The sequence below is a fragment of the Zootoca vivipara genome, chromosome 6 (genome assembly GCF_965207765.1).
Source record: "Zootoca vivipara chromosome 6, rZooViv2.hap1.1, whole genome shotgun sequence".
NCBI classification, from domain to species: domain Eukaryota; kingdom Metazoa; phylum Chordata; class Lepidosauria; order Squamata; family Lacertidae; genus Zootoca; species Zootoca vivipara.
The window spans coordinates 25,465,698-25,587,443 of NC_142589.1; the positions used below are offsets into that span (position 1 = coordinate 25,465,698).

Sequence of the window (121,746 nt, forward strand, 5' to 3'; positions counted from 1 at the left end):
TCAACCGTCTCAGATTGACTCTGGGTGCTGACCCACAACTGGGACTTCTTTGTGGTGGCTCCCCTTTTGAGGAGCGCCTACCCCAGAGAGGTGTGTGTGTGGCTCCCTCTTTACTTGCCTTCAGGAGGAATTTAAAAACGTTACACCCAGGCATTGAGTGACTGAAATATGCTGCTCCCCCATCATCTAGAAATTATCAGCTGTAAGAAGATGTGACTGTTTTACGTGCTTTAGATGCTCTCAATGATTTCAGGTGTCTTTAACTGTTTTTGAAAGTTTCACGTAACCTGTTGCTTTACCTTTAGTTATATTGTTTGGTGTTTTTAGATCTGGGCTGCTCTGGGAGGAAGGGCAGGATAGAAAATTAATATTGACCATGGTGATGATGATGAGATTATTATTAACAACAACAACAGAAGAGATATGCCTTGACAAGCTAGATTCAGACAATTGGGATCCCTGCAGCAACCAATTACAGTACAAGCTCACCATATGCCTCCTGCAACTGTACGAAATGCTGGTCATCTGTGGCCTCTGACCTTGCCGCTAAGCCCAGCATTACCACCTCTCAACAGATGCTTGGAAATCTGGAGTAGAGGGGAGCAAAGAGGTGGCCAGGCCGTACTTAATCATGCGTTCAGAGGCTGGAGATCAACGCCTCCCTGTGCTATTACAGACACCATGCAGTGCCTCCTCTTAAGTGGCTCTGGTATGACTCTTGATCATCTCCCAAAGCATCCATGGCAGGCAGGGTGCAGGATATGGGGCTATGGACAGAAATAGAGAAAGGGATGCACACAATCCATGATTTCTGCTGCTTCTCAGATAAGTGTGTGCTGCTGAATTGCTCTTGCTTGCAAACACCCAGACAGAATTACAGATTTAGAGCAGCCGCTTCATCTTTGAATGAAAGCCAAGCTGCTTTATCCCATAGTTTAGCTCCTTCTCTGTCGCTGTAGGAGTGCTCATCAAGAGCAGCTTGTGTTTAATATCTTGGAAACACATGTGGGTCAGCGAGACATATGTACCGAGCGTCGCCAGCACATATATGGGAGCTGTCGACCATCAAGGATTCAAGTTAATCATCATAGTGTTCAGCATTTATACAGTGTTTTCCCCCCTCCTCCTTTTTCTGTTCAAAGCACTTTGCCTTGGTACTTTTTAGTCATCCTTGCTGCAACAGTTCTGGAAGGATGAGCAGAACATACTGTTGTGGATTTGTGGGTTCTAGACACACCTAAATTCTTGGACCCAGTAACAAGACGCTTTTGGGGTGTTGATGCTGTGAACCCCTCCATCGTAGGCTCAGGTTTTATATATGTGTAAATAAACCATATAAATCTGCTGTCCCTCATATCCAATAGGAAACACAGACCCTGGTTAAGTGCCTGGAACACCTGGAATCTTGCGCCACTCAAGAGATTCAGGTGGCGTGCAATAATACAATCTCACTTGTATTTTACATAAGAAGAACCTACTGGATCAGGTCAATGGCCCATCTAGTCCAGCACCCTGTTCTCATAGTTGCTGAGCAGATGCCCCTGCAGAAGAAAGCCCCCAGCAGGATTTGAGCACAAGAGCACTCTCATCCTGTGGTTTCCAGCAACTGATTTTCAGAAGCATTGCTGCCTCGGACCATGAAGGCATAGCCATCGTGGCCAGTAGCTGCCGTTATCCTCATTCTCCTTCGTGTATTTGTCTACTCTTTTAAAGCCATCTAGGTTGGTGACCATCACTGCCTCCTGTGGGAGCGAGTTCCATAGCTTAACTGTTTCTGCCATATCCTGAAGACATGTTTTTGTAATATTTGTTTTTCTTTGAGTTGTCTATCCACACACACAAACACACACGTTTGTAATTAGGGTAAGCATACAGATATATTTGCAAATATTGTGCAGATTTGTGTGATGAGTTTATGTCTCAAGTCTTTTAAGTATCTAGCAGTGCACTTGCCAGGGGACACAACCCCCTCCCAAATGCCAAACCTGCAGCCAGCCCTAGCTGGGGGTCCACCTGCTACTGCCAATCACCTGCTACTACCAATCATTTTTACCTGTAGATATCGGAGATGTGATTGCAGTGCCTTTTGCAGTCAAAGTACATCCTCCACCACTGAGATATGGCCCCTCCTTGGGATGCAGTCATAGTCCCTGTCCCCCCCCCCTTAGCATCCCTCCCAACTGGCTTCAAGCCTTGGAAAATGTGTACTTTAAAAGAAAATGAAGACCAGTAATTTGGCTCAAGTGCTATGTCACCCCTCTGAAAATACCTACGTTCCTAACTTCCAAATAAGGGATGTTAAGCCCCATTAAAATATTAGCAAGTGTTTTCAATGCTCTGGAGCTGTTTGATTCCAGACTTAAAATACTTCCAGAACTGAGCTCTGTTTTGACTTTGAGTAAGAATGGGTTTCTTCTGGGTAGAATTCACAAGGGACCTACAACTAATTAGAAACACCAGATTTTCCCCTTGGTATCCACTCTGGAAAGCGGAGCATTTTAGAGCTAGTTATCTGACAAAATGCTCACCAGTTTCCATAAGAACTGCCTTTATTGGGCTGTGTTTCCAAGTGGTGCCCATTGCAGTATTGGATGGCCGCTACAACATGGTCCCATACTCAGGCAGGTTGTGATCAACCTCAGGTGGAAGAAATCACTTATTATCCGTTAGCATGCCCCTTATATAGAGATTCAAGAGACTGCTTTCTGAAACCTTTGTTCATGCATGCAAGCAAGAAAGCAGGCACACCCTGGCAGAAATGGCCTGGTTTCTTTTGAGTGACAAGAATAGATTTGCACAGGGCTTTCTTTCCAGCTGGAGCTCACTGGAACTCAGTTCCAGCACCTCTCAGGTGGGCACCATTGCCACATGTCCCGGTACCTCTTTTTCTAGAAAAATAGCACTGGATTGTAACTGATGCCCTCTATGCATCAGCTGCAAAAAGAAAGAAAGAAAAGAAAAATCTGGAAAAAGGAGTTAGATAAAATTGCTATAAATTGTTGTGCTGATTTGGAGGTTTAATCTGTGATCAAGCTGAATTTGAGTTTGTTGGTGTCTCTAGTAACTTACATCATGGATGTTGGCAAACTGGATTTTTTAAAGGCAAAATAATATTAGAATTGGAGCTGTCGGAGATGCATAAAGGAAACTGTTTTAATGCTCAGGAACTCTGCAATGTGTTTTTTTTAGGTTATGGATTTTTATGCTCTGTATTATTTTCTTAATACTGTTGCCTGATACTTGTTTGTCATGGCCTTTGGCTAGAACAGTAAACTTAAGAATGTGAACCTGACATAAAATACAGGCTGCATAGTGCAGCGCTGATACTTTTGGGTTATGGGTGGGGGCCCCTATTATTCACTAAACTTAGATCTTTGCAGTGACAGGCACTGTGTCACTTGGGGTGACGTACATGCTAATTCACATCGGAAATATAAAAGTGCCTTCCCAAATTAGCACACCCTCTAATGGCTTCTTCTGCCACCCAGTCTGGATAGTCATTTCAACAAGCCTCAACTTCAAGAGGAAGACTTGAAACAGGTCCAAGTGTAATTTGCAAGGGTGCTGGAAATCCAGGAGCATGGCAGTCTGACATAAAAGGTGTTTTTGTCAATCACGCAGGTAAAAATGAAGCACTGAAATACGTACAATCTAGATGTTGTCAAACTTATTAGTTCGAGGGGAGTGTTCATTCTCCCATTCAAGTTCCATTGGGCAATAGCAATGGACTCCAGGGCTTTTCTATCAGCTCAGCTCAGCCCTCCCTCCCTCCCTCCCTCCTCCCTCCTCCTTGAGCTGTTCCCATTCCGGCTGATATTACAAGAACATGGCAATCTTCATTTTTCTTCCTCCCTCACAACCCCCTTTCCCCCTTTTGTGTCCTGTCTTTTAGATTAGGGCAAGGGACTATAAAAAATATTTGTTAAGAAGCTGCAAGAATATTAGTTTGGAGAAAAGGCGAGAAGCGGCGACATAATATAAGTTTATAAAAATTATGCGTGGCATGGAGAAAGTGGATAGGGAAGAGGGTTTTTTCCTCCTTATAGCACTGGAATTCGTGGACATCCAATAAAGCTGAATGTCAGAAGATTCAAAACAGGCAAAAGAAAGCACTTCTTCACACAGCGCAGAGTTAAACTGTGGAACTCCCTCCCACAGGAGGCAGTGATGGCCACCAACTTGGATGGCTTTAAAAGAGGAGAGTGCTGTCAATGGCTACTAGTTTGTTGCCCTAGGGAGTTGTATTGCATTTTGGTTAGAATTATAGTGTCATATCCAATGTCAGCCCTGCTCAAGAGCAGTCCTGTTAATGAACATGACTACCCTAATTTCATTGGGTTTGCTCTTAGTTGGATGCAATGCTTAGTAATACCTTTCCAGATTCGCTTGCACCTATGCATACAAAGCAGCCTCAGTCACTTCTATGCAAATCCGCCTCTTCTGCCCTCTTGTTTTGGTGGGGTTGCTCCTCTTTGGGGCAATGTGCTGTGGGACTCAAGAGGCCCAGCTTTGTGTCTGCCAGACCAATATTAGGACATATATTATTTCATCCCGAATTCCGTCAGTACTAAATCCACCCCCCTGCTCCATTCCCATTTCTACTTTTAAAAAATACATTTTTTTAAAAAAAAAATGCTGGTGTTGTTTTGATTCTTCACCCCCTCAGTTTAGTGGAAATGTCACAACGTGACCCTAATACATCAGTCTGCTGGAGTGCAAATGCTCCCGACTTCAAATACCTAAGCTGGGATTCTAATGGACTTCTCTTGTCATCTCTTTGAAAGCAGGTCTTCTGGAGAAACGGAGGCATTTAATGCAAATCCAGGAGTGCTGCTGCACTCTGAAGGAGGAATTTTGTGTTGTTGTGTCCCCCCCCCTTGCACCCGTGGTTCCTCTTAACCCAGTTTACATGTAGTTTGGTTCTCTCTTTCCCCCACCTCTCCCTCTGTAACTCTCTCCTGCTTTTCGACAACAGTTTTAAAGGATGCAGAGAGCGCTCAGCAAGCTTGCATTAGTAAACCAGGCAGAGCCCATCAACATTGGATTTAGCAGGCATGTTCTTCCTCCCCCTTGACTGCAGAGGTGAGCTAAGCTTTGCCACTAACCTCCTTTCAGCCCAGAATGTTGTATCTTATTGTATTGCATTTATTACATCAGATTCCATAGCGACTTACGCCAGTGTAAATATGCAGTATGAAAATCTGATAAAACAATTTGAAATCAGAAGAATGAGGAAAGAAGTGTGTCTTCAGGATATGATGGAAGCATTGTGAACCCATGGAACTCACCGCCACAGGAGGCAGGGATGACCACTACTTGGATGGCTTTAAAAGAGGGTTAGGCAAATTCATGGAGGAGAAGGCTGTTGATGGCTGCTAAGCCAGAATGGCTATGCTCTGCCTCCACAGTTGGAGATGGCAGTGCTTCTGAAGACCAGTTGCTGTAAACTACAGGAAGGGGGGGTGCTCTTATGCTCAAATCCTGCTTACAGGTTTCCCACAGGCATCTGTTCAGCCACTGTGAGAACAGGATGCTGGACTAGATGGGCCCCTTTTGGCCTGATCCAGCTGGCTCTTCTTACGTTCTGAAACTGCAGAGCGGGCAAGATGCAGCTCTGTGTGAATATAGACCACTGGTCATGCTGGCTGGAGCTGTTGGCAACTGGGGTCCTGCAACACCTGGAGGGCCACAGCTCCCCCACCTGTGCTTTAGGCCAATGTGGTAGAACTTGGGAAAGGTAAGCTGCAGACTCTCATACGGCGCCACTCCACCCTCAGCCCTTGCTAAAGCAAGTCAGTCGCTTGGAGCTCTCCATGGTGCTGCAGCCACGGTGAGTCCCTGGCAAAAATCCCCCCTAGAATTTCCCAACTAAAGCCATGGAGTGTAAGGTGTGTTTTTTTAAAGAACCAAACACAACAAGCAGCTAATATTTGAATGTCATAAAAGTAATTTTTGTTGTTGTTGCTCCACCATTCAAATGGATCCACAATTAAAGAAGCAGCAAGGATTAAAAATGGAAAGGATGACCACTGGATCAAGCTCCATCTTTGCTAAGCGACATGGCCTCTGAGCCGCAGCGCACATGCATTGCCAAACCACCATTTGCAACTTCTACTCATCCTTGATGCTGCTGCAAAATCACGGAGAGATGCCCTTTACTGCATGTTCTAACTGGAGGCAAGTGCTGCTCTTGATCAAAGGAGAAGCAAGTCTTGCCTTGTATCATATTGTGCCAGCTTGCCATGAGCCATCTGACAGAATTCAAGGATGCACAATGGCCAGGACAGGTGAGGGACATCCCTTCTTTACCCTTGACAAGGAAGCCCTCATTGCACACCTGCAATTTTGTTTAGGTGCATGTAGAAATTACCCCCTTTGTGTTTCGTCCTAATTATATAAGCAAAAATGAAATGTGATCTGGAAAAAAACACAAATGCTGTGTCAGGGAAAGAATGTGATTAATGGTTAATTAACAGCTGTCTTAATATTATCAATTGCTAAGTCACTCATGAAGAACAAAGATTCAATGATTTGGGGACCTAAATTAATCTTTCATGACAGGGCCTTGCGGCTTTGTCATAGCAAGCATCTGGCAATCTCAGTGGGAGGGAGAATGGAGAGTGAAAAAGGGCTAGGATGGTTTAGGGCTAGAGTAATACTTACAGCCAGATAGATTCACAAATCAGCTACGCCAGAATATTTGCACTAGCAACAATTTAGGGCAGAGGCAAATGCAGCATTTTTACGTGCACTGAACTTAGCTTAAATGCACCTTTGCTGCCCTGAAAATACACATACATTCATCTGTCCCTGAGGGAGCTCTGGGTGGGAGGAGGAAGAAAGGTTAAGCAATGTATTGTCAAAAACCCAGTCATGGTAAGCACCTATAAGCCAGTGCCTGTGACGTCGCCAATATGCTGCTGCGCCCCCCCCCAAATCCTGCAACCGTGTTCCAAGAACTGTGGAGGCCAGCTGAGAGGAGTTGGCCAAAGAGTCCAGCTTCAACTCACAGTCAGGGCACCACTCCCTCCATCTCATGCTCAGGCACTGCAACAGAAGACAAACAGAACAGACCTACCTTACAGGGCCCGTGTAAAGTAGGGGGGGAGTTAGTGTGCATTGGCACAACGGGGGAAATGTAGTTGTGAGGTCCTGGAAAAATAGTGGGTGGAGCAACAAATGCCAAAGGCCAGTTTCTACACACATCTTCATCCTCCATCCAGACCAGCAACAAGCATTTATGTGTCTTTAAGGGCATAGCTCAGTCAGGCAAAACACCTATGCTGTAGAGCAGAACCAGACTGGATGTGGCCTGGGCAGAGTTCCAAGGGCCAGAGAGGGAGGTCTGTGGGGCCAGAGCAGAGGTGGATTTAGGGGAGTGCAAGCGGTTCAACTGCACTGGGTGCAGAGCCTTGAGGGTGCCGCAAGTATGATGTAGAACGGAAAGCAAGAGGCAGGGGTGAGGAACTTTGGTGCTGCACAGGGCACTGCTGAAATTTGAGACCCCTAGGTCTGCCACTGGCCAGAGGTTCCCCGCCCCTGAAATAGACACAGAACATGAATGCATAAAGCAGATAGACGGGAAACATTTCCGGATGCTGCAAGCAAGAGTGAAAAGGAGCAAAACTTCTCCAAAAATAACTTGCTATCAAAAGTTCAGCATCTCAACTTAAAGGTGACTTTGAAAAGGAGGGAGGGGCTGAGAGCCCTCAGAGGTGTTTTTTTGACTGGTGTGTCCCCCTCTTCTCAAAGACCTGCTTTGATGTTATGTAACCATTTCTTTCTTCCCAGGCAGTTGGGGAATCAGATGAAGCTGCTTCTGTGATAAGAAACCAAGAACATTATTAAAGGAACACTTCAGTAATATTTTATATAAAATTCTGTTTGTGATTTATTAATAGCTCCATGCGAGAGAGTCACGCTTATTATTTAGACAACCGATACACGAGCCAGGTTTGGAAATCAAAATCCAAACAAAGGCAGGGACTTAAATCTAAGGAAAGATTTTTTTTAAAAAGAGTATGATGGGAGTTTAATGTGTACAGCAAATAAGCAAAGACGTCAAGTCAAGACAACACAACACAGGCCAACCACGGGCTCGTCTTCAGGATTAAACTGCTTCAATTAAAATAGACAAAACAGGTTTATGAAAAGCTCTTTGGAACTTCTCTGATGTCCTGAAATTAAAACAAAAGGCAGAACTTACAACTCAGAACGCTTCCGACTGTCTTTCTGTTACAAAGCCTAGCAGAGGAAAAGAGCTAGTTAGGATTTCAAACACAAGGGGGGAAATGAACGTGGCTTATTCACTTCAGCTTTTGACAAAATGGTCTCTAAAGCAGCTTGCACCAGGGCTGGTGTCAAGGGTCAGAAAGGTCGGGCAGTTGCTGAGGGTGCAAGACCCAAACAGGGGCGCCACTGGCAAGCGCTCCCTAAGCCTGCTTGCTTGTTCACCTGCCTCTCACTCTGCCTCAGACAATGGCAGTGGTGGTGAGTCGAAGGCTACAATGCTTGTTTGCGCACTGGCAATCTGCTTGGCGAGCAAATGATTTTAGCAATGAAGAGGAAGAAGAGCAGGAGATGAGATGAGGAGGTTGACTTGCTTTGGAAGGGGGCCTCACGAAGAAACAGGTGTGTAGTTTGTCTCTTGAGGCTCAGGTAACCTTAATGGATAGGAGTGACACTGACCAGCTACGGCTTAGCTGCCAGCTATGACCATTCTTGGACAGGGACAGCCTTTGCCCCTCTGCAGAGCTGAGAGAGGGAAAGGAGGGTGTGTTTTTTGGGGGTATGTGTGTGTGTGTGGCTCATTGGTTTGCACTGTAAAGACAGCAGCAGCCTCCAGGTGGCAGTGAGAAGGGGCTAAATTGGACATGCTTGAGGATTATTCCTATTAGAAACTAGGAATGGGATTTATTTGCTTTCTGAAGCAGGAAAGGAGGGGCAGCATGGAGAGGGAATCAGAATATGCTGAAAAGGAAAGGAAAAACCACAGGCTTTAAAAAAAACAGAAAAGAATTTGCGTAGACTGTACCTCTCCTGGCCTTTGCCCACCTCTGGTGAAAGTGCTTGTGGAAAAGGCTATGCTGAAAAAACGCAGATTTACAGAGACGTGCAAATTTATCATTATGCAACAGGGATAAATTAATTGTATGGCATTTGCATACTCTTACGAGGGAGTAAATCCCATTCAACTCAATTGGATTTGCTTCTGAAAAGACATGAATCCAGAGACTGGTGACTGACAGGGCTGATAATCCAGGGTGACTGACAGGGCTGATACCCAGAAGTACATGAAAGCTAGGAGTTATGTTTTATTGTTGTTATAGGTATTGCAGTGCAAGGTATTTCAACCTCACCCTTCAGTAACAAACCCAGTAGGGTGGTTTATAAGACACATTCCCAAAATGCAAAACTATGGGGAAGGGTGGTAACTCAGTGACAGAGCATCTGCTTGGCATGAAGACGATCCCTGATTCAATCCATTAAAAAAAATCCAATTGCCTTCCAGATTTTGCATTGTTTTCTTTTTGTTTAATGTATCTGTTTATTTATATACTGTAAGTCACCTAGAGACACCAATAAATATAATAAAATAATAATCCCCAGTGGCATCCTCAGATAAGGCTTGGAACCCCTTGCCTAGAACACTTGGAGAAGCCACTGACAGTGTAGACAATGTCGAGCTAGATGGACCAGTGGCCTCACTTGCCATAAGGTAGCTTCTTATGGCGCTAACATCACACTGATTTCCCACGCAAAGAGAGGGGAGCCAGCAGGGCAGGTATCCAAGGCTCAAACGCAGCAGGTCTGATGTCCTTTTCGAAGCAGGTGTGCTCCTGCCTGATACGAGCAAACTGCGCCACTTTTGCTGAACGTTGAGCAGCTTGCAGCGCTTCTCCCGGGGAAGAAAAGAATTGCGTTGGGGGCAAAGTCCCTGGGATTGCGCAGCCAGCTCAGGACGGCGCGCCCCTCACCCGTGCCTTCCTGGTCCCAGCCGTCGGAGCCAGCGAAGCGACGTTCAGGCTTTTCCTCCACCGGCGGAGCCTAGAGGGCACCCTCCACCTCCCTCCCGCCCAAGCGGCCGGGGATACCCCGAAGCGAGCGAGCGGGCGGCGCTGTGCGGAGAGCAGCGCGGGAGCTTGGGCGCCTGCCGCCCTCTCTCTCGAGCGCAGATTGGCCAGCCCGGGAGGCTCTTCCCTCTCGCCAGCCAACCGGCTCTCCGTCCGTGCGCGCTGGCCCCGCCTTCCCCCCCGTGCTTGCCCGCCGCCAAGGAGCATGCCGCGGCAGTCGCAGTAGAGCCGGCGCTGGAGGCGGCCGTCCGTTCGTCGGGGGGCTAGGCGGCAGACAGGCGGGTCCTTCTCCCTCGCCATGGCCTCGCTGCCGCGGCTGCCGTTGCTGCTCCTACTGCTGGGCTGGGCTCTGGCCGGCAGCATCGCGGAGGCAGCGGGGTCGTCTTCGAGGCGCCGCCGCCCGTCCTTCCACGGCCACGTGCCGGAGAACTGGCCGGCGGGGACGCGGGTGGGCGGCCTGAGTATCCCCCTGACGCGGCTGGCGCGGCCGGAGCCATGGTGCGCCAAGGTGCGCGGGCGGCGCTGGCAGCTGGAGCTGCTGGGCGAGGCGCACGGGCACTTCCAGGCGGCGCTGCAGGCGCGCTCGGGACAGGTGTGGCTGCGCACCCGGCGGCCCCTGGACCGCGAGGCCCGCCCGCACTACTCCCTGCGCCTGGCCCTGCGCTGCCACCGCCGCGCCGCCCCTGCCGAGCTGGCCGCGCTCAGCATCGCCGTGCTGGACGCCAACGACAACGCGCCCCGCTTCGCCAACCTCGGGCCGGCGTCGTTGGTGCGGCGGCTCCGCGTAGCCGAGACTCTGGCGTTGCGGGCGCCGGTGTGGCAGGCGCGGGCCCAGGACGCTGACGCGGGCGCCAACGCCGAGGTGCGCTACTTCGCCCGCCCGCCCAGCGCCCACTTCTTCGTGGTGCCGCGCAGCGGGCGCGTCGTCCTGGTCCGCTCCCTGCTCCACCTGCGCGCCCCGCTCCGGCTCCGCCTCTTCGCCCGCGACCGTGGCCGGCCCGCCCTCCTCAGCGCCCCGCTCGACCTCGAGGTCCTGCCCGAGCCCGTCCAGCTGCCGCCCCCAGACGACACCCCGCTCCGGCGACGACGCGCCCTGCCCCTGCCGGATCCCCCGCTGGCGTTGGCGCTGCCCGAGGATGCCCGGCCCGGCACCCTCCTGGCCAGCCTCCGTCCCGCCGCCCGCTTCGCCGCGCCCCGCTTCCAGCTCGTGTCTCCCCCCGCCGGGGAGGCCCCCGTCCGTCTGGACGCCGACACCGGAGAACTCACCTTGGCCCGCGGCCTGGACCGCGAGGCCGCCGCCCGCTGGGAGGTCGTCTGCCGCGTCCAGGACAGGACAGGTAGGCGCTGGCGACGGCGGGGCGGACAAGGGCCTAATTCCGAAGGGAAGGGGGAGCGGAGCAAAAAGAGCGAGAACCCCACCCCCCAGCAGTCACGCCAGGGGATGCAGCTTCCCGCCTTCATGTGCTTGCTGCGTTGGAGCCCAGCTCTTCAGCCCACTTTGGCTTCCATATCAAAGGAGGGCAGTTCATGGCCCGTGCAAAATCTCACCGACCACCGAGCTGAGGGCAGGGCAGAGGTAGAGTGGCAGGGTGTGTGGGGCTGAGAGGGAAGCAGCCCTTCCCTTCCTCTGCTGTTGTGGCCTAATAATGTGGTGGTCACAGTTTATCCTTTAAGGTGGCCTGCATGGTTCTCCCCAATTAGTCCTCCCAACAGGTGGGATCAGGTTGAGAGACAGCGGCTGGCCTGAGGTGATGGCGTTTGAACCCTGAGCCTTCCAGGTCCTAGACTGGGGTGGGGAACCTGTGACCCTTCAGGTGGTATATAACCAGAACTCCCACCAGTGGGGCCAATGGTGGGATGGCCAGGAAGGATGGGGGCAACATCTGGAGGGCCCCCACAGGTTCCCCATCCCTGACCTTAACCACTACTGCACACTGTCTCACCTATGCCACACTGGCTCAGTGATGTGGGCCAGGAAGCTCTGTCCATTTGCATTTAGGATTATGCATATGACACACTTAGACTGTCTTCACACCTCCCCTTGTCTGTGCATTTGCTGCTTTCCCAGAGTTGGGTTTTTAATCCACGTTCATACAACATTATCCAAAATGGAGATCTATCCTGTATTTTGTCCTATGGCGTGATGCTGCCGTTTCTCAAACCAGCTTCACCCCTTAAGATGTTCCTAATTCCTAATATGTCTCTAGCCATCATGGGAACACCTTTGCACAGGTTAATGGCAATTCTCTGCCTGTCAGCAAAAAGCCAGTCTGCTTTAAGGCAGTAACCTGAACTCCTTGAGTCCAGTTAGAATAGGTGGGGCTTCTTTGAACCTGTTTTGAAAGGCCAACAAGGCCTGTCACATCTTTCACAAAAGAAAATCTAGCATCATGCCTCTCTGGAACTACCAAAGCAACCAGCAGTTATTAAACTTCCCAGGATTGTTCCAAGACAGTTTGCTGCCTAAGGTAGAGGTGGCCCTGGCAACAGAACCTCCACAGCATCTAATAACAGCAGGCTGGTTGAGGAGGAATTGCTTAAGGGAACACCTGTGGCCAGCAGGCTAGTTTAGGGGAATACTGCCCACCCCTTCCCAGCATCTGATGTCCTGCCTAACAGTAGGGCCGGCCCACAAATTTCCTGCTTTTGGAAAATGTTTGTCTCACCAAATAGCATGAATTCGTTTGAGCCGCCAGCAAGGAAGCAGAGACTCGTAGTTCTGAACTACTAAGATGGAGCTGGGGAGCCTATGACCCTCCAGGTATTGCTGAAATACAACTCCCCTCGTTCCTTACTACTGACTGGGGCTGGTGGGAGTTGGACTCCAACAACATCTGGAGGGCCACAAGATTCCCACCCCCCTGCACTAAGGAAAGCAGTTCTGTACTATGAGTTTGGGTAATTTTAACTGCTTTAGCTCTGCCTCCTCTCCAGCCCCCTCCCCCCGAAAATAATCCTGCGACTTTAGTTCTAGAGAATTGCATCTTACTGCAGAACGACAGTGTCCCAAGTTTCACTGCAAATGTACTTATTATTCTCACATCCCACGTTTCTTCCAAGGGACAAGTAGCAGATTCAATGCTCTCTCCCCACCCCGCCACCCCAATTATATCCTTACAACAATCCTGTAACGTAGGTTAGGTTGGGAGATAGTGACTGGCTTAAGGGCATGCAGTGAGCTTTGTGGCTGTGGTGACATTGGAACCCCAGTCTTCAAAGCGCTAACCCTCCAAGCCACACTGGTTGCCAAATGGGGTGTGACTATTAAATCTGGAGTGCCCCGAAAAACTTGCCCCTTTTGCATCCAAGAGTGCATTCAGTGGGGATTTTTTTTTGGGACTGGCTTACATGTGACATACTGCTCTGGTTATGAATATCATGCGGGTGGGTGGGAGGAAATCCCACCACACAACCTTTCCATGTTCATATATTGCCTGGAATTTGTTCTCAAACTGTGATATAATGCCTCTTGCTTGCTCTCTGGCTTCTGCGTTGCTGAAATGTTGCCTGTATGCAAGGTCCATGTCCTCAGCTCTGCCTACTTTTGTCTCTGGCCACGCCCACTAGAATACAGTGGTACCTCAAGTTACAAACGCTCCAAGTTACAAACGCTTCAGGTTACAAACTCTGCTAACCTGGAAGAGTTACCTTGAGTTGAGAACTTTGCCCGAGGATGAGAACGGAAATCGTGTGCTGGCGGCGCAGTGGCAGCAAGAGGCCCCATTAGCAGAAGCACGCCTCTAGTTAAGAACAGTTTCAGGTTAAGAACAGACCTCCAGAACAAATTAAGTTCGTAACTAGAGGTACCACTGTACAGCCCTTTGCAGGTGAATATGGCTCTCCAACCCTGATGTAATGGCCCCGAGGAAACGAGGTGGCTTCTTTAAAGCTGTTTCTTCTGCATTATTTGTGTTTGTGTGTCAGAGCATGGATGTGCCCATTCAGCACATCCTGCTTTTTCTTATGACATAGCCATTGGGTGGAATTGCACCCTAAGCATGGACATGTAGTGCAGTTCTGGAGGAAAACAGTTGTCATGAACCTGAAGCAAGGGGTAGCCTTATTCCTTACAGACTCTGCTTCCTGCACAGAATTGCTAGTTTCCTGTGATGATCTGGTGAGTTGTTTAAATGCAATGGTTCTCTAATAATGTCATGGTCGCCTGGCAGTGAGAGCACTGTTGGAGGTGCAGTGTGTGTAGATTGGGGAAGGCACTTGGAATGAACGAGCTTCTGGAAGGCAGCCCTAGAGGCAGTTTGGCAATCGGCCCAATGGAATGGGCTCTGCTGTCCAGCCTTCCCATCAGATGTAGCCATGTGGAAGTGGCAGCTGATGGAATTTAGAATTGCTGTGTTCATGTGCATAGAAATGTAATACTTCCAGATATTTTTTTTTGACATTTTAAGGGGTAAAAGTCTTGTTTCCTGCTATTCTCCCAGAGGACAAAAAACGAAAATGTTGTGGGAAGTTGGAATATATATGCACTACTTCCTTAACAGGGACACGGGTGGCGCTGTAGTCTAAACCGCTGAGCCTAGGGCTTGCCGATCAGAAGGTCAGTGGTTCGAATCCCTGCGACAGAGTGAGCTCCCGTTGCTCGGTCCCTGCTCCTACCCACCTAGCAGTTCGAACGCATGTCAAAGTGCAAGTAGATAAATAGGTACTGCTACAGTGGGAAGGTAAACAGCGTTTCTGTGTGCTGCTCTGGTTCGCCAGAAGCGGCTTAGTTATGCTGGCCACATGACCTGGAAGCTGTACGCCGGCTCCCTCAGCCAATAAAGCGAGATGAATGCCGCAACCCCAGAGTCATCTGCGACTGGACCTAATGGTCAGGGGTCCCCTTTACCCTTTACTTCCTTAACAAACCTAATCCTCCTTTCCTGCTTTGCCAACATAAAATGCATCATTTGTAACTTAGATAACACAAACAGTTGTACAATTTGGCTTGTCTATGAAATGTACAGAGAAATCCTGTGCATGTTTACTCAGAAGTAGGCTCAATGCTTCATACTTCATGTTTTGAGTGAGGAAAACCACACACACACACACACACACACACACACACACACACACACACACACACATTTTACTTATGCCAAAGGAGAAATGATCTCTTAAGATTCCCCCCACTAAGTTCTTAACGTTTTAAGTGTTTCTGATGGACAAATAATAAAAGTAAAACCACAGAAAAAGCAGTCCACCCCCGCCTGATTTTTTTCTTTTTGACCCAGGCTTCTCTTTCTACAATGTGCCAAAATTTATAGAGCCATGCAATCATATTTTTATTGCACATTTATTCTATTTTTTAAAACTTTATTCCATACTAGCTGGCCCTGCCACGCGTTGCTGTGGCTGAGTCTGTTAAATGGAGACTCAGAGTCCCCCTTCAGACTCCCCTCACCTTCAGAGCCCCCCTGTTTTACGCATGTTCTGTTTACGCAGGCGCATCCCTGTGACTCCCCCCACCCTGTGCCGATCCATGACGTATCCCGCCCCCTCCTCCCCCCACCCCCAGCTCATCCCTGTGACTGGTCCCACCATGTCCTGACCTATCCCATCTCCTCCTCCCCCCATCCCCCACCCAGGCGAGTCAGTACCTCCATTCAGCCTAGTCTGTAAATGCTTTGGCCTAGTATGTACCGTATTTCTCCGAAAATAAGACACCGTCTTATATTTATTTTTTCTAAAAAAACACACACACACTATGGCTTATTTTCAGGGGATGTCTTATTTTTTTTCCTCCTCCTATTCCTGCCGCGGCCGGCAGTTCTGCTGCGCCTATCACTATGTCTTATTTTCGGGGTAGTAAATGGGGGCCAAGGTGCTGTTGAGAGGAAAGGTTTTATAGGTGCAGTACCAGTGTAGCCACCGCTAGAGGGCACTGGTTTGCAACCTGGTTCTTTTCCGAGCATGCACTTTTGGCTGAGTGGTGTGTTCTGGAACAGGTTTTTGGGGGGTCTTACGTGGCCCAGGTGTGACATTTGTATTTGCAAACTTTCTTAGATCCTTTGGACATTCGCATGGGACGTTGTATCCGAATTTGAACGCAATCGGTCAAGCGGTTTCAGAGAAAAGTGGAGACCCACCCACATGCCCTTTTTACATTTACAGTGGTACCTCGCAAGACGAATGCCTCGCGCAACGAAAAATTCGCAAGATGAAAGCGTTTTGCAATCTTTTTGTTGACTTGCAAGACAATTTTTTCTATGGCCGTGCTTTGCAAGACGTTTTTTTTTTTTTGCTTTGCTTTGTTTAAATTGGAAAACCGCAAGATGAAAATGACTTGCGGAATGAATTAATTTCGTCTTGCGAGGCATCACTCTGTGTGTGTGTGTGTGTGTGTGTGTGTGTGTGTGTGTGTGTATCTATATCTATATCTATATCTATATCTATATCTATATCTATATCTATATCTATCTGGAGTTGCTTTGGTGTTGGATGCCATGCTTTGACAAGGCCTCCAGTTTTCGTTTTCCCAGCTCTTCTTATTCTGCTGCACCTGATTGGCTCAAAGGAAGAGTTGTAGCTCAGTGGTAGACCATCTGCTTTGCATGCAGAAGGTTCCAGGTTCAGTCCCCTTATGGAATCTGCACGTAGGACTGGGAGAGATGCACCTTGTCTGATATCCTGGAGAGGTGCGCAGACTACCTTGAGCCAGATGGACTAGAAGCCTGACTGAGTATAAGGACCCTTCATATGTTCCTAGCATCTCCAGGTAAAGCTGGGAGAGACATCCTGCCTAGAACCCTGGAGAGCTGCTGCCAGCCAGTCCAGGCAATATTAAGTTAGATGGACCAGTGGTCTGACTAAGGCAGCTTCCTGTTTTCCTAGCAACTGTCCCACTAGTGAGTTGGCCCTTTCCCAAAAATGCGACATGTATCTTTTGTTGGGGGACTGTTACTTACATATATCTCTCCTCTCCCCATCTTGTTGCTGTAAAGAATAAAATATAGACACTTCAAAGGGAAACGAGTCCTCTTTGGTTGTGTAGCCATCTTTTTGAGATGGATGTCTTCAAAGTGTTGGGGACTGTTCTTGGCATGAGACAATCTATTCAGCGGGGATTGTGCCTTCCTGGAATGTGCTCTAATTTTTATTTAATAGAACTTGGAGCGGTGTATCTCGATGCCTTGTCTCCAGTTCTCTGTGCCCAAAATAATTCTGCATGAGGACTTTAATGTTGTCAGGAAGAGATCTCTCTCTCTCTCTCTCTCTCTCTCTCTTCCAGTGGTGGCTTCTATCGCTGCCATCTTTATTTCCCTACAGTCTGACTCAAAGTGCGGTTTAAGCTTCTTGAAGTGCCTCTAATCCACAGTCTTGCTTCTCTCCAGAGCAAATCAGTTTTCTTTAATGTTTTCTGCCAGTTCCGTGTCATCTGCAGGAGCCGCAGCAGAGAATGAATGGCAGATTACCCGGGGGGGGGGAGAGGGAGGGGGGAAATACGCTTGTTCCTGGAAGTAACTGCTTTCAGACTGACTGGTTTACTCTGCGGCCATGAGTCCCTTGTTTTGTTGCTAGCAAAATAAATTGCTACATCAAAAAGAAGTGGGTTTTTTTTGGGGGGGGGAGGGGGAGAGAAGGCTGGGCAAATTAGGTATATGTTACAAGCGTGATGTAAAAGTCTCTCTCTCCCTCCCTCCCTCTTGCATGCACACACACACATACATGGACACAACTTTTGCAAAAACCACTTTCTTTTTATTGTGAGTGTAATTGCCTGGAGAACTGCATTTTGATTAAAATTTAGAAGGACTGCCAGGAGCCAGATGGAATTGCTTCAGGGGGTTGGATGTACAACCCACAGACAGAGCAATCCTAAGTATAAGGAGCCAGCGGGATTTAGGCTGGTTTAAGATAACGGGGGGGGGGGGATTAAATTACCTCTGTTGCAAACTTTGCTCAGGAGTGGGGCTACATATAGCCAGCTGAGCCCTCAGACCCTCCTTTGGGGCAGCTGGCTGTCTATCAGGAAACCGAGAGTGGAGGAATAGCAAAGCCCTTGGCCTGATCCAGCAGGCCACTTCTTAGGGAGGTCTCTTTACAGCAGCAGAACCTCCATGCCCAGGGACAGTCTACCTCTGAATGCCAGGCAATGTGGGGAAAGAAACTGCAGAGTGCCGTTGCGCTCAGGCTTCCCACTGGCAGTTTGGATGCAACTCAGCTTGCTGAAAGGGGTTTGCATGGGCCAAGACAGATAAAACAGGGGACTTCCAGCTTCCCAGACTATCCCCTGTAACCTTTATCTCTATGGTCTTTGATGTTTAGAATGGTAAATCTTTGTTGTTGTTTAGTCGTGTCCAACTCTTCATGACCCCATGGACCAGAGCACGCCAGGCACTCCTGTCTTCCACTGCCCTCCCTCAGTTTGGTCAAACTCATGTTCGTAGCTTCGAGAACACTGTCCAACCATCTCATCCTCTGTTGTCCCCTTCTCCTTGTGCCCTCAAATCTTTCCCAGCATCAGGGTCTTTTCCAGGGAGTCTTCTCTTCTCATGAGGTGGCCAAAGTATTGGAGCCTCGGCTTCAGGATCTGTCCTTCCAGTGAGCACTCAGGGCTGATTTCCTTCAGAATACAGTGGTACCTCGGTTTAAGTACACAATTGGTTCCGAAAGTCTGTACTTAACCTGAAGTGTACTTAACCTGAAGCGAACTTTCTCATTGAAAGTAATGGAAAGTGGATTAATCCGTTCCAGACGGGTCCACGGAGTACTTAAACTGAAGCATACTTAACCCGAAGTATGAGTGTAATTGGTTCTGGAAGTCTGTACTTAACCTGAAGCGTACTTAACCTGAAGCAAACTTTCCCATTGAAAGTAATGGAAAGTGGATTAATCCATTCCAGACGGGTCCACGGAGTACTTAAACTGAAAGTACTCAAACCGAAGCGTACTTAAACCGAGGTATGACTGTAGATAGGTTTGCTCTTCAAGAGACTCCTCCAGCACCATAATTCAAAAGCATCAATTCTTCAGCGATCAACCTTCTTTATGGTCCAGCTCTCACTTCCATACATCACTACTGGGAAAACCATAGCTTTAATTATATGGACCTTTGTCGGCAAGGTGATGTCTCTGCTTTTTAAGATGCTGTCTAGGTTTGTCATTGCTTTTCTCCCAAGAAGCAGGCGTCTTTTAATTTCGTGACTGCTGTCACCATCTGCTGTGATCATGGAGCCCAAGAAAGTAAAATCTCTCACTGCCTCCATTTCTTCCCCTTCTATTTGCCAGGAGGTGATGGGACCAGTGGCCATGATCTTAGTTTTTTTGATGTTGAGCTTCAGACCATATTTTATGCTCTCCTCTTTCACCCTCATTAAATTCCTCCTCACTTTCTGCCATCAAGGTTGTTGATATTTCTTCCAGCAATCTTAATTCCGGCTTGGGATTCATCCAGTCCAACCTTTCGCATGATGGTACTGTTAATCTTAGGTTACATCAATTTAGCAACTAAATTTTGCTACTTATAGCTAGGGCTATAAGGCTCTTTCTTATCAAGAATGTGCTTCCTTTAATATACCAAGGCTCAGTTTGAATACCTTTCAATTAAAGGTGTGCTTCCGAGCAAGGATTCATTTTACTATTTATTTATTTCATAAAATGTATACACCACTTGATTGTTTAAAAAAAACCCCAAAACCCCAAAGAGGTTTAGAAAAAGATAAAAGCACTAAAATCGAGAAAAATTCACAGCCATAAAAAGTAAAAATACTACCTCGACTTTCTAAAGCATCTGGATAGGCTTATCTAAACAAGAATGCTTTTAGCAGGCGCTGAAAAGAGTACAGCGAAGGCAATTGCTTGATCTCAATAGGCAGGGAGTTCCAAAGTGCCACACTAAAGGATTCAGTTCTTGCAAATGCAGAACAGGTATTATGTGGTACCTGTGGTTCCAATTCCACCAACAGAAGCGGTTTTATTAAAGTTAAGTTTTGCTGCTGCATATGACCCCTGCATGCTAACAGCTGGAAAGTTGTGCTCAGGTCCTGCTTGCTTGTGGTCTTCAGGGGCATCTGGTCGGCCACTGTGAGAACAGGGCACAGGACTGGATGATGACTGCAGGGTCCAGGAGGGTTCAAATGGGGAGAGGTGATCCTTGAGGAGCTGTAAAAGTGCATGTATCTGTGCTACTTACTGGCAGTATTTGATTGGCATGACTCATCAGTTTGCCCATGGAAGGGCTGTGGAAGGAGCTTTAGCTGTGGAATGAGCATTGATGCCTTTGCCCTGACATTTTCATTTTGAGAAGGAGCCTGATTTCCATCCACCTCTGGATGGGATGCTGGGAAGATCCTTTCTCCTCTAATCCTCTGTCATCTCAGGCTCCTCTGACCTCCCTCCATCCCTCCGCATTAGCCTCGTAATCCCCTCCCGTTCCCCCGCTCCATCCCCTTCCCCTTTTCTTTCCAAGGGATTTGCTTGGGGTGATGTTTGGCATGTTCTTCAGAATAGGTAACGCCAATCTTGCAATATTTTATTTAAGCACATATTTGTATCTCTTAAGCACCGTGTATGTTGTGGAGGAAATCCAGCTCTGGTATTTGAATATTTTATCACATCAAGTCTTTAACTTTAATGAATGCAAAGGATTATGAGCTTAATCTGGGGCCAGAGCCCCACGCTAGCCGTGTTGGTTGTTGACGGGAGGCTTGTGTTCAGGGCAAGGTGGGGCACCCCCCCAGAAATCCAAAGCTGTAGCTCACTAAAGCTCCCACCACCGCCTTCGTAGTTTTCTTCTCATTCAGAAACTCCCTGCAGTATTTTCTGTCCCATCTCCCATGGTAGGAAATCACAGCACAGCCAAAAACAAACCTCAGTTATTTTGTGTGTTACTTCTTCACACAGTACATAGTTAAGCTGTGGAACTCGCTCCCACAGGGCGGCCAATAACCCAGAAGGCTTAGACAAAGTGGCTTGGGCAAATTAATGGAGGAGATGGCTGTCAATGGCCATGATGGCTGTGCTCTGAACAGCTGGAGGCAGCAATGCTTCTGAATACCAGTTGCTGGAAGCCACAGGAGGGGAAAGAAGGCTCTTGTGCTCAGATCCTGCTTGCTGGTTTCCCACAGGCTGGCCACTGTGAGAACAGTGGAGGCTGGACAAGGTGGATCCCTTTGACCTCATCCAGCAGGCTGTCTTACATTCTTATGTTTTAAAGTCCTGACTTTAATGTTCATAGCTTGACCCAGAAACAGAGGCAGTGTTGAAGGAGAGAAGGAAGAGGATGAAGCATCACTGGATCCACAGATCAGGTGATTTAAGAAGCAGAGTCCAGCAGGGTGTGCTGGTGTTGTCCACTACCATGCTCTGGGTGTATTGCCACCACTTCCACAAATGTAGGTCTAAGTGGAGAAACAGGTTCTAGGGTCTCCAGTTTCCAGTCTCTTCAGTGCACCTGTGTAGCCCACAGGGAACATTGTAGGTGTAGAAAGCAACACTATGCATTAAAACCTATTCGATAAACATTTGCCCAGTTGTTGCAACACTGTTCTTTCTGATGCTGGGGCTGATGGGAGATGCAGTGCAGAGCATCTCAAGGTCACCAATTTGGGGGAAGCTTTTCCTCTGTGGCCCATTCAACTGGATATGTCAGGAATTAAACCTGGGACTTCTGCACGCAAGGCACACTCTTGACCTTTGAGCTACAGTCCTGCATTTTTGCAGCTAAGCCATTACACCCATCTCCCTTCCCAAGTGGCAGTACTCAAGCCTTCCGCCGAGTCTTAGCTGTGATCCTGCTTCTAGTTTTCTCTTCTGTCAGCTGCTCCAACTTCCCCATTTCTTTTTATGTTGCGTCTTAGGTTGTAAGCTCCAAGGCAGGGACCGTCTCCTGTTTTAAGGACCCCTAAGCCTCCCTGGTATTCTTTCCAGCTGCAGAGCAGGGTAGAAAACACTTCGGAGAAAAATAAATAAATCTGTAAACACATTTCTTCTTTTTGTGGTTTATCATTCTGGTGTGTTGCTCACTTTCAGTGCAAGTGAATATATGTATGTGGAAAGCTGAGAAAACAAAGCTGTCTCTTTGCTGCCTTAAAGAGTTTTACACATACAGGAGATTTAGATAGGACATCTCTTACTGCAGGCAGTCAGATTATAAACATCTTTGAGAAGCTGTTTACATTTGAGCACCTAAGCTTTATAGACCTGCTGGCTGTTTTTTCTTCCTCTTACAAACATTTAATTTCTGCAGAAGTCGTCAGCTTTTCCTCCAGATCTAACTAAATTTCAGCACAAATCTGTTTAATCTGGTGACAGATGTAAATTGCAGAGCATATGGGTATAGTCTGCCTGGCTCCTAAAGCTGGTTTGCAACATTTCAAATGGGAGGGCAAGCAAGTTGTGAGACCAGTAATACAATGTTAGCTTCACTTGAAATGACTTCTAAATAGTTAAAATGCAGCTTATCCTGCCCTCTCCTCTTCCATTAGCCTTCTTTGATCTCAAATCTGCCCTGTAATGTTTGCTCAATGATTTGTGACTTCTTCAGGGTCTTTCTAAAGTGCTAAGGATTTGTGCATCATGTAGTCAGTGTTACCAAACAAAATTGTCTCCATTTTCTTTGAAAGGGATACAGAAATTAGATTTATTTTTTTAAAAAATAATAATTTTGGCATGTGGGGAAGAGGATGCTTAGCACCACCGCCAAATATTTTTTTAATGATTTCGCTTTTGGCAATTCTTGTACTAATTCCCTGTCTTATATTTTGGGAACTGTTGAAATTGTGAGGGGGAAACCTATTTGAGGGTAACACTTTTGTTGTGCTAATGGATTTGGCTAGCGCTGCAGCTTTTCATCACAGGGTGTCAGATGGTACAAATTTGAGTGCTTTCCAAATAGGGGTATCTCATGCAACATTCAAATTTGCATCCTCCCCGTGAAGATTAGTTTGAAGTTTGCCAAACAGTTTGGGCTTTGGCACTCCTTGGAATAAGCTTTGGAACAACTTTGGAAGCAGTAACCATGTTAGCCGACTTGCAGCAAAAACAAGTCTTAAACAGATTTATAGTGCACAAGCTTTCAGGTGCATGAAGTCGACTCTACAAATGTTTGTGCCACAATGAATTCTTTAATTTTTAAGGTTCCCCAAAGTACCTTAAGGTCACACCCACACTATTTATTTAAAGCACATAACCCCCCCCCCCGAATCCCAGGAACTATAGCTTACCCCTCACAGAGCACCCTTAAACTGTGGTTCCCACACTTCTTTGGGGGAAGTCACATGTTTTAAATGTATTGTGTGGATGTGGTGTTATCCCACATCCTGTTTTGCTGGCCTGCTCTCCTTCTGTCTTTTCCCACTGCCACCTCTGGCCACCCTTGCCATTGTGATTCTCTACTGCTGCTGGTTGCTGTATCCTCTTCCCTCCTTTTATATCAATTGTGCTTCCCTGCATCCTCCCTGTAGACACATCCAGGTACCCCCAGAAATCTTAATGATAGAGGTGGAGGGGGGTCTCACATGGCCATCTAGTCCAGTGTTTCCCATCCTTGTTTCCTTCCTGTGCCCCCCGTCCTACCTGTAGAAAGGTAGCTATTTAAAAGTTTTGTTTGTAAATAGAACATGTTTTTTAATTTTTTTATAATTTATACAAAATACAGTTACATAAAATGATAGGAAGATAATGAAATACTGTTGGAGCAAGCAGGAAAACATAGAATCATAGAGCTGGAAGGGACCCCAAGGGTCATCTTTCTAGTGCAACCCACTGCAATGTAGGAAACTCAGCTAAAGCATCTATGCCAGGTGGCCATCCAACCCCTGCTTGGAAATCTCCAAGGAAGGAGAGTCCAGAACCTCCCGAAGGAGATCCATCTTCCATGTATTATATAAAGTAAACAACACTTATTTGACCCCAGTTATTTGACACAGAGGGTGAAACCTACAGATAACAGTCCAAAAGTATACCCTCCAACATTTATCTGATGAAAAAGCCACTTCTGTGCCTTTGCCGGAGGTGGAGTTGTGGGCAGCCCGACGAGCCCATTGTGTGGGGGCTGCAGTGTCAGCCCCTACGCAATGGTAGTTCCCGCCTGCGTCATCCGCCCCCTTGTCCAATAGGGATGAGGGGGCGGGGCCGCAGCGTTTAAACCCCTTGCGCGGCCAGGGCCCGTTCTCTTTCTCCCAGTTCGCCGGAGCGAACAGAAGCACCCGCCCACCCGCCCCTTAAAAAGAGAATAGGGGGCGCTGCTGCGGACCTGGTCGGTTGCCTGGTTAGTCAGTGGACCGGGTAGGACTTTTCCCATACTGGGCTAGCCATGATGGGTTTTTCGCCTACCTCGTAGCATGTCGTCACAACTTAGGTTAGGCGGTTAGGCGTTGGAAATTTGCATAACAATAAGATGGAGGAGGGGCAGATTGCGTCATCACCTGCCCAGATTTGGAGAAGTAATTCCGTTAAAGGATTCCGGGGGCGAGGCTTGGTCCAGAGCCTGGAGTCGCCAGGGCCGTAAGGCACGCCCCGTACGGTGGCCACAGAAGGAGTTCCGGTTGATCGGCATCGCCGGGTTCCTTACTGGTGGTTAACTTCTCACGGACTTCAACACACGGGTTGGAGTCGGATTTAGTCTGATAGGTTCCAACGCCTAAGCCAATTCCGCTCAACATGCATATTAATAAAGTTGTGGCCTGAACCACCCAATTAACCTTTAAATTCTGTGTCACGTGTCATTATTACACTGATCGGAGGGCATTGCTACACAATAGGGATGTCCTATTCCATAATAATAATTTTACTATTTATACCCTTTTGACTGGGTTGCCCCAGCTTCCAACACATATAAAAACACTAAACATTAAAAAAAACTTCCCTATACTAGGCTGCCTTCAGATGGCTCAGGTGTCGGATAACTCCATACCCTTTAACATATCTCTAATGAAAATAGGGACATCTGCCCACCTAGCAGTTCGAAAGCACATCAAAGTGCAAGTAGATAAATAGGGACCGCTCTGGCGGGAAGGTAAACGGCGTTTCCATGTGCTCCTCTGGTTCGCCAGAAGCAGCTTTGTCATGCTGGCCACATGACCCGGAAGCTGTCTGCGGACAAACGCCGGCTCCCTTGGCCTATAGAGCGAGATGAGTGCCGCAACCCCAGAGTCGGACACGACTGGACCTGATGGTCAGGGGCACCTTTACCTTTGCCTAAGGAAAAGCGGGACATTCCGGGATCAATTCAGAAATTGTAAATCCAGGACTGTCCGTGGAAAATAGAAGGTCTACAAAAGGCACACAGGGAGTTCTGTATATATGGGAGAATTTTAAAAAGCAAGTGGTCCTCACTGATCTGGTGCAAAACGATCTTGTCACCCGGAGGAGCCTAGATAAAACACTATAGCCCCACACACCATTACCTGGGAGTAAGGCCCACTGAATTCAGTGTGGCTCTCTTCTGACTAGACATTTAGTTATTTACTAGATGCAAGTCAGCAGCACCAGATGACCCTGCTCGGCTAGGCGCTGGGGTGGATTGCACCCTGCGTTTTCTCACAAACATCCGAAGGCCCTGATCTGCTAGGTGCTGGGGTGGATTGCCTTGTGGAATCAGGCCCAGGCTGCCACCTGGCCCAGCACTGGCAGTAGCTACAAGCAGTGGTCCAAACAGGAGCCTCAGTGATTGTACAAACCAGGACTAATCCAAGAAAATGCATGTGGCAAAAAGAAGCACTAGGCCGCCCCCTGGTGGGCCTCCCCCTTACCTGCTTGGGTTTGGCCAAGCAGATAGCCAGCCAATCATGATTTATTTTCTTCTCACTTCTCTCTGTGGTCTCTTAGCGTTGTGCTGTGGTCCCCCATTTACATAATTTTCATCTATACCCCCCCCCTGGAATATCCTGGGGCCCTGATCTAGTCCACCCTGCTGCCGATGCAGGAAATGCACGACTGAAGCAGCCCTGAAAGATGGGTGCTGTTCAGCCTCTGCTTAAGAACCTCTAACACAGAGTGGTCCAGCTTTTCCCACCAAGCCCTCATGCCTCCTCCCCAAAGCCTAGTTGCCACTTCCCCAGCTTTGAGAAGAAGATGGGAGGGCTCTAGGATCCTGCCAGAGGTTTGTGCCTCCTTCCCAAAGCCCAGCACATTCCTTACCTGGCTTTGGGAAGGCAACACAAGGGCAGTGTGGTGTGTGTGTGTGTGTGAAATGTTGCTAAGGGCCACAAAAAAAAAAGCCTTGAGAAATTCATGCAGCCCTCTGGCCATGTGTTGGACCACCCTGCTGTAACCGAATACAGGGGAACCTTGGTTTATGAACACCTCAGTTTACGAATTTTCGGTTTACGAACGCCGCGGATCCATCTGGAACGGATTAATTCACTTTCCTTTACTTTCAATGGGAAAGTTCGCTTCAGTTTATGAACACTTCAGTTTATGAACAGACTTCCGGAACCAATTACACCCATGCTTCGGGTTATGTATGCTTCAGGTTGAGTACTCCGCGGACCCATCTGGAACAGATTAATCCACTTTCCATTTCTTTCAATGGGAAAGTTCGCTTCAGTTTATGAACGCTTCAGTTTATGAACAGACTTCCGGAACCAATTGTGTTCATAAACCGAGGTACCACTGTACAAAAAAATGGGCAAATCCTTTTCATTTTCTGCTCGTGCAAGCCAGCCTTGAGCAGGTTGGGAGAAGTCGCTACTGCTCCTAACTATAACCCATCAGTTTGTTCACCACCATTGCAGCTAACAGAAGCAAAGAAAGCCACGGTGGTTTAGCTCGCCCTCATTAAGCTATCAAAGCTCATTAAATTACCAGGGAGTCGCCTGCCAAGGTACTACCTTTTATCTGTCATGCAACCCCCACCGTGAGCATTGCAGAAGATTCTAGGATGTGTTCTTGGCTGCATCCTCCATTCATGTTGGATACTGGCCATGTTGGCTGGACCTCACCATCACGTCCTTGCCTGGACTGAAGGGTTGTTGTAGAAACCACCCTGCATTTGCTGTGTGCGTTTGGGAATCGTTGCTCTACTGCATCTGCAGAGGTGGGGTTGTTGCTGCTGCATTTGGCGGTGGAGATGGAAGCAAAGAGGAGACCCCTGAGGAAAGCCCTGTTTGATCAGACCAAAGGGTTTATTGAGTCTTTTTTCTCATAATGGCAGACCTATGTATAGTCCATAGGCCTGCTTACCTGTTTTACAGTAGTAAACCGAGAACAGGAGCTGAAGCTTCATGGCAGGGCACATGCTTTCCACCCAGAAGGTCTTGGGTTCAGTCATCTGCAGCTAAAAGGTTAGGGTAGGAGGTGATGGAGACCTGTTGCCGGGAGTAACGATTTTGGATTAAATGGGCAAATAATGAGCAGTGAGTTTTTCAGTGAGTTGTTTCCCTCCCTTCTAAGCTGAGCCTCTGCAAGGAGATGAGCACAGTATCTGATTCACTGAACGTTGCCTGAAGCCTGAAAACTTTCGGCGCTGCGAGCTGCCTTTAAATTCTGAGACGTTTGGGATTTGGGGTTTTTCCTGTCTAGCAATATTTTCCCGTTTGCTTTTAGCTTCTAGTTTATTTTTAAGCACTTCGGGTTTCAAAAGCAAGATGGGAGAGTAAAGAGCAGGGACGTGACAAAGTGGAATTATTTTACCTACGACGAGTAAAAGGTAAGCTGCCCGGGAAAAGAGCAGGGCCTGCCTTTATTTCTTCGGAAGGCTTTATGTTTTATGAATGAGCAGAGCACGGGACTTGAGAGCGAAAATCAGTCACTGTCAGCCTGGATTTCTGCAGCTGACAAGTGTACATTGTTTTCCTTTTAAGGTTTTGGAGCAGGAACTGGTAGCTGTTGGAATCCACATGCAGCTTTGCGTGCCGAGGTACCAAGACTTCCCACCAAATAATTCACACTTCACACAGAAATTAAGTTTTGGTTTTTGGCATTAATTTTGGTCACAACTTTATTTAAATACAACTGAATGTGAGTGGTTGCTTAGGCATTGGTTCCCATGCCATCTGTCCCCCGCCTGGGACAGATCTGACTCCCCTAGCATACTGGGGAAGTCAGGATAGGTAAGCACCCTCTAGGAGAGGCTGGGGCAGGGCACCACACCCTATGACCTCTCCCCCAGATGCTCCCCGAGGCTCATGCACGGTCCTAGCCCCTAGTGGGGGTACGGACAAACCTGGAGCCCCAGGATTCCTTTAACGGAATACCTCTAAAGGCAGCAGCAATTTTGAGGGGCAGGCCCAGCCAAATCCTTACCCCTCCACCATCCAATTTGAACCAATGCCTAACCGCCAACCTTACACGTTGTGACAGTTTGCTATGTAGTAGGCAAAAACCACCTGGCACCAGCCAATCAGCCAGATGGCAAAATTCCTACTAGGCCCTCGCATCAATACGGACGACCCTATGACAGGCACAGCAACGTCAAGCGCAGCAAAAAACCCCTAAATATAGGGCGGGCGGGAGATCCGTTGCAAGCACCCAAAAGTGAAAGCGCAAGCTGCTTGCACCCATATATAGGCTGTGGCTGTCAAGCAAAATTAGCAACATAACATTCTCCCCAGCAACAAACCCTCAGTGGCCAACCAAACTGACCCGCCCCTACTGACCAGGGAATGTCTTGTTAACTCTCCCGCAACCCATGCTCTCCTTAAGGGGAGAACCTGCTTTCTCATTCATTGCAGTAGTCCTGGTGGATTGCTCTCTTTTCACATTCAAGCAAAAGTTCCCCTTATATACTGTATTTGTCCTTTCTCCCACCCCTACCCCACTTCCGTGAGTCGCATGCATCACTCTTATTTGTTTGTTTTATCATTTGCCTGGACATGAAAGCAGTTTTCCTCATGCTATTTGACTCTGACTCTCAGCTGGTCTATTAAGAAGCATTGACCTTGCTTGTTCAACTGTACAGTTGTTGTTGTTGTTTTTAATCTCCCCACTTTTGAAAGGAGTGGGACATAAGTTTATTACCTGCCCTTCACCTGCTGATACCAGGGTGGGTTACAGAAATTTAACATCCAGTATTAAACAGATGAACCAAGTCACAGGAATAGGATGGGTCCCCAAAACACACACCTCACATGTCAAAGGCCAGGGCAAAGAGTGTTCCCCAGAAGCTGGAGATTGCCAGGCCCCATCCTGTGGGGAGGGAGCTCCACAACTTTGGGGCTGCCACTGGGAAGGCCCTCTCCCCAGTTACACACACCTGAACCTCTTGAGGGTGGTGGAACTACCAAGATGGCCTCCTAAGGGATCAGGCCAATGGCCCATCAAATCCAGCATCCTGTTCTCACAGTGGCCAAACAGTTGCCTGTGCAAAACCAGCAAGCAGGATATGAGCACAAGAGGCCTCTCCCCTCCTCCCTGTGGTTTCCAGCAACTGGTATTCAGAAGCACAGCTAGCTCCAACTGTAGAGGCCGAGCGTTAGCCATCAGTGACCCTCAGTTCCATGAATTTGTCAAACACCCACAAAGATCTGTAGGGAAGGAGGCAGTCTCTCAGATATTTACATCTTTCCCTCTGCCCCCACCCCATTGTAATTATAACTCTAGTCTCAGCCCACCACTCCTCAGCTCTGCCGAGTTGCTGGTAGCTACCAGCCATCATGGTGGAAAGAAACATCATTTGCCTAGTGAGGAAACATCCATAGACTCATAGAACCATAGAGTTGGAAGGGCCACCAAGAGTCATCTAGTCCAACCCCCTGCAGTGGAGGAATATGCAGGTGGCCGAATGAGGATGAAACCAGCGACCTTGGCGTTGTGAGCCACACACTACAACAACTTCCAAATGTGTTAAAGCATATGAAATAGTTAGACCTGAGAGCCATTTACTAATCACATTTTAAAATCTAAACTGCAGCTATGCATGCATATTAAATATACTCGACAGGGATGTCTGAGGGAAACCTTTTACGTAAAACTTCTTTATTCCATATAGTTGATGCAAGAACGAACGTTGACAGATGACAATAACATACTACCAAAAAAAGTAAAGTTCTTCTATTTAATTGGTTGATGTGCTGTAAATGTTACATTTGGCTAGAAATGCTGACTGGGAGACTTTTAAGATTTAGGTTGCCTTTATAATCCTTAAAATAAAAACAACAACAATTGAAATGACCTAAAAATGCCAGGATCGACCTGACTTCTCAGCCATTATTGTTTAATCAAAGTAATACAATACCTCTTCCCTCACTTAAATAAAAGAAGGCGGAATATAGTTTATAATTGTGAAGACATGTCCACTCAAGGAAAATACTCTGTATTGTCAGGTTTCCCCCCCATTAAAATCAGTGAGATTGTCACTTTGCCCTAATTTATATTGATGCACAGAAGCTTTTATTTATGGTGACTTGAGTGTTCCTGATTTATAAAAGAAAATCTTTTATAAAGCACTTGTAGCATATTTTTTTTATTAAAAAAGAGAGTAGAAAGCTTAACTGGTAGAAGACTAATGAAATCAGAAGTCTGGAAATACATTGGCTTTTGTAGACTGACATTATTTGCTGTGTATATTTTGGAAAGTTGTTTGTCTGTTCAGATGCCTCTTAGGATATTGTGACCAAATTTTGCATGATAGTTCTTGAGATCAAGGAGCAGGCTTTTGTCTGTGTTTGTATACAAGTGGGCACCATTTGAATCAAGATGGCAGATGGAACCTTTAAAGCCGCACTGATTTTAACCACTGATTTCAGAGCCACACTGATTTTTTTGTTGTTTCTTTGCATTCCAGAGCAATGCTGCGTTTGAGGCTGCTAGTCGTTTCTCATTATGAATACATGTTCACTCGAGTAAAATATTCTGTGTTGTCAGTTTTCCCCTATTAAATCAATGAGGCTGCCATCCCCCCTAATTTATATTGATACACAGAAGCTTATGTTTATAATGACTTTGAGTATTCCTGATATATAAAAAGAAATCTTTTTTATGAAACATTCATAGCAATTTTTTTTTTGGAGGAGGCTAGACTGGTACAAGGCTAATGAAATCAGAAGTCTGAAAATACGTTGGCTTTTGAAGACAGACAACATCTTTAATAATTTGTCATAGTGCATTGACATGCCTAGAGGCAAATTCTAAACTCTGGGACTGTGGAAACGGCAATTAACCTAGTAAAGAGAGTCATCGTCCCCACCCTGGATGAGTTTAATCAGTTATATGATTGGAATACTTGTTGCTGATTTGCAGTCATGATTCCCTCACCCCCCCCAAAAAACTTCCCAAAACGTTACCTTTGTCTTAGATACAAAACAGCCAAAGCTATCAGAAATGGACGAATTCTGGTCCCTTATTTTCTTCCTTTTCTTCCTAGCAGGCCCCAAGACACTTTGCTGTGTGGAGAAAGAATTACCCTCTTGGGACTTCCCCAGACTTCACAGCCACTTCCCCTCATCTTAGGCCACACCCCCTCATCTTAGGCCACACCGCCTCATAGCCCTTGCTCCGTCCTTTCCTTGAGTGTTTTTGCTCAGCTGACATTTGTTCTTGAACTCTGATGAGATACGTCTTGTTGCCTGGCTCAGTATTTATATTTATAAATGTATTGGTGTTTTATTACTGTTGTGTTTATTGTTTCCTGTTTGGTTTATTCCGTTTGCTACCCTGAGAATGTTTTTATATTGAAAGATGAGATATGAATAGATAAACAAACAAACAAACAAACAAGGGTTTGCATGCCCAGGGCACTCTGGTTTGATACAAGCTGCATGACGTGGGGTATAAAGGTTGCATGAATTAGCCTAGGGCACTTAGTCCTGATGACCATGTGCTACCTGCAAGACTGGAGGCTTCTGAATGCCAGCCACAGGGTTGCAACAGTGGGAAAGTGCTGTCGCCCTCATGCCCTGCTTGTGTGCTTCCCAAAGGGATCCTGCTGTAGGAAGCAGGGGTGCTGGATTAGATAGGCCTTGGTCTGATGCAGCAGCTGGACTCTTTCTGATTTGCCCTTAACTCACTGTAAGCCTGTGGCTTCTCTTCATCCATGCCTTGCCTGTTACTTAAAGGTCCTCTTATTAGCCTACTACTAATAAGAAACATTATTTATTCTTGTTCCTGTTTGCTCTTGGCATTGTTAGCTCCGGTAGTAAAACTGTAGTAACTACTGCTCTGTAGATTTATAGCTTCATTATGGTGTGGAGTAAACACGGTACTATTTCCTGTGGCTCTCCTGCCTCTTGGTCACACAGGGGGCCCAAGTGTTGATGCAACTTGTCACAGAGGCCAAGAGTCAGTGATTTAAGACTGAGAGAGGGTTAGTTAGTACTGTATCTGGTTTCGGCTACTTGATCTGACAGCAAGAAAAAGCCCAGGGGCCTAGGAAAGGATCTCAAGGGAAGTGGAGAGGGTTGGTCCATTTACAGGGAATCTATCCAGGGTGGTAGATAAGGTCAGGCAGGAGTTTCAGGACCTTGGATAGTTCTAAGCAGCCAATGTACTCAAATGCTCTGATGCTGAGGGCAGTGATTCTCCCCACCTTTTTTTTTGGCCCATGAACCACTTGAAATTCAGTGAGGGTCTTGGTAGACCACTCAGTTTTTCTGCCTGTTGTAGAAATTGTAATGCACTGTGCTAGATGTGTATGATTTTTGATTGCATTTTTAGAGATATGTGACGGAGCACCTGAAGTTCACAGAACTCTAGTGATCTGCAGATTGCAGTTTGGGAACCCTTGGCTTTGGACTCAACTGAGCCCTTATACCAGGGACGGAAAACCTGTGGCTCTCCAGCTGCTGTTGAACCCCAGCTCCCATCATATCTGACCTTATGGAGTTGATGGAATTCAAGAACCCCAGATTCCTCATCCATTCCTTATGTTTTCCTCCTGTGTGTTTCTCCCCCACCCCATTCCACCCTGTTCCTGAGAAGTGAAGGCTTTGCAGAAGCAGACCTGGAGCTTATCACTTGTTCATCTCTCTGTTGGCTCCCATCAGCGGGTTGGTCCCTTAGAAGAATGTGGTCCATGGTTTGCTATCTTTGGGACTCCCAGTTCAAGGATCTCTGGTTGAAGATCTCTCAGCTGATGGGCTGAGGTTGGGAGCTGAGCCTGGGTTCAGCACGCCCATTGGTTGTGCCATTGGTCCTCCTGCTCTATCTGACTGCCCCTTGGTTCAGAGACTGAACCACTGCTCAGAGTTGAGTTCATGAGCCTGTCCAAGGAAAGATGTGATCTAAACATGTTAAAAAGGTAAAGGGATCCCTGACCATTAGGTCCAGGCATGACCGACTCTGGGGTTGCGGCGCTCATCACGCGTTATTGACCGAGGGAGCCGGCGTACAGCTTCCAGGTCATGTGGCCAGCATGACAAAGCCGCTTCTGGCAAACCAGAGCAGCACACGGAAATGCCATTTACCTTCCCACTGTAGCGGTATCTATTTATCTACTTGCACTTTGAGACGCTTTCGAACTGCTAGGTTGGCAGGAGCTGGGACCGAGCAATGGGAGCTCACCCCGTCGCAGGGGTTCGAACCACCGACCTTCTGATCGGCAAGCCCTAGGCTCTGTGATTCAAATAAAAACTTGCTTTGCCAAAGTGATTGGAACTAATCTGAAATGCTGTGTAAACGTACCTGAGAGTAGGTTTCATTAACCTTGTTTGGACTTACTGCTGGGTACACTTGCATGATGGATTTGGAGAATCCAAATAGTCTAGCTAGTATGGAAATACTCTTTTTGTGCATTGTAACTTGATAAATACTCCTATGGTAGCCTACTGTCATGAGATAAAGTAGATATAAACTACTTCATAACTTGCTTCATGCCAGTTTCTAGAAACCACAGGACGAGCGACTGCTCTTGTGCTTGGGTTTTGCTCATGGACTTCCCATTGGGGCATCTTGTTAGCCACTGTGAGGATAGGATGCTGGACTAGATGGGCCATTCACCTGATCCAGCAGGGCTATTTTTTTGTTCTTGGAAAATGAGTTGCCTTGACTGATGAAGGATGGGGGACCAGGGAGTCTCTGAAGCCATAAAGCTTAATAAGGAGCAAGAAAATGCATTTACTGAAAATCATACACTGGAGAAGATGTCAAAGAGATATCAAAAAATGGTGGAGATAGAAATGTTATGCATACTGAAGATCTCAGATTCAACCTGTGGCATCTCCAGTTACAAGAACCAGGCAGCAGGGTAATGGGGAAGGCCTCTGCAACAGATCCTAGAGAGCTGCTGCCAGTCAGAGTAGACAAAACTGGGCTCTGTACTGGGATCTGACCTGGTATAAGGCAGATTTCTATGATGAACTTGTACGTCTGAGGCTGAAACTATACAAGGAAAATGTGACTGCTTCTGAAAGCAGCAGCTCTCTCTTCTTGCCCTTAAAACAGCTGATGCAGCAATTGCCAGGGTGGGAAAAGTTGATTTAGTGCCACAGAGTAGTGCATGATGTGATATAATTATGCTTAAATGGTTGCCGTGTGTTGGTGATATTCAAGCATAAGAAGAGCCTACTGGATCAGGCCAATGGTTCAGGGGCATACCCAGGATCAAAACTGGGGGGGGGGCAAGAGAGGGGAAGAGAGAGAGAAGGAAGGAAGGAAGGAAGGAAGGGGTGGGTGGGTGGGTGAGAGAGAGAAGGAAGGAAGGAAAGAAAGAAGGAAGGAAGGAAAGAAGGGGTGAGAGAGAGAGAGAGAAGGGAGGGAGGGGAGAGAGAGAAAAAAAAGGAAGGAAGAAAGAGGGGGGAAGGAAGGATGAAGGAAGGATAGAGCTCCTGTCTGCCCCCTCCCAGCTCAGGCTGCTCCTCCCCCCTCTCACATTGCTGTCGCTGGCTGCAGCCGCGGAGGGGACAGAAACAGCCTGATTTCCATAACCTGCAGCGACTTTTCCCCTTCAGTTTTCGGAGGGGAAAAGTGTGGGTTATGGTCCGTAAAATACGGTTGTTGTTGTTTTGCTTCTGGGGGGGGCAGCTGCCCCCTGCCCCTCGCTGGGTACGCCCATGCAATGGTTCATCTAGTCCAGCATCCTGTTCCCACAGTGGTCGACCAAATGCCTCAGTGGGAAACCTGCAAACAGGACCCGAGCACAACAGCACTCTCTCTTCCTGTGGTTTTCAGCAACTGATACTCAGAAGCATTGCTGCCTCTAGATGTTGGGGGCTGAGCAGTGCCATCACGGCTAGTAGCCATTGATGGCCTTACTCTCCTCCATGGATTTATCTAATCCTCTTTCAAAGCCACCCCACATTGGCGGCCATCATGGCTCCCTTGTGGGAGAGAGTTCCGTGGTTTATTTTGTCATGCAAAATATTACTGGAAGTTACCAGTGAGGTAGGGATCCAGGACTGTAGTTCGCTTGCAGCAGGAGCCACATTCACTATCCTGTCTAGTTCCCACCTGACACTGTATTTTCTGTGTGGGTGAGAGTCTGTTGCAGAACCCAGGCTGTGCAGCAGTATGAGAATCCCAACACTGCAGCAAAATTAGTTTGGACAAGAAAGATCAGCTGTCATCAATAATTATAGACCTTCAAGCCAGAGTAATAACTCATAACATGCATGCTTTGTGCCAGTCGTTCAGATTCATAGCAAGCATTCTGTTTGTTGCAAAGAAACCGGGTGCGGGTGGGAGATGACAAATCTCTGTCCTTGCAACAGAAATTAAAGGTCAAATTCCTCTTGTTTTTTCTTTTTTTAAAAAAATATTTCCATTTTTCTCTCTCTCAAGCTTTCTGCCAGCAGAACTTAGCAGTCGTCATGGTCCTGAAGATCCTTGAGAGCAGGAATGGGGGGGGGGGAAATGATGCCCCGTAGGCTAAAAACACCCTTTTTGATTTGACACTTTGTCGTCATAGTCCCGAAGTCTGTGTGTTGTAGTTCAAGGTTCAAGCTTAATCTTGTTTGTTTGATAAAGTTCCTCTCTCCCCCAGTGTGAAAGGGGGCTTATTTTCCTCCAGTGATGACATCTTTAAAAGCCACTTGAAAACAATGTACCAGAATAAATTCCAAACAAATGGTGACTTCTGACCTTCCTCAGCTGGGTAGCTAAGAGGGAGCTTCATCATATTCTCCTCTCTCTCTCTCTCTCTCTCTCTCTCTCTCTCTCTCTCTCTCTCTCTCTCTCTCTCTCACACACACACACACACACACACACACACACAAATACAATTTAGAGTTTAGCACTTGGAACCCACTAATTGAAGCACTTGGAACCCACTAATAAATAAACTATATCAATATGTGGGTAGATGAACGAAAATAGGCTGTGGTGTGTGATTAGCATCATGTAGCAACTGCCATCGGTAAGCATGCCTTCAGAGCTTGCTAAAAAGGTAAAGGTAAAGGGGCCCCTGACCATCAGGTCCAGTCGTGAATGACTCTGGAGTTGTGGCACTCATCTCGCTCTATAGGCCAAGGGAGCCGGCGTTTGTCCGCAGACAGCTTCCGGGTCATGTGGCCAGCATGACAAAGCTGCTTCTAGCGAACCAGAGCAGCACACGGAAACACTGTTTACCTTCCCGCCGGAGCGGTCCCTATTTATCTACTTGCACTTTGATGTGCTTTCGAACTGCTAGGTGGGCAGGACAGGGCTTGCTAGGGCTGGGCAATTTCTGGTTTTCAACATCATGATATACCACCAGCTAAATATCGCGATATACTGATATATCACAATGTCTGAAATAAGGATGAAGCGTTGCATGCAGAGGCATTGGCTGGCCTCATGGTATTTCCCGCATTGGGATCTTTTGCATAGCACACACTCACACCCCTCATGATTTGTGATATATTGCCAGGTCAAAAATTATGAAACTCGTATTGCGATATGGACTTCAAACTGGTCCTATTGCCCAGCCCTAGGGCTTGCACACACAAAGACTTTTGAGCAGGGTGGATGGATCTGTTTCCAGTCAATCGCTAGCCCCAGCAGTCCTCACCATTGCTGAACCTTTTTTGCTCTTTGCTCTTCTCTGGCTGGTCTGCAATGGGAACAGAAGGTGCTTGTGGAACCAGCAGTGCGACCTCCATGGCTAGTATTATTGCTACTACTGCTTTTATTAAAGTAGTTTTTTTGCTGTTAGAGCACCAGCACTGCATAGTGTCAAAGAGGAGAGGCCTTTCCCTCGGTTTGCTTGCAATGTATGAATCAACACAGCGGAGGGAACCAAAGGAGATGGTGGCCAGAGAAAACAGAGGTCAAATGCCAATTCAATTCATATGCACGTACTTCATATGTTTAGCTAGATTAGGGCAGTCTCCCCCAACCTGGTGCCAGATGTTCTGGACCACAACTCCCATCAGCTTCAACCAGTGAGCAGGGTTGATGAGAGTTGTAGTCAAACCACATCCAAAGGGCAACAGATGTTGGGGAAAATTGGAGGATGTTATGGAGGCTAAGTTTGCACATCTTGGAAAAGGTGAGAAATGGAGCAAGTGAAGGAGTGAGATGGCATCACACAGGTGAGAAATGAGGAAGAGTGGAGCTGTTTGAAGGAAGTGGAGACCTTTGGGAGGTGGAGCTGAATAAGGCAAGGCCATGAGCAGTGGTAGAGCACCTGCTTTGCATGCAGAAGGATGCAGATGCAATCCCAGGCACCTCCAGTTTATTTAATCTGTTTATTAATGAACTTTGTATTCTGCCCCATAACATAAAGTTCCCTAGGAGGAACTTTCTGACAGTAAGAGCTGTTGGATGGGGGAATGGACTACTTTCCTTCATTGGAGGTTTTTAAGCAATGGTTGGATGAGCATCTGCCAGGGATTATTAAGTTGAGACTCCTGCATTGCAAGGGGCTGGACTAGATGACCCTTGGGGGTACCTTCCCAACTTTGTGATTCTTTGTTTCCACGAGTAACTTACAGCAATAAATTATAAACAGGATTTAAATGCAAAACAAGACAGAAACACATGAAATCAAAATGGAAAAAAAAAGATAAAAGGATAGGATCAGGTAGTATGTGATAGAAAAGACATGAAGCGGCTTCTGATGTCCCTCTTTGCATTGGGATACAAGGGGTGTGTGTGTGTGTGTGTGTGTGTGTGTGTGCGCGCGCGCAACAAGACTGTGGATGGTTTTGAAGGTGAGAATGAGGAGTGTGTGCTGAGCCCAAGAGGAGACAGGAAGTGAGAGTAGGGTTTTCAAGAGGGGAATTGTGTGTTCAGAGCAATGTCAATATACAGTGGTACCTTGGGTTACAAACGCTTCGGGTTATGTGTTTTCAGGTTGCGGACTGCGGACTGCGAGAAACCTGGAAGTACCAGAAAGGGTTACTTCCAGGTTCCGCCGCTTGCGCATGCGCAGAAGTGCTAAATTGCGCTTCATGCATGCACGGAAGTGCCATATCGCGTCATGCGTGTGCACAGATGCGGCGGCACAGGTTATGAACACTGCGGGTTGCGGACATGCCCCTGTCATGGATTATGTCCGCAACCCGAGGTTCCACTGTATAATGTTGGGGTACATTTCCACACACCTCCTGTTTAACACTTATTGCAGGGGATCCTTTTACCAACAAGACTTCTAGTTGCTGCTCTCTTCCTTGCTACTCTTGTGCATGTATTTCCACACACACACGCCCAATATCAACATGGTTTGTGCATATCAGGGCTGGCTTAAGAACCCCAGTGTGGAATGGATGCTGGCCACTCCTCCCCTCCCCTCCCCCAAGTAAAATGATGTGGACTTTGGCGGAAGGCCAGAGCTCACAACAGTAGTGATGTGATACAAGGAGCGCCAGAGGAAGTTACCAGTTGTGTTTCTGGAATGTTATCAAGCTCTTCCCAAATCTTGGAGAAAGTGAGCAGAAGGCATTCTCCCGTTAGATGCTTTGGGACTGCAAGCAGGCTACATTTTCTGTCTTTCAGCTTCAGACCCCTGTGTGCGGAGAGGAAGATCGTTCTTTCAATCATTGGTTCCAATTAACCAAATAATCAAATAATTAATTTGGACGTGGTCAGCTTTCCACCTTTATACCTGATGCAGTGGCCAGTTTTGCACACAAACTCAGATGTCTCTAAGGATTTCCCTGCAGTTTTTCTTCTTTTTTTTAAGAGCTTTAATTATTTGAGAGCACAAATTGAATTAACCAGCATGAACGGAGAACACCCTTCAGAACAGCTGCTGGTGCTGCTTAATGTAAGGCAGCCTCTCTCCCCTGCAAGGGTGGCTTGGAAATCCCTCCACATGCCCTCGCCTGCATGCATTATACATTATTGTCCGTGTCAGTCCCTTCATCGCTTCCTCAGTCCTCTGGCAAGCCCATGTCGGCTTATGCTTTGCCAGGCGCTGTGAGATTTGTTTCCACAACTTGTCTGGTCGTGTTTGTAGGCCACGGCACAGAAATGTGCAGCCCTGTCTAAATCTCTGCACTGCAACTCTTTTAGCTGCGGCGGGTGGTTCAGGAGAAAGTCAGAGACGCCACCGTTATAGTTTGTGGGAAGTGGGGCTGTATTTGCAAGTGGCCGTAGTCTTTTCTAGGTGCAGGGGCCAGCCAACTGAGGAGTCTCTAGCTAGCGTGTTCTACATGTTTGCATAGGGATGTGGGTGGTGCTGTGGTCTAAACCACTGAGCCTCTTGGGCTTGCTGATCAGAAGGTAGGCGGTTCGAATCCCCGCAATGGGGTGAGCTCCCATTGCTCTGTCCCAGCTCCTGCCAACCCAGCAGTTCTAAAGCATGCCAGTGCAAGTAGATAAATAGGTACTGCTGCGGCTGGAAGGTAAATGGCATTTCTGTGCACTCTGTTTTCTGTTGTGCCAGAAGTGGTTTAGTCATGCTGGCCACATGACCCGGAAAGCTGTCTGTGGACAAAAGCCATCTCCCTCGGCCTGAAAGCAAGATGAGAGCCGCAACCCCAAGTCGCCTTTGACTGGACTTAACCGTCCAGGGGTCCTTTGCCTTTTTATCTACATGTTTGCGTACATAGTTTCAATGTCCCAATTTTCCCATTCCAACTGATGCAATCGAAGATAAATTTTCATGCAATAAAATGGGCAGATGTAACACCATATCTCTCATTAAAGAGCTGCACATCTGCAAGTGTGTGAAGGGTGTTCATATCCTGCACCCATCTGGCTTGATCTTCTTTAAAAGGCTTCTCACTTCAGCATTGCCACATAGGGGAGGGTGGGAGGAATTCCATATACACCATACATTTAAAACACTCCAGCCAAAGAATCTTGGGCACTGTAGTTTTCTCCAGCCATGCTACCACCAACAGCCCTGTGGGAAAGGCAGTGATGACTTTTTTCTTTGGCACTTTAATATTTTATTTATATATTCATAGCTGCCAAGTTATCCCCTTTTTAAAGGGATTTCCCCTTATGCTGAATAGGCTTCCTCGCGAGAAAAGGGAAAACTTGGCAGCTATGTATATTTGTTATAATGCTTTTTTTGTGGTCTTAAATGTAGTGCATAGCTGCCAAGTTATCCCTTTTTTAAAGGGATTTTCCCTTATGCTGAATTGGCTTCCTCGCGAGAAAAGGGAAAACTTGGCAGCTATGGTAGTGTACTGTTTTTTTGCAAGCTGTCTTGGAAGAAATCCGTATCCTGAAAGGCTGGATATATAAACAATTGCAATAAATAAGCAGGTTTAAGAGTGTAGTGTGATTGTGCCTCGGTTTACGAGGGACAGGATGGCCTGCTGGCCAATTTAAAAGCACAGATTTACAGGCCAGCAAACTGTGTGTTAGGAAAAGGAGAACAGCCTTGTCCCTTCACTTTGAAAACTGCCAGCGATTTGGGAGCAGGCTCCGTGAAAAGCTTGCAAGACCTTGAGGAGCTTTGCAGAGACTTCCCCACCCTCCAAATTGCTCGCAAATCCTCAATAATTTGTTCCCCTCTGTGCACAGTTTGCAATCTGCTTATTGAAACTAATGGAGGCATGTTAAGCAAACATACAAGGGAGGCAGTGAGGACAAGGGGGCTAGCTGAGGCCATTTCTGGACCGGGATAGCCTGGCCTCAATTGTCCATGCTCCTAGTTAATTTTTTTTTTTGCTTGGACTACTGTAATGTGCTCTATACGGGGGTGCCCTTGAAGACAGTCCAGCGGCAGCAGCTAGTGCAGAGTGCAGTTACTAGGTTGCTAAGAGGGGCAGCATGAAGGGACCTTGTGCCATTGGTCCTGAAAGCCCTGTACTGGCTGCCAGTGAACTGCCAGGCCCAAGGTATAGGTGCTAGCATACAAAGTCCTAAATGGCTTGGGACCCAAATAACTGAAATAGTGCCTTCCTCAGTACCAACCACAGTGAACCCTCACGAACAGGTGAGACCTTGTTGGTGGTGGGGCCACCCCCAGGGGCCGCCCAGTTACCGCTGACCCAGGACAGGGTCTTTTCAGTGGTGGCTCCCCTGTTTTGTAGAATCCCTGCCCTAGTGTGATGTGCCTGTCCCCAACATTATTAACTTTCAGGAAAAAAATGAAAACATTTTTCTTTACCCAGGCATTTGGGGGCTGAAGAAGACTGTTCCTGGCAGCCCCAAGATCACTGGATGGGAGACTGTTTTTTTAGCTGTCATTGTTTTTAGAATGTTCTAACTCTTTCAGAACGTTCTTGTTTTTAAACTGTATCTGTCTGCTGCTCTGGTCTCCATCGGGAGGAAGGGTGGGGTATAAATTAAATGCATGAATAATAATAATAATTATTATAAATGCATAAATAGCTCCAACCCCTGTTGCTGTCTTCTGTGAATTAGGGGGTGACTTTTCGAAGTGGTAGGGTCCCCTCCTGGGCTCATGAAGACTACCTATAATGTCATAACCCCCCCAAGTTTTAAAAACATGCAAGTGGGGGCTCCCTGGCTCAGAAGATCACCCTCCAACTTGTGCAGGCCTGTTGCAAGGCTGACTGGAAAGGTGTGGGGGGTGGGTGGGTGGGTGGGTGAGTGATGGAGGCTGGAGCTTACACAACCGTACTCACCCCCACAAGTGTTTGCTTAAGGAGTACAGTTTTACCTCGACTTACGAACGACTTGACAACCGAATTTTTTGACTTGCGAATGGGGGAAATGGCCGCACGCTTATGAATTTCTCGACATCCGAACGGAAACCGCGGAGGTTTTTTTGACTTACGAATTTTTAGATGGGGTTGCTTCGACTTACGGATTTTTAGATGGGGTTGCTTCGACTTACGAATTTTTCCGTTTCCAATGCATTCCTATGGGGAATTGCGTTTCCAATGGTGCTTTTCGACTTACAATTTTTTCGACCTACAAAGGTGCCTTCGGAACAGATTAAATTCCTAAGTCAAGGCACCACTGTATGTAATTCCTGAAGGGGTCTACAGTGTCCATTGATTTCAGGAGAAAAACGTGGAGCAAGAGGATTTTCTTAGGTAGGCTGATGTTTTGCTGCTGCCCACCGGCCCTTTTCCGGCATGTGGCCACCTCCTCAGCACGCTCTCTGCTGAAATAAATGGAGAGGCTATTTATTAATTTATAAATGTTTTCATGCCGCCCTTCAATCGTATTCCCAGGATGGTTTACAAAAAGACAAAAATGTAAAAACAACAACAAAAAAGGGGGGAAGTCACACAATTGTAAAAGCAGAATAAAACAGCAGTCTTCAAAATGCATCTAAAATTATATTTTTAAGGCTTTTGCCTGATGAAAAAAGGACATGAAACTGAACCTTTCTGGGTAGTGCATTCCACATCTGGGCTGTCACTGAGAAGGCTCCCAGGATTTCCTTTCTTCTTATTTGCACATGTATTCACGGAGAAGAGTTGTTTTTGGTTTTTTTTGAGCTTGATCTGCAGAAAGTTTTGCCAGAATGATGATTGCACTCTATATTTATTGCCAATTACTCAGTGCCAGTACACTCTTGCTTATAGGGAGGGAATTAGCAATGATCAATTAACGCCAAGGTAAATGCAGATAAAATAGCATTTATTTACACAGACTTGGAGTACAACCTGGGCTAACCTCAGGTGGTAGTGGGGCCTTCAACTGAAGATCTCAATGTATGGGTAAGAGATAGGGTTCTTCCAGCACACTAGTCCAACGACATATGAAAGCCTTTAAACGCCCAAAACAGCAATGTGAATTGGGCCTGGTGATGCCATCCCATCAATTTTGTTAAACCATCTTAAGAACGTAAGAAGAGGTCTGCTGGATCAGACCAATTGCTCATCCAGTTCAGCATCCTGTTCTCACAGCGGCCAACCAGATGCCTTTGGGGAAACCTATTATGAAATAATGTTGGGGAACGCTGGCTATTAAGAGTGCTAACATAAATCATATAACCCAGTTTCCCAGTGGCCCTTCAAAGTACGCTTCACACAGAGTTTATAGAAAAACAAAATACGCAAACAGAACTTGACGTCTAAAAGACACCACCAAGAGTTTAAAGACCAACCTAGCATGAAACCTCTGGCTAGCAATATACCATTTAAAGCAGGCACCCCCAAACTTCGGCCCTCCAGATGTTTTGGACTACAATTCCCATCATCCCTGACCACTGGTGCTGTTAGCTAGGGATCATGGGAGTTGTAGGCCAAAACATCTGGAGGGCCGCAGTTTGGGGGTGCCTGATTTAAAGTATACAGAAGAAAAACAAAAGGTTGGCTTTCTCTAACAGAAAAACAAACTGACTCAGAAGAGACTTTAAACTAAAGATAAACGCTCTCTCTCCCAGCAACTTACATACCCCCATTCCAACCCTTCCAACCTCTCCAAACCTCCCACCATACTCCCACACAACTACCGCACAAAATGCTTTCCAAGAGAGCCTTATATACATGGAGTAGAGCCCACGCCTGTGAGCAATTAAACAGAAATTACCGGCACCTGTTTTTCTTAAACAGACAGTATTGACATTAGACCGGCTCAAAAGCAACTTTGATTATTCAATAAACCCAACAAAACCTGTCAGCAGGACCCGCACACAAGCTGTAGTACAAAACACCAGGAAGAAACCACATGGGCTGCCTCTGCTCACAAGCTGCAGGAGCAAAATTTACACTTGCATAGGAGTGGAGTAGTGCAAAAGTGGATGGAGCTTTCTTGCATGGCTGGACCAACTTTGTACTAGTCCCCCCCCCCCCCACGGAAAATGATTAAAATGGATTTTGCGGTCTGAACAAAGTTTAACCTTCACACTTGTAAAAAAAACAAACCAGTTTCATTGTGGTGCAATGGACATAACCTCACTCAGCTCTGTAGCTGCTGGTGTGGGGTGGTGGGTGGTTGAGGATTCCACTCTTATTTTTAGAAAGGACAGAAAGTACTTAAAGGTTATAAAAGGTTAATGCTTTGGAGTCTATGCTCAGAAACTTGGCATAGTTAATCACTGTGCCAGGGAATTTTCCTAACTGAAATCCACTTACTGGTTGTTTATAGACCTCAGATTATGATAGTACATGCTAAACTTGCTACCTTGTCGTGAGACATCCCGACAGACCTCTTACCGTGTGGCACATTGTACAGATCCCTGATGGGTAAACAGAAGGACAAACAGAGATATTCAGTGGGTGAAATTAGTTTTAGACTTTTGATTCCATTGTCCTGTCTCTTCATTTATTACACCTGTTACATTTCTTCCATAGTGCTCAAGGTGGCGTACATGTTTTTCCCTCTCTCCATTTTGTCGTCACAACAACCCTGTGAAGTAGGTTAGGCTGAGAGACAGTGGCTGGCCCAAGGTCACCCAGTGAGCTTCTTGGCTGAGTGGGGGTCTCTCCCTCTAACCACTACACCACACTGTCTCTCAGTGCACATAACCCTTTTAGACGGTTATGTGTTACTGCACTTCAAAATGCCCTGTTATGATTATTATTTTTGACCCTCTCCAAAGTCCTACTCTAATGGTATCACTGGAAATCTACTGTAAAGGGTAAAACTCCTATATACGAAAAATACACTTCCCAGCCACATAGGTTCTTTTTCTCCCCCCAACACGGCACCAGGAAGGTAGTTGAGAAGGAAAGCAAGTGTATTATACTGCTTGTTCTAGAGGTGCTTCAGGGATATTAAGAGTACCACAAGAAGATTATACTGTTTACGAGATAAAAGGGTATCTGACAAAGGTTTATATTTAGAGCACTCCGTATGAGTGAGCGGGGTGTTCTTTTCAGTGCGCCGAGAGTGTGCTTCTTTCTGTATAGGATGCTTGCAATTGCACACCATTTGTCCGGAACGCAGCAGCAGAGATCGCGCCCCCAGATTTCGAACGTTTCCTGCAACGGCAGACTTCAAGCGTGCTGAGAAATAATTCAAGATGGCAACAGATGCGGAGGCCGTTTTAGCAGGTCTCTGTTCAACTCGAGGGCCAATTGAGACATTACGGCCCCCTTGTGGAGGGCGCAAATGGGCTTCCCCACACACCGCAGTGCTCCACACACCAGCCGTAATCATCCAGAATTCCTTTACAATGTACACCAGCCCAGTTGGGGCCATCTCCACAGCAGCAGCAGAAACTGCCATGGATTCTTCGCACAAGCGAGGAGACACCACAGAGATCAGAGTGAGCGGGAAAAGGGCCAGCAGCTTCTGCTGCTCTTAAAGGCTCTTGGTGGATGCAAAGTGCAAGGAGTCCTGATTTTTATATATACAGTATATATAGGTTTTGTGGTTCTGTGTCTAATCTTATCTTTTTTCTAAAATTCATTTATTGGTGTGTGTGTGTGTGTGTGTGTGTGTGTTTCTTTTTATAAAGCTCCCAAAGAAGAAAATTAAATAATAATGGGATTAAGGAGATTTCTCAGGATGGTGGAGGGTGTGTGTGTGCTGTGTCCCGTTGTTGTGGTACTGGTGGCACTCACTCTTCTTCCGACAGGAAATGCTAGAGGGGGGAGGAAAGACACAAAAAATGTGGGGCCGAGAAGGGTCAGTGGTGGGTCAGTGAGAAAAGTCCCTATTTCGATCTGAGGAATATTAGAGGGTATGAGTTTCTTGTGCACAGATGGCAGGAAACTCTCCAAAGTCGACCGAACAGTTGTTAGGTCACACAAGCTAACCAAACAAGTGAAAAATATAGTATATGCTTTGATAGATGACCTACATGTGAAGAGATGTGAAAACTGCAAAAGAGAGAGCTTTAGCCTTGGATTCAGACAGAAACCAAGCATTGGTCCGATTCTCTCTCCAGCTTCCTGCTTTTCTTTTGACTCGCATCACTGCAAATTTCAGCTCTGGATTTGTCCTTCTGCCTAAGGGGTCCCACCCATTTTCCAGTCTCAAGCCTATTCCTTTGTTCCACTTACTGGCCCATGACCCAGGTGATCACCCCCTCAGGAAGCTAGCCTGGCTTATATTTAAACACTTGCTGGATCCAGGGGTTAGAAGGGTCTTGGCATGCAGCCTACTCCCCCCCCCAAAAAAAACCAACCCCTCGCAGCACTACTATTGTTGCCTTGAAAAGTCCATTCATGCTAACACACTTTTCCCTCTTAACCAACAGGAAAGAATTGGTACCTGGTGCATTTAGACCTCACAGTAACAGATGTAAACGACAATGTCCCTGAATGGGCCATGGAACCTTTCCCTTACCTAGCAACTGTTTCCCCTAAAGCTGCAGCAGGCACGAAAGTGTACAAGCTCTTGGCTAAGGATCAAGATGAAGATGAAAATGGAGCCGTTGAATATTTTCTGGTAGAAGGTAAATGCAGCTTCTAAAAGCACAGGTGGAATCTTTCTGTGTGGATTTGTGTATTTCCCCCCTCCTGTCTCACTTTGTACTTGGTAGGGCCTTTTTTGATCAAAACCCGGTCAAATTAACTATTATTTAAAAACAGTGGAGACTGGTGTGCATTAGGACTGCAAGTGTAAAAAGCAGGGAGGCCAACAGCAGGTGGCGCCAGAAACAAAGACAGACAGATGCAACAGGAAGCCCAGTTTTCTCCACTTTCCTGCTAGGGTCGCCAGACTCAATAGTGGACAGGGCTTTTGTGTCCTGCTCTCTTTTGAGTCTGGAAACCTTAAAGAGAAACCAGCAGACCCTTTGCTTGGAAATTAAACAAAGGGTTTGCTGGTTTCTCTTTAAGGTTTCTGGACTCAAAGGAGAGCAGGGCAATTAAAGGCACAGAGGTCCTGTCCTCTATTGAGTCTGGCAACCCTATTTCCTGCTGAGTTCTACAAAGGCAGCACTAAGAGGAGAAAGAGGAAGCTCACCGTCACTGCCACCCCCAGGACCAGGCTTCCTCAACCTTGGCCCTCCAGATGTTTTGAGACTACAATTCCCATCATCCCTGACCACTAGTCCTGCTAGCTAGGGATCATGGGAGTTGTAGGCAAAAAACATCTAGAGGGCCAAGGTTGAGGAAGCCTGCCCAAGACTAATTGTTAGTATGGATGCAGGCAGCGGCAGACTAAGGGGTGAATGAGAGGGAGGAGTTGTAGCTCAGTGGTAGAGCACATGCTTTGCATCCAGAAGGTCCCAGGTGCAACCTGTTTCACCTGTAGTTAAATGCATCTCAAGCTTCTCTGGGAAGGACCCCAGCAGATTGGCTCAGCAGGAACATTTGGACCCACTAGCCTTGCTGCCACCTCACCCCTTCTGGAAAGAAGCCACTACTCATCTGTTGGGATGTCAGCCTTTGCCTCACCATGCCATCTGCTGCTGACTCCCATCTACCTCCTTGAACTAACCAGGAGCCACTTACAAGCTGTTAAGAAACTTGATTTCTTCCCCCCTTCCACGCTGAGTTTCTGGTCATGTCAGAACCTTCAAGTGAACATTTGCAGCTAAGTGGTGGAGATTGCTCCTGTGGTTATATATTTATTTGTCCCTATCCAGCCCCTTCCTCCGAAAGGAGCTTCCCCATAGATCGAAAACATTGGGAGGGGGGCTTAATGTTAAACCAGTTACCCACTTCAAAACATGGACCTGTTGACCACGGTCCTGAATGTGGTTGGTGTTTTTTTTTGCTCCTTCGCAGGTGGAGAGAACAGATTTGAAGTGGAAAAAGATACTGGCTGGATCAAAACAACCGGTTTGTCTCTGGTGAAGGAGAGGGAATATTTGCTGACTGTGCTGGCAGCTGACAAACCAGGGCGCCAGGGTTCGCCTGCCTCAGTGTCTGTAGTCGCCGGACGCCGAGTGCCACAGTTTGCCAACACGTCGTACTCCGTTTACGTCCCTGAAAATCTGCCACTGGGAGAACGGTGAGTGCCAAAATTGTGATGATGGATGTATTCTGCACCTTTAATGGCATTTTGAGAGCAGGCCTCTTCAGTTAGCTTTATCAGCGAGAAAGAAAGTTTAAGTTCAGCTGATGTGTGCTGCTTGTTAATAAATTATGAGTCCTAAATTACTCTGGAATTGGGGAACTCCTTACAGAAGACAACACAAGCAGGAGGTTGATTGGTTTAATCAAAAGGTTGTATAGTGCAAACAGAAAACCTCGGCACTGAAAATAAGCTAATAAAGTTCCATAATTTTGTTGTAGCTGGAACTGAGCTATGTCTAAGGGGCAGATGGAGACATGAATACTGGAAGTAGAGACACATACAGTAGTTGGCACATCCAGGCAGCTGCTGTGCCCCAGAGCTGTGATAAGTTGCAGAAGGTTAGACTAGATGATCCTTGGTACCCCTCCCAATAGTACATTTATATTATTCTAAGTGCCGCTTGTACCAGTGCCTACCCTGAGCCTCTCATGCTTGTTGGCTGAGCAGCCATTTTAATTTCCCACAATGCCCCCAAATGATGCTTTTTCCAGGGGACTGTGGGGAATAAAATAATTGAAGCGTAGCCATTGTTGTCTAGTAAATCTCCTGACCTCAAGAGGGCCCCCACCAGAAGGCACTCGAAACTACAGATAGCACCCGATAGCATCCCTGACCACTGGTCCTGTTAGCTAGGGATCATGGGAGTTGTAGGCCAAAACATCTGGAGGGCCGCAGGTTGGGGGTGCCTGGTTCAGACACACAACTTGTATCCCGCAGGAGCTGTAGGTTCAGTATTGTGGGCCAATTTCTATGGAAGCCCCTCCAGCGTAAGAGCAGAAGGGCCCCTCGCCTCCCTTTTGAACTTCCGGCAGTCTACAAAAGACCTTTTGATTTCAGGATTCCGATTTTATGGTTAGTTTAAGCAGATTTCATCTTCATTGCATCGTTTCAGCCCTACTGTACAGTGCTTAGAGGCTATAGTATTAAAGCGGTATATAAATTGTTGAAAGAAAAGGAAACATTAAAACATATTGGACTTCTCTGGCTTTCAAATGACGCCTTGTCGGTGCAAATGGGTTGGGTGGTTTTAGGAGGCCTCCCTGTTGAACTGAGCCGACGGATTGTACTTGCCTGCTCACGTGAGGTGATATACTATATAGCAACTCATCCTCTTTTCGGGATAAGAACTATTATAATCCTGCCAGATGTAGGGCTTGACCCATTAAAGTCTAGGAGACTCCCATGTACTTTGCTGAACTTCGGAGCTCATCTGACAATCTGTCATAATTTAGTGCATGTGTTATCGGATTAAACTTAAATGGTTTACTATCTGATTTACTGCCCCTGCATTCTAAGAACCATGTTTTCTTGCTGAAGCTGCCTCGAAAGCAAAACCAAAAATTGGCCACCATGGGATCGGCTCTTCAGTCGTGCTTCTTCATTAGGCACACAGTGAGCATGTGGTGTTTGCGGGATGAATGTGATCCTTGACTAAATCTGCTGGAAGATCATCTGGACGTCTGCAGCTTCTGAAATGTGTATACATTTATTAAACCAGCATTAAACTAAATTTTGATGGGATGCTTCCGGGTGATTCTGGCTGTACTGAAAAGCCCCAAATACAGTGGTACCTCGCAAGACGAATGCCCTGCAAGATGAATTTTTCGCAAGACGAATGCGTCTTGCGATCTGATGGTGACTTGCAAGACGAATTCGTTTTCTGAAAAATTCGTCTTGCGAATTGCGGTTTCCCATTGGAATTTAATTAATGCGTTCCTATGGGCAAAAAAAGAAATTTCAATGCATTCCTTTGGGAAATGCGATTCGCAAGATGAATTTTTCACAAAACGAATTGACTCGCGGAACGAATTAAATTCGTCTTGCGAGGCACCACTGTATTTAATTGGGGTAGGGAACCTTTCCCCCCTGTTGAAAGTCTGTTGACCTCCTATGAAAAGGGTCAATTGTGGTCTGGAGCGGATGGTGTATGGCGGCGGAACCACTGGTGGGAAGAGTTTGCAGCATTCCAGGGTTGCTCTGTGCCAACCCATCTCTCTTTTTCTATGTATGCCCACCTGTGCCCTCTTTTCTGCCTGGAAGTGCCCCCCCCTGCACCGTTTGACACAAGCGCCAATGGATTGATTGCAGGGGGATTACACTCTCCATGTCTCCACCCGTTCCTCCCTTGTTTCCCCGCCCATCCCTTTGACACAAGTCTGGATGGACTGGGAAGTAAAATCCAAAGGGGATCACTCCCTTTGTTCCTGGGGGAAGACCCAGAAGACCCAAGAGAGGTGGATAGATCAGCTGCTTTCCTGCACAACAACTTCCAAGGAGCTGACATTGAGCCCAAGACCAAACTTATATACTTCCGCTGTTGCTACATGCTTGTTAGGAGTGGTTAGTTAGCAGCAGGCTTCTTATTTACCTGTTGAAATGGCACCGCAGTTCAAGAAGGATACTGACAAGCTGGAACGTGTCCAGAAGAGGGCAACCAAAATGGTCAAAGGCCTGGAAACGATGCCTTATGAGGAACAGCTTAGGGAGCTGGGTATGTTTAGCCTGGAGAAGAGAAGGTTAAGGGGTGATATGATAGCCATGTTCAAATATATTAAAGGATGTCATATAGAGGAGGGAGAAAGGTTGTTTCCTGCTGCTCCAGAGAAGCGGACACGGAGCAATGGATTCAAACTACAAGAAAGAAGATTCCACCTAAACATTAGGAAGAACTTCCTGACAGTAAGAGCTGTTCAACAGTGGAATTTGCTACCAAGGAGTGTGGTGGAGTCTCCTTCTTTGGAGGTCTTTAAGCAGAGGCTTGACAGGCATATGTCAAGAATGCTTTGATGGTGTTTCATGCTTGACAGGGGGTTGGACTGGATGGCCCTTGTGGTCTCTTCCAACTCTATGATTCTATGATTCTATAATGTGTAGAAATCTGAAAGTATTTCCCCGCACCCCACCACCCTAGAGAGATGGCACGCAGGGCAATGTATTTGGCACTGAATGCCAAACTGAAGACTTAATTCTTCAACAATAACTGAACTATGCTGCAAGTCAATGATGTGTCTCTCTCTTTTTTGTATGTTATCAAGAAAAACAAGAAGAAAACCCATTTTTTTTTGCCATGATTGTTCAGCCTGTCATGCGTAAGAAAATAACCGAGGCTGCAATGAAGCAGGCTGCGAAAATGCATTCCTAATGCAGTTTCCCAGCAAGTAATCCTGATGGCTTTTGAAAGCTTTCAATCATCGTCCTCCCAGTCATTTTGTTTCCTGATCTTCTGCACACATTGAGCTCAAGAGCATTGGGGGGGGGACACAATACATCCCCAGCCGCATAGAAGACAATGCAAAGCAATTACATTACGACAAGCCGTAATACAACAGAATTCACAGTTCTGTTGCCAGCTCAAGGACAGCACAAAACACCCTCTGATAGCAGCAGCAGCCGAGTGTGCTCTTTTCAGATGCTTCAGAGGGAGGTGTGATGCTCAGTGGCTGTACCTCCATTCATGGATGAGAGGGCTTTCTCGATGGCTACTAGCCATGATGGCTATGCTCTGCCTACACAGCTGGAGGCAGCAATGCTTCTGAATACCAGTTGCTGGAAACTGCAGGAGGGGAGACGGCTCTTGTGCTCAGGTCCTACTCGTGGGTTTCCCACAGGTGTCTGGTTGTGAAAGATAATAATCTGGCTGGGCTTCCCCGGCCACTCTGGGCGGCTTCCAACAGAAAAAATAAAATACAGTAACCTATTAAACATTAAAAGCCTCCCTAAACAGGGCTGCCTTCAGATGTCTTCTAAAAATCTGGTAGCTGTTTCTCTCTTTGACATCTGATGGGAGGGCGTTCCACAGGGCGGGTGCCACTACTGAGAAGGCCCTCTGCCTGGTTCCCTGCAACTTGGCTTCTCACAACGAGGAAACCACCAGAAGGCCCTCAGTGCTGGACCTCAGTGTCTGGGCAGAACGATGGGGGTGGAGACGCTCCTTCAGATAAGATAAGATAAGATAAGATAAGATAAGATGATAAGATAATCTTTATTGTCATTGCCCCCCTGCGGGAACAACGAAATTACTCGGCTGCTCCATCCACTCAGATAAGGCACTCCACATGAATTTAAAATAACTACAAAACATTAAACAATACAATAGAAATGGCAAGTAAAAATAAGATGACGTCAAAGTCCAAACTTTCCATTTAAGGCCAAAATTGCTGTTCTTGAGACGGCTCGTTCTCGCCTTCATTGTTCTGTATCTCCGTCCTGATGGCAGGAGCTCGAAGAAACGGTGACTAGGATGCGATGAATCTCTTGATATGTCTAGTGCTTTCCTGTGGCACCTGGTGATATAGATTTGTTCTAAGGTGGAGAGTGAGCAGCCAATAATGCTCTCCACTGTTTAATAATTCTGCACAACCCTATCCTATCCTGGGAAGTATAGCTTCCGTACCACACGCATAACCTATAAGTGAGCACGCTCTCAGTGGCACAGTGATAGAAGGCAAGCAGCAGGATGATGGAATAGATGGGTCATTGGCCTGATCCAGCAGGCTCTTCTTATGTCCTTATCCAGTGTCAGGGCCGGATGGCCGCTTTGCCCTGAGCACAGCAGGGTCCCCACGAGCAGGTCCCTCAGGTTACCAATAAGTTTTGGGGAACGAGCCCCATTTTGGGCAAAGAGATTGCTGCATTGCAGGGGGTTAGACTAGATGACCCTTGTGGTCCCTTCCAGCTCTACGATTATATGATTCCAAGCCTGTTCTCCATCCCTGGTAAACTCCGCCAGGGACAATCGGTGCTGCTCTTGCCTTGCACAGCTCTGATTCTTCATCTTTTTGGAGTTCCATCCTGGGTTTTGTTCCTTAGTTATATTGAGTGTAGGTTCACACCATACATTTAAAGCACACCATTTTCCCCAAAGAATACTGGGAATTGTAGTTTGTTTAGGGTGCTGGGAACTGTAGCCCCGCGAGGGGGAAAACTACAGTTCCCAAGATTCTTTTCAGGAGGGGGAAGCTGTGTGTTTTAAGTGTGTTTTGGATGTGGTTCAGATGCTTAGTGTGGATCTAGATGCGATGTGATGTTCCTTAATTATATAATTATATTAAATTATATTAAAATTTTAATTTAATTATATTAAATATTTTGTCCGTTGCTTCCCAACAGGTGTTTCCAAAGTGGAGTGGAGTCCTATGGAAATGTTGGAAACCGGCTTCCTCTTGCACTATTCATTGTTGATTTCTTTTAACCTTTTCCAGGTTCCTGACCGTGTCCGCTTTGTCACATCAAAACAAGTCCCTGAGTTACAGCCTCCTAACTAACCCGAATGGCCTGTTCGGCATTAACCAGGGGACAGGGGACATCTACTTCAGTCGAAACCTGGATTACGAGAATGGTCAGCACCAGTACCTCCTCCTGGTTCAAGCAAGAGAAAACCAGGGACAGCTCAGCAGCACTGTTGAGGTCAGCAACCCTTAACAGCAATGCACATTCAATTCTCCGCTCCAGTCATTCCCTCTGTTTCCAGTGTCCCAAGCTGATTTAGCCAGGACAGCATTGCTTACGTACAATAGGGAGGTGCCAGCAGTTGGGGGGGGGGAATACTGAGGTTTGCCAAAATACAAACAAACTTAAGAGAGGAGGGGAGGTGAAACAGCGAAAAAATAAACCCAAAACAACAACAACCCAATGAGAACTGTGTCCAGTGGCTGCGCAATGCAATTTGGTGCTGCTAAACACTCCCTTGCCTTGCCCTTTTTCTAGGTTTGGGTTGTGATCACAGACGTGAACAATTGTGCCCCAGAATTCCAGCAGTCGATCTACACCAAAGACAACGTCCCCGAAACCGTGACAGTAACAACTGCACTTCTACAAGGTTTGCCAAAGATTTTCGCATTTTGTTGTCAGGCTTGCATCTTGAAGGCTGAATATTGCATCAGCTTCACACATACATAGGAAGAAACACACAGCTGTGGATATGGCAGCTGCCACCTCAATGCAGTTGTTATTTATTTACACGAAAGGCACCATGCATGTTTTTTTTTCTGCCCCCTACCTCATTTAACCTCCACAAGAGCCCTGTGAGGTAGGTTAGACCGAGAGACAATGACTGGCCCAAGGCCACCCAGTGAGCTTCCTGGCTGAGTGGGGATTTGAATCCTGGTCTCTCCCAGTTCTCAATCTGACACTAACCACTACACCACACTGTCTCTCATGGCCTTTGTGCCTTTGGACGACAACATTGCTGAGCATGGAGCATGTCTGATAAAAGGTCCCAGACCTAGCTTACAGTCCGCAGAGCTTGCAGAACCAGCATGATGTAGCCTGAACTCTGCTTTTGTATTTTTTGTTTTTAAATCCTTGAATATAAGCTTTTGCAAGCAAAAAATCCTGAAAGGTCCCCTCTCTCCCCATCCTTTGCCCCAACAGTGTCAGCCCATGACTGTGATTCTGAAGAAAATGCGGAAATCCTCTATTACACCCTGAGCTCAGAGTTCAGCATTTCCAGTCACGGCACCATCTTCCCAGCCACAGAGCTGGATTACGAGCGCCCTAATCACCTGTATGAGTTCGTAATCATGGCGGTAGATAAAGGAGAGCCCCCAAGAACTGGGACAGCGACAGTCAGGATCCGCCTCTCAAACATCAATGATGAAGTTCCCAGGTTCTCACAAACAATGTAAGTATACGCCTCTTGTTGTTGTTATTAATGCTTCAGATGTCGTTTGATTAGTATCATGTCGGAGTTTCCATGTGATGATTGCAGCATCTTGATGGTGTTTGATCATCCCCAGGTCATTGTGTGGAATTTTGGGGCTGCCAGTAATACAGTAGCTGTCTGTTCCCACTGGGATTGATTCATGTGGTCCCTTATAAGCCAACCCCTTCCTCAAGATCAGGGGTCAGCAAGGTTTATTTTGCCTGGGCCAGATCAGTCCTGTGGAGATCCCTCCATGGGCCGGACCGTGCGCGTCCCCGCGATGATCGGCGTCTGCGCAGATGCGATTTTCGGCGCCACGGAAGTGAGTCCCTGCACCGTGCTGTGCAGGCTCGGTTTGGGGGCGGCTCGTGCATAGCTGTCAAGTTCTCCCTTTTTAAAGGAAAATTCCCTTATGCTGAATAGGCTTCCTCGTGAGAAAACTTGACAGCTATGGGCTCATGGGCCAGTCAAACGACCTCCGCGGGCCTTTTCCGGCCCATGGGCCTTAGGTTGCTGACCCCTGCTCAAGATCGTCATATTCCATCTTCAAGGAAGTGTGGCTGAATCATGGCTGGCTTGGCTAACCCTGCTTTGGTGGGGATGAGGGCTTAAAATATGGTTACCAGATGTCCCCGTTTCTTGGGGACAGTCCCCGGATTTACAAATCTGTCCCTGGATCCCCGGAATGTCCCCGGATTTCATTTAATGTCCCCGGATTTATATTTTAAGTGTTGTAGATTTATTAGTAGGGAATGAATGTTGCTTGATTGGTTCAGCGGCACAAGACACAGTATATGGGGACTTCCGGTGAGGCAAAAAATAGTGGGCGCCACGACAGTGAGCAGCTCCTGAAGCCAGCCAGAGCCAAGCTAGCTCCAGGCTGCTGAGGCTGCCGCTGCCGCCGCCACTGCCAAGGGGGAACCAGGGGTGGCCAGCGCGTCAACTGGGGGAACTGCTGACCCCCCCGTGACCCAAATTGAGCTGGGAGTGAGAGCGCCTGGCCACCCGGCCAACTGCCCAGCGGCGCACCAGGGCCGGGAAAACCCCAGAGCTGACACAGGGAGAAGGAGGAGAGGAGAAGGAGATGGAAGAGACAGAAAGAGAAAGAAGAAAAAAGAGGGGAGCCCCGACCTTGCCGTGCTGCCGCCGCCGCCGCCGTTAAGGAGGAAACGTAGGAGAGCACCAGGAGGGCAAGGACATGTGGCCGAGCCCAGGCCCAATCCAAGCCTACTCCACAGTGGCTAGGGCTCCAAGAGAGCAGGCTGAGGCCCAGAGGAAGGCCGCGCAACAGAGGAGACCACAGAAGAGAAGATATTACTTCTTTAAAATGCTGAACAGTCACCCACCGGGAAGCATTTTACAGTGTTCCCTACACAGGTGCTGCAGTATTTCAATCCATTCTTTGTAACCAAAGTACAGAGCAGATGAGGTGAAAAGTTTTGGGCAAAAAGTTCTCATTTTAACACACACACACACAGAGAGAGAGAGAGAGAGCGATTTAAAAGATGTTGCTTCACTGGCTCTGCATTTGTTGCGGCTGCTTCAAATGCAACACAATTCTTAACACAAAAAGTGCTTCTGTCTGTGAAATGGTTTCTGCTGCTCTAGTTGCCCTTACGTTTTGATTTTAGTTAAGTTGCCTCGTGGATATTTTAAAAAAGCAAGGTTGGCAATCAGGTATTTTAAAGCAGCGTTTCTCAACCGCTGTTCCGCGGCACACTAGTGTGCCGCGAGACGCTGGCTGGTGTGCCGCGACGTGCGGCGACGACGACGAGAAGGCCGATTTGCATTGTCACGTGCCTGGCGGCCGCCAATAAACAACACAAACCCGCCGGAAAGCAATATTTCTCCTCCTCTTTCCCAAAGCTCAGTGCAAACGAGCCTGGCGGCCGCCAATACACAACACTCACCCGCCGGAAAGCAATATTTGGCAAGTGTTTCTTACAGTCATAATTATAATATAGGGCGGCACAGGGTTAATTTTTTAAACTTTTTTAATGGTGGTGTGCCTTGTGATTTTTTTCACGGAACAAGTGTGCCGTGGCCCAAAAAAGGTTGAGAAACACTGTTTTAAAGCATGGTGAGAAAATCATAGGAGTGGAAGCGTCGTGTGTGATGCTCTGTACCCCCAAATAAATCAGCCTTGTAAATAAGCCAAACCAAGTTGCTAGCCTGCTAAGAGACCAGCAGCTAGCCTCTGCCAGCCCATTCACTCGCCTTCACAGAAGTCTTGGTCACCTGTGGCTACCAGGTGACTTATTAAATACAAGGATGTATATGCACATTATACATACATATCAGCAGGATGCCCTGTGACAGAGGTTTTTTTTTAAAAAAATCAGGGATAGGAGAACCCATAGCCCTCCAGATATTGTTGGACTACGATAGCAATCACTCCTGACAATTAGCCATTCTGGCTGTTGTTGACAGGAATTAAAATCCAACACGACTCAAGCTCTTGTGCTCCAATCCTGCTTGCTGGTTTCCCCCAGGCAGCTGTGAGAACAGGATCCTGCACTAAATGAGCCACTGGCCTGATCCAGCAGGCCCTTCTTAGGTTCTTAACACCTGGAGGGCCACGCTTCTCTTTTGCATAGTGTCCTTTTTTTTCCTGAATGGGGAAGTGATTGGGGATGTCTTTTCTTACTGTCTTTCCACTGCATTTAGCACTTGAGATTTGATTCCCTTTAGCCCTGTTTCCAAGTAACCACACTTAACATTATGTGCTTTGACAGCTATCGGAGTTTCGTTTCGGAGGATGCAGGTCCAAACACGCTCATAGCTACGGTTCATGCCATAGACCCTGATGGAGATAGTGTTGCTTACAGCATTACTGGAGGGAATCAAAATGGAAACTTCATTATTGACCCTCAGAAAGGTAACTATGTAATTTCTGCATCTTAGATCTTTGGTTCCCATATAGATTTTTGGCACCCAGGTGTCATGTGTGATCAGAGGTGGGCCAGAGCTTGTGTCTAAGCTATTATGGTTATTCATGTTTGTTTAAAACACAGGCACATCATGTCTATTGAATCCAGGTCATTGGTTTCCTTGCTGTTGAGTATTGCTTCTCATCTGCATGCAGTTGTGTTGAATTCATAGTGTTTCTCTGCTGCTCTTCATGACTCTGATCTCATAGCATTCCCTATAACAGAAAGCAGGAATATGTGTCTTCTTGACTTACATTGCTCAAGGATTTCATTTGGTCCTTGCATTTAAGGCAGGGGTCAGCAACCTTTTTCAGCTGTAGGCCGGTCCACCGTCCCTCAGACCATGTGGTGGGCTGGACTATATTTTGAAAAAATAATAAGGAATGAATTCCTATGCCCCACAAATAATCCAGAGATGCATTTTAAATAAAAGCACACATTCTACTCATGTAAAAATACCAGGCAGGCCCCACAATTAACCAGAGATGCATGGGCCAGATTGAGAAGGCAATTGGGCCGCATCCGGCCCACGGGCTTTAGGTTGCCTACCCCTGATCTGCTTCCCAGATGAATGTATGGATTGGAATGCAGTTATTCTTTGGTTAATGCTTCTCTGAACTTTGCAATGCACTTCTTGGCTTAAAAAATAAATAAATAAAAATGCTTATATAAATGTGTACTTAAGATTAAAATGCGTTCAAGAATGCAAATTTTAATGATAGAATGTGGTAGTTCTTACTTGGAGTAAGTGATGACTTTTCCTGATGTGACTCCAATCAAACTCTTCGCCTACCTTTCTGCACCCTCCTGAGCCAGGGAGCTAATGAGAAGTAAATAAGATGTCACAGATCTGTCCTTCTCATCTTTGATACGTCTTAGGGGTTCACTTACCATAAAAAATTAATTTTTTATGCAACTGGTGCTTTTGCAATATTAATGCTCCAGATCTGAATATATTTCAGAAGCCGGAGACAGATGCCATCAAACGATGGTACAAGGAATTGACTCAAACATCTTCCTGTAGAGATGACAACTTTCCGCACCCCTTTATGGCTTGTTTTATGTTACAAATACTTAGCGGCCTCATAATGCCACAGGTGTTCAGGTAAAACTGCCAGTGATGCAAACTATCCCACTGATGTTCACGCCATTTAATCGCTGCAGTTCTACTACCAAGAAACTGGTACTGGATAGTGCTCCTATTCTGAAAGATCTGGCAACTCAACACCACTTTTTGGGGGGCTGGCCTTCCTCAGCTGGGTGCCCTCCATATGTTGGTCATATTGACTGGGGCTGATGTGAATTGTAGTTCATAACATTTGGAGGGGCAGCAGATTAGGAAACTGATCTAGACAACAGAATCGATGATGGGTCAAACTCCAAAACTGGGGATGGGTGGAATTTAAACACTAGATTTTGAGTTGAAGAACACCCTCCCCCGGCAAAGAATTCATCTCAGATTAGAGATGACACCAGGAACTGTGGGAAATGGCATCATCATCATTCCCAGTAGTCCTTTGATGTTACAGTGCTCATCTACAGCAGGACCTGGGATGCCGGGAGCAACTTTTTCAGTGGTTCCCCATTTCCCTGTATTAGGGGTGCCAAAGAATTCCCACAAAACCAGGAACGGGAGTGGAAATTTCCCATTCCCGCTTATTTGAGCCATGTCCGGAACAGAAATCAATCCAGCGGATACATTCGGTATTGACTGTTGTTGGTTTCAGTCCACAAAGGGCATGTCACTGATGACATCCTGCCCCCTGCACTTTGTCTTCCATTTCCTTTGGAACTGGAATAATGGTAACATCACTAATTCCATGAAATTTAGTAGTCGAACTGCAGCAGAACAGAGACAGTACTGCATGCAGTGATTAAGGGGCAGAATGGAAGCTAATTCCTTCTTACATCCATAGCCTGTCTACTGCTGTGTGTGCAGCTGTATCCCAGCCCAAAAACCTTGACATGCCAGTTCTGATGAGCCTTTCTCACTATCTCCTGCTGGGTGGGGTCTCTGTGGCATGAACTTGTGGATTGATTTGTTCCAAACCCAATCGAGAATTCACTTTTTGTTTTAACTTCCATAAGATGTTTCCCCACAAATGAGTTGATGCTGAATTATTGGCTCATGATTGGCCTGCAAAATAAGCACAAAAATGTGTACTGTATTTCAATTAATAAGAATTAATTCTTCTGGTGAAGAATTGTACCCACTGGAGTTAAGTTTTATTTTATGAAATCTCAAGCCATGCTAAATCTGCTTGTCCTCAAAGTGCCTTAGCAATTATTTTTTGCAGGAGATTAACACATTTCCTCTGTTGGACAGTTTGCTTGGTTGCCAATTGTAGTTTTCTAGCTGTTGTGGAGATGGCCTTAGCACAGGCATCCCCAAACTTTGGCCCTCCAGATGTTTTGGACTACAATTCCCATCTTCCCCGACCACTGGTCCTGTTAGCTAGGGATCATGGGAGTTGTAGGCCAAAACACCTGGAGGGCCACAGTTTGGGGATGCCTGCCTTAGCATATATCCATCTTTTCTGTAACAGGTGTTATTCTGTGTTGCCTTTTGACTTTGGTACCCCCTGCTTGGTCAAACTCCCCAAAATCTATGCTGTCTCCTTGGGCAGTTTTATTTTAATATAGCGCTGTCAATGAAAATTTGCTTGATACCCTGAAATGCCAAGGTGAAGCTAAGACACATGTCAAAACACAAGCAGTGAAGGCGAAGGCATTTGCAAGGGGAACTGAGTGGCACTTGTCATCTTCATAACCGTCCATTTGCAAATGACACTTCTTATTACATCGGATAAATAAAAGACACGATGGGATGGTGCTGGCACAGGCATGAATGGCATCTGCTCACTGCAGCTTTTTTTAAAAATTTCTGAAGTTTGCTTTGCTTTTTAAAACAAACTTGTTTTAAAGATGTATTTCTGATTTTGCCAGCCCTCATATGACCCATAAGGTTGCTGCAGCCCAAGGCCCAGTGGAACAGAAGCTCCTCAGAGCAACTGTCAGCTTTGCTCTTTAAAGACCGGCAGAGGGTCAGAATGCAAATACAATATACAGTACCCAAAAAATTGCTGCAGGATTCGGATCTGGGGACATCCCCCCCCCCCCGAATCATACTCATTCAAACAGTAGTGAGCATTTTGTCCCTCTGTTTGAAACAAGGTGGTGGTACAATTTTAGGGGAAGGACTGGGACAAACCAGTTCAGCTTGTTTCTAGGATAGTGGAAGTACTTAAGGGGGATAACTGCAGTGGCAGCAGATATTTTGGGTTTCTTATTTTATTTTTTACAGTTTAAAAATGGCATTAGTTCAATCAATCAATCAATCAATGGAATTATAATATAAGTAAATACTTTTCCCTGCACATAGAAAGCTAGTGTTTCAAGTATAGGGTTCAGCTAGAAGTTGTGCAAGGAAGTATTTTCAAAACACAAGGGGAGAATTCAAACAAGTTATTCCCTCACCCTCTCCAGCTAGAGTTGGTTTGTTCCCCAAGAACTATATTGCATAATTCTGCTGGACCTGATATAGCTAATCATTTGGAATTTTGGCATGGCATGAAGCTACTGTTTTTGAAATTCAAACATTTGGCAAACCAGCTATAAAAGGTGTTCTGGGATTGATTTATATCCTACCCTTCATCTGGGTTGTTCAGCGCATGGTTTCCGACAACACTTCTGCAAAAGAGAGCGACTGGCTCAGAGTCACTCCGGCAGCTTCATGGCTGAGCGTAGATTTGAACCCAGGTCTGCCTTTCCCAAATCTAGTACCCTGTGACCTCACCGGCAGTTACAACAGCAAAAGACATTTGTCATATTTTAAAATACTGTACTCTGTTGCTCCAGTGGGTGGGATTGGAACAAAGAGGTGGGAATCGCAAAGAGCAGGTTGCGGCTTAACGGCAGGAGACACCCTCTAACGGCAAGAGTTTTCTGACAGTGAAACGGCCTGTCTCAGGAGGTGGTGGGCTCTCCTTTGCTGGGGGGCATTTGGGTAGACATTGGGCACCCATCTGTCAAGGTGTTTGTAGTTGCATGACCCCCACCATGGAGCAGGGGGCCCGACTAAAGGACCTCCAAGGTCCCTTATGCCTTTCAAGTTCCATGATTCCAAGCTGTCCTCTCTTTGAAATCTTTCACAGGGTTAATCCGTCTACGCTCAAGCCCACTTCCTAGGCTGCAGGGTCCGGAGTATGTCCTTAACATCACGGCTACAGATGACAACGCCTCTGGTGGACCTCACTCTCTTACAAGCACTGCTTTGGTCATTGTGCATGTGGATGATGTCAATAACAACAAACCTGTGTTTCAGAAGGTAAACAGGCTGCCTTGCATCATGTCAAATACTTGGAGAGAGCAACTACGAATCCCCTTCTGTTTTGGCACACAGCATTCACGAAGAGCTAAGAGTGCAGCTCCAATGAACTTTATATTGGTGGGAGGGGGGAGCAGGTAGAGGTTTCTTTCACACCTTGTGGTGGCCCTGGTGCAGGGCTGGAGCCCTGTGCCTGCTGTTTACTTTACCAAAAAAATAATAATAATAAAAAGTTCCCATACTTTTCAAAAGTCCCTGTGGTTTCTGCATCAGGTCTCCTGCTCAAGGACAAAACTATGCAGCTGAGATCACGATAGTTTGGCCCTTATTTGTTGAGTGATTGCAGTTGATTGCCAATATTCTGGATTTTGCAGTATATGTCAAATTGTCTTTAAGTGTGTTTTTGCATTATTATCACTGTTATTATTTTTGCCAGTGCCAGCATTATCGTGAGCATGCCTCTGTGATGGAAAACCAGCCGGTGGGAACCTTTGTGTTGCAAGTGGAGGCAACAGACGCAGATGAAGGGTCCAATGGCCAAGTGAAATATGGCTTGATGCACAGAGAGGGCACCCTCCCTGCTTTCAACATCCACCCTGACACAGGTAAAGCCACTGTGTTGCAGCTTCATTGGGCCTAGTGAGAATACAGAGGTGCCAGGTGACTGCGCCTTTAAAGGATAAAGTTATCAAACTGAAAAATCCGCAGACAGGCAGGAATGGAAGCATCTGTCAACTTTGCTTCTCTCACCTCCTTATTTTTCCAGTCTTAAAATCCAGCTTTCCATAAGTTTCTGCAGCAATTTGCACATAGGGAAAAAAATCTACATGTAAATTATTCAGCATTTTTGTGTGAATTTCTCCTAATAAACACGTTTTTGTATGAAGCTGCCAGAAATTTTCCCTAATATAATGCAGTTTTGTATGTAAATTTTCACTATCTTACTTATCTCTACAAACATTTATTTGATCTATGCATTTTTGTAAACATTGCTTGGAGGACTGCTTAGCAAAATTCAAATAAGTGCCAATTTTGAAGGGTGTCTGTGTTTTGGAAAGTGTAGGTTTGATAAATTCAGATTTAGGCTGGCGCCTTTTGTGTGAACAACCAATGTGCCACCCCCAAAAATGAGCAGGTTTTTAGTTCTTCGGAAGGTTACACATGGCAGATGGTAGTGGAATGATGGGGTCAGATATTATTTGATGTTGAAGTTTATGTTTAGTCACTGTCTTTAGGTTAAAAAGGTTGGTGACAATAAAGGTATTGCCCCATTGTGGGTTTTGAATTTTTTCTACTGGACTGACAGCCCTGCAATAGTCTACTATTTACCTAAAGATACTACTGCTCAGTTGCAGGTGAGCAGGCTGCATCTCTGTATCTCACTGATGGGTTGTAGACAGGGGTGGGGGAGAAATTCACTTCGGTTCAGATTTTGATGCAGACCTACCCAGTTCCCACTTCCTGTAACAATATGTGAACTGAACTGCAGGTAGCTTTCTAAAATTCACACTTCTCTGAATTTTGTGGTGCAGCTCTCCAAGCGAATGTGTACAGAAATGTGTACGTTCAGGAAAAGTGTACATAAAATGCTTACATTTGTTAAAACAGTGTACAGAATTGTATGTTGTATTTTTTAAATTACTTTAACCTGCCCTGGTACCTTTTAAGATGAAGAACAGGTATAATGATGATGATGATGATGTTATGATGATGACGAAATTGCAGATAAGGCAACATTGCAAACAAAAATGTGCACATTAGGAGAAATTTGTACTGAAATGCTAGTGAATTTTCATGTATCTTTTTTTTAAAAAAAAGAAAATAGCAAGTTGATATGGAAATATGGCAAACTGAACTTATGTTGTTTAGTCATTTAGTCATGTCCGACTCTTCATGACCCCATGGACCAGAGCACGCCAGGCACTCCTGTCTTGCACTGCCTCCCGCAGTTTGGTCAAACTCATGTCCGTAGCTTTGAGAACACTGTCCAACCATCTTGTCCTCTGTCGTCCCCTTCTCCTAGTGCCCTCAATCTTTTCCAACATCAGGGTCTTTTCCAGGGAGTCTTCTCTTCTCATGAGGTGGCCAAGTGAACTTATAGATGTGCGGAAATGAGAAACAGAGAGGAAATGACATTTACACATGTAGATGAGTTTTAGTTCTGTTAACATTCTTCTTTCTGCAAGAAAAAAACAGCGGGCAGTGAACCCTCCTGCTTCTTCCCTCATCTCAGTCCTTGGTTAAATACACAGTATTGAATTATTTCTGCTTGTGTTCTTATTTTCAGGCATCTTGACAACACTTCAGATATTTGACCGGGAGAAGCAGCGAGAGCATCCTATTACTGTGACAGCCACGGACCAGGCGGCCGAGCCCCTCATTGGGATCTGCCAGATCAACGTTGTGGTCTCGGATGTGAACGACAACAGCCCCAGATTTGAAAACACTCATTATGAATGTAATTGCGAATCCTTGGATAGCGTTTCAGTCCCCCCCGATTGCGAGCTTACCCGAGGTCTAAGATTTCTTGTGTGTGTTTCTGGTTTGGTTTTCATGCGTGTCCCCCCACCCCCGCTTCCTACAGATGAATTGTCACTTTTTCCTTTTTAGATTGGTTACGTTACCTTTTATTTAATGTCCTGCTTTTCACCCATAAAGGCTCCTGAGGATAAGCAGCTACATACAAATGCAACGATGCAAATGCAAACGATACAAATTTGAAATATTTCAGAAGTTTTTTTAAAAAAACCCCACACAAACCCATCCATGTCCCTGCCTTAACAAAAATGTTAAAGAAAATACAATAATACTTAGGCAGCATTTTAGCCTTATAAGAGTCCTAGGTGTGTGTGTGTGTGGGGGGGAGGTGGTGTCCCTGGATGGTTCCAGCAATTGCTCCCCTCTCTTCTTATTGCGATCTACCTACTTAACTCAGGACTATTATATATAGGAAAGCAATATCAGAGCAGAATCCTCTGCTACAGGAATAGCAGGGCAATCCAAACCAGCCCTCCTAACCTCTGCTCTTCTCCTCCAGGGGAACGGTGCTGATGTCTGCCCATTATTGTGTATCTCCTTCTTCTGCCCCCCCAAACCTGTGGGCAGGCAAATGTGCCACTGAACATAAAAACAGAGCCTGCAAGCAATAAAATCAGGGCACCAGCTGCTTTTATTTATCACAGAAAATCTGCAGAGTGTTGCCTGCAAATAAGCGTTGAGCTCAGGTGGCTTGTAGCATTTACTCTGCACCACTGAGTTAATGAAATGCACTTTCCTAGACTTCCTGAGAGAAGACACGAGTGTTGGGACGAGCTTCCTCCGCGTTGCAGCCCACGACGACGACTACGGCTCCAACGCTTCCATCACGTATTCTGCAGCCGGTGGGAAAACGAAGTACTTCCAGGTCAATCCTGCTACAGGCTGGGTTTATGTCAACCAAGCCTTGTTGCAGGTACGTTGTGAGTTGCCTTTGGTCTGTGGCCAGATGTCAGCTGGCGGCATCTGCAGATGGTAGGTAGAGCAAGATGCCAACTGTGGAGACGTGCAGCATCGTGGCTCCCTTTCTCTCCTGGCATAAATTAGTGCCACCCTGATGGCTGCACTTCAGTTGAAAGGCGCTTCCTCCTCCCCGTCCTGTTGAATGAATTATTACTTTAACCATAAAGCCATTCACAGCTGTCATGTCAGACTGATAACTCTTGTTGTGCCTTGGTGGGAAAAGAAGCAATAAACAGTTTTGACAGGTCATATCCGGGAGAGTTGGTTTTTAAGTTTACCGTCATTCAAAACCTTCTGAAGTTCTGCAGCGAGGAATCTTAGGAACTTCTATGAAGGGAATGAAATCGTCCTTATGATTACCATGGTGACATACAGATTTAACAGTTGCAGGGTCCCCCCCCCCCAAAAGTAGATTATTTGGTAAGTAGAAGCTACCAGGCATGCACATTTGGTGGGTTGCCAGAAAAGGATTGGAAAGACAACATCCTACCCACAGGAAGCTCTGGAGTGCTTGCGAGGCTCTAAACGGACAATGGTGGTGGGTTTTGAATCTTTCTCTGCTACTGTAGGAGATTGACAGTTGTACTATACATGAACTTGATTTTTCAGGGATGAAACACGGAAGTTGTTTATCTCCCATTGATGTCACTGGGACTGAACTGGAGTACTATTCATTTGACTGACACCTACATCCATAGTATAAAAAGGGGCAGTGGGTGGCAGGAACGGCAACTTCAGGGTGGCGGGGAGAGTTGTCATCAGCCCCCTCAATATTCTTTAGCATCAAAGGCAGGCTCCTCCTCAGTATGCGAGAGAGGAGGAGCTGTGGCCATTGGAGCTGAATAGTGCTGCGCAAGGCCTCCTCCTGCTGATGCCTGCGAGAAAGGAGAGGGTTCTGCTGCGTGGGGCCACTGCTGATAAACATTTGTAGGGTGTTGCTGCTCATTCTGCCTTTATATTTGGAGGGGAAGCCCCTTGTGTGCAGAGAGCCTTTAATTACCTGGTTGCTCAAATCCTCAAGAAGCAAAAGGAGCCCATCGCAATAAATACTGAAGAGCACAGAATGCCTGTATCCTGTATGCCTGTAGCAGTAGTGATTTAAAACACACACTGATATCAGGAGCACAACACTCTTACTAGGACCTAGCGAAAAGTTCTGAGCAGGCTTGCGAGAGCTCCAGAATTCTTTTTCATGTGGAACGTTAAGCTGGAAAAGTGGAACACAGGAGGCGTCACAGAGACCTAGGCTGCAATCATACAAACCAGAGGTGTAGAACCTTTTGAAGTCAAAGGGCTGCATTCCATTTTGGGCAACATTCCGGGGGCCACATGCCAGTGGTGGATGGGGCCGGAGGCAAAAAGTAGGTGGAGCAGTGAATGTTAATATTATAGTACCTTCGTACAGTAGACTAGCTTCTACACCCGCTTTCCTCCTTCCATCCAGGGAAGCAAATAGCACATGCCAGGCAGGCAAAAACATTCTGCTGTGGTGCAAAGCAGGATGGGTGAGGGAGTCTGTCATGGGGAGACTCCGAAGGGCTAGTCAGAGGTGACTATAGAGACATATTTGGGCCCCGTATCTGAGGTTCTCCACCCATGTTACAAGCATTTACCTGGGAGGATAAAATATAAAACCATGTAGCGTTTATACTGTGCTTCGTACACACACACACACACACACACACACACAGAGAGAGAGAGAGAGAAAATGCAGAGGTTTCAGGGGCGGGGGAAGCAACAGCTGCTTTTTCACTGGAAATAAGAAAAACCGAGGAGTACTTTGGCCCTGCCACTGGTGCTATTTGGAAGATGAAAGTTCTGAGCAGAAATAAAACATGATAGCCATGATACCGACAAAGCTGAATAGCTTCGATTTTTGTCTTTAAAAAGAATCACTCCCTGCTGAAGCAATCCTTTTCTTCCCTTGCCCAGAAATCCTTTATAACTCAACAAATCATAGCAATGGATGGAGGGAACAGGAGTAGCAAGGTTGAGCTTAGAGTTACCATCACCAGTGCTAAGAACCAGCCCCCTCAGTGGGAGAGGGACAGCTATGAAGTCGTCATTCCTGAGAATACAACAAGAGATACTTCCATTGTGGTAAGTTGGGCTTTCTTTTTTAAAGGAAACAGTTGTGCAGAATTCTTGTAACTAGCATCTTAAATTAGCACACTGCAAAGAGCCAGTGTGGTGTAGTGGTTAGAGTGCTGGAAACCAGGCTTCAGATCCCCACTTGACTATGAAGCTTACTGGGTGACCTTAGGCCACTTAGCAACCTTTTGCCATTCAGAGCTGCTGCTGCTGCTGGGTCAGATGTGCCATTTGTCTAACAGCAGAAAGGGGCATGGTATATTCCAGGAATGGGGAACCTCCCTGATGCTGTTTGACTCCAACTCCCATCTGCATGACTTGTGGTCAGGGATGATGGGAGCTGGAGTCCCAACAACATCTGGAGGGGCCACGCATTCCTCTTCCTGGTAGAATATTATTTATGCTGGCCTGATTTAACATGCAAATAAGTGTCAAGTCACATTAGATGTGGTTAAAATCCACGATGGGCTCTTTTAAGCTTTGCTTGCTTAAGTTTCTTTGTCTACAAAGAACTGCATGTGCTTCTGTGAGCATTTTAAATGTGTATCTTCTGAAAACGATCACTTTCTGCTGAAGCGATCCTTTTCTTTCTCTGGTTTTGTATTGTGCAGACAATTAAAGCCACGTCCCCCCTTGGCGACCCACGTATCACATACAATCTCGAAGAGGGGCTGGTTCCGGAGACCAACATGCCAATCCGATTCTACCTGACTCCCAACAGAGATGATGGCTCTGCATCCATCCTCATAGCTGAGCCTCTGGACTATGAAACCACCAAGTCCTTTTTGTTGAGGGTCCGGGCCCAGAATGTGGCCTCGGTGCCGCTCGCTGCATTCACCACCGTCTACGTTAATGTGACAGGTGGGTAATGTTCTGGTAACAGGGACAAAATGGCAATAGCATACCGCTTACTGAGCAGAGCCCCTTTCATTCCTGCTTCTGATTGCACTGCCCCAAGTACAGGAACGCCACCTTGGGTGTGCTAGAAGGTAGATTGCTGATGTAGACAGGTTTTGGTGGGTACTTGCTAGCTGTGGAAATCCCTTCAGAAGACAGAACAAGTTCTGATCATTTTTTTCCAAAGTTGTGCTTTTTCTTTGGGTTGTCTTTCAACGAAAAATGCTAAGTTGCTGTGATGCTCAGCTTCCATTCTCCTCAATATGCCACAGCTGGGTGTTGTGTAAGTAAACCCCAGGCTCATGCGCTCTCCCTGAACCCAACCCTCATGCCCTTCCCCACTTCCTCTTTCTCGACAAACCCTAGTTTGTGATCACATCTGTGCAGGAAGGCTGTTGTCAATGCAAGGTAGCACAGGCGGCAGCCTTCAAACCACAGTTTCCAGTCAAAACATGGTCTGGGTAAACCATACTTTGCCTGGTTCACATGTAACGGAAAACTCTGTTTTACTGTGAAAAAGGAAGTGGGGGAGGCTGTGGGTGCATGGAAGATTTGCCTAAGCCTATGACACCTTCCTAGTCCTCCAAACCATTGGGCATAAGACCCTGGGTCTCAAGGCACTCTGGCTTGTGAAACCCCCTAGATAAAGCAATATAATTTTTAAAACCCCTTAAGCATGTAAATGGTTACATTACATGGTCTGACTGCTTGAATTCTAAATACATTCTTAGATGTCAACGACAACGTCCCTTTCTTCACCTCCTCAATTTACGAAGCTTCTGTAACGGAAGGAACAGAAGTCGGGACTTTGGTTTTCCAAGTCTCTGCCACTGACCTCGACCTGGGCCAGAATGGTGAGGTAAGCCAGAACTTGCAAGATTCAGCATCAGACAATAGTGGAGTCTCTTTGCACAGGTTTTCTCAGTGGGGAACAACAGCCAAGCACAGCTCTCTGACAGGTGTAATTGTATCTGGCGGCGGGTGGGCCAGTTTATTTTCAGCTTTAGCATGGGTGCATCCATCTATATTTTCTGTCCCATTTCTGCATTAATCCATGATACCTTTTTTTAACGGAGTGAAGATTTATATTCTATATAAAATAAGCATCTATTTATCATCTCAATGCATGAAATTCTAAACACACGTGATCCTAAAATACTCTTTTTTGGGGGGGAGGGGGGAGTTTGGTACATTTCTAAAGCTGAGAAATGTATTGCAGAATTTGGAGAATAATTACATTCCAAACTACATTCCAGTCCACACATTAGTCTGCAAGGTGCTAATAAGGTCCACTGGCATAAAAATGCAGACTGAATGAAATTCTCTTCCATCTGTCCCTGTTGTTCACACATGTTTTCCTGTGTGTGCTCGAAACATCCTAGGTATACACCTAAAAATACAAAGTGTGAAATAGCTTTACAAGCCCATCACATCGAGCACTCGGAGACTAAATCTGCAAAATGTGCCAGTGACAGTACCTGGACGACCTATGGCTGCAATGAGGGGTAGCTGATACCAGCCTTGGTTCAAGACTCACTGTGGCTGTATTGCTTGGTATTATTTCTCCTAAGAGCATAAGATGGTACACTCATCTCCCCTTGTTTTTGAGGTCAAGTGCATGGAAACGCTTGGACTAGGGTGTTCGTGTACGTGTGGCTCTGTCAGGTATATTTTGCTTACCCAGGACGTGTCCAGTGTAAAGACAAAAATAATGCCCGGTTTTCATTGTAGCCCTCCTCTCCCTCAACCTTTAGATCACTTATTCTCTGCTACCTGACCGCAGTGGCGACTACACGTTCTTCCGCTTGGATTCGAAAACGGGCTCCATCTATACCGCCTCCATGTTTGATAGGGAAAAGAAGGCGTCGTACCTCTTGGAAGTCAAGTCCACGGACGGCTCAGAATCAGCTCGCCCTGGAAAGCACGGCCAGCCAAATACCGGTGAGGTGTAGTGGTGGAAACACTTGTGGCATCCATTTTTCTTTTTGTTCCTCGTTTCTCCGAAAGAAGTTTTGGCACTGAAGCAGCACCTCAGCTGCCCTGACTAATGGTCTTTGTCAGGAGAGAGATGGGGAAGAGAAATACAGTTTTGCTGGTTCTTCTTGCCCTGTCTGTGGCTTGTGGCACCATTGGACATAGTGTTCTTCTGGAGTGACTCAAGGAGGTGGGCATTGGAGGTCCTGTACTATGAGGGCCCCACTCCTAGGGTGGCTACCAGAAAGTAGGTCAAGGAGATGGTTGCTTGGCTCCCTGGTTTTTGAGCCTCAACCCAACTTGAACAGGAAAAGAAATTAGTTATCTGTAAAGCTCTATAAGGCTTAGGCCCTGGCTATCTGTATTCTCCCATACAAACCTGTTTGGACTCTGATATCTTTAGGGGAGGCCCTTCTCTCAGTCCTCTCCCCCTCAGAGGGGGAGGGGGAGAAAGCCTTCTTGATGGCTGCTCCGACTTTGGAACTCCCTTCCTAGAGAAGCTAGACTGGCTCCATCATTCTCCTTCTATTTATTCCAACAGGCTTTTTTTGGTGTGTGTGTGTGTGTGTGTGTGTGTAATTGACTGTTTTGAAAGGAGAGTCCTTTTAAATGGAGCTGTGCTGCTTTCATTATCTGAATTTTAATAGATTTCTTTTTAATTCTATTAGAGTTTAATTGCTTTCAAACAATCACCTTTTATGTTTTTTAGCTTTCTGGATTTATTCCATGTGGTTTTCATTCGAGTGCCCGGTCTGATCACCGGTGAACTTAGCTGTTCTGAAGCAAAGGGCTAAAAATCCGCACTATCGACTTTCAGGATATGAAAGCGATGACAAAACATTTACAGTTCCCGTATTAGGCACCCGTTCTTCACATGTTATCTGCTTAAACAAATGGGATGTGACATTCATGTGATATCCGAGCGCGCTTTTTTTGAGTGATGTTGGTATTTTAAATTGTCCACAACCCTAAGGCTCCGTTGCTGTATTGTCTGCGCTATTCGTCTTCATTTAACGTGAGGCGAGACAGTTTCAGGAATTGCAGCTGACAGAAGTGGCACAGCTGAGTATTTTAATCTCTTGTTCCTCATCTCTCCAGACACCGCCTACGTGCGCATCTTTATCAGCGACGTCAACGACAACAAGCCCATATTCACCAAGAGTGTCTATGAAGTTAATGTGGAGGAGGACCAAGACGTGGGATCAACTGTCACCACCGTCAGCGCTAATGATGAAGACGAAGGTAAAAGCTTCGGGATTCCCGGTGGCGGCACCTGAAATATTAATGACTTAATTTTTTCCGGAGCGTCGGGAACGTCTTGTGGCAGCTCCAGGAAGGGGGAAAGGGGTCTTTTATCTCTCAACATTTCGTTTTGAGCTTGACAGGTGCTGAGCACCTCCTTTACGAAGCCCCCGCGAGGCCTTGGGGCAAATAATTATTTACTTTAGGCACATTAAACAAAGTTAGGGCTGGGGAAGGAGGACTCCGGGTTTGCCATATCTCTGGTACGGGAAAGAGAGCAAGGAAGCCGTGGGAAGATCAGGCAGGGCACTTGAGCTTCGATGCAGCGATTAGATCTACTTTTCCGCAGTAAGCAATTTGCTTCTGAATGCTGCCCTTATGGCAGGCTACCTTCCAGATGTTGTTGGACTACAAGTCCCATGAATGCCTGCCAGCGTACCCAACGGTCAGGCATGATGGGTGTTGCCGTTCACTAACACCCTGAGGGCAGCGCATTGGCTACCCTTGCCTTGCAGAATGTCAGGCAGAAAGGAGTGTCTCATCGCCATCTTCATCATCATCATCACGATCCTGGTTTTACAGAAGGCATGTTTTCCATTTCCCCACTTTTAGGAACTAATGCCAAGTTAAGGTACCAGATAACAGCCGGAAACACCGGAGGAGCGTTTGATGTTGAACCAGAAACAGGAGTCGTCTTCATTGCGCGTTCACTAGATTACGAAGAAGCCCAGTTGTATGAACTCCACCTGTTGGCTTCTGATGGAAAATGGGAGGATTACGCCATTGTAATCATCAATGTCGTGAATAAAAACGACGAAGCTCCTGTTTTCTCTCTCAATGAATATTACGGAAGTGTGATTGAGGAACTGGATGGCCTTCCGGTCTTCGTTCTTCAGGTATATTGGGAATGGCTCATCCAAATAACAGCCCCACTTAGTTGCTCATGTTCCAGGTGCAGAAGCCAGGGCCTTAATACCTGTGTATACCTGGCTTCAACTCTTTGGTTACTCCTCCTTGGAGTGCACAGGATGCCTGGTTGTGATGCAGCAGTTCACAAACTGGGCTCAACCAAGGACCTCACGGTGCTCATGGTGCCTTATAGTTGTGTTTTCAATGCTGTTTGGTATTTTGACTTGATAGCTGCTTTGAAAACAGGTGGGATAAAAGCTTTTTTTTTAAAAAAAAAACAAGTAAACTTTTATCTCGCCAACTTTCCAAGGAACTCAAGGTGGCTATCAAGTCAAAGTACCTAAACGATATTGAAAATACAAAACAATTCCCAAGGTAAGTCAATGATAAAACCCACAAAAAATAAACCAAAATCCCCTGTACCCAGGGCTGGGAGTCCTGTGGGCTTGCAGGTGTGGACCACCAGCTCCCATCAGCCCCAGGCAGCATGGCCAATGGGCAGGGGTGATGGAAGTTGTAGTCCAGCAACTTTGAGAGGGTCTGAGGTTCCCATCTCTGATACAAGGTGATAACAGTGATGCATAGACCAGCCTGTGATGCTGCTAGAAACGGCAACACAAAAGTGATTCGTGGCTTTGCTGCTTGCTTAATGTGGCTGCCTCCAGGAGTGAACCAGCCCTTAGTTGGCCTGTTTGTTGGTGGCAATTTGGTTGGGGTTCTCAGCTGTGCACCCGGGGTTTCCTGTTTCCAGTACAGAAGGGTAGGATGACGGCCAATTTCTTCTCCTGCCAACAGATAAATCTGGACATTTGCACAGGTTGCACCTTAACAAACTGATTCCGTTGACGTGCACGGATTCCATTCCTGCCAATTTCCTAAATATAAAACTTGAATCAGGTTGTTTTGGGACGATAATGTGGCTCTGATTCTCACCTTCTTAGATATGCCAGTGCTCCACATGCAATCTGAACGCCGGATGCTTGTTTAGGATAACAGCTTCAGTTTGAAAGATGCTGCTGCTGCCAGCATTTGATAAGGATACTGTTTGTTTTCAGCCTGTACATAGTACATCGTTTTTATTTGTTGTTCCGTGTTGATATATGATGCTGAATTTATGACCTGTAGTTACTTGATCTATGCGTCTTAAACTTTGTTCTCCATAGGTTGTAGCAAATGATCCTGATAGCATCTTGGATGGAGGTGATCTGAGATACTCCTTGCATGGACATGGGGCAGACGATGTATTTGCTATTGATGAGAACACGGGCAGCATTTATTCCCAGAAAATGTTGGACCGGGAAGAGCGAGCCCTTTGGAGATTTGTTGTGCTGGCAACGGATGAAGGAGGGGAAGGGCTTACTGGCTTTGCAGATGTGATTATAAACATCTGGGATATAAACGATAATGCCCCCATGTTCACCTGCATGCCCAGTGACTGCAACGGGAGTGTCTTTGAAAGCTCACCTGAAGACACCTTCGTCATGGAGATGACAGCTGTAGACTTGGATGACCCGAATGTGGGTCTCAATGCAATTCTGACTTACCGTATCATTGAGAGTGTGGAAAATGACTTGGATATGGACTTGTTCAAAATCAATCCCAGTACTGGCAACATCTATGTGGCGGGAGGGATGTTGGACAGAGAAAAGATGGAAAAATATTTCCTTACCGTTGAAGCAAAAGATGGTGGAGGACTAGCAGGGACAGGCACAGCAACCATCTGGGTTGCAGATGTAAACGATCATATCCCTAACTTCACCCAGGAAGTTTGGCATACTGTAATCCCCGAAACCATCGCCGTCAACTCAGAGGTTCTAGAAGTGTCGGCAATTGATGAAGACAGCGGGGAAAACGCTCACTTGACATTCAGCATTATTGCTGGGGATCCAGAACAGAAGTTTTACATTGAAAGCCACAAGGAAGGCCACCACGCTACCATCAGGCTGAAAAAGGCCTTGGATTATGAGCAAATCCACGAAAGGTGGTTCAACCTTACAATCAAGGTGGAAGACCTAGATTTCTCCAGCACTGCCTTTTGCTTGATCGAAGTAGAAGACCGTAATGACCACAAGCCAGTTTTCAGTTCTCAGTTGGTCCAGCTGAGCCCTTTCTTTGAAAACATACCAGTGGGAACCACCATAATCACCGTGATGGCCACGGACGAGGATTCTGGTTTGAATGGGGATACTGAATATTCCATCCAGGTGGATTCTGATCCAGCCGGACAATTTGCTATAGACCAGGATGGCCACGTGACCGTGGCCAAACCGCTGGATCGCGAGGTCATTCAGGGGTACCGTCTAATAATACAGGCTTCTGATCAAGGCCTACCTGCCCAAACAGGAAGTGTTACGGTGTTGGTTGACTTGCTGGATGTCAATGACAACGGGCCAAGGTTTGAGGCCCCATATATGCCTGTGGTCTGGGAAAATATGCCAGGGCCTCAGGTGGTTTCCATGAGCCCTGGGTCTCCTCTCCTTTGGGCTTTTGACCCAGACAGTGATGAGAATGGGCCACCATTTATGTTTTTCTTGCCACCAGATTATCAGAATTCTTTGGATTTCTCTCTTACCGACAATGGAAATAATTCTGCAACGATCACTGCTCTGAGGTCCTTTGACAGAGAGAAGCAGAAGCTGTTCCATCTCCCTATTATTATAACCGATAGTGGGAGTCCCCCTGTGAGTTCCACAAACATACTGACCATAACTATTGGTGACGAAAATGACAACAGCCACGACGCTGGCCATAAAGTGATCTATGTTTATGTACACAGAGGTGGGTATCGCATAAACTGTGGGCATGTTTGTACAGCCGTCTTGACATGCTTTATCTGCCATCTGCTCTCCTGTAATCAGAGGAGCCTAAACAGAGAGCCAGTTTACACTAGGGCTGGTCAGAAATGACCATGAGGAATTCAGAAACGTTTTACCCAGCTTGAAGTTTGCAGTTCTTTTCAGAGAGAGTGGAGTGGAGTGGAGTGGAGAATCAGAGCTCCAACAGGATAAGTGGACGCCATTTTTATGTGCATTTTTGGAAAATAAAAATGGCTTCCACAATGAAAAAGGACTTTGCCACTCAATGGGGCCGCCATTATAGCAGTTTGATCACATATGTGCAGGTCAAAGCTTGGTAGGCAATGGGTAGGGTGGGTAGGAATCGCGCTTCCTCCTCAACATAGGCTAATGGATGACATATTAGCTGTCTGTTTCGGACTATTAACCAGCCATGGAATGATTGGTCCAAACTAGCTGAATGACAGTGGCCAAATGAAAATTTCAACTTGTGGGTCATCCTTGCTAAGAACTTGTGAATGGGTGGATGGATGGGGAGAATGAGAAAGATAAGTGACTGACTGAAACAGACTTATATCATTGAGGGTGAGAGATAGATGGGGAAATTGAAAATGTCCTGGTGGTGCAAATTTGAGTTGCAGCAAGCAAGCTGCTTCTCCTCACCACAGTAGGTACTATTAAAAGAACAACTGGTTTTCAATGACGGTTTCTGACCTGGAGAGGGATTTGATGCCTCTTTCCATCTAAGGAAAGATTCTGTTATTTGCAGCCATGATGCTTCTCTCTATAAATCATAAACCAAAGAGATGGAAAGCATTCTGCACATCCTCAGTGTGAAATGGCAAAGATTTTATATATTTCATTTCTTTAAAAGGCCCTTTGTAGCAATTTGCAAGGCAGCAAGCAAACCCCATGTGCGATCAGCTAAAGCAGGCACCACCAAACTCAGCCCTCCAGATGTTTGGGGACTACTGTTCCCATCATCCCTGACCACTGGTCCTATTATGATGGGAGTTGTAGTCCCAAAACATTTGGAGGGCTGAGTTAGGGGGTGCCTGAGCTAAAGGGTGGAGCAGGCGAGTAACACTCCAAACGCTTACTTCATTTTTTTTAAAAAAGTGAACATTGTGTCGATGGCAAAGATCTGCAGCGTGTCTGTTCAGAAACAAATGCAGTTCAATCCAACTGGGCTTCCTCCCAAGCAAGCAAGGTGACTCAGAATAACGAAATAATGTCACCCTGCATGCATTTGATATTGCAAAGTAATTTGTGCAGTCTGCAGGCAGAAGCGGTTGTCCTGAACACAGGTTACAGAGAACTGCCTCCTCCTGTGTTGCCTAGGCAATCAGACAAAGCAAGCTGCTAGCTTTCATATTACTTTTGTCCTCATTAGCCAGTTCCCTCAGGCAAGGACTCTTCCATGCCCTTTCCCCCCACATTTTTTTCTGATTTAGAACCAGCGAAACAGCAGGGGATTTCCTAAACAACATGGAATCAAGTTTGGCAAATCCATAGGAATTCTTTCCCTCGAATTAGAATCTCTGGGGTTGTATCCAGTGCTAACTTCTACTCTTGAGTTTCCCCATTGAAGTTAATGGCCACAACTCATTTAGGCCTGTTAACGCCACTTTAAAACAGGAACAAGCTTCTAGTGCTTATGGTTATGCGGTCTTGCGTTCTGGTCCGGTGCTAGGGTTGCCAGGCTCAATAGAGGACAGGACTTCTGTGCCTTTAATTGCCCTGCTCTCTTTTGCGTCTGTAAACCTTAAAGAGAAACTAGCAGACGGAAATTAAACAAAGGGTCTGCTGGTTTCTCTTTAAGGTTTCCAGACTCAAAAGAGAGCAGGGCAATTAAAGGCACAGAAGTCCTGTCCTCTATTGAGTCAGGCAACCCTAGTGCTTAGCTGGAGGATTCTGAGAGGGTCCAGGCACTAGGACCCCGCAGTCTGAGAGGTTTCTGCCCAGCTACTTCAGGTGCACTTGTATCCCTATATTATGCAGTCAGCTCTGAGCCCTGCTCCCCTTCTGTTGTCCATACAGCCTCTGGCTTTGTGTTGGTTCTTCTTCTTCTTCTTCTTCTTCTTCTTCTTCTTCTTCTTCTTCTTCTTCTTCTTCTTCTTCTTCTCCTTCTCCTTCTCCTTCTCCTTCTCCTTCTCCTTCTCCTTCTCCTTCTCCTTCTCCTTCTCCTCCTCCTCCTCCTCCTCCTCCTCCTCCTCCTCCTCCTCCTCCTTCTTCTTCAGCAATCACTTGTAGATGAGTAAGATTGTCTTCCATAAACATGGTTTTAACAGTTGAGTCCATCCACACGTCCGTCCACAGTGGGGACATAGGTTTCCAGGTGGGAGTTGATCACGGTCTGGATCAGGCATCCCCAAACTCAGCATTCCAGCTGTTTTGGGACTACAACTCCCATCATCCCTAGATAACAGGACCAGTGTCAAGGATGATGGGAATTGTAGTCCCAAAACAGCTGGAGGGCCGAGTTTGGGAGTGCCTGGTATGCATCACTGCTAGATTCAAGGGCCATGAAGTGCAGACGAATGGAAAAGGTTGTGTTGCAGCGGCTGGTCAAATCTCAGAGATGGGGAGAATGGGGTGTATAGTAAACATTCAAATTGGGGTTTTGCTGAGCTGGACCAACTTTCTATCTACTCCTGCTACCAGTTCCTCTCCTAGGATTTGGGCTGAGCCTTTTAAATTTGAGAAAGCAGGGACTGGACCTGGGACGGTATGCAGAGCTGTTGCTATAGAGCTGCACTCTTCATTGTTGCTTTACTTTCTTCCGGTAGTTGCATTTGAGGGACAAAACCCACGAATGCAAATGTTCTCTCTCTCTCTCTTTGCAATATATTCAAGCATTAGAAACCAGCTTTATCTGGGGAAGAGTTTTGAGTTAGCTCTGCACAGAAATCTTATTTTATTTAATTTAAGACCGAAGCGTGCCCAATCCTATATATGCAGTATTTGTGGACAAGCTTCCCAGCTGCACTTACATGAAAGATCAGAGCACTTGCTACTGCATTACTTGAAACGTCTTGGATCATAACCTTTGTGAAAGCCAAGCAGCAATAAAAATGACAAATGCAGCAATAAATGCTCTGGGATATCAAGCTCCTCGGAAAAAAGGGGAAAAATTAATGCAGATTTATTATAATTTATCTCAACAGGAAAATGGTCGACAACGGTGCTTGGGGAAGTGTTTGCACCCGACCAGGATGACTGGGACAATAAAACATTTGTCTCTGAAGGAAAAATGCACAAGTGAGGATTGTATTTGTGTCAAGCAGAACAATATTTAATATTTATGCTTCTGTAATTATTTTCTTACGTTTTGTTATGTGTGCTTTGTATATATAAAGCCTGGATTATTGCTTGGTACGGAGATGGCAATCTCTTAAACTTGCATTTGCCATTTATTGCGGGTTACAATTGGGACAATCTGTCGTGTCACAGATGCAGCTGCATTTGCACCATGAAATACTGAGACCCCCTTTACCAAAGGTGTGAAGCAGGATTAATGCAGGGCACCGTATGTATAGCATCCCAGCATTTTGCACAGCAGTCGTGTGTCCCCCCCCCCACACACATCAAGGCTGGCAGAAGTGTGAATGACAAATGTGCATCCTTCAACACTCAAATACATGCTTTGTGGATCCACACCCACCAGTGATCTCAATGAATGTCCTTGAGTGTTTAAGAAGGCATGTTGGCCCTTTGCTGGAAGCCAGGTCTGACATCAGCAGGGCATCGGCTGAGGACCACCTCCCAGTAAAAGGCCTGTTGCCAGCCCCCAGAAAGAAGCCCTGTTGGTGCTATTCCGTCTCCTGGCTCTTGCCTGCCGTCTCTGAATTTGCCTGTGGTGACAGCAACTTCTTTCCCCCTTTGCTCACCCCTGCTTGGCCAGGGACAGGGTCCTTCAGAGCAACTTGCCAGTGGGCAACAATAGGAAGAGCAAAGAACGTAAATGTTACCTTTGTAAAGGGGGGCAGTTTCTGTATACCCTCTCAATTCTCTCTCCCCCCCAGTCCTTCATTCAGGGAAACGAGAGGCATTATCAGAATTCAAGGACAAATTCCGGTCAGGCAAAAACACTCAAGGGAGGGTGCAAAGCAAGGGTTAGTGAGGGGTGTAGTGTAGGCCAGAAAAAGAGGCATGGAGGGCCACATCGGACTTCTGAGGTTCCCCAGTCTTCCCCTGGGCAGCGGACATGTGGATGTTATGTAATTTGGGTGTGTGGATGATACGTTAATGTAAAATCTACATTGAGGAAGTGGAGTTTCTCCCCCATCTGGTTGCCTCTGCAAGAGTAATCCTTGTCAAGAAGACATTTACATCAGAATTGGTCACTGCTGAGCCACATAGAGGATATGGAAGCAAAATCAGGTGCAGGAAGGCTCACCTTTCACTTAAATCTTCCTGAAATCTTCCTGTGTTAACAAGAACAAGAGAACGCAGCTAAATAAATGCCCCCAGAATGTTTAAATAAACTTGGCCCGGGTGAAAACGGTGCTCCTTGAGAATGAAGTGTGTTGCCCATGAGACATTATACGGATTGCAGAGCATGAGTGTGTGTTTTGTGGTTCAAGATCTTTCAGGTTGAATCAAAGGACTGGCTCTCTGCTTATGGTGGATAATGCTCCTCAGGGAACATACGAGTTTAAAATCAGAGTGTCAGATGGAATCTGGCCTGACGTCCTGGCAACTGTGCAGATACATGTCAAAGAGATAGAAAACGAAGCCATTCGGAACTCGGCGACCGTACGCCTGGCAGGTTAGTTTTGTTTCGTCGGCTGAGTTTTGATTCCCATCGTGCGTAGAAACATCTCACCTCTTACTGATATCAGGGGGCTGAATTCTATTGGCAGAACAGCCTAGTCTGCTAGTGTGTTTGTTTGTTTTTTTAAAAAATTGAGACACATTGGTCATAGGTTTAAGGAAGCTGCCTTGCACCTACCAGGTTAAGGGACCTTATTTAGATAGACAGAAAGACCCATATTTCCTCCTGGGGTCCACATGCCAGGGGTGGGCAGGGCGTGAGGTGAAGCAACAAATGCCACTTTTTGCCTTTGCACAGTAGACTATTTGCTACAAGCACTCAGACCTACCCCTCTTTGTCCTCCATCCAGGCCAGGAGAAAAGGCCAAGGAGGGAGGGTTGGCAAGGGGTGAGGCCTGGGGACAGGGGCGTGGCTGGGGAGAATCCTGAGAGCCCCAAAATCCCAAGAGCCAGGTAGAGAGACCTAGAGGGCAGTATTTGGGTTATGGGGGGCTTGAGGTTCCCCATTTAGAGAGCCAGTGTGGTGTAGTGGTTAAGAGCGGTAGACTTGTAATCTGGGGAACCGGGTTCGCTTCTCCGCTCCTCCACATGCAGCTGCTGGGTGACCTTGGGCTAGTCACACTTCTCTGAAGTCTCTCAGCCCCACTCACCTCACAGAGTGTTTGTTGTGGGGGAGGAAGGGAAAGGAGAATGTTAGCCGCTTTGAGACTCCTTAGGGTAGTGATAAAGCGGGATATCAAATCCAAACTCTTCTTCTCCTCCATAAATATTTCCCAGACCTAACTGGAGAGGCCATTGGGGATTGGACCTGAGACTTCCCCATGCATCTGCCCCAGAGCCGTGGGTCCTCACCAAAGATTCCCTTCAGCCATCTGCTTTCTCTTTACCTAATGTGGCTTTTTTGTGGTGGTTTTGCATAATTTGTAATAATTGAGTTAATAAAAACACAGTTTTTACTGAACAACATGTGCACAGGAATTTGTTGTGAACCACTTCACAAGCGTACTATTAGGAAGCCGTTTTGTTCCCATTCTTTGTTGTTTTAACGGGTCTGTGATCATATAATGTATGAAAGAAAGGCAACTAGCGGGAAGAGCTATTTCGGCAGAGAGAGAAAGAGCTTATGTGTGTGTTGAGTCTCTGGCATTTCCAGGAAGAGCTGGGAGACACTCCAGTATGAAACCCCCCGAGAGCTGCTGCCAGTTAGTGTATGCAGTACTAAGCTAGGTGGTCTGACTCGGTATAAGGCAGCTTCCTATGTTCCTAGATGTGAAATGGACCTTAGCCAGGTTGCAGTGGAAGCCAGTGAGAAAGCCAGTATGGTGTAATGGTTAGAGCGCTGGGCTATGAGCAAGGAGAGCCTGGTTCAAATCTCCAGGTTGACCCTTTAACCCAGGGGTCAGCAAACCTTTTCAGCAGGGGGCCGGTCCACTGTCCCTCAAACCTTGTGGGGGGCTGGACTATATTTTGAAAAGAAAAAATGAACGAGCTCCTATGCCCCACAATTAACCCAGAGATGCATTTTAAATACAAGGACACATTCTACTCATGTAAAAACACCAGGCAGGCCCCACAATTACCGTAACCCAGAGATGCATTTTAAATACAAGGGCACATTCTACTCATGTAAAAACTTGCTGATTCCCAGACAGTCCGCGGGCCAGATTTAGAAGGCGATTGGGCCGGATCTGGTCCCCGGGCCTTAGTTTGCCTACCCATGCTCTAACCTGTAAGGATAAAATGGGGCTTGAAGGAACCATGGTACGTTGCCACGAGTTCCTTGGGAGAAGGGAAGGAAGTGCAAAAACAGCTTTAAATATAGTTGGTTTTGTGATACATTTTTTTTCTTTTACTGTCCTGTTTTCTGAGGATTGTTTTTATGTGCACTGCTTAGAAATGGAAATAATTAAGTGTGTGTGTGTGTGTGAAATAAACAAATATGAAGTAGTTAACTGCATGTCCTGAGACTCTTAGACCGATAAGCTGGTTTTGTTTTTAAACCACCCATCTTCATATCAGACATGACTGCAGAGGAGTTCATAAGGAAGGATGAGCCTGAGGAGAGCAGGCACGACAAGTTTAAGGATCTTCTGGCAGGCATCTTCTCGGTCCGCCTTGAGGACATCGTTGTTTTCAGCGTGACAAATATAGACGGGAGACAGACTGACGTGAGATTTGTGGTTGAAAACGGCTCCTCCTATTACAGGCCAGAGAAACTGCTGGGACAGGTAGCTGCCTTCAAAAGCAAGGTGAGGCTGCAACCCGCCTGCCATCTGGGCTGATGTGATGTTGGCTGATGTGCCAGTCCTTTCAGGGTGCAAGGCAGAATCCCATTGACTCCAGAGGAAATGTATCGCAACCTGTCACGGGGCGAAAGGCTTGTCGATGGAGCAAACATTATTTTTGGAGTGTAGGTAGGAAGCTGCCTTGTTCCAGCTCAGACAATTAGTCCATGTAGGGATTGGAAGCTTACGGCCCTCCAGACAGTGTTAGAAAACAGCTCCCAACAGCCCTGATCACTGGCCATGCTGGCTGGGGTTGATGGGAGTGGAGATTCCAGGGATTGAATCCAGGGCTTTTCTGCATTTGCTCTACTACAACTGTTGCCTTTCCAAAAGCCACATGGAAGATGGAACCAGCTTGTTGTTGTTTTTTTGCTGCTCCAGAGGAGAGGCCTCTGGTACGCAGGCTGAGACCCTACCTGCTCGCAGACTGTCTCACCAGAGTGGTGCATGCTCTAGTTATCTCCCGCGTTGACTACTACAATGTGCTCTATATGGGGCTACCTTTGAAGGTGATCCGGAAACTACAACTTATCCAGAATGTGACAGCTAAACTGGTGACTGGGACCATATAACACTGGTTCTGAAAGACCTACATTGGCTCCCAGTATGTTTCCGAGCACAATTCAAAGTGTTGGTGCTGACCTTTAAAGCCCGAAACAGCCTTGGCCCAGTATACCTGAAGGAGCACCTCCACCCTCATCGTTCTGCCCGGACACTGAGGTCCAGTGCTGAGGGCCTTCTGGTGGTTCCCTCGCTGCAAGAAGTAAGATTATAGGGAACCAGGCAGAGAGCCTTCTTGGTAGTGGCACCCGCCCTGTGGAACACCCTCCCATCAAGGAAATAAACAACTATCTGATTTTTAGAAGGCAACCCTGTTTAGGGAAGTTTTTATTGTTTGATGTTTTATTGCAGGCATGTCCAACAGGTAGATCGTGATCTACTGGTAGATCACTGGACGTCTGCGGTAGATCACTGGTAGATCATTGGCTCCCCGCAAAGAAACCGAACAACTGTGGCTCCCCTTAAAAAAGCTCAACATTTTACATCCTCCCTGAAAAAAACTCAACAACTTTGACCCAAACTACCCCAAAATGGGCCTTCCTCCTTCCTATAAAAAGCTCAACAACTTTGAGCTGAACCCCCAAAAAGGGTGTAGATCACTGCCAGTTTTTAACTCTGTGAGTAGATCGCAGTCTCTTGGGAGTTGGCCACCCCTGTTTTATTGTGTTTTTAATATTCTGTTGGGAGCTGCCCAGAGTGGTATAAATAATAATAAATATCATCATCATCATCATCATTACCACCATTAGATTCAAATTACAAGAAAGGAGATTCTGACTAAACCTTAGGAAGACCTTTCTGAGCCATTAGACAGTGGAATGCACTCCCCCTGGAAGATGGTAGTTTCCCCTTCATTGGAGGTTTTATTTCATTGGAGGTCAGGTGACCCTCTGTCGGGGCTTCTTTAGCTGCATCTCCTGCACTGCAGGGTGTTGGGTGGATGGGCCCCTTCCAGCTCTACAAATCTACGATTCTAAGTGTTGCAGTCAGAACGATGAAGACATGTGTTCAGTGACCACAACCGTTTATGTTGTAGACTCAGAAAACTGACTGGGAGGATTGGGTAAGCCCTTTTTGCTGAGCAGTGTGGCGGCTGTTTGTCCCTTTAGATCCAGCTGGCTTTAGGAGTGAACGTTTCTCAGGTTGATGTGGATGAATGCCACAGGACAGACTGCAGCGGCAGCAGCGGGTGCGTGAACTACATCACGGTGAGTGACATCCCCACAGTGATGGACACCGGAAGTGTGTCACTTGTCTCCATAACAACCAGCGTCAGCGCCGTCTGCACCTGTGCAGCTAGAGAGAGAGTCCACCGGTCATGTAGCTCGTACTCTCACAACCCCTGTTTCAATGGAGGAACTTGCATTGACATGCTGAATGGTTACAGGTGAGAAAAGACTCTGTTTCACACATTCCCCATCCCTCTTGTTTTCCTCTTATAAGAAGTCAAGCTATAAAACTACTGTGTTAAAACGGGAGGGGGGGGGAATGCATGGACCTTTTGAGAGGTCTCCTTCCTTCCTTCCTTCCTTCCTTCCTTCCTTCCTTCCTTCCTTCCTTCCTTCCTTCCTTCCTTCCTTCCTTCCTTCCTTCCTTCCTTTTTTTTAAACTTTATTGAACATTTTAAAAACAATTGCCTAAGAACATAAAGTGTTGCCTACCGAGACAAATGCATGTATGGGATGTTCAGCCTTGTATGCAGTCCATCCACATGGCATCAAAACAAAGCTGGGAAACCTTTTACATTTCAGATTAAGCTCACACCCACAGGGTATACTGAAATCTAAAGTGCTAATATAATTTCTCCATAGTGGCTGCTGTGACTGAGATGGAAGGGAGACCACTGTACTATTGTTAATAAATTATATAAAATCATACAAATCCTTGTTCTTTAAGCCTTCAGTCCTCTCTACCTCCTTCCCTCTCTCCTTCCTCTGTTGTCTGCCTTGTGTCTGTTTTTTAGATTGTAAGTCCCTCGGGGCAGGGACCTGCCTTGTCATTCTTTGCAAAGTGCCATGTACATGTGAGTAGTAATAATGAATGCTTCATAAATAAAAGTTTACTCTTTTGCTTTTGTTTGTTTCAGGTGCCATTGTTCTGCTTCATTTCATGGACCAGATTGCCAGCAGACAAAGCACAGTTTCCATGGAAATGGCTATGCCTGGTTCCGCCCCATCAGACCTTGCTTTGAGAGCTCCCTCTCCCTTGAGTTTATTACCGATGTTCCAGATGGGCTTTTGCTATACAATGGCCCCCTCTCAGATTCGGGACCCGGGAACTCAGAAAACTTCATTGCAATAGGTATTTTCATTTGATTGGTGGAACCTCACACTGGCCACAGAAACACACAATTACAGGGGCTGCGGGGAGATCATCGTGACAATCCCAAGTGATGTTTATCACAGCTATTTAGTTCATTCAGACAAGCAGGTTGTATGATGGTAAGCTGTCAAGATTTATTTATTTATTTATTAACTAGGTGGCGCTGTGGGTTAAACCACAGTCTAGGGCTTGCTGATCAGAAGGTTGGCGGTTCGAATCCCTGCAACGGGGTGAGCTCCTGTTGCTCGGTCCCAGCTCCTGCCCACCTAGCAGTTCGAAAGCACATCAAAGTGCAAATAGATAAATAGGGACCGCTCTGGCAGGAAGGTAAACGGCGTTTCCGTGCGCTGCTCTGGTTCGCCAGAAGCAGCTTTGTCAGGGCCGGCTCCAGGGGTAGGTTGGGTGGCGCGGGGCTCCAGGGCGGCGGGTTGGTAGGGGGGCGCTGCGCGGCAAACACGATGCGCACTGCGCCCGCCCACCAGCCGCGGGAAGAAACGGGGCGGGGCTCCAGAGCGATCTGCGCACCATGGCGCCAGGGCACCCGACCTGCTTAAGACGGCCCTGAGCTTTGTCATGCTGTCCACATGACCCGGAAGCTGTCTGCGGACAAACGCTGGCTCCCTCGGCCTATAGAGCGAGATGAGCGCCGCAACCCTAGAGTCGGACACGACTGAACCTGAAGGTCAGGGGACCTTTACCTTTATATAGGCTGCCCAGTAATATATATTTCCCTGGAGAGGAGGGCAGATTCCCACATTGTGTGCCTGCCCCACTTTCCTTACCCTACTACATGTTCCTGGCCAAAAATTGTATCTGCTTAAAAAAGCAGGGAAAGTTGAGCAGAGGAAGGCACAGTTCCACAATTTTGCATGCATTGCCACCCCTGCTGTCCCCAGCAGGAGCAGAATTCCCGCCCCTGCTTCTTTGCCAACACACCCACGCAAACACACATGGAATTTGCAGCTCTTCTTGCAAAATACATGCCCATGACAAACTAATATAAAAAGAGGGCGCAATTCTTTGCTACCTGGGAGGTTGTTAAGGTATTTCAGGACAGGTGTTTTACTTGATAATGATGAAGTATTGCTAGGCAGTATCTTGGTTTTTTTTTTTTTAAGAGCTAAACCACATTTAACACCACCACCACCACCACCCCGACAAAACAGTGTAAAATTGCACATTTGTTAGCCGTGGATGTTGTATACAGTGGTACCTTGGTACTCAAATGGCTTGGCTCCCAAACAAATTGGCTCCCAAACGCTGCAATCCCGGACGTTTGTGAACATTTTTCGGAAGCCGAACGTCCGACGTGGCTTCTGCAGCTTCCAGTTGAGTGCAGTATGCTCCTGCAGCCGATCAGAAGCTGCGCCTTGGTTTTCAAGAACTAAGTTACCACTGTACTGTGCCATTGAAGCAGGCATGGATGCAAGAGTCTAGTTCCCGTCCATGTCAGATGTCCTTATGTTCTAGGTCTATTCTCTCCTCTTTCCACACTTTTCTGTGATTTTTTTCTTTTGAACGGCAGAATATAATCTCTTTTTTAATGTGTTTTACCCTAAAATACACATTTTAATTTGAAATGCACATTTGTACACATTTTAAGCTAAAATAGGGGTTTTTATATGCCTTTGGGTACCTTTTTATTGCAAAAGGCAGTCCCAGCATTACCATGCTGCTTGTTGACATTAAACCTTAGCTTATTTTAACTATAGTTTACTGGGACATGTGAGCCAGGCCACTGTTCCTTTGGTATGAGATACAGTTTTTGGGTGTGTGTGTGTGTGTGTGTGACAAATCTGAACTTGTTTAGCACATGCACTTTAGCAGGGTTGCTTATGTCCCCTGATGGTATGCCAGTCCTTTAAAAAAAGACAATGGTTGCATTTGCACATCATGGCAAACCATAGTGAATGGTTACAGGTAGGTAGCCGTATTGGTCTGAGTTGAAACAAAAATTTTTTTTTCAGTAGCACCTTAAAGACCAACTAAGTTTTTATTTTGGTATGAGCTTTCGTGTGCATACCAAAATAAAAACTTAGTTGGTCTTTAAGGTGCTACTCATAGTGAATGGTTTGCTGTTAATGTGCAAAGAGCTCCCAATTGGCTCCTCCCCAAACAAAACTGGGCGCAACAAACCACGAACTCTGACTGAGCGTTGCAACCAACCTGGGGATTGGAATTTGTTTTGTTTCAAACTAACCATGATGGTGCTTCTTGGTCATGGTTTGTTTGAGTGAAACAAACCGCAACTCCCCGTTCTGCTGTATCTATGAGCAATGCGGTTTATTCTCCCTGTTTGTGTTAGGGGAGAAGCGATGCGGAAGCAATCTCCCGAGTTGACGGTAACTGGTTCACTGTGACATGCAAGCAGGGCCACGGGATGGGCGCTGAATGATGTAGCGATGGGTGTTTTTAGTGCTCTCTGAGTGTGGCTTCTGGCTCATCTCTTGAGTTGAAGTCATCAAAGGGAAAACGAAGCAGGCCTTCTATCGAAAAGATCCCACTGGGAAGCATCTATTGCTTTGAGTATTTCAAATTATTTTGAGGCAGGTGTTGCATGATTAATGAAGCCTTACTTCTTCATGTTATTTTCACATGGCTTGGTGGAAGTAGCAAGTTTATTTTTGGGAAGGGGAAGATTGAACGAAAACGATAGTCACTTTCCCTCTTCTTTTCATGGTATTGTTAGGGTGCTTCCAGATGCCCTGTTTATTGAGAATTCATCCTGGCTTGTTTGCAGGGATGTTAGATGGTGTTGGCTATATATAATGAGCGTTCACTGGGATGTATTTGCAGGGTGGTTAGATGGTGTTGCATGAAAGCTAGCATTTCCCTCACACTTTCAGTTGCTTTCAGTCACTTCCCTTGTTGAAAGAAGACTGATCTTTTGGGGGGTAAGACCACCCAACCAGCTAACCATAGAAGCACCTCCTGTGGAGCAGTGGGGCAGTGGGTCTGGCTGTTAACCAGAATGTTGGTGGTTTTAGCCAACCCAGGGATAGCTGTGGGCAGGTTTTCAGGGGGGTCCCTTGGGGTCCCTTCCGACTCTACACAGTTCTATGATTCTGTTCTTGTGAAACCTGAATTTGCTTGTATGTGCTTGAATCCCACACAAAAATAGCAGCAATCCAGTCACACCCTAAGTCGAAATATGTAGAGTGTGACGGGATGTTTTATGTTGCCCCCGTCTCTGTTATGATAGTTGTTGTCTCACAAGTGGCAGTGTTGACCATACAAATGGGAGGAGGCAGAATCGGGAATAACCCTGCAATCTTAACTCCCCCCTATTGATTTCAGTCTGACTTACTTCTAGGTTTTTGGATTGTACAGTGCTATAAGTCTCTACAGGTGGTAGGGGAGGACCTCAACCTCCCTCCTGTGTCCAACAGCAGCTTGGAGGGAGGGATTTTCATCAGGAGTTTGGAATCATGACTTCTGGACTCTGTGCTTTCTGCTGAGCCTGAATAAGGATAGAATAAGATCTGAATAAGACCTAGCTTTTACCCACAAGTAGCAGCCCCTGTCATATTTTGGAAGGGAACAGGACACTGTCTCGGATTTACTATTTCTTAAAAGAAAGGTTCTTGTAACTGCAAGTGACACGTTTTGGCCCAGATTCAGGGGCTTAAGAGTCAACGCAAGCTGCCTCCCTGCTTCCGTCCCACGGCCATCATGGGTCCCAATCCAACTCTGCGCTTTTCTTTCTCATTCACTGTAGAGCTTTCTGGCGGGACTCCAGTGCTGAAAGTCAACCATGGCCTGGGCACTGTGGAACTGCACCTGCCGAGTTATGTGAACCTCACGGACAAAAGGTGGCACCGTCTCGAAGTGAGAAGCAGCCGGCAGGTGAGTTGCCCGTGCAGCACCTGATGGGTTTTGAGGCTCCTGGTTTATAAAAGGAATGCACCAGGAAAGAAAAGGAAGTAGTGGAAGAAACCCATTACCGCAGCCAGAAAGTATTTTAATTGATTTATGCAGACTTGGTGAACATTGTGAATATTGGAATTATCATAATTATTTTAGACTCACAAACTTGCGGAGTTGGAAGGGATCCCAAGGACCATCTAGTCCCGTCACCCCCAAACTCTGGCCCTCCAGATGTTTCGGACTACGATTCCCATCTTCCCTGACTACGGGTCCTGTTAGCTAGGGGTCATGGGAGTTGTAGGCCAAAACATCTGGAGGGCCGCAGTTTGGGGATGCCTGATCTAGTCCAACCATGTGCAATACAGGAATCGCAACTAAAGTACCCTTGACAAGTGGCCATCCAACCTCTGTTTATAAACTTCCAATGAAGGAGAGTGCATCACCTTCTGAGGCAGTCGGTTCCACTGTTGAACAACTCTTGCTACATTTATATCCCAATTTTGTTCCTAGGAGCTCAGGGCAGCGTAAATGGTTATTCCTCCTGCCTTTTCAAAAATCATCACAACAATGCTATAAGGTAGTTTAAGCTGAGAGGAAGTGATTGGCCCAAGATGATGCCCCTGACTGAGCTAGATGGACCCCCTTTGGCCTGATTCTGCAGGCTCTTAACCGTTCTGAGTGTCAAGGATGCCCAACTGCAATCGGTATATCTATATCTGGATTCTGTGCCTATTGCTAAGTGTTGACGTTCTGTAGGCTTGCCGCTTTTATTTTCATTTCCTCCTGTTACGCCTCGTTTTCCAGTTTCGTCTTCGAAGAGCCTGAGGCTGCACATGAGAATCTTTCCATTTCTTTTTTCCCCCTTGGCACAGGATGTTCGATTCACCGTAGATCATTGTGGAGCTGCAGTCGTGTCAGAGATAGAAGGGGTAGGGAAATGGTTGTCGACCGAGGACCGAACAAACTGTGAGGTTGTGGCCTTTGTTCCACAGTCAAGGAGGTAGCCTTTACATTACTTTCCAGAATTGGAATGTCTTTACCTTTATATCTATAAAAGTACAGTGCTTGTCAAGATGAAGGCAGAGGTTCACTGAATCACGTCACTAAAATCATTTACAGGTGCTTCTGTAGGTTTAATCGTTCCTGTGCAGAATTAGGCACATGGAGCCCTACTGGATCCTGGGCAGTTTCAGGTTATTTGACCCCCATCCTGTGCAGGTGAACTTGGAAATAAGCCCCTAGGAGCACAGGGGGGTGCCATTCTGTGTAGTGAAGCTGCAGACATTCAAGGGGGGAGGGTGGCTTGCGAAGGGCAGCACTGTTCCTTGAATTCCCAGGAGCAGATTGATGGCTACTAGCCATGATGACTATGCTTTGCTTCCACAACCAGAGGCAGCAATGCTTCTGAATACCAGTTGCTGGAAGCCAAAAGAGGGGAGAATTCTCTTGTGCTCATGTCCAGGTTTCAGGTTTCCACGGGCATCCAGATAGCCGCAGTGAGAACAGGATGCTGAACTAGATGGGCCATTGGCCGGATCCAGTGGGGCTCTTGTATGAACCACACACCTGATTGCAGCTTGTTCCGAGCAGGGCAGATAGGGCTGGGTTCACCCTGATCCTGCAAAGTCACTGCTACGTCTCCTTTCTCCTGCACCAGAGCTCCCCAGCAATTTACCTTAGGGCAGGGGGAAAGCAGCAGTGGTGGCGGCTGTATCAGCACTTTGAGCTGGAGAGGACTCTAAGCCACACCCTTCCTCCCCAGGAAGAAGGTCATGCTGCACATGCTGTTCCTGCTGAGACAGCAGGGCCTCTTCAGGAGGAACAATGGAATGAAACAATACTGCAAGAGGAGATGTGGCTTGGGGTTCTGGTGGCATCCACATAAGTAGGAAAAGGCACTTGTAGCTGCTGCCCCTTCTGCTTCCCCCTTACCTGCCCAAAGGTAACTTTCCTTGTCATCAGGCAAGAGGAAGGCTGCATTGCTTCTCAAGCACCTGCTAGGGATGTGGATGTGCTCATTTGGCTCATGAGCATCGTGCCGTGGCTTTTGTGCATATTTCCTTGGAATGGCGCACAAAGCCCCACTCTCTGTTAGAGTGAACAAAGGGATGCTCATCGAGTTCTGAATAAACAAGCATAGGGCCAAGCTATGCTGCTGCTTTTTTCAATGTAGAGATGCAACATATTCGTCAATTGCTGAACACATTTGCAATGTCTTTCCTGCTGTGGTTATCAGTTAATATTGCTAAACTCCTTCTGACTGCAAGACGCTTTTGACTCAGCGGAGTTATTTCCTTGCAATAGGAATAACAGCTTCCGTTATTTTGGGAGCATTTTAAAAAACAACAACAACCCGGTGCTTGGTGTACCCACTCTGTGCTATTGTCTGTGTATATTTAGTGGCCTGATAATACTAACATTCATCTCTTATTTAGCACATCTGTGTTTTGAAGGTACTTGAATATGAACCAGGTCCTCCAGTTGGGCGGAGTAAAAGAATCGGTTCCATATTCGTACCCCCAGTTGCGGCACAAACATTTTACCGGCTGTATCCGGAGTTTTGTTTTGGACACTCACGTAAGTGGCATCACTGGCATCCATTTGTCTCAAGAAAAAATGGAGTGCACCCCTGGCAGGGGTGGGGGGAATCAAGCTGCTGTGTGACCTCAGTGTGATCACTGAGGTGACCTCCCCAGGGTGCAAGCCTGGGCAGTGAGCATGGAGCTCCTGCGCTGCCCAGATGACAAGACCCCACTCTCAGTCTCACTGATGTGGTCCAAAGGAAAGCAGACCGATACGTTTGGCACCAGCTTGGCTGCAGGAGTTGCTGGAAGGAGGTGTACAAGGTGCATTCCAACCCTCTTAGGGACTCCCCTCTGGAGTTCACTCCTTAGCCTTTTCTTCTCCTGGTGGTATCCCACAAGGCAGCAGAGGTCTAGGATCAGAGTTTTCCTTCTAAATTGGCTAGCTCCCCAGATTGATGAGCCTCACCCGCCCCTCACTTCTCTCTACACCACTTCTCTCTATTGCATGTGTAGAATCATAGAAAAATAGAATTTTAGAGTTGGAAGCACATGCAAGCAGATAAAGCATGTGAGACTGTATATCTGGTGTGTGTGTGTGTGTGTGTGTGTGTGTGTGTGTGTGTGGCCTGAGGGTTGCCTGACCATCAGTTTTGCTCTTGCAACCAAAAGGGTTTGCCACCCCTGTTTTAGAGGCTGTAACTACATGTAGCACTTGTGACACCAGGGATTTGGTAGCCAGTGTGTTCAAAAGGCAGGGAAGTTGTATTTTTCTGGGAAGGCAGGAAGCCAGAAGTCCATTTCAAAGTTCCTCCTTTTGCAAGCAGCCTTGATGCTTTTTCCTTTTTTGTTTAAAGGTGTATGACCTTGAATCTCCAGCGGAGTCTCTGAATAGTTCTCCTGGCTGCACCTGGACAGATGGCAGCTGTGAAAAGATGGGCTCCTCTCCCTGTGGCCTCCATGGGCAATGCCTTGGCGAGTGGGACTCGTTTACCTGCCGCTGCCTGCCAGGTTACTATGGCTCCAAATGTGACAAAGGTGAAGTTATCCTCATGCATTGTTGGGATTGTTGTTGTTTAGTCGTTTAGTCGTGTCCGACTCTTCGTGACCCCATGGACCATAGCACGGGATAGCACAGTGTATGTTTTGCAGTGCATGCTGCTGAGTTCCTTGTAGCTGATACAACAATGACCATTGACTAGGGACAGGGATTCTAGGGTCCTGCATGGTCCTGCACTGCCCCCAATCCTTCACACCATACTCCCCTCACCATGGTTAGGCATTATGACTGGCCACCATGAGCCATGGTTAAAATCGGGGTGGGAAACTTTTGGTCCTCCATATGCTGCTGGACTACGACTTCTTTCAACCATAAGAGCCCACTGGCTGCGAGAGTGGGCATGTTCTTAACTGAGATTTTGGAACCTGGTGAGACCACTTACTTTCTTTACTGCCTGGGCACTCTGATTTTTTTTTCTGTGTGTGGTTTTCTTGGAGCAGCTCTCATGCAGTGGCCATAATGCTGTGCCTGCTTAGCTAGAGGTTGTCTTTGCTTGCTGCAGACAACCAGGCTACTCCCCAATTACAAGTCTGAACTTAATATGTAATGCTGATATAGTCTTTTAGTGATACACTTCAGGGTCTCATTTTCCAATGTGAATGCTGCGTATGTATGTATCTGTATCTGTATCTATATCTGTATCTATATCTGCAAGCACCTTCCTGTTTGTGTGTGTATATAAGAAAGCACTTTTCCTTCCTCAATTCTTCCAGCTGCTGAAGAATCTTCATTTGGGCCTGGGAGTCACATATGCTATCAGCTTCCCGTCTCCATACCTGCCCGTAGAACAGTAGCAGAAGCCATGATAAGGATGCGAGAGCCCAACGGTATCATCCTGAGCATGTCTTCCCGCAACAAGGATGAACACATCACCCTGCAGGTAAATGAGGAGTGATGGTCAATGTCAGTTCAGAGTTAATTCTCTTCTGAACCAGCGAGCCATAGATGGAAAAGGTCTCTCTCTCCTGATGCAGTGTGCTCATCTTTCTTGCTTTAGAATCCACCTGTGCCCTTGATTTTTCCGTCTCCACACACTCCTTTCTAGAGAAATTCAGAACAGCCATACTGTTCCGTAAAACGTGAATTTATAGAAATTGCTATAGTTTCTAAAGTACCGTAGAGTCCTCATTATCAAACCTTAGGACACACCTAAATTCCTGCAAGCTGGTTTGCCATCTTATGAGGAAGTGTTAGTGTCAACTGGTCCATAAAGGTGGTGGGGACCAGCAGACATTTCCGTAGCTGGAGATGTATTTTTTTATTCAGCATCTGTGATTATAGGGATGGGCTGCCACCCCTTGGCATCTATAGTCTTGTTCCAGATAGACTTTCTTCATACAATCTTGTACCTGTGTACAAAACTTATGTTGAGGAAATTGAGAGCAGCTGTATTCAGATGTCACGATGCACTGTGGTTTGTTGTCATGGGAATGAACAAAGACGACCATCAGGCTCTCATACGTTTCCCACTCCCCTCTGGTGTGGTCACAATGATTTTGAAAGCTTTTACAGTGGTATCTCTTCTTGTGTTCACCGCTTATGTATCCTTCAGGATACGCAGTGGCAAACCAGTAAGTGTTTTTCTGGGTTTCGCCGCATGCACAGAAGCGCTTTTTCGCATCGTGTGTGTGCGCAGAAGGGGCACCTCCGATTGCGGAAACCTCGGTATCCAACTGGAGCTCCAGAATGGATCCTGTCTGCAACCGGAGGTACCACTGTACTTCTATTTTTTAATTAACGGTGGCATTCTGTGATATACTTCGGGGTCTTATTTTCCATTGTGAATGCTGTGTGTATGTATCTGTATCTGTATCTATATCTGCAAGCACCTTCCTGTATGCATATGATAAATGGGTTTACTCTTAGCTATGATTTGCTTGAAAGAATCCAGCTTCAAACCACGGGTGATAAAAGTTTTTAACAAACCATCATTAAGGTTAACCACGTTGTAGGATTCAAATGGAATGCTAAGCTGAAGTCAATGAGACTCAGCAACAAATGCTTCCTACCAGTAACTCCTCATGGCCAAGGCTGGGGAGAGGAGGGGGCGCCCAAGACTTGTTTTCATGATGTTAAAGCACAGTTTATCTTGATGCCTGAACGTAGCCAATATGAACTGGTCCTCAGTCAGTGGAACTATCAAATTATTCTAATACACCCTGTGCTCCCTCTGCTGATATTGGAAAGTTCATTCCTGTATAATGAGCACTGCGGTTAAGGTGACTATCTCATTAATGGAATAATTTGGATGGTCTCCCCTCTGCATGCTCTGCTAGTAAATGATGGTTTGATGCAGTGGTGCAGGGCTTCTGAAAGTGAGGGGACATTTTTGGTAGCTGTTTTGACTGTCCTATTTTTGCAGAAAAATATAAGTGAACCCAAGCAAGAGGAGGGCATCTCTGAAACTGTTCCCTAGACTTCAGCTGTAGTTACTTGTAGAGCAAGTGAGAATATTTACAGTGATTCACATTTACAGTGGTACCTCTACTTACAAATTTAATGCGTTCCGAACGCACATTCGTAAGTAGAAAAAAATTGTAAGTCGAATCCCATAGGAATGCATTGGGAGAAAAAAATCGTAAGTCGAAGCAACCCTATCTAAAAATTCGTAAGTAGAAAAAATCCTATCTAAACTGCATCCAAGATGGCGGACGGAGCTCCATTCGTAAGTAGAAACATTCGTAAGTAGAGTTATTCGTAATTAGAGGTGCCACTGTATTTAGTGTGGTATGTGTGTAAACACTGGTGAATATACAACATTCCCAAGAAGGCACGGAGAATATGCTCAAACTGATAGCATGAGCAGGTTGTTGTTGGTTTTTTTTGCACAATGTGTGGTCAACCTACATAGTCTCCAAGTGATGTTGGAGTATGTACACATGGAGATAGTTTAAATTATGTAGAAAGCCAACAAAGAATCTTGTAGCACCTTAAAGACTAATACATATATCATAGTATTAAACTTTGTTTTTCTTTAAGATACTGCAAGACTCCTTGTTGCCTTTACTGCAGCAGATGAACATGGCTACTTCTCTGGAAATTAGTGCTCAAGAAGGGATTGGCGAATGAACCATATGTCTGGGCACTGCTTGGTCAATGTACATTGTCCAGGCAACAAACTGAATTTTCAAGAAGATGTGTATTTTAACTGCAAATTTGCAGAATGTCTAAGTGGTTCACATTCTTAGACATTTGGGCTGGCTCTAGACACATCAAAAAAAGTTTCAGGAAAACACGTTGTAAAGCTCATACAGTGGTAACTCTGGTTGGGAACGGGATCCGTTCCGGAGCCCCGTTTGCAACAGGAGCAGTACGCAAACCGCATCAGCACTTCTGCACACACGTGGGTCATGATTCGGTACTTCTGCGCATGACATCATTTGACGCTTCTGCGCATGCGTGAACCGCCGAACCCGGAAATAACCCGTTCCGTTACTTCCAGGTTTGGTGCATTCGTAACCCGTGTTGTACGCAACCCACAGCATTCGTATCCAGAGGTATGACTAATGGGAAATCATGTTGCCAAAGGATCGAACTCTATTGCGCCATCTGGTGCCACAGTGTTATAATGCATTTTAAACCCTTCCCTCCAACTTAGCTGAGTCCTTGGTGTTCAAAATCCTCTGCTGATGTCATTACTTTGTGAATCCACCATGTTTTCATATGACTGCACAACTGCTGCTACTGCTGTTATTTTTATTGAATGTGACTCTGCTGAATGGCTAGCTTAAAAGCAATTACACTAAATGTAAAGGGGTTGGGAAACCCTTTCAAAAGAAAATGCATCACCTCGTACGTGAACACCATGAAACTACAAATTGCCTTCCTACAGGAAGTACACAATCCACCCAAAGGAAGCAAACTCCTGAGCCATTAATACTCAGTAGAGACCTGAATTTTAAAGCCACAACAATACTGAAAGACAAGAGAGGCAGATTTATTTTCACCAAAGGAAAACTAGATGGCAAAACCAAACTGACAATTGGCTCCATGTATGCCCCCAAATTCAAAACAAATACGGTAGAATTCACCCCGAAGACACTGAATAAATTCATCTCCTTCTCCGAAGGAGAAGCAATCCTGGAAGGTGACTTCAGCCTTCATATGGGAGGCATCTCCCTGAAAGACAGCCACCCCACAACCCCATGGGCAACCTTAATCCGAGGGAAACCCCAAACAACTAGAGCCTCCTACAAACTGCTAAAAATGCTAAAAGACAGAGGCCTTTATGGCATATGGGGTGAAATAAATCTGGGAGACACCAACCACACGTTTCAATCCAGGCGCCACAGCAGAATGTCCAGATTAGATAGCATTCTGCTTGCACCAGGTCTGATCCCCCCCTGGTTGGAAAAACAAACATAGGCAACATTCAAGTCACAGACCACACCCCAGTAGAAGCTACCCTTAGAATGGGAGAGGAAACACGAACCACCCCATCATGGTCCTTCAGTCCCAGTGACTCTGCTGGTCCATATGGAATTGTGTATAGATGAACGATACATCGAGTAGGGAACCTGTAGCCTTGCAGATGCTGCTGCTGCTGCTGCTGCTGCTGGGTTCCAGCTCTATTCAGCTCCAGCCAGAATGGCCAGTGGTCAGAGCTGATGGAGTCCAGAAAACATCTCCCCCCCCACCCCCTGAAACAGACTCCCTATCCTTGCAAAAAATAAATGAACCTTTAGTGCTTTGTGTGTGTCTCCTAGTCAACTCACATTATACAACAACATGCTGTGATAATGCAGTGTCAACCCTGCGGGGAGATCATCCCATTGAACTCAACACGAGAAAGGATTGGGACCTCTCTAGCCTGATTCTGGGTTTGGAGATGTGCAACACACACGGTAGTTTAATTTGTGGAGTTCTTCCCCCTGCCCTTGCTCTCTTCTTCAGAATTACCCAGAGCCTTATTGTATTGCATGCAAATAAATAAAAAATAAATAAAAAATGATTGACACCGATTCCTGGATTTCTGCAAGGTGGCCCAGGGGTTCTTAGCAGTGTCTTACAACCTGGGAGATGGAGCGGCTGCGGTGAGCCTCCCCTCCTACCAAGTGGATAATGGAGAGTGGCATCATGTTTCCCTGGAGAGAAATGAGAACGAGTTCATTCTTCGCCTGGATGGAGGAGGCGGGAAGAGAGAAATCCTGAAGGCAGCTGGCGCCTACAAAGAGATCATAATTGATCCCAACAGCTTGGTGGTTGGCAACACATACCCTGTCAATCAGAGCAGCAGTTTCCAAGGTAAAAAGAAGCCTGCCTGTTATCTTGGATAACTGTCCATCACGGGGACTTAGCTATTAAAAGAGCTATGAGCCGGCAATGGAGCAGTGCTCACAATGCTTTTTGTGTTAGCATTTTGCATCCATTGCTCTTGCTTTTGTTATTTCTGCACGGCTCCAGAGCTGGGGGATTTAAAAGGAATGAAGAGACTTAAGGTGACAGTTTTCCACCCTGCTTCTGGTTATTCAAACTTCTCATTCTGTGGAATCTTAGCCAGTGAAGACCTTGTGGAAACTGGGGGAGGCGGGAAGATAAATGTAGAATGGTAGCACCCCCGTTTTGCTCTGAACAAAAGTGTATTTTTCCCTGGTGGAAATGCCAGAAACCCAGGTTTGCAGGTTTGTGGAGTGGTGGCCCTTGGAGGTTGAAGAGCTTATTGGGAAGGCTGCCTGTTGGTTAGCACCCATGATATTCCATTAGCTTGATCCAACAGGCTCCCCTTACATTTGTATGTCCCAACAACTTTCTCCAAGTACAGGGACGAAGAAATCCAGTTCATCTCGCATTTTAATGTGAATCATCCTAATTAGTTGCACATTCCAAAACAATATTCAAACCAAAACACAGCCATCCTCCAAAATCTGCACTTCTCCAGATTTTGCAATGCAGCTCTGTGACCCAGAAGGGGTTCGGTGGGTGCGTTCTGACCTGCATCTCAACTTCTCTGGCTTCAGCCTGTTGTTAAACGTAGCACATAACTCGGGCTTACAGTGCTGCGGCATCTCTTTCAAAAATAGCTCTTGATCAAGAGCTTTCCACATCAAGTCTGTTTTGTATTTTTGCCTTAGGATGCATGAAGGATGTCAGATTCAATAACTACAGGCTACCTCTAGATTCTTACCCTAAGGAGCTTGTGCTGAGTGCCCAAGGAGTGAGAAAAGGCTGCCTTTCCGAAGCTTGCAAGAGCAATCCCTGCAGCCAGCAATTCATCTGCATTGACTTGTGGATGATGCATGAGTGCAGGTAACAAACCTCCCTCGGTGATATCAGAAGGCGGGAGCAGCCTGCCCGTCTAGGGCTTGAACAGAAACCCCTCATATTTGGTGGGAAGTGCTAAATATTATTTGAGCAGTAGCTCCTTGTGCTTTTTGATGTGCTGCTCCCAAGGATCCTCCAACCTGAGCGCAGAATTGGGGGGGGGGCACTATACCTTCTGTTGCTCTGGGGCTGCAAAACTAGGGATTTTCAAGCATGCGCCTGATGATCGGCATTTGATTGATGTTTTTGCAACTGCTTTTAGGGTTCATTGATTCATCTTTTACTCCCACTTCAAATTGGATTGTCCCCATTGTTGCGCAAGTGCGGTATGCTGTCCATCTGAGGCATCAGATAAAGTGGCCTCTTGCTTTGCAAAAACATGCCAGGATAAATCTGTTAGTTTTTAAGGTGCTACAAGACACTTTCTGCATTTGGGGAGGGGTTTTTTTTTTATAAAAAATACACACACACCCCAGTAAACATTGCTGGAATGCAGTCCTGTGAACTGGGCCCATTCCAGGAATCCAGCTCAAGAGGATCATCTGTGAGCAAATTTCATTACATTGGAACTGGCTCCTACTGAAGCTGAAATGAGGGTGTGAAATTAATCTGGATTGTGGCACCCTGGAGCTTTGCTTTGGGGCAGCAGCGAGGTTAATGCTAAGGAGTTTGATTTGCCTTCTGTGTCTTTCCAGCTGCCCTCCAGGACACATGTTGGTGGAGAACGTCACCGGCCGGCACTGTGTTTACACGGCATGTGCTCAGAGGCCCTGTAACTTTGGCACCTGCATCTCCCAGTCGGCAAGCAAGTTCCGATGCCACTGCCCCGACGGCTACTCCGGCCGCAACTGTGAAATCACACTAGCCATCTTCCACAAAGACGCTGGGCTGAGCTTCAGCTCCATGTTTGCCATCTGCATTTGCTTCTTGGCCCTACTAGGTAGTTACGGCAACTACATCTTATACTACCTTTGGTAACGAACCGTAAGCCGCCTTCTGTGCTGCTCTGGATGCTCGCCATGCCGGCTAGTCGTGAAGACGCCCACTGGATGATGCCTTCACTGTCTTGTCCTTCATTCTCTCTGTCCCATCATCATCATCATCATCATCATCAAAGACATTCCTTTCCGGTTTCATCTGCATCCTTATTTGACTCATCCCTGGGAAAGGTCCTTCTCATCTTTTCCGTTCTGTTCTTGCTTCAACATTCCATTGCTGCGAATTAGCTCAGAAGGGACAAAGGGGAAATGAACATTATGACATTGAGATTCTGCTTTGCTCTCTTAAGAACAGGCTTCTATAGTGGTTGACACTGAGTGAAAAGATACCCATGATAACACGATCACGAGGTTCTTTCAAAAGGCAGCGGTGGCTTTTAAAGGCTTGGGGTATTGGCGATGGTGATGATGGGAAATGTGCTTCTTCCTCCTGGTGTTCTGTGTTGCCACTGCTGGTAGCATGGCTGTCTCAGCTGCTGCTCCGTAGAGAGAGCAGAGGAGAATTTCTGCTCCAAGACATGTCCCAGGACCAGGTGTATTAGCCTCAGGGAGGACACAGTGCATCTCCTTGTACAGGCAGCCAGATCGTTTGCAGACCCTGGCTCTTCCTTCTGGCAGGGAGTCTTGAGGAAGGGTCTAGTGATGGAAAATGTCCATTTCTTAGGCCTTAGATGTTGCTGCTTTAAGAAAAAAAACCCAGCTGGAAACGGTCCAAAGATTTATCTAGTTTAGCATCCTGGTTCTCAGACTTGTCAACCAGATGCTTCCAGGAAGCTCACAAGCCAGACTTGAAGACCACAAGTAGAAGAGTCCTGGCTCAGTGCAGAGAATCTGCTTTCCATGCAGAAGGTCCCAGGTGGAATGTCCAATGGCATCTTCAGGCAGGTCTGGGAGAGAGACCCCCTTCAGAAACCCTGGAGATGCACTGGTAGTTGGTGTCAACAGTATTGAGCTGGATGGGCCAAGGGTCTGATTCAGTATAAGGCAACTTCCTCTGTTGCCCTGCTCCCCCCTCCCCCCCCCCGAACAACTGGTAACCAGCAGCATACTCTTTAATCGTCATGGACAATAGCTGTTTATAGATGAATCATTCATAGATTTGTCTGCACCCCTTTTATAAAGCTATTTAAGCTGAGTGGTTCAGGGAGATGTGCTTCCCATGGTGCAGTGCAACATGAAACAGTTTTCCCAGCCAATGTCCAACGATGCCCCCTATTTTATTTATATATATTTATTTTATTATTATGCAATTGTTTACGTTGAGTCTGTTATCGTTGTTACTTGCTAAGGCACGCAGCACCTTCGAATTTGCAAAGTGCTTTTACAATCTTGTTCATCCCGTGGGATTCATTGCCGTTCTTCTCATTCTGCAAAGGTGGGCCTTAGCTCATGGCGGAGGGTGATAGTCACACCTAGGATTCCTGGCTCCAAAACTAGCACTCTGTCAACTGGATCACTGATTAAGACAGCCCTGCTGCCAAGGAAATGATGAGTCTGGTTAGGTGGTTTGTATCTTAAAAGCCCCAGGTGAAACATCTGAGGTCAGAGCGTTAGTCCACATTTACAGTCTTGGTTAATGCAGAACTGCCTCCTGAACAACACGGGAAGCTTCTGCTAAATTGAGCTTTCCTTCTGCAGCGAAAACTCTTCCCTAATCTCACGTCTTTGCCCAGGGCTCTTTTGAAGTCATCCTTGTGAAATTGCAGCTACTTGAAAAAGTAATTGCTTCCTCTTTTTTTGCTACTGTTTGTTTGTTTGCTGTCACTCATATTTTAGCATTTTTGAATTTCCAAGGCATGAATATATTTGCCATGCAAACACGGGACAACAGGTATTTGTAACTAGGTCAGAATTACTTTTCCGAACTGTGGGGAACCTCTGCTCTGTAGGAAAACAGGGGAACTGGTAGCAGATGGTAAAGCATTTCTGCTCTGAAGTTTAGGCAGGGTATTTTCATGAGGCCACATTGTGCTGTAATTGGATTTAGGGAGAACGTGCCCCCATGCTGTGCAACAGGAGGCAGAAAAGGTGTGCGTGGGACAGTGTTAAATATCACTCACAGCTGCTGCAGCCTTACTGCGCTGATAGGCTCTTCTCTGATAAAGCTTGTTTATGACTGTTCAATGTAAGCTTCCATTGACTTTGATGCACATTGATGTTGGCTTCTGGATGTAACACTTTCATCCAGTGGCGCTTTCTGACAGGCAGTTACAAGAGGAGTTGTTCCTCTGAGAATTGTGTATTCGGAATACAAGAATGAAAGCATTTTGGAAGAAGCGGAGCTTACATCCAGCATGATATTTCTTTTTTTTCACAAAGAGGTTTATTTCTTTGTAGTGCGAAAAGGCCTCCTTTTGTGTTGGGAACAGGAGATGTGAAGCCAAATCCTCTCCTTGGGGGACATGGCTGGGTCAGTTAAATACTCTTGAAATTGGGCTAGGGCTCTTTGTGTGTACGTGGCTCTGTTTACAGGCCACCTTTGTCTGCCGTTTTTAGTACCCTTGATAGTGGGGTGTGGGGTGGCAAAAATGGCATCTCGTAGGCTCTTCTGAACTGGCAAAGAGCATGTTTTATTCAGGCCATTTCTTTTGCAAATGTGTGTATACAGTGGTACCTCGGGTTACCTTCAGGTTACAGGCACTTCAGGTTAGAGACTCCGCTAACCCAGAAATAGTACCTTGGGTTAAGAACTTTGCTTCAGGATGAGAACAGAAACCGTGTGGCGGCGGCTCAGCGGCAGTGGGAGGCCCCATTAGCTAAAGTGGTACCTCAGGTTAAGAACGGACCTCCAGAACAAATTAAGTTCTTAACACAAAGTAGCACCGTATCTCAGAATCAGGATGCAACACAGGGTCATAGTTGTGGGCTCCAGTTTCGGACGCCGTATATTTTCGATCACTATCAGTCTTGCAGTCTGAGAATCATAAGGATGTCCTGCGAACAAAGGAGTGGTTTTTGTTATGGTAACCAGTGAATGTTAAAACTTGAGGAGATTACCATTGCACTCAATTAGCAATTGCATGAATGACAATTAATGTATAAAGAAATAGAGCCCAGTGTGGTTTGGGAACCTGGCAGACCGGGTAGGGGTGTTGCCCCTTTTGCCTGCTGCTGTGTTCTGGTCCAGATTGGGGGGCCCTATTTGCATTAGACTAAAAGCTCCCCTTGCATGGGGAATGGGGGCTAGTCTTTCAAAGCAAATGGCAGGCGGCAGTGGGTGCGGTGGTAGGGCTCCCATTCCAGGTCAGCACTGCTCTCTCCACCAGGGGTTCAACCTGGATTTGAATTACCCTTCCCTGCTCTGTAATTTTAATTTCTAATTGCATGAAGGGCATCTTGCATTCTTTAGCCTTAGAGAACACACACCACCAGTCACCTTTGTTATAGTATATTCTGGATTGCCAGAATGTAAATTTCAATTCAAGTATGTGAGAAGAGTCATATAGTTAAGAAAAAGCAAACAAACCCTGTGCCTGAATATATATATATTTTCTAATAAAAATGTGTCATGTGCCTCTTTGTCTATGTCCCGTTCATCACTTCCATTCATTTTCATTGTTGTTTGTTCCATAGGCTGCTCCTCATTTTGTGTATTACATGTTTACTCAGAAGTAAGACCTACTGTGTTCAACGGGGCTCCCTCCCACTGGTAAATGTGCATCGATAGGGTTTGGATTTACCACATGCCCCAACAGTGGACAGTTTCAACTTTCAGCATGCAAGGTTGAATCCAGACTAACACCTGGAATGCAAGCAGGAGAAAGATGGATGACCATGAGCAGCAGGATTAGGTGAATTGGTGGGTGGGAGGAGCATCAAGCCAGGGTTAAAACAAAGCAAGGTTTGTGAGCCAACAATAAACTATGGCTGGCAGTAAACAAACCATAATCAGTTGGGCAGGGTTCCTCCATAACCATAGTTTAACAAACCAAAAGTTCGTGTTATATATGAGCTAAGCCACTGTAGACAATACTGAATCCGATGTATCTGTTGTCTGATGTAGAACCCTTTGTTCCAGGTTCATAGAGTCTTCCCTCCGCATTAGCTGGACACTGCACACAGACACCCAATCACATGGAGGTCTCATTCTTGTGATCTCTCTTGGGGGAGAAAAATTACATTGGGTCGGGCTTTCCTATGAGCAGGCATTGCTTTGAAGGCTCACATCACATTGGAGGTGAAGGCGGTGGTTGCACAGTGGCTGCTGCCAACCTGTGTAGGAACTGCTGGCATTGACACTGACCCTCCCCACTGACCTCCATTCTTTCCTTCCTCCTCCCTGATGGCATCTCTCCTGTTTGGACAAGGCTTTGCCAGCACAAGGACGATACGAGATCAGATGGGCTGCTGCTATCATGGACTTGTCATGAGTTGTTTTTCACCATTTGCATTGTCTGTCATCTGCACAGTAGCACTTTGAGAGTGCAAAGTGCTTTGTAATCTTCATGTTATTCACCCTCAGTGACAAACATTACAAGGTAGGCTGTTATTATTCCTATTTTAACCAGGAGGGATTGAAGGTGTGAGATAATGTACCCAGATGCATCTAGCAACCCCCTGCGCCACCAGTTAGTTTTTAAACTCAATCACTCTTGAATCCATGCTAGTCTTTAATAATACAGCCCTACATATATTTAGCTTTAAGTGCACTCACTTCATGGGATGCTCATCCATATTAGCATTCCTGGGCTTGCAGGCCAAATGTGGGTGCTTAGCTGCTGCTGCACCCCTCCTCTGGCTATTACTCACCTTCTGACTGATTTACTTTTATTAATAGCAGTAAATCAAAAGTAGAGCTAAGTCCCTGCTAAAACTAGCTGCACTTATTGGATTGCCTTCTTAAAGTTCTGAATCTGTGCACGCTTAAATCAGCAGAATCCCATTGGCTTTGGTAGGATTACTGAGGTGGTGCTTGTTTGAGAGCAGGGATTGGGTTTGTTAGCCTGAGACAAAGTACTTTCTGGACATACTTGAACTGAGGCCAGTTCAAATGTTGCACCCTCCATGTGAATCAAAGGTGATGTGGCAGAGGAGGGTGGTTTCAGGGATATTTCAGATGTGGCGACGTTCCGGCGCATTAAGTCCTAACTCTCGAAGTTCTCCTGCTTTTTAATGGTGCGTTTGGTTTCTAAATAATTGCTCTTCGCTTTCCCATCCAGTTCTGCTCAGCGGTGTTTTCCTGTGGACTCGGTGGAAGAGCCACAAAAGCATGAACGGAGGCGTTTACCATGTCACCACCTGCCACGATGACTTGGAGGACATTCGAGAGAACATCCTCAACTATAATGAGGAAGGGGGTGGGGAGCAGGATCAAGTAAGGCTCTTTCTCTGAGGGTTGATCTGATTTGTCCAAGGAAACTTACACCAGAGGAAAAGCCATTGCTCGCTTTGCTTTGATAGTACAGCCTAGACTTTGAAGGGACTGTGAAGGCCATGAAGTCCAGCCCTATCTCAATGTACCTACAGCATCCCAGACAGATGGCCATAATGGGGAGGAGAGAGCCCATGGCAGGGGAACCGTCACGTACCAGGCTCACACCGGACAGGGCAGAAGTTGCGTAGGGGGCAGCTTACCCCCCCCCCCCGGATAATTTTTGTGCACATATGTGGTGGTTTTTCTTCCTAAGGGAAGAAAGGCCAGTTACCGGGACTAGTGTAGTTTTCCCATACTGGTGGTTGGATGGTCAGCTGTAGAGGATGTTTTAGGGCTTGCAGGGGTTGAACTACCAGTAGATAACCTGTGGGAGTCCCTTCCAACTCTAAAATTCTGTAAATGGTCTTTGGATCCTGTGCATCAAAGGTCTCCTAGCATGCCCCATTTTTTTCTCCCTTGCATTGTTGGAACACTGATAGCAGAGTGGGAGTGGCTGCAGAGATGTCTGTGGTTATAATGACTCAAAGGACAGACCTCCCTCTCTGCGGACTGGAGGTCGAGATCCACTCCTGTCCTGTGGCCCCTACTGGAAACCCATAGGGTTTTGTCCAGAATTGTTTTATATTGTCTCTTTCCCCTTCTGGCACTCAGAAAAGCACATTTCAGTTTTAGCAAATGGGGCATTTACAGGTGAAACTCGGAAATTTAGAATATCGTCGAAAAGTGCATTTATTTCAGTAATGCAACTTAAAAGGTGAAGCCAATATATGAGATAGATGCATGACATGCAAAGCAAGATATGTCAAGCCTTTATTTGTTGTAATTGTAATTATTTGTCATTGTTGTTGTTGTTTAGTCGTTTAGTCGTGTCCGACTCTTCGTGACCCCATGGACCACAGCATGCCAGGCACTCCTGTCTTCCACTGCCTCCCGCAGTTCGGCCAAACCCATGTCCGTAGCCTCGAGAACACTGTCCAACCATCTCGTCCTCTGTCGTCCCCTTCTCCTAGTGCCCTCAATCTTTCCCAACATCAGGGTCTTTTCCAAGGATTCTTCTCTTCTCATGAGGTGGCCAAAGTATTGGAGCCTCAGCTTCACGATCTGTCCTTCCAGGGAGCACTCAGGGCTGATTTCCTTAAGAATGGATAGGTTTGATCTTCTAGCAGTCCATGGGACTCTCAAGAGTCTCCTCCAGCACCATAATTCAAAAGCATCAATTCTTCGGCGATCAGCCTTCTTTATGGTCCAGCTCTCACTTCCATACATCACTACTGGGAAAACCATAGCTTTAACTATACGGACCTTTGTCGGCAAGGTGATGTCTCTGCTTTTTAAGATGCTGTCTAGGTTTGTCATTGCTTTTCTCCCAAGAAGCAGGCGTCTTTTAATTTCGTGACTGCTGTCACCATCTGCAGTGATCAAGGAGCCCAAGAAAGTAAAATCTCTCACTGCCTCCATTTCTTCCCCTTCTATTTGCCAGGAGGTGATGGGACCAGTGGCCATGATCTTGGTTTTTTTGATGTTGAGCTTCAGACCATATTTTGCGCTCTCCTCTTTCACCCTCATTAAAAGGTTCTTTAATTCCTCCTCACTTTCTGCCATCAAGGTTGTGTCATCTGCATATCTGAGGTTGTTGATATTTCTTCCGGCAATCTTAATTCCTGCTTGGGATTCATCTAGTCCAGCCTTTCACATGATGAATTCTGCATATAAGTTAAATAAGCAGGGAGACAATATACAACCTTGTCGTACTCCTTTCCCAATTTTGAACCAATCGGTTGTTCCATATCCAGTTCTAACTGTAGCTTCTTGTCCCACATAGAGATTTCTCAGGAGACAGATGAGGTGATCAGGCACTCCCATTTCTTTAAGAACTTGCCATAGTTTGCTGTGGTCGACACAGTCAAAGGCTTTTGCATAGTCAATGAAGCAGAAGTAGACGTTTTTCTGGAACTCTCTAGCTTTCTCCATAATCCAGCGCATGTTTGCTATTTGGTCTCTGGTTCCTCTGCCCTTTCGAAATCCAGCTTGCACTTCTGGGAGTTCTCGGTCCACATACTGCCTAAGCCTGCCTTGTAGAATTTTAAGCATAACCTTGCTAGCGTGTGAAATGAGGGCAATTGTGCGGTAGTTGGAGCATTCTTTGGCACTGCCCTTTTTTGGAATTGGGATGTAGACTGATCTTCTCCAATCCTCTGGCCATTGCTGAGTTTTCCAAACTTGCTGGCATATTGGGTGTAGCACCTTAACAGCATCATCTTTTAAAATTTTAAATAGTTCAGCTGGAATATCATCACTTCCACTGGCCTTGTTATTAGCAGTGCTTTCTAAGGCCCATTTGACTTCACTCTCCAAGATGTCTGGCTCAAGGTCAGCAACCACACTACCTGGGGTGTACGAGACCTCCATATCTTTCTGGTATAATTCCTCTGTGTATTCTTGCCACCTCTTCTTGATGTCTTCTGCTTCTGTTAGGTCCTTACCACTTTTGTCCTTGATTATGGTAATCTTTGTACGAAATGTTCCTTTCATATCTCCAATTTTCTTGAACAGATCTCTGGTTTTCCCCATTCTATTGTTTTCCTCTATTTCTTTGCATTGCTCATTTAAGAAGACCCTCTTGTCTCTCCTTGCTGTTTTTTGGAAATCTGCATTCAGTTTCCTGTATCTTTCCCTATCTCCCTTGCATTTTGCTTGCCTCCTCTCCTCCGCTATTTGTAAGGCCTCGTTGGACAGCCATTTTGCTTTCTTGCATTTCCTTTTCCTTGGGATGGTTTTTGTTGCTGCCTCCTGTATAATGTTACGAGCCTCCATCCATAGTTCTTCAGGCACTCTGTCCACCAAATCTAAATCCTTAAACCTGTTCCTCACTTCCACTGTGTATTCATAAGGGATTTGATTCAGATTGTATCTTACTGGCCCAGTGGTTTTTCCTACTTTCTTCATTTTAAGCTGGAATTTTGCTATAAGAAGCTGATGATCTGAGTTACAGTCAGCTCCAGGTCTTGTTTTTGCTGACTGTATAGAGCTTCTCCATCTTTGGCTGCAGAGAATATAATCAATCTGATTTCGATGCTGCCCATTTGGTGATATCCATGTGTAGAGTCGTCTCTTGTGTTGTTGGAAGAGAGTGTTTGTGATGACCAGCTTGTTCTCTTGACAGAACTCTATTAGCCTTTGCCCTGCTTCATTTTGAACTCCAAGGCCAAACTTGCCAGTTGTTCCTTTTATCTCTTGATTCCCTACTTTAGCATTCCAATCCCCTGTAATGAGAAGAACATCCTTCTTTGGTGCCATTTCTAGAAGGTGTTGTAGGTCTTCATAGAATTGGTCAATTTCACTTTCTTCAGCACCGGTAGTTGGTGCATAAACTTGGATTACTGTGATGTTAAAAGGTCTGCCTTGGATTCGTATCGAGATCATTCTGTCATTTTTGAGATTGCATCCCATCACAGCTTTTGCCACTCTTTTGTTGACTATGAGGGCCACTCCATTTCTTCTACAGGATTCTTGCCCACAGTAGTAGATATGATAGTCACCCGAACTGAATTCACCCATTCCCTTCCATTTTAGTTCACTGATGCCCAGGATGTCGATATTTATTCTTGTCATTTATTTGTCATTAGGCGGGTCAATTATAAATGGAATGTAGTTAATGAGGGACCCAGGTGGCGCTGTGGTTAAACCACTGAGCCTAGGGCTTGCTGATCAGAAGGTCGGCGGTTCGAATCCCTGTGACGGGGTGAGCTCCCGTTGCTTGGTCCTAGCTCCTGCCAACCTAGCAGTTCGAAAGCACGTCAAAATGCAAGTAGATAAATAGGAACCGCTACAGCGGGAAGGTAAACGGCGTTTCCATGTTCTGCTCTGGTTTGCCAGAAGCGGCTTTGTCATGCTGGCCACATGACCTGGAAGCTGTACGCCGGCTCCCTCGGCCAATAATGCGAGATGAGCGCGCAACCCCAGAGTCGGTCACGACTGGACCTAATGGTCAGGGGTCCCTTTACCTTTTTAATGAAATGTAATAGCGATGTTTTTTGTTTTTTATTATTGTAACTATTTGTTTTATTACTGTGGAATTTCCAAAAGAAAGCATTTGTAAAAATAAAAATAAGTTGCATTACGGTACTGAAATGAATGCACTTTTCAACGATATTCTAATTTTCCGAGTTTCACCTGTATCTCCCCTCCACCCCACCAGACCTAACATTTATTCTGTCCTGATATCAAGTCCTTGCAATGTTCTGTTGAAATGTTCAGTGAATCTTAGTATTGCCTCAGCTAAGGCTGCAATCCTGTGCCAACTTGCCTGTGAGTAAGCCCCATAGAATTCAGTGGAACTTACTTTTGAGTAGACTGTGTATAGACTTGCACTGCAAATGTATTAAAGCATCAGTCTCCAAATCATTTGAACCAGAGACATTTCACTAAAAATGCCTGGGAGAAAACATAGTATAAAAAGTCCAGAGAAGTCAGTGAGCTGCAAACATTCTATTTTGCTCACCTGCCCACACACACCGATGCCAATTAGATCTGAAACTTTTTAATCAATCTGACAAAAAGATGACCCAGTTAATCATGAGGGAGGGAGGCACATTTTGGAAGGCAAATCAGTATTTTTTAATACCGTGGAACCTTGGTTCTGAAACAGCTTAGTTGCCGAACAAATTGACTCCCGAACACCGCAAACCCATAAGTGTTCTGGTTTGCAAACGTTTTTCAGAAGCTGAACATCCGATGTGGCTTCCGCTTGAGTGTAGGACGCTCCTGCGGCCAATCGGAAGCCGCACCTTGGTTTTTGAATGGTTTCGGGTGTTGAACACACTTCCGGCACGGATTAAGTTTGAGAACCAAGGTACCACTGTAATACTTTTGGGTGGAAGGCCAGGAAATGTGTTTAAATAATAATAATATTCATACTCTTATTATGTCTGTCATTATTATTATTAGAAATGCTAAATGGACTTATAACAATTGCTGGTAATAAGCACAATCTCAGAAGAGGAAGCTCCTCTTGTCTTACGCAGGATGTCGTTGGGTGCTGTGCAGCTGTTTTCTTTTACTAGCTGATGTGGGAGGCAGATTGGAACACTGGTGGTGGAGGGGAGGACTTTAACTGCCCCCCCTTCCCCTTGGTGCCAAGAGTAGACACGGACCCTTCCCCCCAACCGCCCAAATTTCAGTCAGGATTGTAGTACAGGTAAAAGGTTAAAGCTTGCAAATCCTGCTTGTTAGGCTCCCCTTGGGCATCTGGTGGGCCACTTTGAGAACAGGATGTCAACCCTCATTGCTTTTCTTTCATTTTTGCTTGGCTGGGATGTGTCCTTGAACTCCGATATTGCCTCTTAGGTGGAGAACAGAAGAGGGGTGGGTGGGTTGTATGTGAGTGAGCATGTGTAGAAACTAACCTATCACACAGTGGTAAAATATGCATTTATTGCTCCACCCACTTTTGTCTCTAGCCCCACCCACCGCTGGAATGTGGCCCTTGGGCTGAAAAATGCTCCCTACCCCTATCCTAGGACTGTGTACTAGGATGACTTCTGTGCAAATTTTGCACCCAGAGTAGGATCCCCCCCCCAAAAAGTGTACGAGTTTAGTTTGAATTTTACACTTGGTATTTCCTACTAGCTGAATGCAAATTTCGTTAAAATACGGAGGGGAAAAAAAGAAAGTTGAAGGTTTTGATAAATGTCCGTGAACATGTTTAAAACACTTTAAATGGATATTTATCTTCAAGGTGGCACACAGCGAGCTAAGTATACAAATCCTATTAGTGTTTAATAAGATTAACTCCCTCTGCAAATTGTAAAGGGGAAAAATAGGTTTACCCGCGCAGGGGATCTATCTTGAGGAAGCAGGCATTGTTTATCTGACATGTCAGGAGCTTGGTATCTGCTCCTTTCTGAAAGTAGCAAAATGAGCCCAAATGATTCAAGGGTAGTTTGTTTCTACGGCGCAGGGTGCACCTCCACATCCATATTGCGTTGCTGCCTTTGACGAAAATTTTGCAAGTGCAGGGAACTCCCTTGCATTATCTAGAGAGGCAGAGAGAGAGAGAGACCATCCATGTCCAATGCCACAGAAGCTAAAATCTTTGCTCCAAAGAAACATTCATGGCTTCCCTCAAAGAACCCCAGGAAATACAGTTTGTTAAGGCTACTGAGAGTTGTTAGCAGACCCCCTATTCCCCACCCAGAGCTACAGTTCCCAGAGTGGTTTAACAATCAAAGCCCCCTCCCCCGCTCCCTGCAAGAAGCTTGAGGGTGCAGCAAATGGGGCCGGTGTGCAGGGTGGTCACTGGGGCTGGGGCCAGCATGCATCCCCCCCCACCCCATGTTGTAACACCTTTCCAGGAACAGAGAATGAATCCATAAGTTTGTGGCTGGGTGCATGTGACTTGACGTACAACGTTGCCATTGATGTCTTCCTCCTGCAGGATGCTTACAACATGGCAGAGCTCCAGATGTCCCTTCAAACCAGCCCAGCCTACTCCCTTTACAAGAAGAAAGGAAAGCGAGCAGAGCTGCAGAGTCCCGTGAGCTGTGACCTCCCAGCCAGTCCAAAGGAGCAGCTGGAAGCCCTTTCCACAGGACTGGGCTCTTCCTTCTCCAGTATCGACTTTGGATGCTACCTTTCAGGGGTGGTGAGAAACATGGACCAGCTGCACCATGCCCTGCCCTGCGATTCCTTGCAAGTCTTTTACACAGAAGGAGAGTGTTCAGAAGCCAGCAGCCTAAGTTCCCTGGGCTCCGGTGGATGGGAGGAAGATACAGCCTACGGGGATATGAAAGAGTGGGGGCCGAAGTTTGAAAAACTCAGCAAACTCTATTCTCATGCAGACCCCGATGATGGGTAGGCTGCTGAACTCATCTTTGCACAATGCTTGAAGGCCCCTTGTGGTGTTTTGGGGTGGGGGTTGGGGGTGGGGTGGGTAAATATACTTTTAACATACTTTTGATAAAGTCAATCCCTACTGAGATACTTCAAAAGCACGGCTAAGATGGAGACCAGGTAGCCCAAAAAGGGCTTTGATTTTGGATTGGCTGTTTCTTTGGACAACCCCCCCCCCCAAAAAAGAGGACATAAGATACATAGATTGTTGTCTTTTGAAGGCTGAGAAAGAAAGGGCGGAATTAAACTAGAGTTGGAGGCAACCAAAGAACCATTGCAGAAAGATAAAAATGTAAAGAAATTACGTCTGTATTGGTTGTAAGAACAGATGCTTTGTCCCCATGAGTCTTTCCATCTTCATAGTTGGAAGCAGGAGACTGTCTCAATACTTTGCAGGGGCTGATAACTGGCCAGAGTCTTGTGCACCTCCTGCAATAAGTTGTAAAATCTGTACTTTGTGGTTTGTAATCAGTGTACCAAGTTGGAATGAAGCTTCTTTCCTTTCAGACTTACTAGAAGAGCCAGGTTATGGATTTGGCAATAACAGTCCTTTAACTTGGATGTGTGTGACTTGTTTTCAATACTCCCAGAAGCCCATGCCTGTTACTTGGTTAAATTCCTGTGTGCCCTTCCCCAGATTCGGAGGGAACACCAACTTGCACCTGGGCATGACACACTGAAATTAGTTCTTCGTGGGGTTTTTTACCTTCATAAGACATGGTTTTTGCCACCGAAACAGTCCAGATAAGAAATTGTTCCCCAGAGTTGTTGTTCCATGTGTGGTTCCAAAGACTTCAAAGGACAGCCATAAACAACCAGATATTGTTGTAGCAGGAGATAGCATATTTGACAGATACAATATTGTGTAACATGAAACCAGTTGTGGACTTCCTGCTAGCTGCTTGGTCTATTACCTCTGGGCTTACCTTTGCAATGGGGCATTTTCTTCCCACTTCATAAGCACCCCTAGATTTGCAGAAGTAGAAAATCATTTTTTCTTTTCTTTTTTGAGGAGGGTGGAAAAAACGTAACAGGGGAGGGAGGCACAATGAGGGCAAAATATGCTCAGTGGCCACAGAATGTTGGCTGCTTGGAAGATGAAGAGAACAGGGTGTGGTGGTAGGCAAGGATAGGGTGGAATGGCTGGCTGGCATCCAAGACAGGCACACTTCCCTTAGAGAGGAAGGCTGCAGCGCAACATTTGTTTGCACGTCCTGCTTGTGGAGCATAATAAGGTGCTAAAGTTGATGGTACAACATCAGACGGGAGATACCGTCTGTGTCCCCCATGTAACCTCCCTGAACCTTAACCACTTCATATAGGATTTAAAAAAGAGGAGGAGACAAAGAGAGCTGGCTAGACTCTTTCTTATAAGAAGCTGCCTTAAACCAATTCAAACCTATTCATGCAATTCATGCAGTTCTCAGCCCGATCTGGAGGTTCCTGGGGTTGAATGTGGAACATTTCACATGCAATGCAGATGCCCTCTGAGTTGTTGCTTTGAGATAATGTTGTAAGCCGCCCAGAATGGCTGGGGAAACCCAGCCAGATGGGCGGGGTATAAATAATAAAATTTATTATTATTGTCCACACTTATCCTGTGCTTTCTAAGCACAGGTCTGAGATGTTTTTCATTTGCCCCGCTACTTTCCCTAGAAAGTACATAGGACAAGCGGAAACATGGATGAGACCTCACTGAGCTAAAGCCCTTCCCCACTGCATGGTTCTTACATGGGGTAAGATTCAAAACCAGTACAGTATATTGTCTACACTGCCTCTATCCCTGGAATAGCCTTGGACTGCCTTTTCTTTTTCAGAGCCCTCTCCGAATTGCCCTATTTTATCCCCCCCCCAAAAAAAACCAATCTTCTTGTAAAGCTTGAAATAATGTAGCCAGAAATTTGTCAACAAGCCATTTCAAAGGAAAGCTTGGTTGCACGTGTCTATTTATTTTCCCTTAACTGAATAGCAGAATAGCAGAGTCCAGATTCTGCCGTCTGACAAACCGTCATAGAGAATAACGCCCCAGTGTCGGCCATTGCTTCTGCAAAAACAGGAATTGTCCTGTGGAGGATAAATGCCTTTGAAATCCATGTGGGAGAAACCCTTCCGTTAGGAGCAATGGTGCTATGATATGATTTGCTACACACTAATCAGTCCTTTTTAAAAAATCAATTTCTTTTGACTAGCTCAGATGCTGGTGCAGTTTATTTTTCTGCTAAACCACTAATATCCAAAGTGAAGAAGGCTCTGCCTCTGCAGTACATTTCAATCTTCTTATCTCGAGTCTGCATTTCTACTTAGCTATTCTGAGTAAATGCTGTGCAGTGAGCGAAAACGGACTGCGGACTTAAAAACTCTAAAGTTAGATTTCGTTCTGCCAACATGTGAAGCCCACTCGGCCCTGCAAAAAAAGGACATCTCCAAGTTATGAGTGTTCCTTAGATTATTCATAAATTCCCCTCATCTCCCTGACTTTCCTCATAACGTTATCTCTCTCTTCTTCTACGCTTCATTTGTTCGAGGATGGGGGGAATCAGAAAATGGAAGATCATCTGTCCACAGGGAGGGAATGAACAAGTGTACTGAGAGACGGGTAATGGAGATTGAAAAGTGCTTGGCAGGGCACCAAATAACATTTCCAGAAGTTCCTAAGTCCAATTTTTCAAGCATGTATTAAGCTACAGTGGAGACCAATGTTTTCATACCATAGGAGACCATATATACCCAGATTTCCCCCAAATGCTTTTTCAATAAGAGTTTCAAAAGAAACACAAAGATAAAGAGCTTGTGGTGGTCTTCACATTAAGCCGGTTTTTCTTCATAGTTTCTAACAATAAAAAGCTCAAGAACTTGCTCCCACTTTCCTTTGAGGCTGAGAGGATACTAGAAATTATTTAGCCATCTCTGAAATCCCGCAACATTATTCTTACCTCCACAATTCTCGAACTGTGGTCTTCAAGAGACTGGAGAGTTGTAGTTGTTTCTGAATCATGGATCAGAGCCAACAGAAAAGATCAAGATGAAGTTGTTTTCACTTACCTTGCAAAGCAAGTTTAGGGGAATGCATTTTCTTAAATCTTTGCATATGTGGAAGTCATTTTTTTGTTTTGTTTTTTAAAGAGGAAATTCTGTCTTGTTAACAGAGCTGGGATCAGTGCTGTACCACAGTTGGTTAACCAGGAAGATGCTTCCAATGTTTGGTGCCAATTCATATGCACACTGGAAGAAAATGGCTTTCCTGAGCACCATGGGAGCATCCTGGAACTTACCTTTTGAGACGTGGCATGCCCATCCTTAAATAATGGGACAAGTTCACATGGCTTTACCTATCATAGCTCACAGGTGTTGAATATTCCTTTGTGAATATTTTTCACCTGTACAGGCAATATGGCTTGTCCAAATGTAATAACCCATTTCCAGAAAACTGAGAGAACAGTGTTGCTGAGCATTGTGTGCTTTTTCAGTGTAGCAAACAAGACTATGGGGAAAAGGCAGAAATGAACATCCCTCCCCCAATCTCCTGCTGCTCGAAATGCATCAAGGCACTGCTCAGTGTTAATTACTGCTTCTTATCCATCCATCTAAATCCCAGCCACACTCAATAGGATATGCTATCATTTGACGGCATTTTTCAGGCCAATTTAGACTATTCCCTTTGCCTGTAACGTGCTATTTACTCCCTTGGTGTGCTGTGCAGAATAAAAATGTGCTTTTCAACACACAGCCTGGCTCAAAAATATTTCACTCACCCAAACCACAATTTCTGGTTCATTTCAGACCAGACTCTGGTGCAAGAAACTGAAGGTGTGGCTTAAGTCCTTGAACAGAGGATTTTCTCATTGGCTCAGGTCACTGACTGCAGGACAAAGAGAGAACTGAAAGAAGCAGGGCAATGACCCATCCAGAACAGCATCCTGTCCTCACACTGGCCACCCAGATTGAACACAAGAGCACTCTCCCTCCCTCTGGTTCCTAGCAAATGATAGTCAGAAGAATTCCTGCCTCCCAACTGTGAAGGAAACATGGCTAGTAGTGCCTGCAGAATGCACCCAGAAGGATATTGGTTCACACCAGAAGAAATGGACATCAAGTCCTCTCAAAGGCTCACACCGGCTCTGCAGAAGAGCTGACATTTTACGTGGCAGGGGTCAGAACCCGCGTGTCCTCTAGAAGTTATGAGACTCCCAACTCTCACTGATACCAGCCAGCATGGCCTATGCTCGGAGATAATGGCAGGTACAGTCCAACAGTATCTATTGGGTCATAGGTGGTCCTCCCTGTCCTACACTGCCTTTGCAGCTTCCCAAGCCATACTGATCTATCTGGATGGCACATAAGCCTTAAGGTTACCAAAGCATGCACCAGGGTAATTGGTGGGAGGGATCATAGTTCAGTGCTGGGGTTCATGCTTTGCATGCAGAAGGTCTTAGGTTCCATCCTTGGCATCTCCAGTTAAGAGTACGATCAGGCGACAGGAGAGGTGAAAGACCCTGTGTCAGAGAGACCTGCAAAGCCACTGCCAGGCAGAGGAGATGCTGTTGGGCGAGATGGACAATCTTGCCTGGTATGAGGCAGCTTCCTAGGTATGAACCGCCCTGTTAGGGATGCAGTTTTCAAAGTGTGAGGAAAATGATGTGGGGTGGTTGGGCTAGACTCAAGACTGTCTGCCTGAACAGAAATGGAAGAGTGGTATGTCAATCTTAAAAGAAATTGTGTGGCATCCCACCCCGTTTTGAGCACTGGATGGATAAACTTCCAGCCTTCTTACTAAGTGAAGATGTGAAAAGCATTCCCAGCTATTCATGCAACTCTGCAAGGTGAAATGATGGCAGGGGCTGTCATATTCCTCTTAATGGAGACTGTTATTCCTGCCACGCTTCCAGTATTTCATGGCCACCACTGTGTTGCATGTTCCATGCAACAGTCAAAAAGTACTTGCTTTCTGCCTTGCAGGACTTGCCTATTCCTTAAAAGCCTATGCAAGGGAGTTGTGGCATTGTCAAGAAAGAGGCCAGCAGACCTGATTATTAGAAGTCCTGCAGCTGACAGGAAAGAGGGGGAAAGAGAAAAGAAATAAGTATGTCCCTAGGTAGTTGGATTTTCAGTAATCTGGTACTTTAACTAATCTCCTGCCAAGCTCTTTACAGGCTAACATGTAGCAACAACAATTCTATTTCCTATACAAATTGTGTATAGGCCTGCAATTTAAATAATCTTCTATATATTAGTATTTAATCTGTCAACCTGTCAAGCTCTATTGGTTTTCATAAGTTACGAACCACCATTTCTACAAAATGAAAGGCAACAGATAACATAGTTATGTAGCACTGAGGCAACCCTCAGAGCATCATCCCAGGAGTAGAGTGTACTCTTTTACATGCCTTAAGAGGAGACACTGCGGCAACTAAAAATAAGTTGAGACTTCTGAGCCTGGTGGCCTCGGTGATGCAATCAACTGTTTTCCCCAAAAAGTCAGGCATGATTTCCTTCTACCAGCTGCAAAGGGCTGTAGCTCAGCAGCAGAGCAAACAGTTTGCATGCAGAAGGTCCCAAGTCCAATCCCTGGCATCTCCAGGTAGGTCTTGGAAAGATCCCCCATCTGAAATCCTGGGGAGTCATTGCCAATTAGCATGGACAATACTAAGCCAGATGGACCAATGTTCTGACTTGCTATCATGCCATTTCCTCTCTTCCTGTGTGCTGCTAGCAGAGGGAACACAAACCACTGCACCACCTCTTACCAGATGCTACCAAAGATATTCCCGATACAGGTTAACAATTGTTCTATGCTACATGCCCTAAAGACTATGCAGCATGCCACTCCCTTGATGAAGTTTCTCCAGCTAGCTCAGCTTCATGGATCTGCATTTTATTTAATATGAACACCTTAGTAACCAGACCACTCCCTTCACCTGATGTAGCTAGCACAGCTCCCTGATGGGAGCTGTGCTAGCCACAGTAGCCCATGGTTACTGCAACAGCTTATTGTCACCCCCCTGGACCCCAAGCTATTGTATTTCCTTTACTTTCCAGGTAACCTCCCAACCTCCACCTCTGGAGCAGCATGTAAAAAGGGTCACTGCCAGCTTTTCTGACGGTACAGTAAACGTGCTCTTGAGTAATACTGCTGCTCTACAGAGGCTCATACTAGATCAATTATTTCTGAAATAGGTTTCCTGAAGCAATTACATCCAACATAGATTGTCATCAACCCAATCTAGTTTGAGTTCCTAGCTTGCACTTGCTTTACACTACAAACTTTTACTCACTTTACTAGTCAAACAAGGCAGTGGTTTTGACTGAAGACAGGCCATGCTTATCCATGAGATTTCAGCAATACTGTATTTTTAAACCCTTGTCCTAGTCCAACCTTTCGAAATTCAAATAAGGCCACATGCCACATGCAATTACTTTTGGCTGGGCTTCCCTGACAAGAGACCTGCTTCTTTCTATCATATAAAGTTTCAAAACTATTGAGAAATTCACCATTAGGAGGAAAGGAAAAAATCAGCAACGGATCCCCATGGATCAGAAAGCAACTTTTATTTAACGCTATCCAAATAACTTCCTCAGACAAGCTGCTAACCTCACAAAAGTTAAGTGCGCCAGGCAGCATTGGCAGGGGAAAAAAAATGCTGCTGCTAAATCATTTAACTTGGAAATTCAATAAAAGCTACTCTTACAAGCTGTCAAAGCCCAAAGATGATTTAAATAAATATTAACTCCTTTCAGCATGTTAAGGCGCTTAAGACAAGGTCAAAAAGCTTCTTTTGGAAGAAGAATGAGCTGCTTTTGACAGAGGATGTGAGCAACAACAAGAGAAGCATGTTTTTAAATGGCTGCCTTAAAAAGGACAGAAGGCGACAGGTTTTGATTTTCAGATCAAACTTTATTTAGAAGACAATATTCATGCATCTCAGTACAGCATCTTATAAAATGCCAGCACGGTGAAGTGTTAACCAGCAAAATTTTTGAAGATGTGTGTTTCCTCATGTTCATACTGGCCTCCTTTTGACTTTTTAGCTCCACAGACTGACAATTTCACTTTGACCATGACTGTATAGAAAACTTATCTTCTGTATAAATGTAGAGTAACATTTTCTTCCACACTAAGGGGCCAAGGAGCAGACAAGGGCGACAACAAGTTGGGTGTGAATTTGGAAGTAGATGCACTGGACATCCGCGTTGGATCTACTTCTGTGTAAACATGGTTTAGGATTGCACTGCAAGTAGCTTGCAGGTTGATGCAAGTGTTTCTTGCAAGTGAGAAGGGGATCAGGTTTAATAATAAAACAACTTTTTTTGGCATGCATTTGGTAGCGGAATGTTACAGATGGCACAGTGAGGAACGGGGATGGCTAGCGTGTGGCCTTCCACTTGTTGGGACTCCATGGCGCATCATTGCCAAACACTGGCCACTCTGGATGGGTCTGATGAACGTTGAGTACAACCACATTTGGAGGGCTACAGATTTCTCATCCCACGTGCTAAAGGCAGGCCCTCCCAGGCCAGCTCACCAAATGCAATTCATCAGCCATGTTCCCCCCACCCAGTCCTGCTCAGGTTTGTAGTCAAAGACAGGCAGATTTGCTGATCATCTGGTGGGCCAATAGGCATGGCTGGTGAGTTACACTTGGCTTGGTGGGTCATAAGTTGTACAGGCCTGAGGTAAGGAAATGCAATACTGAAGAAGAAAAACTGACCTGAATCAGCATGAAAACCCCCAATCTTTGCTCCCAGAATGGGAACTAGCCCTGTCGCTAAACTAGCTCACGGCTAGACTTGAATCTTTGGCAGCTTATGAATTCTACAGCAGTGCCCCCCTCCTACAGTTGCCTCCTATACTGTAGTTTCTAACCCCAGGTTCAAGGGCTTGACCTGCTTCCCTCAAAACAGGGGACACCCCCCCCCCACTTCTCCAGTTTTGGTTGCAGCAGAAAAGTGAAAATAAAGACAGATGACTCACAACTTGCATGGGAGTTAGATTCTGGAGACTGTGTGTAAAGCCAAAATCGTGTGTAGCCAAAACAACGCCAGAACCACTCCCATGCAACCATGGAGCCAGCACACTGAGTGTGAGCCTTGCCACTCAAGCAAGGCAGAGTATATAAGCTCTTTGCCTTGCTTAACGGGCTATGGGAGGCTCTCATACCAGCTCTGGGAGGCTCCTGAGATCTCACTGGAGCCTCCCAGAGCCAATGTGAGGCCTTCCCAGAACCAGATAGCAAGGTGGAGACCTTAAAAGCTTTTTCCACAGCAGGAAAACGTGATGCGGAAACAGCTTTTAAGCTCTCTACCTTGTGTGTGTTTAATTTGGGTGACACTGTGCTGGCCAGCCACCAAGAGCGTAAAGCTGCGATTGTGCAAGTTAAATGCACACACGTTGTGAGCTGGCTGTACACAGCACAGGCTGGGCAGAGCCCAGGACCTTGGAGGCGATGTAAATCATGCCGTTCCCAGACATCAGACTGATCATTTGTTGAGTGGTGAGATGATAGCTCTTTCTTCATGGATCAGCTGAGGCAGGTGGGCTATGTGCCTGTGTGTGTTCCTGCTTTTGTGTGTGGTGGCTGCACCCAGTTTTGGCCATGCTAACTGATGGCATGCAGCCCCCAAAGGGTGGGGGCCAAGGGAAGGTGTGACCCTTGGACTGTAAAAGGAAGCCACACAGCCACAGCATGCTGAGAAACAGGGCAAATGCCTGCAAGGTTCTGAATTCAGCTTTCTACAGTTCTGTTCCCTACCAATCCCAACTCCCACTCCCCATGTACTTATTTGCTAAGGGTCCCTCAAACTTCCTTTGATGATTGTGTCATTCACCACCTGCTGCTTGGATTTATTCCACAATCCCTGATATTGGGGCTTTTTCAGGTTGTCAGACCTGTCTTCCGATTGTGCATGTTCAAGTAAGGAGGGGGGGAGGGATAATTGCTTTTCTTCTAGTAAAACAGTGCTGGTACTCACCATGAAGCTGTTACATTAAATGCCACACTTTAAATCAGTGCTTTTCTTCTAGAAAAAAAAAGGTGCCAGCACTATATCCTTGAGTGCTCGCAGACAAAAGGCATGAGGTGGGGACTCGCCAGCCAACCTACCGGTACTACTGGCCAATGTTTACTTCTGAACCTCCTCCTTCCTTACTTAAAATGAAGTTGGGGGGGGTTACACCTCCATGACTGGAAAGGGTGCAAAGGAAGGAAGGAATATTAGACAGGAAAAGGACCCCTGGCACATTCTAACAGCCCTCAAGTACTGATAACTACAGGAGCAAAGCAAACAAAAACGATTTGGCACCCAGCATCTTAAAAGGCTATTCTTGATGCCTACAACATTCCCACAACAATACCAAGCCACCCAGACCCCTGAAATTGCTTTGCAGGTATCGGGCACATTACAAAGAAAAGGAAATTTCCCTTTAA

The 121,746-nt window shown here is 46.2% G+C and overlaps 1 protein-coding gene across 1 annotated transcript; it reads left to right on the plus strand.

The window, feature by feature from the left end:
• The first annotated feature begins 10,371 nt into the window (after positions 1-10,371).
• LOC118086802 (neural-cadherin-like) lies at positions 10,372-112,289 on the plus strand. The gene is made up of 33 exons (XM_088671082.1): positions 10,372-11,410; positions 46,333-46,530; positions 47,810-48,035; positions 53,303-53,507; positions 53,808-53,919; positions 54,474-54,723; positions 57,480-57,622; positions 61,829-62,001; positions 62,438-62,606; positions 64,289-64,459; positions 65,280-65,452; positions 67,432-67,599; positions 68,202-68,451; positions 69,219-69,346; positions 70,242-70,428; positions 71,560-71,703; positions 72,316-72,599; positions 73,776-75,390; positions 78,575-78,668; positions 79,994-80,178; positions 82,203-82,432; positions 84,139-84,416; positions 85,116-85,330; positions 89,070-89,197; positions 90,091-90,218; positions 91,672-91,795; positions 92,598-92,778; positions 93,514-93,680; positions 97,780-98,044; positions 98,872-99,046; positions 99,757-100,001; positions 105,219-105,373; positions 111,870-112,289. Exons 1-33 carry the CDS (start codon positions 10,372-10,374, stop codon positions 112,287-112,289), a joined length of 8,625 nt encoding a protein of 2,874 aa, XP_088527208.1.
• The last annotated feature ends 9,457 nt before the right edge of the window (positions 112,290-121,746 follow it).

Coding starts and splice junctions, on each gene's coding strand:
- LOC118086802 (XM_088671082.1), top strand. CDS start 10,372: ATGGCCTCGCTGCCGCGGCTGCCGTTGCTGCTCCTACTGCTGGGCTGG. Junction 54,724..57,479: donor CCCAGGTTCTCACAAACAAT/GTAAGTATACGC, acceptor GTGCTTTGACAG/CTATCGGAGTTTCGTTTCGG. Junction 78,669..79,993: donor TCTGAAGGAAAAATGCACAA/GTGAGGATTGTA, acceptor TTGTGGTTCAAG/ATCTTTCAGGTTGAATCAAA.